Raw genomic sequence first — 135,437 nt, 5'->3', positions numbered from 1 at the left:
GGGGTGAAGTGGAGAACACGGAGTCCAGCGGTGCGGGTTTTAAGATGAAGTCGGATGGAGTGAGTCGGGTGCAGTCAGAGGGTCAGGGCCCTGGCACCAGCACACGATCCATTTGTTCACGGCGCACAGGCGTTAATGGTTGACAGGCTCCCGGCCAAGAAAACATGAGGGAGCGCTTTAATCAAAACCTGTATGCATTACCGCCGCGGATCCCGCGCAAAAAAAAAAAAAAGAAGCTTTGCAGACGGCGTGCAGGAGGGGAGCAAAAGTCTCTCCTGAGCGGAGGGATGATGGGAGCGTGACTCCAAAAACAACTCGGGGCTCCCTGTGCGTGGAGCACATGTCGGGGGGAAATGAGGAACGTGTGCGGTATCAGAATGGGGGGGCAGGCGATGGAGGGTTTGAACACGGAGGTGGGATTAGCGCTGTCAATAGACCACAGTGTGCCTGATCCTCTCGGAGCTGCGCCGGAGGTTAAAGACCAGGAAATCAGTCTCACAGCGCACACACACACACACACACACACACACACACACAGCGACTTAATGCTGTGTGGGTGAGGCTCGTGCAGACCTTCCTCTGCTGGCTGATGAGGTGTCTTAGCTGATTAATGCCACACACAACTTTGGAGGTCATTTCCCGGACTTTAATTAGGCCAGGCACTAACTAAATCACACTTACACAATTGAGTTCTCAGTTGAGTATCTTCAATTAGGCTCAGCTGAGGGCCGGGAAACCCGATTATAGTGTTTACTGGAGGAGTAGACCCAAATTTAAAGGTCATGGGGAAATAATGGAATACCGGTTACCTACTATAGATACAGGAGAGCCAGACAAAATGAAAAGTTATGAAGGCTCTTTATGGCGGTTGTGAGAAGTGCAAGGGTTGTTTGGGAGACTCCTGCTAAGGCCAGACACACACAAATTAGATTAACGAGGAAAATTCAAGTAATTTGAGCAATATGGAGAGGTTGGTCCTGCTACAGGGACGACCCCTCGTCCCTTAAACCTACAGGAAGTGGCTTTTTATGACCTCTGATTAATTGACCATCAAACCTGCGCACCGGCACATCTGTGACAAGTTAGATCTTATTTGCTGATTCGCAGCTCATCCTGTTTGCTGAGCTTTGTTCAAACAAACAGTGTTTTGTGTCTCATTACAACGCCGAGCGGCGCTGAGGGGTCTGTCGCCTCGAGTCAAGTGGAGTTAAGTGTTTGTTTTACATTTTAAATAAAAGCTGCACCAACCAATACAAATTAACAGATTTACTGCTGGACCCACAGAGAATTAGAAACGACCATTTCAGAAGCTTTCAGCTCATTGTTTTGTATTTACGGTCAACGGCTTAATTGGTTTAGGTCAGTCTTTCTTCTTCATTAACATTTTAGGGCTCTCTAATCCCACTCTACTGGCACAGCGATAATAATAATAAATGCAAATGTCTGCTGGATGTGTGAACAAGCAACTGTTTGCCAACCCATTCAGCATTTTCTATTGCTATGCAATGCTATATACAAAAATGTATCCTGTCAAACCTCATTTCATCAAACAAAGCTAGCAAGATAGCCACAAAATGTTTTCAGGTTCCCCCAAAACGTGGACGTGGGTGTCTCCAATGTGTGTGTTTTAACCTCAGTCGAGGGGCCGACATGGACGAGGTAGGTGTGGGTGAGCGAGACGTGGCCCTCTGGGTGAAGAGCCTCTGCGGCTGCACGCCGCTGTGGTTCTGCACACACCGAACACTCTCCATCCCCATCGATGGATGCCATTACAAATCCCAGGTTGGAAGCCGTTTGCCTGTTTGCATCAAGAGAGGTGGTGGAGCTCTGAAAAAACGTTCGAAAGCCGTGACGGGGCACAGCGGTCGACAGAAAGCTGGAAAGAGTGGAAACAAACCTTTTAGGATTACCGCAGAGTGATCGTTTCCCCCGCACCGGTGACGGGTGGTGTTCGTCGGCATCGCCAAGAGCCGACTGTCGCCCAACAACACATTGGATTGAGCCATATGGGTGATGGATTCAGTGCTTGTGGGGCCTCCCTCCTCTCTCTCTCTCTCTCTCCTTTCTTCCCTGTTTTCTGTCTCCGTCCCACGCCCACACACAAGAGCTCATCAAGTGCCATCAAAGCCTCGGGCGGTCAGGGGGAACATGTTTTCTTTCCCGCTTTCACCGTTTTTACGAGCGACCGCAACGTATTTCCCGAGCCTCTCGCCTCCCCTGTTTTCCCTCCACGACCCGTCCTCCTCTGGTCCTGCACGGCGTGACGCTCCAAGTCTCATTTCAACGTTTTGAAATGTTCAGTCAAATACCCGAACGCTGGTTGATCAGTCATGATGGTTGGCAACTGATGAAAAACGTCTTAATTAGTGGTTATTACACGGCACTTTATTGCAAGATGAATACATTGTTTTGCCTGTCGGGATCTTGCAGGTATTGCAGGCAAGCTGTGGTGGATTTAATCTCATTTTGTTGTTCGTCGCGATGACAAGTCAACCGGCTTTAAGATATCGGGAAGCTTTCTCACTCATCTGGCTGGAAAGGGACGGCAGCTCCGCTCAACTGTGGTGGTATTTGAATCGGACACGCAGCAAGGTCGCGGCGTATAGTGACTGAAGCGTCTTGTAACGTTCTGCCCGTGAGGCCGTTTTTTCTGCTCTGCGAGGTCGAGGGTTAAAAGTCAATAAAAGTCGTCGCATTTCTGTGCGGGGACACGGCGAGGGGGGAGAGGACCCGCTGAGATCTCTTTCGCTAACAGATGGGAACTTGTGGGTCCATTAGGCCGAGAAGCACGCTCCAGCAGGTTGAGTCAGGAGCGCGCTGCGGAATCTATCGATTCTCCCGTGAAAAGAAAATTACAATCCAGACATCTAGTTTACAATTCTTGGGAGATCTGCTGAAAAAAAAAAAAAAGCCGTCCTGTTTAAGTGATGGCGCCTCGCTCTCGATTGAGAGTGGAAAGATGATGGATGTGTAGCACAGTCGCCACCTGTGCCTCCACAAATGAGACGGAGTTGATCTGTTTCATATTAAAACCCCATTAAACAAAAGAAAAAACAGACTCAATTTAGCTCTGTGGCTTTTTTCCACGTGCGGATTTGCCGTTGTTGATCCAGTCTGATCCGCACACCCCGTAGAGGACCCCAGCAGGCCTGAATCAACCTCGGGTCCCCCTGACTCCCCTTTTGTTTTGGCTGGCTGTGGGCAATTAATGGGGGGGTGGGGGGGGGTAATGGGGCAGAACCTGAGAGTCTGTCAGGTAGAAGTAACAGTTACTGCTGCAGAATGGAGCAATGACAACACGGCAATGCAGCTGTGGCCCATCACAGCTACCTGTGTCAAAGTCAGGATTATTGCAAGGTCGGGGTCATGTGACCCCCGGCGACAGCTGTTAGGCTACCTGACGAATCGCTCTTCAAGACAATGAATTACATGAATAAAGCAGGAGACACACAATAAAACAATAAAATAAAACTTGGTTGGTGAGTGACATCACATTCAAATTGATAAGCATTTGATTCAAAGGACGGCTGAATAAATGCAGACAACCTTTTCGTCAAAAGATTGAGGCGCAGCTGAAACACACACACACACACACACACACACACACACACCAACAACTCAAACATTGGAGCAGACAAGCCACTGCAGCAGGAAAGCATGCCATCTGTGAGCGAACAATAAGAGGGTGACGCGCGGAGAGGAGGAAGGGTTCTTTGCCGTTCTCTGCCGCGGGCACAAGTTGCCATAATCAGAGTGATCCCTTGAAGCCATTCTGCCCCGGGGGGCCGACAGCACAGCACAAGCTGCTGCAGGGACTGAAACGGTCGAAACGTTTTGTCACGTACGTACACATGTCACATATTAAAACATTTACTGAAGACGACGCCCTGCTAATGAGAAACGGAGTCCACAGGTCTCCCGCTAATACGGATGGCGGAGGCAACCTGTGGTTGTTGTTGAGTTTGATCAGATCTCCCTGGTATGACCTCATCTATGAGAAAAGAATTGACTAAAAATCCACTTTAGCGTTGCTTTCCCCTTCTGGATAAAAAAAACAAATACTTTGTTTGCCGTAAACAGGAAATACTTAATGTTGTGCCACATGCTCCCAGGGCAGCCTTGAAAAAATCATTTTGGATGTGTCATCGTCCCCCCGAGGGGAAAAACGCTCGCACTGCGGTGGGGGGGGGGGGGGGGGGGGGACACACAGCGAGGAGACGGCTGGGCAGCAATCTGAGCGAGGACAGCATCTCTCTGCTGCTGTGAGAGAGAGATAATCGGTTTTGTCCCTCCTCCGGGCTTCCCGTCCGCTTCTGGTACGGCACACTGGGCCGTTTAGGAGACAGGAGGACAGTGTGTGTGTGTGTGTGTGTGGGTGGGTGGGTGGGTGGAGGGGCGAGGGTGATGAGGTGGAGGGATGGATGAGGAGATTGGAAAAGGGACGTGCTGAGAATGTGTCCCGGAGCTCTGAGCAATGTCATCCTGCCGTGACTGACCCCGTGTTCCATGCCTTATTTTGCAGGTTGTTGTGCAGGTTGCTAAGACGTGGCAATTGCGAGGCAACATGTGTGCCGTGTCCCGGCTCGCCTCTCGGCCCCGTGGGTCCCGCGTCCTTGAGGTTCCTCCTCAACAGTTGGGATGATGAATGCGGCCGGCTGGAGTTGAAATGCGACTTGAGGGAACGATGCTGGAGTAATTAATGAGGCGCTTGATGAGGACAAGCTGTGATGAACAGAAATGAAAAGAAGAAAAGAAAAGAACTGATGCAAGAAAAGTTCCGAGCAGATTTCTGAACTTCTTTTTCACTTTGGAGTTTCGCTTTGTGGTTTAAGTTTTCTCTTGAGTACTTTCACCCAGAACACAAATGTAATTTGGTGTTTTCTGCACAGCCAATAAAGGCGTCCACTAATTGTGTCACGCAGAAAGGAATAATTCCATTTTCCATTCTATAACTCATTATTGATGCTCCTTTCTGCTGCGATAGAGGAAGAGCGTATCAGACCCAGTTTGCCTTTCTGACCTTTCACAATAAAAGCTCTAGAAAAAGACAGTATGTAAGTGTTTACCAGAAGGAAATAAATTCCCTTGAATAAAACTTTTGACAATTGACCTTAAACAGATGTATGAATTTTTTTGAACATTTTATTAAGAGAAAGCAACTCTGCGTTGCTTCAATGGTTCTGCAGTATTTTCACGCTTTTTGTGTAATTTATTTGTCACAACCCTGGTGTGTGAATACTTTTTGGCACAAGACAGCTGGTTTATCACCGCCAGAGGCCCCAGTCGTCACTATTGGATTTAATAGCATGCAATCAATTTGTCGTTCAAGACTTAAATACATCTCAACGTGTCTTGAGGAGCGTAATAAGTTTCAGTCATGTTCTTCTGCACTGACACAAGACATCGCGTGTGTGTGTGTGTGTGTGTGTGTGTGTGTAGCAGCGCGGAGTGGCCAGCACGGCATACCTGTGGTGTTTATTCTCACGGAAAAGTACAGGGTGGTGCTGCTGCTACAAAACTGAGAGGTTGGAGCGGGCCGGATTCCAAAAAGTGAGACTAACTGTCGCTCTGGCACCGAGTTCTGCGTTTCCAGTAGAGCATGTGGAAGTGCTTTCTGGCCTCGGAGGAGACGGCGCAGAGCGGAGCGGCGGCACAAGCAGCCGCTGCACCAGGATAAAGGAGCTGCGGACAAAGCACATTACTCTTCATTTTTTGGCGTATTCGACTTCGCCGGCAACCGTACGGTGGAAAAAACAACAAGGCGCGGAATTATGATGAATGCAGTCGAAGAAAAAGAGAAAAGATGGAACGCGTTCGCCAGCTCGTAACAAGCTCCTTGCATACGATCCCCCGGTTGAGTTTAATTCGTGGGAGCAGGGCGTTTTGTTTTAGATTAAATCACCGCTGTTAACCAGACCTCCTGTGAGACTTCCTCGGCCTGCTCGTCTCAGTTTTTTGCTTGTCACGCTTGATTTTTACACTTTTTACACAAAAAGCCACTGTAAGGAGCACTGACCTGACGTGACCTCCTCGCCGTGACACAGGGCGGAGCTTCCGGCAGTGCAGAGGGCCGTCGTCCCGTCCGTCCACTGGTCCGAGGGCCAATATCAGTGTCTCAAGGGTACGCAGATAACCATCGTTTCGCCCCCCCCTTCTAAACCCTCATGTTGGTCCCCGGAGTGGCGTCTCAGCTGTCTCCTAAAGCCTGTTTTCACTTCACCCCTTTTGCCGCTGTCACAACATTTTCATTACATAGCAGCTTAAGCCCTTAATGACCTCCTCCTAAGACTAAACATGGGGTCAAACAGGGTGTAGCCCGGGCCAAAAAGCAGGGGAGGCGACGGGGGATCTGGTTCACAGTCCCCCTCTTTACGCCTTTAATCAAATTAGCTCGATAGCAAATTTTTCCGAGCTGCAGAGAAATGATATTTGTGACTTGTTTTTGCTTTTTTAAAAGGAATGTATTGTTATATCTAGATTTTCTGTTTTGCTGTTCTTATGTATGTAAGGCTCCCTCCCCCTCTCGGTTCAACAATAAACTACTTCTCTGTATCTTCTCCGAGAGCTTTCACCTTTCAGCAAAGAATGGATGAAACCAGCACCAAAGAGAGTAAAAGCCCATTTTTGTTCATGAAGCCAGTGAACGTATGCGTCGGTATTAGCATGTGATAAAATAGTGTCTCCATCTCATTAACCAGGTGGAGAATTGTGCTCAAATGTAGTTTTTGAGCCTTTCCACATGTTGGACCAGCTGTGAAAATCTGACATGTGGAGCTGTGTAGGTTTCATTTCATTTTATTGTTGATTAGCATATCTTTTAATAGTTATCCACGTTTATATTCAAATTTGTGATTAAGCAATATGTTCTCATTTCTTGTTCCCTACAGTGTGTCTTTAATTTTCAAAAAGTGCTTAAACAATATGTTTAAAGAAAGATATCCAATCAAAATGTTTACTGAGTAGAAGGTGAAAAACCTGTCGGCCAAATTCTCTAATTAGATTGTTTTTCTTGATAATTGACTGACTTCAGTGTCTCTGAGTCGGATAGTTGTCGCGTGGGAAGCTGTGGTGGAGAGCACACATTCTTACAGTTTACTCCATAACAATCCCTGCGCTTTGAATAACTATTCTTAATTATAGCGACGACATTCTGGACAAATGTTTACTGGTGAATTCCCTCACGGAGAGGAGCTCGCTCAGCTCGGAGCGCGGACTCAACCATTTTAGTCCAAATGAAATGATGGGTGGCCCTGAAGGCCGAGCGGAGAACCAGGGCTCCGAGTCCCAGTTAACCCGTCCCGGCCTGGCCGACGTAGGAGACATGGCTTCCAGCTTGGACGAAAAGATCAACACAAAGTGTCTTGTTTTTTTACCGTGGATTTGGAGAAACTAATTATTGGAATGATAAGCAGTGTTGTTCTTCTTACAGAGGGCTCCCTTTGTCGGAGAGCGCAAATAAAGAGGGGAATTTAAACTTTTTCTGAGGTGTAAACATTGAGCCCCGGTAATGACAGCCAGCCTCGGCTGTGGGGCGTTAATGTGCCGAGACGGAAGCTCTCGCCACGTCGTCTTGTGGTCGGCGGTTTCGCAGATGAGATAAACCAAACCCGACGTCGCGCACCGCAAAATGAGCTCCGCCGCTGCCAGTCGCACACTTCAGTCAGCGTGATGCCGCCCGTCCTCTCGAGGATTAATGGCCCTCGGCGAGCAACCAAACACGGCGTTTTCTCACCATTTGCAAAACCCAAGCAAGGTCATCTAAACGGGGCAATCGGACGGGCTGGTGGACATTTCTCTCACAGCGGGGAACATGAACAAAAAAGCATCCCTCACAGTCACAGCGCATCTGGGCATTAGTCATTTTAACTTCCAAAATCCGCCTCAGGATACTTATAATGTTATTTATAGCGATCTTCACGGTGAACTCGCATCTCGAGGGGTTTTTATTTTAAAAACAGCAGACCTGCAGTTTTTCCTTTACTGCAAATGCGACTCCCTGGATGTTCAACGTCGTGCCCTTGAGCGTTTCCTTAATGCAGATAAGGATTCTGCGCTGGCATATGGCAGATAAGAAATACCTCAGGGCACCTGCTCCCAGGGAGAAGAAAAAGAACTTCCCCTGTGTGTTTGGTTCCTGAATAGCCTTTGGTACCTGTTACCCCCCCGTCCCTCCCTCTCTCGTCCTCCTCTGAAATTAGCTCACCTTTCAGTACAAAAGTTCCTTCTCGGCCCGCTATGGCCGCGGCAGCAGATGTTACGCTGGCCCGCTCACGCGGACGTGCTTGATCCAAGATGATTGGCCGTAATTATGGGCTGTAAGCCGATAGTGGGGGGGGATAGGCGGCCCATTGAGACGTCAGTCCTCCCGGTGTTTATGAATGCATTCAGCCACTGTCACGGCTGCGGCCTCGGCAGCCCTGAGGGGTTGATGGAGTGAGGGGAGGTGACTGTGATTTCAATGGGAGCACCTGGACAAGTGGACCGGGTTAAACAGTGAAAGGGTCATGTGTGTGTTACAGCTGGTGTCCGTTGGGCAACATGTCTTGTTCATTTCTGTATTTTAAATAACTCAGAATGGTGTTAACGCCGTCAAATCACTCGGAATAGTGAGACGTTTTTGGGGAAGAAACCTATATGCTTTTTCGCTGAGTGAGCAGATCCGTACCACTATGTTTATACCATAAACTGCACATGTCAGTCGAGCCCAAACCCAATCAAGGATTTTGAATTTACTCCAACAAACTCACCCCGGAGATTAAACACAAACTGCGCAGCGCTGGAAACAGGAAGTAAGCCTTTCACGACAAATATAATTCGCTTTTACAATAAATCTGCCCTGTCGTACGGAAAAATGTTATAGGACGTTCTATAATCCACAAACCCTAGTAAAACCTTGCTTCACTTGACTTTTTCTTGGGTGGGGGGGGGCTATAGCATGCTAGTTAGTTAGCTTTTAAAAAGTGCTGGTATTGAACTACCAGGCTGCTTACCCCTGCTGAAAGCCTTCACCCTGAGATAACAGTCTCCTCTCTGTGGCTTCATATTTAACGGCAGCAAGAATGAAAATGAAAAAAACTAATTTCCCCAGTTCAGTATCCGTCTAAGTGTGTGTGTGAACCAACAGGAGCAGAAATGTAATTTATTTCAGAGAGCTTTTGGTCCCAGCAGTAAAGAAAGTTGGAAATCTGCTGTAATGGGAGGTGTGTGGAGGGGGGGGGGGGGGGCATCATCTCTTTTTCACCAGCTCAGCAGGTGAATCTCAGAAATTTCCCTTTAGACTGAAACCAAACAAATTTAGGCAAATGGCTTCAGCAACTTTGTCAGAGTGGAAGAAAAAGAGCGAAACTATGGGAGTAAGAGGAGAGGGCTGCTGTATGTCGGGAGGCACCTAATTGTCTACTGCAGCATGTAATGACAAGGTTACTTTGCATCAATCTTTCATTATTAAGAGCTATTTCCGTCCCGACGCAGGAGGCAAACAGATGCATCTTCTGGTCGACGCTGAATTAGGAGGCAGACACCAGTCTGTCCGCTAACGAAGGAGGGAACATCAATGGATTCATGTTAAAGTGTCGTTGGTAAAAGGGACGTGAGAATTGGCTGAGGAAGTTTGCTAGTCGCTGCATTTGACAGTGGAAATTCTATGAAGTTCATGCAGGAAGTTTAAACGTGTCTCATAAAAACGCTTTCTTATCACCAGACATCAGTTTGAAATAATGCAAATCATAGAGCTAATTGACAAGTTGTTGCAGATTAAATATCATTTTGATGAGGCGATTTCACATCATTTTTATCAATTTTATTCACAGAGAAAAGGTAATCTTATTTCCGTCTTTTAACAGTTTTCACATGTGGTAATCCAGCTGTTTCTGATGGCGCGTTACCCTGGAGAATACTGCCCCCTATCTCTGGAAACCATTCGACGACGTCTCAGCTCCTCTGCTGCGGCTCTGCAGGTACAGAACACATGTGAAATGAGACTGAAGAGAGCGAAGACTTGAAGGAAACTTTTGGGCGGTGGGGGGGGGGGGGGGATAAAGGGGGCGGGAGACGTCTCCATCCTCCCAATAACCCCACTGGATGAAATATGCTTTGAGTGGAGATGATTACCTCTCTATCACAGTATACTCTATATTTACCCCCCCTCACACACACACACACACACACACACACCCTTCCTCCCGTCCTCTCTGCGGCGTGTAGCTCCTCTCTCGCTCTTCATCCTCTTCGTACTCAGAGAAATAAGCCTCTGTCTCACTGTTCACTTCTCAGAAGTCCCGAGGAGATTAGAGCTTTAAAACTTCATTTAGACTTCCTTAACTTTTTAAGGGTGAAGCACATCGAGCAAGTGACACCAACGGCTTACTCCCGCTGCTGTTTAAGCAACAAGGGAGAGCGGTGTCTCAAAAATAGAAACGCTAGTTGATGATTATGAAGCAGGCATTGAAAAAGAAACCAGCCCTGAAGCGTGATGACCCCGCTTCGTCTAGACAGCGATGGTACATTTTTAATGGGCCAAAATAGAACAAACCCACCTCAGCAGGATGGCTGCCACGGGACAGCAGCTAAAGACAAGGATAGGGAAGTACCTGCACACCAGAGCTCCGTTAATGCTTCTGTTACCAGTGTTTGCAGGGTGACCTTTCAGTCCTGTAATATGACTTATTTAACATTTTGCTTTTGGCAACGCATCGAGCGGGATGACTCCCCAGGTGCCGGGGACCAGTCCCTCTTTTATTGAAAACGTTCAGCCTTTTTAAGTCGAGCACCTTTTCCGCCACTGTGTGCTATAAGACCACATTCACCCCCCCCCACTTCCCCCAATCCCCCCACACAATACCGCCCTTTGCACAAGACTGGGCCCAAAATGCTCCGCTAGGCCAGCCGTTGCCACGGCGGCCCGAGACCCCCGCCGCATGTGCGGGATGGTCGAGCGGAGGGAGACTGCTTTCCCAGCTGTCTCAGGAACGCCAGGCGTGAGAGGAGGGACGGAGAAGTGACGGATCCGTATCCCCGAGGATTAGCTCGCGGGGAAGACATCCTGGTGTTGAGCGGGGAGCGGATTTAAAAGCACTTTGCTGATAATAACGCAACTCTGAAGTCGGCGGAGCTGGGAGGAGGACTCAAGGCCCTTTGGGAAGAAAGAGCAGATGGGGGTAGAGAAAGAAAAAAAAAAGTACTCTGCTGGAGGAAAGAAAACACAACCTCATCCCTGCACTCTTTGAACTCCAGGAACCACCTGCTCGCCGCTAAAACAACTTGTCTGGCTTTTTTATTATTTCTCCGCTGGCCGCTGCAGCACACGCTCACATGGAGAAGTGATTCGCTCACAGGAATTCCGTGTGGATGTTTTGTTCATGTGGTCGCGCTCCCCGCGGCGTAGCCCTGCGTTGGAGGGGTTTCGTTGTGTTGACGTTGTGACATGCGAAATGTGCGCCGCTCGCCGCAGTCGAGTTTGATCCGGGTGGCGGAGTGGGAAGCAAGCGGGGGGGAATACGGGGAAGTGGCATCGCTAAGGGAGAATTGTTGACAATTAAAAAAAACAGGCCTCAAATACATACATTCATCAGCATTGATCAGAATGAATTGTCTTAAACCTTCATCTTCAAGGCTGACACCAACATTCATTTGTATTACGGCCCACAACTTTCTCTATGTTTACCCCCCAAAGGGGAGAACACAGACGTTTGTTTCCGTAGCTCTCTGTTGTGGGTGTCTAGACGTCTCAATCGGCGATGACTGTCGGGTAACGGATATGTCCATCCATCGCATTCATCACGGCAGGGATCAAAAGCACCCCTCGACTAGCCGCCTCCGTCACACCACAGGTGGAGGACACACTGTGAAATGGCACCATTGTCGTCCCTCCTAACCATCTGCCTCACTTTCTCCAGCCCCCCTCCCGTCCCCTTCCCCTTTCCGCTGCCACTTGTTGTCGTCACAGAGCAGCCACAATGGGCCGTCACCTCGTAATGAACCCTGAGGGTGCAAGGCACTGATTTAAAGTCCCATTACCGTCACAATGCTGTGGGACTGAAGGAATGATGGCTGAGGTGCGGCCCGGGTCTTTTTTTTTTTGCAGGCTCCGAGCACAGATGGTGCTTTTTCACACAGTAAATGTTGAGCGCGAGCGCAAAAACTGACCGCTTTCCAGATTCTGGGTCTGCAAACGTCTCGAAGAATCTGTTTATTTATTTTATTTCTTTAATTGACCTGTCATAAAGCTGCAATATTCTGCACCACTGAAGTGGAAAATGAAAACAGACGTTTGGAGAGAATGCATTACAGAGCAACTGCAAAAAAACAACAACATGGCCGTACCCCCCTTTGATGCGAGGTAGGGGTCTGTGGGAGGAACACAAATTCTGTCCTGGTCAATTGTGGTGAACTGCTGTTGCCCAAGCTGCCCCGTGTCTTTGCTCTCCCCATGCGAGCTGTGTTTGAAAAGGCAGCGAGCAGCATGAGGCCGGAGCGACACGCCGCTTTTTTCATCTCTCCATGCGGGCAAGGGGTGGAGGGCGCCACAGTGGCAAAGCATGCTGGGATACATGGTCTGTGAGTCGCTCTCCCGCCAGCAGAAAAAAAAAAAAGGGTCGGCGGTACTCGTTGCTAGGGGACGCTGGCAGCTGCCTCAGCGCTGCGTGGTAACCGACCTACGGGGCATTAGTTCCGGTCGGACCCCCGTAGGGTGTTATTCAGCACCTGCATTTTAATTCGTCATCTGTATTCAAATGGAAGGCTATCGTAGGCAAAAATGTGCAGTTACTCATTCCCTTTCGGGTTTTTGAGGTTTTCGAGTCAAGCTGGAAGTCCGTAATGGCCAAGAAACGGTTACTGGTTTGTTTGGGTCGTGTATTTGTTCTGCCAAAGGACATCTGCGTTGCATGGACGGTTTTTTGCACCCTCTCCTTTTTAGTACTAACTGAAGTCTGCTCAGGTTGCTCATTGTTGCTCACAAAACGACATCGCTTCTGTTACTGAAAGACCACTCCCCCCATCTGTGATGTCACGCTGTGACTCATCGTGCTCCGGGTTTATTTTCCACCACCGCGTTTGGACTCATGAAGGAAAGCTTCTTCAGCACCAAACGTGTTGGAGCCAATGACTCATGGTGGAGATAGCATGCACTACAGGTAACGTCTGCTGCTACGTGTGCAATAATGATTCCCAGCTGGTATTTTTTTCACCTTGTGATTTCTGTGTGTGTGTCTTTGTGGGTCTGTGTGTGTCTGTGTGTGTCGTCGTGGAGACGCCTGCTGCAGCAGAAGCTGTTAAGAGTACTTTGCCAGGTGTTCTGTCCGTCTGCCTGAGGACGGATTTTGTCACCGCAATAGCAACCCAAGAGCCACGTGCAAAACTTCACAGGTGTGTACGGTCACGGTCACCACGAAGGCCAAGCTCAAAGATTGATATGGTCTAAGAAAGATCGCCAGAAGCAGAGAGGGGAGGGAGTTCACCGGCTGGTGTGATCCCATTGCAAGATGCTCTCTGGTTCCATATTACTGAAACCACCTGGGTCCAGAAGGAATGTAGCTGAGGGTATATGAGTTACGACTGTAATCAGGGCTAGCATTCGCTAGCTAGGCTAACTGGCTTGGACTTTGCGGGTGGAATGCATGACTAATATTGAGTGAGGTGAAACACTGTCTTGTGGTGATAATAGCGTTACACTTTCAGCTCGTAGTCAAGTCTTCCGCACGCCATGTAAACAAACTAAAATATGCCCAAACATGTCCACCTTTTGGAGAACTAAACATTCACCGCTAAGGTCGTTAAGGTTTTACATGTCCTCACACAAAAAGCGGGAAGAATTTGACTGAAACTCTCCGAGATGGACCTGCAGCGTGTGGATTTCTAAGACAAAAGCAGCCATGGGATTAAGGATGCTGCGCTTGTCTCATCACTCACTCTCTAGGATAAAGGAACGATCTCATGTCTCCGCCTCCCCTCAGGACTCGGAGAAGGGACTTGTGGGTTTATTGGGGTACACGCAGGGTGTCGACACACATTTGTTCACGAGGTTGACGGTTTTAGGTTATACAGGTGGATTGGTTCATCCATTTGTCACCGCTGCCACTTTCGGTGTTTCCCGCCTTGTTCTTTTTTAGTTTTTGCCGCCTCACTTGGTGGAATTAGCCAAATCTTCATGTGCCAACATGCCGACATTACTCGCTCCACAATGATCCCTCTTTGTTCAAAACCGCGTCCACGCTTTAGACATATCACAAAACACTAGCTTTAAATCACTCGGACACGTCTCAGGCCCTTTTCCCTGAAGGAGGGAAATAAAACAGATGCAGAAAATAAAACGTTTAAAGAAATGAATCTTTTGGTGCTCCAAGGTTTTATGGAGACAAATAGATAATCTCCGGACGTTCTGAGTTCACACAGCAAACAGGGGCTTGTGAAAAGGAACGGTGCATCCCGCCCGACACTAGCCAGCTCATCAGGCATGCGGTCCCAGCTGGCACGGAGGCAATATGAAACACATAAACCCTTCTGATATTAATGGCTCTGTCGAGCTGAGAGCCTCTGATGCTATTCGGAGATAGGCGCTAAATGTCCCCGAGTACTGAGAGCACAACGTTATAAGCATTCATATAAATATCCTCTCGTCTCCGCACTGGGCCGCCTGTCCTTGAGTTCCCATGAAAATAATAAAGAGGTGGGCCCCTTGTAACTTGATGCCCAGATATTGCCTGCAGTGGTGGCGCCGAGAGATGAAATGAAATCAGAACAAGGTGATGACAATGATGCCACTTGTGGTGGAGTTGGAGACTTAAGGATCCATTCCACTCATATTTCAACCCCCCTCCCCCACCATCAATTTTTTCCGCCCCTCTTTAGCCCCCCCGTGGTTCTCTTTCACATTAATGGTAATAATAATAATCAAAAAACCAAGTCCTTCAAACAAGGCATTTGTGACACTCATTACAACGAATGGTAAATGGAGCAGAAAAAGAGCAGATGAGATCTGCTAGAAAACACACATCAAATATGAACAGATCCTGGTAATACAGGTGATTCAGATGGTAATTTCAATTAAGTACAAAGTTTGTTCACTTTTTATGATGCTTTTACTGATCGCATCACCGTTTATCTTTTGCCGATCAAAGCTAATAGCGCAGAAACCACATATGCAACCGTGTTATCTCCAATACGCGATTATCCCGGCAAGTAATTCAGGTGACGTGATGAGTGAGTCTGTACCCATCTGCATAGAAAATGATTTAAGAGAATAGACTAGGTCAGTGTTTTATAGATTTATTGTTATAGATTTAAGATTAGATGAACAAAAGGTTTTTGCCTGGGGGGGGGGGGGGAGGTCTCAAACTACACACAGATGCACAGGCTGACCAAGGCCTCAGTGTGGTCGGGCATCCTCAACAGCCTAATCACTTTTTGAGACAAGCCAAGAGGCTGTCATCTCTGGGGGGCGTCGGGGGGTTGGGGGGGGGGTCCCAAACCTCCTTTTACGCCCAGATCTGTCACAACACCTGCCACTGTCTTTAACGGGGGGGCCGAGAGGCTGGAAATGTGCCGACGGGACCCGCTATCGGCCCTCCACTACCAACGTCCGTGTCGGGTTCCCCTCAGGCAGGACACACTACACACGGATAGGGGGACGGCGGGGGGGGGCAATCAAAGGGCCCTCTTCAACTCGTGGGGAAAGATTGGCCCGAATTTAACCCCTCGCCTGCTCCTCTCTCAAGAGCCCGGGACGGCTACGAACTCGCAGCCAGCCAGTGTCCAATTTCCCTGCTGGTTTGCCCTCTGAACCGTGAGGACGGATGGAAGGACAGCTTAGCCCCGAGACCTCCAGGGACGGGTAGCACTTTGAGCCGGAAGGGCCCTAGAGATCCTTGATTTCATTTCATGCCTGTTAGGAGTCGGCCTTTGTTGTCTCGTCGTCCCTGTTGTTTCCTGTGTGGGAATTCCCTTCAAACAGTGAAGACAGTCTAGCTTATTATTACTAGTTTGAGACATTCGGCGCATGAGTGTGAAAGCAGGTCTGACAAAGTTCGTTTTTTTCTTTTTTTTTAGATAAAAAGGGGAGAAGTCGTAAAGGAGCCAATTCATCCACATTACAAACAAACAAAATTGAGTTAAAAACAAACTAAATTCACTCACTCACTTGCTGGTACTCATGTAACAATGCAGAAAGTTTACTTGAACTTGAGGAATCTGTCCTTCGGGCTTTAATGCCGCCGTCCCGATCCAATCGAGGTGAGTGGAATTTCATTGCTGTCAGCGCACAACACGCATGACAAGATAAAGTTTCTAATCACGTGTGGAAAGCCGTCGCACATCAAGCCAATTCGCACAGAAGTTTATAAACACTTTGTAGGAACAATGCCGTCAAGCAGATTTCAATGAATTCTTGGCCAAAACACAAGGGCGACAATCTCAACCACCTATCTCAGTGCAACACATGCTTTCAGAACAACCAGCAGGGACACAATTAAGATGTGTGCTGATATCCACCTCCTGAGGTTATATGTCGGTCAAATATTTTTTGAGTGTGTGTTGAAGACATCAACACGGCGTCCATGTCCCGCGGAGCATTTTATGCATCGCACTGGTGAAAAACGCAATTTTATTTGGATAAACTTTTCACCGCATCCGCTGGTGAGTGCACGGAGAGGAGAGGTTGCTGCTCGGAGCACATTGGCCCTGATTAGTCACCGTCAGTGCAGGATCTGCTCAAATGAGACCAAATTGGGGAGAATGTCAAGGAAATCATTATCGCCTCCCGTTGCCCAGAGTGCGGTGCCATGGTCGATCACCAGCGCCGGGCTCTGCCAACACGTCGTGTTGCCCACCAAGCACAACATTCCCCTATTAGCTTTTTTTTTTTTTTCTTTCCGAATATCACTCATGTACTTGTTTTCTCAGCAAAATGGGGCATGAGAGGACGAATTACAGCGAAATTTATTTGGGATGTTGTACTCACTCGAAAATCGCCGTGCCTGACGTTTCGGAGCACGCGCCAATGCTAAATTGTGGGTGACAGTCGGAGAAAATGGTAATCCCGGGCGGTTCGCCGTATTTGAATTGGACTGCGTTGCCGTTTGTGGAACCGGGACCAATTCGCCCGCGCAACGAATGAAAAAGTAGGTGTTGAGCCCCGAATATTACGTGAAGCGGTGACGGCCAAGCTAAGCAACCAAACCACACTCGACATTTCCCACTACTGAAAATGTCGAAGCCGCCCGTCCCCTGCAGCTGCAAATTACTGTTATTATTATTTTAATATTGTTTTATTACAAAAATCAGATGACTTCTCGATCACTGCATCAACCTCATTTATTGTAAATTGCCTTCAGTCACATCATCTAAACCGGCACGAGCAGTTAACTGACCTCTCAAGGTTGTGTTCAAGGACTTCTCCGCAATCAGATCATTCTCTCGTACTCCCTCGGCCCTTAATCCACTTGGATTTGTTCCTCTGACCGAACCGCCTTGAAAGCGAAAACGCCTTTATGATTACTAAAATATTTACTGTCTTCAATTCCCGCTTATTTGGCTTCTTAGTTGAGTGTGTGAGTGAGTGTGTGTGTGTGTCATTGACGCACCACGTTACACTGCCGTGTTACTGAGGGCCAAAAGAAAAAGAAGAACTCGCTGTAGTTTTAATTGGCAGAGATAATTAAACAGTTTCTTTTCAAAGTTTGCCTTCGCCGTCATTCATTAAGTGCTCGGCAAAGCAGAGGTGTAATTCAGAGCGCATTTACGACCCGTCTCCTAAGATCAGGATGACTCAGAATTTATGAGGAGCCATTATTCATATTAGGCCTGTAAAAGAAGGCATTAGCCCGCGCCGGGCATTAGTAACATTCACTTTACCTAACAAGGGGCAGGCCGAGGTGAGAGAACTGTTCCCCTCAATCAGAGCTCTGCAAGGTGATGGCAGGATGCCACGAATGGGACTCGTTTCATGAGGCAGCGGCAGGAGAGGAGAGGACCAGAGGCTGACGTCTGATGGGGAGAAGCACCCAGACACAAATTTGATCGCTTATGAACAGCTGATAGCGTGCAGGGGGGGGGGGAAGGACGAATGAAACTCCAGGTCTCTGCCGTCCGTGAGATGTGGACGCAAGAATGAACAAAATAAACAAAGTAAAGGGGCTCCGATGTCCCCATGCGGATCCCGATTCTGCACGGCGGCTTTAGTGTCAAATCCCGCCCGGGGGAGCCCCGAGGAGAGAACAGCACGGGCCCCGGTTCCTGTTTGGATCTTGCGACGCGGTTCTCGCATGACCTGATAACCGTGCAGCCAGTAAGAGGGGGATAGGTGAGAGGAGACCCCCCCCCCCCCCCCCCCCCCATTGAGAGAGATCTGGAACCGATAGCTAGAAGACTAATCACAAGGAAAAATTGAATTAATGTCCATCCTTGTTTCTCGAAGTCGAAGTTTGATAGTCCAAAACACAAATATGTTCTGTTTATAATAATATCAATTGGGAAAAAAACAGGACATCTTCTTAATTAAGAGACTGTAAACAGAAGAGAAATGAATAACTCTCAGATGCTCAGATCAATAGTGACGCCGGTTGATATTCACAGCTCCAGTCTGCGGCTCCCTGTAACAACACCACGCTGGCAGTACCACAACTTCCCTGTGATGCTAAATGCTAAGCTTAGTGAGACCTTGGGACCAGAAGCCTTCAGGGCAACCGCTGTATCGGGACGGGTACTAATTCATAATCAGTGGGCCTATGTTGTGCGCTTATAGGTACTGTTATGTAAGGAAATATTCTTTATTGGGCTCCCAAGAGTGTCAACACCATTAGGGAACATGGATTCCATCCCACTCGCACCTTCATCGGATCCACCAGGAATCAAATTAACATCTGTTGTTGTTTTACTTCAATCTGCCACATTCATAAAAGTGTCATAAAATTCCGAAGGGTCCGTTTTAGGCACAAAACGATGTAAACATTTCACCGAAGAAAATTTCGAATGAAGGCAGTGATGTGTGATGTGTTTCCCCCGGTGACGGTGTGTAATGGTTTCACATGGAGACGTTCGTCCATCATCTCCGACAGGCACCAAACTGTGGATCTCCTCCTTGATCCCGCACAAAACAAATGGCAACCTCCGTCGGCGGGGACACAATGCTTCATCCTGCCCCATCCATTAACCCCTATCGGAAAGCTCCCGCACAGAAGATGGAGAGTGTTGATGTCCCACCGATAGACTGAATGCCAGACGTGGTGGGGAAAGAAATGATGCTGTGGAAGGAAAGAGGGGGGGTGGGGGGTGTATGCAGGGAGAAGAGGAAGGATACAAAATTAAGCTGCCATTGGTGATGAATAAAATAATCCTCAGACCGCATCGCTCCCAGCAAAGACCAACCGTTTGAGTGTAAAATCCCGCTTCCAGCACTCTGGATTCTGCAGCAAAAACATAAAAACATTTTATATATATATATAAAATAAGTGCCTCTTTACAGCCACTTGTTAGTCAGATATCTTCACCTCAGTGCAGATGACACTGTAGAAAGAGCATCCTCGTGCTCAAGAGATTGTACGGTTGGATTACAGCTTCATTGAAGGGCGAGCTGTGGTCTAAAGTTTACCTCTAGTAGGGAAAGCTGTCAATCTGAGGTAAAGTCAAGATGGAAATTGAAAGAAATAATCAGAGTGCTAGAGGCGGAACGCACATTTAATGAGATATTTGGACATCGCAGTGGCAGAGAGGTAAAGGAAGGTCTGTTTCAGGGCCGCATTCCAATTAGTTTCACGTATATAAACAAGTCCATTTAAGCTGTGAGTAATCTTATGGTAAACTTTTGCTCACTAATCAAAAAAATGACCAGCATGTTCAGACCACCACCTCGTGAATAATAAAGAGGGAAGAAAAACGCTGCCATGGCTGAACTGAGGTAATCATCGGGCTTTAAATTGGGCGGTGCGTCGCTGGCCTGCTGGAAGGACGGTAGCAGTCCCGCCCGCAGGTTTGGAGAGAAGTTGGCGTGTCTTCATTAAAGCCAAACCGCAGAGAGGAGGAGGAGGAGGAGGAGGAGGAAGGAGGGAGGCCCTCTCCTCTCTGGGCTGCGTTGGCTTTGTCAGCCCTTCTTTGTAATTAGAACAGACCTCTTCCCGCTGTAATTAACAGCAATTGGACGCGTGCTGTAATTCAGCCTTTTGCTGCGTCGTGCTGATATGTGGGTGGGCCGCAGCTCACGCTGCCGCATTGTGAAAATATGGACCTTTCTCTTCACGCCATCAGCCATTTGTTTTATCGTTTTGGGAAATTGACCATAGCAATGAGTGTGTAGCCACATGTGCTGTGTATTGATTATGTGGTTATACAGATTATAGCCTGCCACTTACAGTGTAATTATTTAAAATAAACATTTTTTAAATATTCAGGCGCAGGGGAACAAGAAAAAAGTCAAGAAATAAGCAACGTTGCTCATAACATGGACTCCGATTTCCTAAACTACACTTCATCTTATTTTTATAATAATAATACGAGAGAATGCTTTATATTGAGATGACGGGCAACATATGAGCGTTTCATGCCCGTGAGAAGATACTAAGGGGAGTTTGATTGGCGCGAAGACGAGTTGTGACATACTTGAGTGGCCAAGACATCAGCGTAGAACTTCTTACCGCTCTCACGGATCACTTCCACACGGCCAGAAAAGGGTTTGCGTCTATTTACTCTCCACTGATGAGTTGGACCAAATGTTCCCTCGGCGCCTCGGTGCTGACAAGTCGAGGCCAAAATGGCTGCCGTCACATGTCCTCTGGATGCCTCCTCTTGTTTTTGATGTGGTCGACGGAGAGGGGAGGGAGGGGGGGGGGGGGTCTTCGTCAATACAAGTCGGCTGCGTTTTATGTATCGTGGCAGATCGTTACTCTCCAACCGTCCTTCAGCGCCCTTCCAAATGACAAAAACCACCTCTGAAGAATTCATCCCCGTCTCCCGCTCAATCTTGTCTCTCTCCAAACAAGACTATGATTGGATGATATTTTTAACCTGGCTTGTCCAAAAGGTCCTTGGCATATTGAGGGACGGGAAAGAAACGAGAGAGAGAGAGAGAGAGACGCACACACATGATTGGGAAGAAAGATGAGCCGTCATGGAAACACATTTGTGTCGGCGCGGTGTCCGACGTGTTGCAGTAATCTATGGGAGCACTTACGTCCGTGACGTGAAGGGGCATTCATCACGTTCCTCCTCCGTCTGCGGCGGGAGGACGCCGGCAGATGAATTTCAATGCGACGCTCGGGGGGGGGGGGCAATACATCACGGGCGGAGGGTTTGAGGAGGGCCCCGAGAGTCGGGACATGGGGATGCGCCGCCGAGTGAGTCAACAGGTCGCGTTCCGCAAAGGAGGAGGTCCGAGCTTTTTAAAATCACCTCTGGAAACTTTACAACGAAGGTGTCCGATACGCTCGAGCGAGAAGGAGCCGCCGCAGGTCAAAGGCCGCACACGTGTGTGTTGAAACGCCTTCGTCTAGACAACACGGGATAGTCGAGCAGAGGCAGGTGAACGTTAACTGGAGCTCCAACACACAAGCCGGGTTTTGTTCCAGACTGGAAAAGCACTTATCTCTGTAAATGACACAATATCATTTTCCGCCTTCCTGGGAGTTTTTTTATTACAGCTCAGGGACTCTGGGTGCTAATTAAAATGGAATACTTTCAACCCCCTTTTTTATTCTGTAAAGTCTCTCCTTTCTTTTTCTTCATGTGTAATGACTGTGTTTTCTCCGTTAGTCAACATAACTGCCAATAGCTTTTAGATCTCCGGAAGCTACCTGTAATATTCTGTTTTAACATGCTTTGAGAGTGGAAGCAGGTTGGGTGATTAAAGGATACGTTTTTTCTAAAGTGGTGTTTTAATTCTTTATTCATCAATGTTTTCTTTCTGTTTTCAAAGCCCTTAAACTATACAAGAAGTGGACGTAGTTCTGGCCCCCGAAATTCAATTATTCACAACTTCGACAGATGGCCCCTCCTCCACTTTTTTGTTCCTATAGGCTAGAACTATGGATCATACATTTAAATGTCAGATGAAGTATAAGAAATACTTTGGTTTATTGTGAAACTGTTTTCGTCGAAGTGATCAAATTCATCCCTGAAAATCATGCCGATGGATTTGCTAACTGAGATCCAGGATCCCTCAGGGAAGACTGTCGGACCGTCTTGTAGTAACATGAGCTGTTTCCTAAAGAGACTCTGGCTCCAATCATCAATTAAAAAAGACATCGGCTGTGTTGGGGAATAAATGTTCCTTTCACCAAGGTCAAATCCTGCAGGCCTAACAACGACAATCACAATGACAAACGCTCTCCTAAAGCCATATGTTAATATGGTGTTTTATTAAATAGTTGTTGTTTCTGGATTGTAAATCTTACCTTTCAAATTTATCAAGACAAAATGCCCTCAGAAAGCGACAGGGAGACTGAGAGAGTGTTTACGTGAAACACTGGTGAGCCACTGATTCAAAGGCTGCCGTGTTTATGCAGCTAAGAGCCTCGGGGCTGAATAGAGATAGAAGGGATGTGCTATTAATCCGTCCTGTGTCTTAATGTCGAGGCCATGAAAAACACAGGAGCAGTGAGCGAGCAATTACCCAACCGCTTTGTTTGGACGAGACCGGAATGTTGCTGACAGTAAATGTACGAAACTGTCAACAGTTTGAAAATCGAATTACCCGCAGGGACAAAAAGAGAAAAAGTATCCCCCAGTCAGGATTTAGAAAGATGATCATGTGTAAGCTGAGCATGGACGGCAGCAAGGCAGCCATTATGTTTATTATTAACATTAATGATTATGTGTCTTTCACTGAGCCAGGTCTCGCGGTCTGAGTTAAATTGCAATCGGCATCACCTGCGTTTGTTTACAGACGCCGCTGGCGGGAATTCCCAAAATGCAATTCCTCCCTGTAGGCAGGCACGCCGCCCGCCTATTTCTGTTTTATATCCCGTCGTTGGATTTGCTCGCCGCTGCGGAAACACTGATGAGAGATCAGCGCGCGGATTACGCTCCTTTTCGCACCTCGAGCGACGACGGCGGCGAGGTGTTGTGGTTCGTTAATGAAGGCGGCCTCCAGATGTACCCGGCAGGATTCCAGGGGGTTACTTAAATATTGGTGAAACCTGTGGCCTACATCTCCCACAATGCACCAAACACCTGACCGCTGACAGTTCTTTCAGCGATCTGGTTGTGTCATGCTACGGTTAGCTTAGCTAAGCATAGAGGCTGCAGCTTTCTGAATTTACAAGCCCAGATTTTTTTTTTGTGCAGCTCCTTCTGTTTTAAGCAGCTAATCACATGCACATGGCCTTAATCGCCGTATAGCCTCAACGAGATACGAGTTACTTTTTGTAAGTCATGCAAGTTGGCATCATTTTAGAAGGACTTTAAAAACAAAAACATGTGCCACTGAATGTCCAGGATGTACTTTTGTGTATTTCAACTAATGCAAAGCCTAGTGATTTTCTCGCCTCATCGCCGGAGGGATTCAGGGGACTCAGTTCCACTGACGGCAAAAACAATGAGGACGGCTTGTTTTGCTCCGAAGAGAAGAAGCAGAAGAGCCACACTGTTGGCACACGTCTCCCCCCGGATGCACAGCGTGGGCTCAGTAGAAGAAAAAAAAAAGTTTTTCTTTCATGCGCGTGACGCTGACGTCCGTCCGTCTGCCGCTCGGCTCGGCTTAGCTTGATGCATCTGCTTGTGTTCCGGAGGAGGAACACCTGCATATCTCTCCCAGCTGAAGGGCTCAGAAGCGCTGCCAAGTGGAACCGGACAGATGTGGCGACTGGATCCGCGGTAGACGACTCCATCGCTCTCCACGCTCATCCCTGCGCATAAATCTCTGTCTATCTCAGTCGTCCCACGAATCCCATCGGTTTGTGTCTGCCGCAAAGAGGGGGCGTTCGGGGGGAAGGGCGTTTGGCGTGCTCTTGGCCCGCGCGGCGGCGCGTGGGGGGGGGCTAGTGCTGTGTCTGCTACACACAAAATAAGTCAGCGAGGACAATTTCTCGTCATCGGACGTGTCCGTCCCTCGCCAGCAGGAAGGAGATGACACGGATGTGTTTACGGATTTAAGCGAGTTAGAGATGAAACGTTTTCCTGGAAATGTTCTCATCTCCTCGTCTCCTCTGCTGTCTTTTGCAGTACGTCTCCTTCTCACGCGTCGCAGCCTCAGAATCTCAAACTCGCTGTTCAAGCTCTCAATCAGATCTGACTTTTCTCCTCCATCCTTCGGCCTCGTTGTTGGCCGCGATATTGATGTAGAGAAGTCAGACAATCTTTGTTACAGCGGTGCATTTGATGTCTCGTGAAGCCGGTGTGAAAGACGGTAGCGTGACGGCGTTCACGGGCTTCGGCAGCGCTTCACCTTTTCGCTTTACTCTCTTTATTAGTGAGCCGGTCGCTTCGTCTTCCTCCCTTGTAAAAATGCACTTTGGCGCTAACAAACGGGGGGAGGGGGGGGTCCCTTTGGGGTAATAGTTGAAGCGGAGTTACTTGCTACGGTCTTGTGAATTTGACAATGAATTACCTCACAGAATTGCCCTCCATTAAAGCCGCTTCCAGTGTGTCGGGCCGGAGAGGCACGTCCGATCCTACGACCTGTGCGTTGCTTCTCTGAGGCCAATAACCGCCGTGTTACATTCTCGGTCACTTCCTTGGCTTGTCACTCGGTACGTATTAAATATCGGACGTGGAGGGTGTGTGTGCGGTGGGAGGGGGGGTGTGGGATTACAAAAGGCGTTATTCACAGAAAGAGAGGGAAATTAAATCCAGATTTCACCGGACGGAACCAGAAAGCGCCAGAGAGGGCGGAGCCGGAGACGAAAGCCCGCCTTGATTGGTTCAAGTGGTCGCGGACACAACGTTTTTAGGGGGCGGGGGGGTTTGGAACGTTTTTTTGACACGCGAGGCAATGGACGTCACAGCTACGGCGTACGGTTGGAGTCACGGCCGTTTTCACCGCCTCCACCCATCGCTCCCCGCGTCGCCCGCCGAAGCCTGGAAAGCAACACGTCCGCTTGGGGAAGAATGTGGGGCCGATCGGTGCCAGGAAAGATGGCGGTTCGGCGCTCGCTGCCTGGACTTCATTGTGTGGATGGTGTGCGAGTCCTTACCGTCGCCTGATTGGCTGTGAGACGAGGTTTCGTTTTCCATGTTTAACTGTCAATTTCCAGTAGATGTTGGACTGAGCGTGATTCAAGTTTAAACAAGCAAGTTAAAAAAGAAAATTGTTGCTGCGCTGCATCAAGTTCATGTCATATGAGAGTTAATTACCAGTTTATGATGTTTAAATAGTGTTCATGTCAACACCAGAGTTATAACGAACTGGGGATCAGGTTTTTTTCCCTCATCAATCTTCCAACTTGATGCATAAAAATACAAATGTTCCCTAAAAAACTAACCCAAAATTTCATTTTGCGTTACATTTTCAATGTATAGAATAGGAGTGCTCTAAGTCAAAGTTTATAAACATGAAATATGGCAAAAGAAATGTCGTACTCTGTTTTAGTAATCAACCCACTCAAGCAATGGTTTTGTGTCACAGCTCGCAGATTTTATATTTACATTTTGACCTGATGTTATTACAGCATCCAGATTTTTTGTTACTTTCGCACCATTTCAACATTCTGCCCGTTGGAATAATTCCTGAGTAGCAATAGAAAATAAATAGGATGCCAAGCAATGAGACGTTGTTGAAACAAAGGCTTACTCACTTAGACATAATGCAAGGAGCATTTACAGCCCAGCGTGACCCGGGAGCATGTGCAAATCTCATTAGCTGTATATCCAACTGTCCTAGCCTTCCAATTACTAAATTATAAATGTGAAATGAATCAGAAAAACGGCCCGGTGTTTGTGCGCAAGGGGGATTAATCTTGTCCTTATTATGCCAAAGGCAAGAGGCATTATTCATGAAAACCTTCATTCCTTACTCCCGCTCTCCCCTCCTGCAATGAGAAATATAACTCGGGGCCAAGAGCAAGCTTTTGCTCTCAAACGCCGCGGACCCTGACAAAACAGAGTCGTAATTATGTGAAATTATTGATATAAACAAACTGATAAACGGCCGTTGGGCACTCAGAGTTTGCTGTGTGTTTCTGGCAGGTGAATGCGCATTAACGTGCAGCGTTTGCACGTACTTTTATGGCATTGTGAGTGTTTTGTCCGTTTTTTGGTTGGGTGAGAGATATTTTGATTATTGTGGTATAGAGTCATTTTAGGAAATGCAGAGGAGGGTTGGTGAGAGGGGTTGGATTTCTATTACTCACCGAATTTTTAAAAAATGAAGTCACAGATGAGGAATAGAAGAAATGCTTGTTGGGTTGGAGGCACTCAGAACTGGTCGCAGCGCTCAATTGAAACCGCACTGCTTTCAAGAGCATCCGGGCCGAACCCAAACCTGCTCGGCAGTAAAAACCGTTAGAGAATCTTTAACGGGCTGCGATCCATTACCGAGGGTCATAAAATGTCCCCAGTATACACATCGTTACAGAGCGGGATGAGACTCATTGACGCGCCATGAGCTCGTAAGGACTGTGCAAGTTTGTGAAAGGGCCGCTACTGGTTTTGTGCTGTTTTTCCATGACGGTTATTGTTGAATTCTTCAATTTCCCTTGAAAATAACAATAAATAAAAGCTTCCCCTTCCTTCCATCGGCATGTACATAATGAGCTCACTGGGGTCCACGCGCGGCTCAAGCTCTGCGCTTTTGACTCCACTTACATTCACGTCAGTCCCGGTGATGTATTCAAACCTGCGGCAAATTACTCACCCCTCCCTGCTCCCCCCGACGCCCCCGACGCCCCGTGGACGTCGGGGGCGTCTCGTCTCTGATTGGTGGGCTTCGCGCTCGTTTGTCTTTGGCCCCCCCGGCGCTGGCCGGCCAGTGGCGTCATCCATCTTCCGTGTCACAGGCGGACCGGGGTGGTCAGGCTGTGCAGGGGGAGGCGCCTGGTCGCCCTCACCGGTGTCGCCGGGCTGGTTCTTTGTGCCTCGCCGCCCGCCGACCCACCGGGCCCGCCGGCTGAATCTGCCCTAAAGCGTCATTCTGCAGATGTGTTCAGGTTCCAGCGTGTTTCGGTGTGCGTTAATAGGAAGTCCTATAATGTTCTGATTGTTGTCAGGCGCTTTGGACCCGTCACTCCATCGCCTCTCTCTGTCACCCAGCGCAGACAGTTTGCCCTCCAGCGCTTTCCACCGTAAATAAGTCAAAACAAACGAACCCGAGGCTGACAGCGATGCTGACCTGCCGTCAGATCGTGCTCACGCACAAAAATAATTCTCCTTGGAAAAGAAAAAAAGGGCAAGACACCAAGCCGTTCCTCCAGTGCTCATTATGCTTTAATAATCAATTATTTTATTATGACCTGAAATTAAACTGCTTGAGCAAACATCCATTTATAGGAGTCCCTGAGTTCACATGTACGAGCCAAACATGAGACTAAAATGAATTCAAATTCTCCCTTTGTTAATCTCGTGTCTGCTCGGCACCAATCACAAAGCATTCTTTCCTTTTCTGTTGGAAATGGGGACTTTTACAGGCACCCCTGGAAATGACCCCAAATTGAAATATTACGAGTGGTGCAAATCGGCTTGGCAGCTATCAAGCTGCTGAAGACTAAACAAGTTGACCTCAATCCAAAAACCAAACGTCCCCGTTCCCCCGGGTTTCAAACTTTCTGGCCTTCGTCATTCTCACTTTGCCTCCCTGAGAGGTGGCCAAGACGAGCTCCCGTCCCCGTCTCCCTTGGAAACCCCCCCTTCCGTTTGTCACTAGAGCCTCTGCGTGCTATAAAAAGACAATGTCTTTTTCTTCTGCATATCTGCTAAGAAACGCATATATATAAATGTATCCACACCAACAACAAGGTAAGATCCCCATTGTATGAAGATATGAGGAGAATCGCATTGTTGTATTGGTACGGCAAACGTATCCAACATGGCTTCCAGTCCTAATTGGACGGCCATTAATCTCCACGGCCCCATTCGTCAGCGGTTGTTGTCATCGCTGTGTGTGCGCGGCATTGGGCGCAGGGCTCCGGTGTCGTTCCACTGTGAAGCCGCTGAGGGCTAAGGAATGATAAGTGGAGAGATCGACCTTTTGTGTGTGTGTGGGGGGGGGGGGGGGCGTACATGGCGGCGGCGAGCGGACCCTCGACCACTGCTGAGCATCCAGTTTCAAGACTTACGGAGGCACACAAGAGTCCCTTTGAAGAGCTCCTCTCTCTCTACCGAGGATTTCAATGCGGGGGATTGTTCATTTGTTCGTGGCGTGCGCAGGTGGCTGAAGGCCGGGACGTCCCGCGCAAACAGAGAGAAGTCGCCGAAACGAGAGATAAGTCGCGTTCTCATGATTGTACGGTGAACAACAGCTGGTTAGCTTAGCTTAGCATAGAGACTGAAGACGGGGGGGGGGGAACCGTTAGCCTTTTATTTTTTTGTTATGTAATAGACTACGTCGTCACAATATATACAAAAGACAAAACGTCTAAGTTGGTAAACATTTGTTTTTTCAAGCATATTTCATAAATGTTCAACTCTTCAAAAAGCAAACAAATCAGTATCCCATCAGAAAAAAAATGCGTAGAACCTGATCTAACTCATACTGTATATATTATTGTTTATTGAAACACAATCGGTTGAGCACATTTTTCAACAATATATCGGGAGGGTTAATGAGCCTTTCCAACATCGAATGGGAGTAGTTGTTGAAGCTTTAGCCCATCGTTTGTTTGCGGTTAGATCATCAGTTTTATTTTATGAGAGTGACATTGGAATAGATAAAGTAAAAACAATTGTTTAATGGGTTGAATCCTAGATTATGAATTACTCTAATTAGATGATTAAACCTCCTTGGAAGGATTACCGGTGCTAGGACCCAAAAAGCACAACTCAAAAACTGAAATCCAATCAAAGTTCTCTACTCGTTCAGTCAGGGTCAAAACCGGAATATCAGTCCAACAGGCAAACAAATCCAGAGGGGCAGGCAGGGAATCCGTAAACGAGAATAGGCGGGGGTCAAATCGTGGTCAAGGCGAGGTCAGAACTGATGTACAGACACGCCGGAAAACTTGGCATACACACAAGACAATCTGGCAGATGGCAAGTGGACGTATGGGGAGCTAAATAGTGAGGGACTAATGAGGGAATGGGCTGCAGGTGGGAAGGGCATGAGGACCAGGTGAAGAGAATAGGAGATGATCTCGTGTTGATGACAGGATCTGGAATGACAGTAGACTTAACGGCAGGCAGGCAGGAGAAAAAAACTAATAAGACGGAGAATTCGTGACACTACTCTCCGACGATTAAGAAACATCCACTACAAACCAGATTTATAAAAGCATAAAGGGAGTCAAAAGTGTTAAAAAGTGAAGGTTTTCCAAACAATACAGATTTCAAAACTGTGACTCTCTGTTCTTAACTCACTTTCTTCACAAAAAAAGGGATTATTTCATATTTATTTGTCAGCTGACGGTTGCTGATAAGCAACAGTATCACAGTATTTTACGGTTTTCCTCCAGAACTGTTTTGTACTTCCAAGGCTCAAATTGCGAAGGTGCGCGTCATCGGTTCGGGCCGACACTGGGCTAGAGTTGTTTAATTGGCGGTCGCTCTCCACCTCTCCGCATCCGCCCTCCCGCCGTGCGTCTGTGCTGCTCAACGGGGGGCCGCCATGGCACCCATCGTTTGGCCGCTCCGTCACGCGGCCGTCGGCCACTTTGTGGGGCTGCAGATATGATTTCCTTTCATGCAGTTGATTTTATGGTTGGCTTTGGTCTTTTGCTTCGACCCTGGAGGGGATGTTTTTTTCCTCCCAGGCGGTGATTGATTCTGTTTGTGAGCTGTCCGTCACTGAAGGAACTCAGCACGCTGGAAAGCCGGTTGATGTTATTTTCCGCAAGTGTCATATTTGACCTGCAGATCCGGCTGATCTTTGAGAGAAAAGTTAGACCCACTTGTTCGTTCAACCTTCTAGATGAATCAGGCTTTACCGCGTCCAGATCGGAGCATCTCCAGATAGATACATGTCTTTGCTCTCTGCTTTTTAGTTTGGCTCATGTGGTCCTGACCGAGGTTAGAACTTCGACGTCATCGCCCTTTTAGTTCTGCTCCGGTTCACTGACTTCTCCACAAATAAATACAAAGTCAAACGGACTGACGGCTCCAATGCGCCGAGACCAATCATCACGGTGCCTTTATGTGCTCTTTTGAGGTCTATTCTTGATTTTAGAGTGCATGAGCGAGTCCACAACCTGCCCTCTGAAAAGATGAAGTGAAATGGAAAAAAAAAAAAAAACGTCAATGGCTTCATGTGCTCTTCGCGTCCCTGTTAGCACCTTGTTCATCATCCAAAGCATGTTTAAAAGTGCTGTAACAGCACAAGTGCCGTAGCCGCTGACCTACAGCGGATTGTTTACGCATCACAATGGGCACGATGAGTGATTCCTATCCTTCACCCTGCTGTTGTATACCGCTCGCCGTGGTTTGATATGTGTTATTCTTGGGCTGCGTGTTTGAACAACGCGGATGATGAAATGCCAGCGGGCCGGTGGTAAAATAAATTCCAAATGATGAGAGCCTTAGAAGAAATAATTTAAACATTTGGGGGTTTCCCTTCTTTTGGCTGCCAGCGAGGTCACATCGTTCGCACAGGGCCGGATGGACGTGTGCGGCACGCTGGACTGATGAACAGACTTCTTCAAAAGTGACGTCTCGTCGCTGTTAAGGATTGATATCAAGCCAACACCATGTCTGGTACTGCGCTTCCATATTTCTCTTTTTACATATCAGTGTATATTCATTTCTTATGTGCCAGTACGCACACCCGTCCAATCGGCGCTCATGTGAACCGATTATTTACACAGATTTACTTTAATTATTTAGTGGTGGGATTTTTTTTTTTTACCAGAAAATATTCAGTAAAACTATGAAAGCAGGAGGAGACGGGAGTCGGTCCTTTGACAGAAAGGAGCATCACCGCCCAGATCTTACCAGAACGAAGAAAGAGACGTTTTTCCAACGGTACACGAGTCGGGTGGAATATTTAACACGTGCGTTTTTTTACGCGGATATATCTCGAACATCTCTGCAGTGTTTCATAACGTTTTGCGACGCAGTGATCCCAGATGTGGCCTTTTGTGCCGTCGTCCAGCTCGCCGCTCTCACTCTAACCGGCTGGGACACGCGCCACTATTTTGCTCCTGAGAAATCTCGGGTTCTCTTCTAAAGGCAAAGGGCTGTTTATACGCGCCGTGCCAAACTGCGTCCGTGATTGCAGGCCACCGGTTTGTTTTAATTAGCCATGGAGAGCAGTTCCGATGGATTTGAGTGTGACTCACCTCCTTTTTGCAAAACATCGGCCTCTTCCAAGTCCCACTGTTGCCCTTTTGAGGTTGGGTTTCATTTCAGATTAGTGAAAAGGAGGGTCCTTCCCTCATGTGTCCAGTAAAGCATGTGTGTGTGTGTGTGTGTGTGTGTGTGTGTGTGTGTGTGTGTGTGTGTGTGTGTGTGTGTGTGTGTGTGTGTGTGTGTGTGTGTGTGTGTGTGTATTTATGTTTGTGTGTGAGACCAAAGGAAAGTGTGGCTCTTGATAGGCTAATGAGGCTCCTAACCCTAACCCAAACTGCGAGGGACTACGAGCACGCGGTGCAGGAAAGACAACTCCAGCTTTTATTGTTGAGGGAAAGACCCCCAACGCTTCGGGCCGAGCACTCGTAACGGTTCAAAGCTGCAGCTGCATGAGGATCAGTTACATTCTTTATCTCACCTTGTAGAGCCTTTTTTTCCGAATGAGAACTGTAAATTTCCCAGAGCCGTACCGCTCGAAAGAGGCCGTTTGCGTATCTGCGGCGCTTTTTATCTGGGCCCTTTTCACATCAGCTCCAAATTGATTTCCTCGCAGCTGCTAACAGAGGTTGGAAGAAATAATATGCTCTAATTATTGAGTCCACAGGGGGGAGGTTACATAAAACACCGGGTGAAGAAAGCAGGCAAACTCACCGACATTGTTCTCCAGAGTCTAGAGAGAGTTACTGGCAGACACATTTGTGAGAAATGGCGTTTCCAGGTTAAATCAGCAATTCTCATTTAATAATTAAGTAACATTAACACCTTTTTAAAAGGTGTGAGAAAATATCTCATTTGCAGTGGTTTCACCCAGAGAAAGAGTTCAGTGAAAACAATTTAATAGAATTCTTTGACAAAACCGCTAGAATATATTACATATTTTGGAGCAACTCGCACCACAACCTCCGACTGCAAGCAAAAGAAAACCACATTAGAAACGAGTTGTGTATCTTGGAGGAGCTATTCATTCATATCAGCTTGTAAAATCCCCATAATTTACGAAACGCACACAAGGCCCGTCGGCCCGAGCCAAACAGACGCATCGCGGTGTGTCTTTATTGCAATTGGAAAAACGTGCAGAAATATAACCGAAATGTTAAACTCAAACGGTAACAATCTTTTATTGTTTTAAATTACCAAACGAAATGGTAATCACCTGATAACAAGGCAGCCACTCAGTGTGGGGACATAAAACAATGGCAGAACGCAGTGAAGAATGTCAGTAGTCAGAAAACCGTTCCCCGATTCCTGACTCATCCAGCTTGGCACATTAAAATAACAGCCCACACACTGAAGCAATTATGAGAATAATGTGCAGTGTTTTAACAGCTGTAGAGTGGGGGAGGACGGGGGAGGACGAGGGAGGACGAGGGCGGGGGGGGGGGTCTACGGGATTTGATGAGTCGCTGAATGCCTGTAGAGGAGGAAGCTATCACAATACCAGAAGTTAAGGTGCATTTTGAGGCAGAGTGAGAAAGAGCTTTCATGCCACAGGAGGGTTAACTAACCCACAAACATTGTTGTGTGTATCTGAGGCGTAATAAACCTGTTGAGGGTCAGCGTTGTTCCAAACATTGAGCTGTGCATGAAGGACTTGTTAGGTCTGTGCATTTCTTGAGGGAGAGACCGCTGATTTCTCGCCAACAGGGCGGCGATGACACTCTCAAATCAATGCGGCAAACACAAAGCTGACTAGCTTAGCTTAGCACGACTGGAAGCAGGGGAAACGTCCCCGTCCAATGGGACAAAAAAAAAAGACGTGATTGTCAGCAGTAGACTAAACGCAGAGGAGCTAGTTGTCAGTGGACTTTCTGGCTTGTTCTTGCAGGAAAGAACAACAAAAAGACAAATAAACCGGAACATTGGTTCAAATTAGTGCCGGTGACGGTGATTGTTTCGGCTCGAGGTCTGCAATGTGTTGCAGCAACAAATGTCTGCATGTATGGAGACAGCTGCTGATAGAGGAACCACGCCCCCCCCCACCCCCCCCCACCCCCCATCCAGATTATCGGCTGGTCCAGGAGTTTAAACTGGCTCCTTTCCAGTAACAAACCACTACCTTCAGGTTGCAAAAAAAACGCTCATCTTCCTCCTACAGCAACTCCTCTGGTTTCCATGACTGATGCTCCTCTCACCACACGAGCCCCTGGGAACGGCACAGACGATCCGCTCCATGACCCAAAACATCTGCTGCTAATACGGCTCAGTTTTATCCCCCGATCCAATAAGAAATGTAAAAATCCTCCATGTGACGTCTCAATGAAAAAACAACAACTTGCATAAATCAAGCTGGCTGCGTGTTGTTTCCCAGCACTTGTATCAACATGAGCGGGAACCTGCTGAGCTGTGAAAAATCGAAGCCAGGACACCCGTCGGATCTCCTCGGACCCCAAAAAAGGGTCTTTCTGAGCCAGGGGGGTCAAGCGAGGAGAGAGCACGGATCCCATCGAGTACGAGCAGCGGTCGAGTTACCGTGTCTGGAAAGTGGCACTTGTGAGTGTTACAGCGGACAGACAGTCGGTCCAGCTGAGGGGTAAATAGCAACCAACGCTTTCAGAAGTCCACTAAGTGAGGTAGAAAGTTATAATAATAAATGGAATGATGAAATGGGCCACATCCATCAGGATTATCACGCAAGGGCAGCGGTTCACCCCACAAAGCAGCTTCTCCATTAATGCAAACCGAATCACTGACTTTTCAAACAAACGCCCTCCTCCTCCCTCCCCGAAATGCATCATGGCCCCTCAAATCACAGTGCAGTTGTTTGGCCCCGCAAGCAAACGCAGGCCCCCTTCTTATCAGGCGACCCCTCCGAACAGCGAGGGCTCGGATCCAGAGGAGGGAAAACATCTGCACTCGACACGTCGGACCGCGGCGAAGCGCTCAAACTGTGAGGAAAAGCCCCCGACGGAGATGTCCGCCAACTCTCTCCAACGCGCTGGTCTTCAGGGCGCAACCCTCGCGTTCATCGGAGGACGCGGAGTCGCTGCAGGTACCGATTTACTGTCGGCGGAAAAGACGATTGTTATAATAGAAAAAACAGGTTCAAAGTACAATCCAGCAGGAGGCCCCTGAACGCCCCGCTCTGTACAACTCCAGCGTTTTTTGTTCTTCTTCTGTGGTGCATGAAAAACGTTGTCGACCAGGGTTATAATTCATTTTGTGCTCGTTTCTTTTTTTTTTTTTTGTAAGGGGGCAGGAAGTTGGAGTCAAATGCCGTGCTTCGCCCGTAAATCGCCCCCTTGTTCCAAGGTGCCCCCGCCACCTCCTCCCCTCCTCCCCCGATACGCGCCGACTGACCTCGGGAAGTTTTATGCGGCTGACCTTTGACTCTTGACGTCTCCGTATTTATGTCTGAGAAAACAGTGAAATTATGACACTTAACGCTGTCGCCTGCATGTGTCTGGCGCTGCTCTGTGATGACTGGGGCCCATTGAGACGACGGGTCGATCCCGTCTCTCTGGTTTAATGGTGACGCAACTGAAACACATTCACGCCGACGTGCCGCCAAAGCCTCATGAATACCACAATCGAGTGGATCGTACAGCCTGTCGTTAACGGTAGTTTCAGACTTCATCGGAAAATGTGCTTTCACTGGTTTTATGAGCGTTTAATTACGGGGACATAAAGTGAAATTTTACACGCAATTTCAACCAATTACAAAAAATAATTGTGAGGTTGCGCAGGTAGTGCTCAAAATCTGCTACATAAAATCAGCAAAAACAAACTGCTGGAGCGCCGATTTGCTGAAACACTGGGGACCACTGAAAGGGGTCCATGAACAGGTCTAGTGGGCCCCCCAGAGGACGGGGACGAGTACTGGAAGATCAGACAGCCCATCCAACTTCAACTGCAACAAATGCCACAGACTCTGGTGCCGAAGCAGCGGTGCGTTTGATTTTTCGTCGTTTTTGTAACGGTCTTCTGTGTAGAAAAAAAAAAGTAACCTCTTTGCAATCATCAAAACAGCTCCCAGATGTCCCGCCGTCAGAACAGATGTTCTCGCGCTCGCAATCAGTCGACTCATGAAATTGAAGAAAAAAAGCCAAGTCGAGTTAATTTAATAAACGCAAAAACCAAACCCGGGGGGACGAAGGAGAAAACAAAGGTCGTTTTAGTAAAAAAAAAAAAAAAGCAGAGGCTCCTCGTGTGCGGCCGCAGCAGTTAGCATGGGCCTCGGCTAATTCAGGTGTCCCCTCTGCGGCACATGCCGGGGCTTTTCTGACATGTAAGCGTGGAGCCATCCGTGTGTAACAACTTTGCACACTCATCTGTGGCGAAGGGAGGGGGGGGGGGCGTTGGTTGCAAGGCATGTGCACGAGCAGCCAGCAGCAGCCTCTTTGATCATCTTCTTGATGTGCGGTCACAGCGGTCTCGCGGCTCTCTGCTCTCTTTGGATCAATCAGTGGGGGTGGGGGGAGGGGTCCCCTCGAACGCCGGCGTGGTCCAACTCCCGCCAAACCAGAACCCGCTCCGCTGCGCGGATCCAATCAAAGAGCAATCACAACCCCTCTTATCTGTTTGGCGCGGCCCGCCGAGGAACCCCAATCAGCCCCGTATCTCGGTAATGGTGTTTCCGTTAATTGCCTCCCCCCCCCTTGGCTGTGGCCGTATCCCCTTTCGCTCGTGATCTCTATCTGCAAATGAGGTCAGGAAAAAAAGGCACATGGATCTGGTTACTGCCCGCTAACGGGGGCGGGGTGTCGGGGGATGAGATCAAGGCGCTCGCCGCGGCTCCCCTCGTGCTGATGTCACCGCTCCGTCGGAGGCCCGTCGGAGGCCCGTCGGCGTTAGCCTTCAGCTCTCCGGCCCGCCGCGAGGACACGCTGGGGGGCCTCCCGCAAGAAGAAAATTACCAAAGTAGCGTAGAGTATTAAAAATAAACCGATGACCCGGTTCATGAATTAATAATTAATGAAATGCATATATTGACGAGTTACATTGAACTCACCAGGAGACCACTCCCAGGGGCGTGGTCACTAACTTTCACACCTTTACTGATCTGTATGTATAAATACCTGTAGGCACCCATTGTTCTAGACTTCGCTGGAGGTTAAATACTTTTGATTTTAACTTTCAATCCGAGATGCCATTTGTCCGTCCAGAGTTTCTTCATTTTTCAAACACAACAGTAGGGTTGTTTTTCTTCAGATCAGGTCAACGTGAGTCAGTTCCAGGGCGAGAACGATTTGCATCTTCTCCCTCGAGCTCTCGCATCTGAGTCCCGGTAACGGCGTGATGTCTGCACAGCTCCAGGGCGAGTCGGCCACCCGTCTGAGTGACATGCAAATCCGCCCAAAAGAGAGAATATGATGCAGATCGGGATTTGGTTAAGCACTTTCTCTGCCATGACCGACCTGGTCTGGAAAGAGTGTTTTAAATCCAGCCAGGAGTCTAAACCGACTGACACAGCATGACTAAAAATTTTAAATAGCTTGTCAAATGAACTAAGATGCAAATACGCGCCCTTGGAGATGGAGATCGATGTGAAGCAAGAGGTCAGCCGGGGTCGCCTTTCAACACCTCCAACCCTTCAAACCCTCTGAAACCTCTTTCACAACGAGAGAGGGTGTGTGTGTGTGGGGGGGGGGGGGGGTAAGCGCTGTTCCTTTCAAGCCGCTCCCCGTGCATAAATAAACCTGTACCCTCCTCTCCACCGGCCAACCCTCGGGCCTGCTCCAGGTCTGAGAGCATTCTTCCATGAAGACTTTCTCTTTTCTTAACTTTGCTTTGATTTCACGCTCATTACGCCCCCCCCTCCCCCGTCCCCCGCAGCTCTGCCGGTCCTGGACAAGAGACCCCATACCTGATGAAACACTAGGGGGGGGAGGCTGTGCTGCATGATGGAGCTAAGCCGAGCTCGGGGTGGCAGGAGGGGATTGCAATGTCTGCCTGCGTCACTTTAACGCAGGATGAGAACAATAAAAAGTGGTGGGAGGGGGAGGGGGGGGGGGGGCACCGTTGTCCACAGTTTGCTGTTTTTCTGCAGATCAAATTAATTAGCGGCACAACGCTCCTGAAAGAAGAGATTCTCAGAAGTGTGACGTCTTAGCCGGCCTTTTGTTACTCCCGCTGCCCAGCTGCTGTCAGAGCAGAGGACCTTCTCCCTGATCTCCAACCTCCTCGCCCCTAATGATGCCCCTAAGGCAGCGGGGAGGGGGGGGGGGGGGTTACGGGGCAGGTGGTGGGGGGGGGGAGGGGTCTCTCTGGCTTGGACAAATGCCACTCACTCTGATGATATCACTCATTGTGTTTGAAGTGCTGCAGACGCACAATCCACAGAGGCCCGATGCGGCTTGATTTGATCTTTCATTTGATGCATTAACTGGGGGCAAACTGGTAAATGAGAATAAAACGGAAACACTCTGGTGAAAGCAGCAGATGTTAAGTGGCCGGCGTTGATTATTAGAACCGTTGGAATCTTGAGGAGCGTTTTTGTTCATCTCGAAAGAGAGCAGTTGCTGTGGGGGAAAAGTTTTCTCGTTCAAAGAAAGTGTGTCTAATCTTTTGAATTGTTTAAATGACCAAAAATATCTTAGTAACACAAATATTGAAACTGCTAAACAATCAAAATACCAATGGACACATTTTTAAGCACACTGCAAACTGCTGTAGATCATAATCCTGTTCTGGCCTCTATCTGATGATACAACATGGCCCCCTAGTGGAGGTTTTATGAAACACACACGCTTCCTATGAGAAAAAACACCACCAACTCAACAGTGGAGATGGAGTTCTGCTGACTCATCACATCATTGGATATGATGAGATACAATGTGAATCTTTCCATCCACACAGACAGTAGCAAAACGGAGGAAAACAAGTGGGCGAGGTTTCAGTTCGTTGGAGGAAAATCCACATTTAGGGTTATTAGAAGAGGTATTAGATACAGTGAGGGTATTTATGTTAGTTACTTATAGCTAACACTGTCAGGCACAGGACACGAGGGGAAGAAAGGAGTACAAAAACATACTGAAGACGCTGTATGCTTCTACACTTAAAATGCATTTTTAAGATATCATCAACAACTTTATTTCAAGAAAAGAATGTCTGTTCACAAGCAAATGAACACATTTACAAATAGAAAATCCTACATTTTGTGAATTTGGAAGACAATTGAGAGAAAGGATGGACGTTTTGTGAAAATTGTGGGGTTTTTTGCAAGGTGGGAATCTTTGATTTGATCAGCGTATCTGCCCCCAGAGGGTCCCGCTTCTTTGGGGGGGGGGGGTTGAATGTCATAAGGCACTCATCGGCGTCAGAGTTTGGTTCACAAAAAGTCAGCAGCCTCGATTCCCTTCCGGAGAGGAGGGCAAAGAAATGACCCAATCGCACATGGCATGCTGTTTGCTAAAAAAGGTTACATGTGAAAATATTGTTCTCCACGTCCTCTTGTCACACTAAGCCACTGTTTTCTCCATGTCCCAAAGTTTGACGAGGCCTCGGTCACAGCTGCTGTACAATGTTGACCCATCCACGGAGACTGAACATTAATGGGGGGCTTGAAATGGAAATCCTGCCTTGCCCACAGTGGTAGTGTGAAGGATTAAGTTCAGCTCCCTTATACGCACGCGCATACAAAAGTTTGCGTTACAGTTTTAAAGCATTGAAACATGTAGATAATTCTACTAATTATAAAAAGTGGATAAATGTAACAGACCTCTTGGATAAAAAGCAACATCAATGCGAATCTGTACTGTTAATAAAAAATACATTAATACGTTCAAATAAACCTTATCTATATAATCACAAAATATGGCTCACTGAAAGATAGCATACAATTACCCAAAATAAATTAAAACAGAATAATATGGAAAAGTGTGATTGAACAAACAGTTTAATTTAATTACTTCATAGATGAGCATTTCACCTCTGAATTGTTAGTGAAAGCTTCCCGATAGACTTTGCAATAATATGTTACACACCAAAAATATTTCAAATGTAGAATAAGAAAAAGTTTATTGAAACTATACAAGATCAATAAAAGACTAATTTGAAAAAGTTGTAGGAATAATAGCAGCAAGCCTGTATATCTTAAATATATGTAATATATGTATATATTATAACAAAGTCTAGGGTATAGTATCACAATACAATAATTAGATTGAAATTAAATACGGTAAAGTAGAATATGTTCTAATAATAAAGTGAATACGTATGTAAGTCGTCATAAATAATACCGCAATGTATATTTTGGTAACATACCCAGCAAAAGTGTGTAGAAGATACGTGCATTTTTGGAAGCAAAAGTGGTGCGCCGCCCGGGAATCGAACCCGGGTCGCAAGAATGGGAATCTTGCATGATACCACTACACCAGCGGCGCCCATGGAATGTGTGGAGACCGCAGTCTCTAAATAGTCTAATGCCAGCATTCGCACTGTCAGCTAATTGCAACGGGGATGACAATTCTTACATTTTGCAGTTTGGAGAAACACTTAAATCGCATGCTACAGAAGATACAAGTCAACGGAGTAATTTCACTAAGCTATGCTACTTTATTTGGAAAAAGAACGGAAGTACACATTTACTCTGAAAGTATAATTAATTTGCTTCCGGGTTAACTGCGTCGTTCTAGGATAGTTTAGTATTTGGTGTCTAACGTTAGTTGGATACCATCGGTTAGTTAACAGCTAAAACCGTTTTCAATGGCAGTTAGTTAGCAAATCAGTCGCAGGTATATAGACGATGGCATTCGAGCTAGTAGAAAAATAGAGTTTAAAGTAGTTATACATTTGGAAGGATGCTAGTCTGATAGCCACATAGCAGCTACTGTCACTTGGCTAGCCATGCTACTATTCCTGTATTCGTTATAATTTGACACCACTCATCCCAGATAACCCTAACTGGACGCGTGTCCTCCCAATATGTGTGAATTATAAAGCTAGCCAGCTCAATCAGCCGCCGCCGCCTGCTAGTAATGCTAGCCTCCTACGCTAGGCTAGCATGCTAACGTGAGCCTGCTAAGCTACTTGTGGCTGCTAGCGTTTAGTATGAATCCGTGTGAGCCTCTGTCTTCCAGAGTCACAGTTCCCATCAACTCGCCGCAGAATCTGCACTCATGTCGGACAGGAGCATCGACGTGGAGTGGGTGGAGGTGGTTATAACCGAGGAGTGCCTGACCCCGGAACACAACACCCCTCCAGGTTGGTTGACAACTAAACTCGTGACGTGACTTGGTTTTTATTATATGTGTGCTTAATTATTGCCTGTTGTTCGTCTTCTATTTCCGTAGTGGTGCCGGTTTTGGAGCCGGCAGAAACTCCAATCCAGAAGTTACTGGACACTGTGGGACACGGAGATAACCCAGAGTCTGATGGTGGCTTTTGTAAGAAAGAGACACTCCTCCTCTGCTTAAATCTGCACCCCCCCCCCCCCTTTTAAGTTTCCTTAAATCCAAATGGCCGTGTCCTTTTGCCCTTCCAGATTGCGAGGAGTGTCTCACTCTCTTCCAGGACCAGAGTGATTCCGCTAACGTCAACGGCCCGTCGTTCATTCTGGACTTTCCAACAAGCCCGGGTCTCCCACAGAGGGCCCTCCTCACGCTCCCCTACGGCCTGATGGTAGGCAGATCGAGTATTCCCAACGCCGGCGTCGGGGTCATTAATCACGGGCAGACAGTGTCCCCAGGAATGCATTTCGGACCGTACGAGGGGGAGGAGAGCACGAGAGAAAACGCCGCCGCAAGCGAATTCTCCTGGGAGGTGAGGTTGAGTTTCTTTGGCCTCTCTTAATGGATCTCAATGTGGTTACTCATCATTAAATCTGCTTATTTCGTCTTGAATACAGATTTACAAAGACAAAGATGAATACGAGTACATCGATGCAGCCAGAGAGTCTCACTCAAACTGGATGAGGTAACGTTTTGACTTCTCTTATCACTGTTTTCTCTTTCCATCTCACAATTCACTTTCAAGAAAAACTGTTCACCATTGCCCTCTTCTGCGTACTACTAAAAACTAAACCACCAAAAGAATTCAAATAGATCCGTCCGTGTTTGTAATATTTACCTCTGTTCTTTCTGCAGATACATCAATTATGCGCGTAACAAAGACGAGACGAATTTGCTGGCGGTCCAGTACAAAGGCAGCATCCTCTTCCATTGCTGTCGTGCCATCCACCCCGGAGACGAGCTCACGGTGTGGCCCAGCGCCGCTTTTCAGGACCGCTTTAGTGAAGCTTGGAGCCAGATCTGGCTCATGAAGTTGAATGCAACAGGTGCCGTTATTACCCAAGTTTCCCTAGTTACAAAAATCCCTTTCTGCTGTTGAAAGTACTTGCATTGCAATAATAAATGATCTATTTTTTACATTCTCTCCTAAATCTCAGAGAGCGACATAACCGCGACTTCTCAGATCTTCCCGTGCTCAGACTGCCAGCTGTCCTTCACCGCAGAGTCCTTCCTCCGTCGGCATACGGAGAACTTCCACATGCCGCCCGAAGGCGGCGACGAGGCAGCGGCTGCTGAGGCAGCGGCTGCTGAGGCAGCGGCTGCTGAGGCAGCTGAAGCTGAAGATCCCTCCTCCGCTGCCGACTCGGCCGTCCCCGCGGCCTCCGTGGGGGTGTTTTCAGTCGACGACGTCGAGTCCATGACGTGTGGTGAATGCGGGAAGACGTTCAAGCAGTTGCCTCACCTCAGGAGGCACAAGCTCTGCGTCCACTCGAACAAACGTCCCTACTGCTGCCTGCAGTGCCGGCGGAGTTTTAGCCAGGCGTCCGGCCTGATCAGACACCAGCTGGTCCACAGAAAGCACGCCGCGACTAAAGACACCGGCATTGTTTCTGATCCAGACAAAGAGCGCTCGACGCTGAGGTCCGAACCTTTCAACTCTGCAGATCCAGCCAAAGCTGAGGAAACAAACACGCTTGATCAAAGCGAGAGTGTGCAAGAAGCTGTGGATGTGACTGACACGGAGAACGCACCTGCTGTAGAGGAGGGGACGTCTCCACACGTTTGTTCGGGCTGCGGCGGGAGCTTCGCGACTGAGGCGACCCTGAGAAAGCACAAGGCGACGGTCCACGAGCGGCTGCGTCCGTACGTCTGCACCGTGTGCCAGAAGTGCTTCGGCCAGTACAACGACCTCACCAGGCACCTGCTGCATCACCAAAAGCAGAGCAAGAGGGGCGAGGAGGTAGACGAAGCTCCGGAGGAATCCACCGCCATGCCCTTCAGCTGCGCCGAGTGCTCGCTGACCTTCTCTTCGGTGGACGCCCTCCAGCAGCACATAACGCAGCATCACCCCGAGGAGGCCGCGGTGGCGAGCCAAGAGGACGATCGGAGCCGCGATCCGGACTTCAGCCCGCAGACGTCAAAACGGGTGGAGGTTTTCCAAAAACGCCAGAGGCCTCAGCGACTCGGGGCCGGATCCAAGATCTCCGCCATAACCAAGCTCATTGCCCCGAAGCGAACGGCCGCCGCCCGCAGGAAGGCACCCGCCGGCTCCGCCGAAGCGGAGTCGCCTGCTTCCACCAACGAGAAGTTGGCTAAATACAAACGGTTCAGCTGCAACCGCTGCAAACGGGCGTACGGGAACCCGGGCGGCCTGAGGGCGCACAAGTGCGCTCTGAAACCGCTGAAGTGCGGCCTGTGCGGGGCCACCTTCAGCAAGTCCGGTTTCCTGAACAGACACCGGCAGACGGCGCACAAGGACGCCGCGCCTTACAGCTGCGACCGCTGCGGCAAAGTCTTCTCCACGTCCGGCAACCTGAAGCAGCACCAGAAGAGCAACACGTGCATGAAGTACCACTGCACGTCGGAGCTCTTCCCCTGCTCTTTCTGTCAGTTCTCCTTCACCATGAAGACCTACCTCCTCAAGCACGTCAAGAGGCACCACCCGGTGGAGTACCTGTCCCACCCGGACAACACCGTGGAGCAAAAGGAGGAGGGGTTGGACGAGGAAGAGGCGGGGGGGAAAACGTACGCGTGCCCCCACTGCGGACAGAGCTGCGCAAGCGCCAAAGAGTTCAAGTCCCACTCGTGCTTCCAGCAGGTGAAGTTGCTGTACCTGTGCACCGACTGCGGCAAGGGCTTCACCAACCACTACGGCCTCAAGCAGCACCAGCGCATCCACACGGGCGAGAAGCCGTACGCGTGCCCGCACTGCAGCAAGAGCTTCTCCTACACGGGGCAGCTCAACGTGCACCTCCGGACCCACACGGGGGAGAAGCCGTACCTGTGCACGCACTGCGGCGACAGCTTCCGGCAGTCGGGCGACCTGAAGCGGCACGAGAGGAAGCACACGGGCGTGAGGCCGCACAGCTGCACCGAGTGCTGCAAGAGCTTCAGCCGCCCGCAGAGCCTCAAGGCGCACCAGATGCTTCACCTGGGCCAGAGGATGTTCAAGTGCACCCAGTGCGGCAAGAGCTTCTCCCGGAACTATCACCTGCGCAGGCACCACCAGAAGATGCACCCGTAGACTTTGAAGGCGACGCCTTTGCACTAAATGCTCGAGTTGTGGAGGACTTTTTTTCTTTCTTGTCCCTGTATGTGAAATTATTTTAATGTTTGTTCAAAGCGCTTCATCAGCAAAAAACTAATTGTTAAATCATTGCAATTAACTAAGTAAAACTGAGCTCGCCACAGTCCATGAAAGACAGATTATTGTCTCAGTGTTAACTTTGAAATAAAAACACCAACTGCACCGTCACTGTTGACCATTTATTCCACAAAACATACAATGCAAAGCATGTGCACTGTACAAGCCTTAATATTATGAAAATACTCATAACCATGCCTGCTTTTTTTCCCCCTCAATTCATTATTCTTGATTCATCAACGGTCTTCTCAACATTGCTTTTGTCAGTTTTTGTTCTCGTTAGCTCATATTTCCACCGTGACTATGTTTATAAATACTAAGTAAAGTTAAAATATTTCAGCCTTACCTGAACTCTACAAACATACTGGCATGACAGTTGACACAAGTAGACTCAATTCCAAACTGTGCGTGAATTGAAACCGGTACGAACCTGGCAGTGTTTCCCGTGTGCTGAACGCAGACGTGTCCAGTGCAGCTGCTGGTTCCAGACACGCGCATTTTTTAAATCAACATCTTTGCTCGCTGGTAACGGCTTCTTTTTGACAATCGCTGTCATGTTTATATCAGTAGTCCTAACTAATACCAGGTACACAAGTCCTTGACAACATCCATTTGGAGAGGGGGGGAGAAGAGATCCATTGTTCATTTGTGGCTTGCTTCTGTGGTCCTACTTTTATTTTTTTTGTTGTTGTTTAAAGATGCGGGAGGGGGGGGGGTTGAATCGAGAGGGGTTGGAGGCTCGCTGATGAGTCTTACGGTGTGTAAAAATCACACAAACACTTCTGAAAGGTAGGCAGCAGGTGGTTCTCAAGGTTAAGTGACAGGACCCCTACAGAGGTTGGGTTACAGCTTCTACCATCCCGAAACACGGCTCCCGTTCCAGTGAAGCACCTTGTCGATGTCTTCTTCAGTGCAATCTCCATCCAATTTACATCACTCAAAATATACACCGACCCTCAATCTCATTAGTTTATATTATGTTATATGTTACACACAGTTTAAAAATTTTTACAAACCAAAAATGATTCTTAAACCACACGGTATCACATCTGTACAAAGAAAGAGGTCACAAAACAAGGCAAAAAAAAGAAAGATTTTTTTTTTTTTGGCAAAGCAAAAGCCTGGTCCGTCTTAACCACAAATGAAGGGATTAAATACTGAAAAGGAACAGTACATCTAGAGCTCAACAGAGTCTGTATTTGTGATGCTAAAACTGTTCTTCACAATCCCGTAAATGGTAACAAAAACATGGTTAAAAGGGGCGTGGCCGAGGACGCGGTTAAAAGGGGCGTGGCAGAGGACACGTTTACAATATGCGACTGGAAACCGAGGAAATACCCTGCAGGTCGAGTACAATAACACCGTCTTCTCCCGTAGCCGACGAGCCCCAAACGCTCTCTGGGACGCGCGGCCGACAGAAGGCTTTTCTTTTTTATAAAGGTTCAGATTTCAGCTCCTCCACCCTGCACTCCAGGTCGGCCACCTGGAGACGAGAGAGAGAGAGATGTTTGAGTAATACACTCATCTGTAAGCAATAGCTCGCCTGGCATCACAAGCACCCAAACTGTGCACACTTTGTTCACGCATCACCGCCCACGTGCTGCGGAGTGAGTTCACGGCAGGACACAACAAAGACCAAATAGGGTCCTTCCGAGTTGTCCTCGCTAATGCCGGATCTTTGACTGCAGTAAAATAAATATTTATGTTTTGTTTGAAGTGCTCCGTGAGCTGTGCCTTATAGTGATGTGTCGTGATTTTGAACGAATCGTTACAAGGACTCGAGAGTAACGAGTCCTCTCAAAAAAAGATTTGTTCATTTGAACGAGATTCAAAGAACCGAGTCGGTAAAATGGTCTGCGATATCTTACTGCCCTTTATTTGTCTTCTTCTGTGGTGCGGTAGTTGGTGAGAGAGTGTGCACTGGGGGAGGGAGGGGCTTAGATGCAGACCGTGGAATGGGAGGGGCCAAGCGGAGCGAGCCAGAGCAGGACCACCTCTCAAAAACTCCGTTATGGTTTTGGTATTTTTGGCCGGGCGGTTACATTTTTGGTAGAGATAAACCAAAATGTTTGTGTGTAATAAGAATAGAACTTCCTTTTGTTACATGCAAATGCTGTTTTAGTGAATGAAACACAGACGTTGAGTCTCTCGTGTTATTCTCCCTTTAGCTCGTACGAAGGTCACAGGACTCCTGAGTGCTGTTGGAACGCAAACTGGCGTGAACGTGCATTCCCATCACCCTACCTGCTCCTGAAGCTGCCCGGACTCCTCTTTGAGGAGCGAGGCCTCGGCGCCAACTTGTGCACAGCGCTGCGTCTCCTTCTTCAGGTACTCGATCTCCCTGTTTCAACGGAGGCAGAGTGTCAGACTGAGTGACTGGGACATGACCCCCCCCTGCCCTCCCCCCCAAAAATTGGCCCTTGTCGTCGTGCCGTCTCACTTCTGCTGGTACTCCTTGATCAGGCGCTTGGCTTTGCTGTACTTGCGCTCCAGGGCCTGGTACTGGGACTGCGTCTCCTTCAGGTGCTCGTCCACCGCCTGGCACAGGCTCTGGGCCTCCATCCAGTAGCCCTCCAGCTTCTCCATGCGCTCCTTGTTCTCCTGCAGCGTCTGCTCCAGCTGGGCCTTGTCCATACGCCAGCGCTGCTTGTCCTGCTCCGCGTGGTGCAGCTGGAGGAGGCGGGGTTTCAATGAATCCTTAAATAAGCCGACGCTTCTGTCTCAGGGTAGGATGCGTGATCACGACACATGCCGATTCAACCTACCTTTCTTTTCAGCTGTTGTATCTCAGCCTGGGTCACAGCATGCTTTATTTGGAGCTTCATAGCAAAGGAGGATGACAAGTTTAATCACCACGTGAGAGGAAACAGGCTGTGATTACACGGAAAGAAACGCTCCCATTACCTCTTTGTATTTATGTGCCAGTTTCTCGGGGTCCGTCTCCAGGGGCGACATGTCCTCGTTCTCCGCCAAGTCGAACACCTCGATGGCGCTGGGATACGGCGGGCTGACCTCCTCGTCCTCGTCCTCTTCCTCGTCCGTTCCGTACTCGCCGCCCTGCAGGGACGAAGTCCAGGTTAGGAACCTGTTCGACCATTTCTCTGCGTTTTTAAAAGGCCGGTTCCCCTCCGACCACAGCTGCTGAGGGTGAACCGACCCGTTCAAGTCAGGTTTAATGTATTTCCAGTTGAGTCCAGATGCAGCCGGGTGTGTGAATGGATCAGACCACAATAATTTCCAGCGATACCCTTTGGATAAAATGTCCCAGGTGTTTATTACAAAGTGTTTATTACAAATATGTAGTGATTTAATAATGTCTTGACACCAAACGGCCACTAGATGGCGCAGACGTCCCGGGAGCAGACTGTACCCTCCATAGCACAACCTACTGCTTTTCAAGAAGCAGCGTCACGCCGCAGAGATGGGGCAACTTCCTCTCCGTCGGTATAATGACACTACAGCCGCCGTGTGTGTGTGTGTGTGTGTTTTGAAAACGGTTGTTGACAAAAAAAAAAAAAGAGAATATCTGAGATTATCAAAGCAGAGGACATCCGAGGGCAACACGTTTGAGTCGTTTTGATCCGTCCCGCCTGTCGGAGCTGAGCTTATCGTCACACTGATGCTGCGTAATGGGCACAATTGTGTGGCTTCCAACGAGACGTCCCAACCAGAGAGGGTGACTTCGGTTTCACGTGGAATACATTTCATAACCCTAAAAGGGGAACCGGGGACACGCAGAGCCAACCATCAACTTCTAAGGAAATATGTTGTGCCCCTACGGCGAAAATCATCTATTTATTGACTACTTGATGACTTTAAATGTTAATCAATGCATTCAGATTAAATCAAAGACGTTTATAGTATTTAAAAGATAGATATTCACACGCCCTGGAATGGATCCTCTCTAAATACTGACTTTTCTTGAAAATTAGCATCCTGGATCTTCTATTTCATGCATTTGTAGACGAACCAACCACCGCACGGGCTCCTTGTTTTTGGAGCCTCCTGAAAGCCTCACCTCCTGCTCGTCCATGTACTGGTTGTAGCGCTGCTCCATCATCTCCCTCTGCCAGCGCTCCTGCTCCAGGGTCTGCTGGATGAGCTGGGCCACCTCGCTCTGCTCACCCGGCTTCTCTCGCCCGATCACGAACCTGTGTATGTTCAGTTCAGTCCAGTCATGATACTGCATGTGCAACCCAAATAACGCATGGATCTCCTGGGACCCTCTGGAGTTGGTTGGTTGGTTTAACGTAGTCAGGAATGTGCTGGCTCTCTAATGACAGAACGCGTCTTCCTGTTTGGAGCCACGCGAAAGCGGCCTCTGTGCAGCCGGCGTCTTGTGCGATTAGAATCAAACCCTTCCTCTCCTTCAGCCCATTGTCCATGTCTGTTACAGGCACTACATGCTTCCTGATTGAGGCTCACAAATCTTCCTCCAATTAAAGCCACCGTGTAAACAATTAAAAAAAACAACACAGTAAATCCCGGTGGAGCCACAGACGGTTATTAAGCATCCGCTGCAGCCTTTCAATTTCTAACGGGTAATTAAATGCTCACAAACGCGCTTCCTGCCCATCATCTATTTGTCCGCTGGAAGATTTCTTTTTTTTCCCCTCTGTTAATGAATAGGTCTGATCTCCGGTGCCCTTCACCATCGCTGCAGCGGATCCATAATGTATGAGCTGTGGCAGTCTCTGATCGCCACAAGTCACACCACACTAACAATCCCCTTTACAGCGCTGACCACCAAGCCCTGAATTATAAATGAGCTTAGATTGAGCTTGCTTAGCTGCACCAAAGCTACAAATATTCCGCCGGCGATTGACAATGATACTTATTAAGTTGTATTTGTTCCTGATAGCTGTGTTTTTTGCAGTTTCAGGGGGGGGGACATCTCATTCAGGACGTCTCAGAGAACACTGAAGTGTATAATCATGAGCCCAGGAGACTTGAGATGTGAATCTGCAGCCCGGGGAGCTGAATGGGCCGGATGTGGTGGCATTCGGTCCAGACTGGCCAGGGTTATTTATCAAGAGGAAACCACGTCTTTGAGCAAGGATGCAGACCTGACAGCGGGGGGGGGGGCAACTGGGGGTTGCACGAGGAACGTCCCCACTTTGGAGAAACAGTCTGTTCAGATGTCGTGTAACTGCGGTGACTTTGGTGTTTGAAGGACTTGGTCCAAAGTAACACAACACAAACCGACCAATCGTGGTAAAATGAAAGACTTTGTCGGGCATTCTGGATATAAAACCTTAGTTACCATTCCTGTGAAAACACAGTAAATATAAAGAGTACCTGAACTGATTTATTTTTAAGGTGGCTAAAGTAGTTTTTGGCGATGGATCAACTTGAAAACCGGCCTAAACTAAACTAAGAAACTGTCCGCTGGCTTTTTTTTTTCCTCGGCATAAGAGCAACTGCAATAAAATCTACTCAGAGAAACTCTTACTTGACGGATCCCGCGGTGTTCCTGAGTACGGAGGCGGCAAAGTTCTGGGTGACTCCCACCAGACTGGTCCCGTCCACCTCCACGATCAGATCGTTCACCAGGATCCTGGAGGAGGCCGTCAAGAGAAACGATCAGCACTCACAGTGGACCTTTTTTCTTTTCACGCCGTAGCCCACGCAAGCCAAACTCTTGTTTCTTGGCGGCGGGACCCGCCCGCGGTTGCCAAGATGTCAGGAAGACAAACTGTGACAATGAGGCAACCTCTAATGGAAACAAAAACTACTGCGCTCGCCTCGGGTTGACGCGGCAAGCAATAGGCCTTCCGCGTTCTCTCGCGTTGCCTTTTACCAGATCGACGTACCTGCCGTCCCTCTGTGCCGCTCCTCCGTCCGTGACCGTCTTGACGAAGATGCCCAGCTTCTCCAGGCCCATGTCGGCCCCGGCGCCCATCCCGATGATGCTGATGCCCAGGCCCTCGCCATCTGGAGGAGCGTGGGAAATACAACGGCAGCTGTTACCGTAAGGCACGTTTGACGCGTCTCTGCGTGGACTGAGGCGGTGTTACCGACGTTAAACGCACTGGTGAGTACGCATTTGATCTTTCCCATTATTAAAGACATTTACACTATTAAGACTGCATTTTACTATAAGTAGTTGTGTATCTGGTTGTCCCACAGGATTATAAATGCTTAACCTGTTAATACAAAAAACAATTGCAAAGAAAGAGCGGAGAGTTTTAAACGCTACAAAAAAAGAGTATGTTGAAACAGGATTACTCATTTCTAATTATGCATCAGAGTACAGTTTTAGTTGTGAGTATTGTTGCAGCAGAATGCAGCTGCAGCGCAGGTCTCTGCCAGGCTTTATTTTTATGTCAGCGAGCAGCAGAGTGCATGAGAGGCGGTTCTACCAGGAAGTGATGCAGCGTTTCTTTGCAGCACATCATCCACAGACTCTGGAGCAATTCCATGAAAAGAAGTCCGAGGTATTTGCAGGATTTTAGATAACTAGCGATGTGAGAGGTTTTCTTTGCACTTAAAATAATAACCCAAGAGCAGCAATGTGTTTGTTGTTGCAGTCCATTTATATTTGTTATAAAAGCCTGTGAAAGCTTCTTTGCATCCTTGGGGACAATAACAACATTATTTCAGTTAACCTCTTTGTATGTAAAGGCAAACTTAGTTATAACACTCTGAGGTGTATTATTTTTCTTTATATCCCTCTTTGATTAATCTCCTTCGGGATTAATATTGTCATTTTAAACATGGTCACATATTAAACCCGGTGTAACCTGCCCTCTTTGCCATTCTAAATATAGTCGTCTATGATTATATTAATGCACTATAATGTTGAAGGGATGTTGGGGGAACCGTGGCTCCCAGGGGGGAACAGGGATGTGGGCAGAAGGCAGTCGGTGTGCACTAAAGGACTTTTTACATAAGTAATAAAGAATGTATTTTTTTTTTCATTTGGCTTCAAAGAGAGACAGAAGGATTAAACTGTCCAACTGGGGTTAATCCCCCCCCCCCCAAAAAAAACAAAATTGATTCTGGATAGTTGCAATAGGTTTTATCGCAACCACCCACCAGGTTCCTCTAGCAGCTTTAAAACAAATGATTTGAACCCTTCAACGTCTGTGCACATCTTCATAACGTTCTGTACCTTTCTCCAGCTCCACGGGGAACAGGTCGAGCCTCTCCACCCTCTTTTCTAGCTCGTACTCTGCAGACGCCGCCATGGGATCCACATCTTCGTTGCGCCGATCGTAGTCCTCGTTGGGGTAGGTGGCAAACACCTGCAGGAGGAAGCAGAGACATTCGATCAAACCTTTGTTCAAGCTTGAAGACGGCAGTGGGAGTTGTGGCTTTTTTTATGAGACGAGAAGAATAATACCATGCTTTTATATGTCAAGTATGAAGCTGAATATTTGTTTTTATCACAACATTTATATTTATCAGAAGAGGCTTAGCTTAGCTTAGCACAAAGACTGGCAGTGGAGGGAAACAGCTAGCCTCACACTTGGTAACAAGGGTAGCAAGTGTGTTGTTTAACACGTTGCATCTTTTCAAAAAACATATTGTGAAAGCAGCCTTTTTTAGTTTAGACAAAGCCACGCTAGCTGTTTCCCTTCCTTTGCGCTAAGCTAGCTGTATCCTGTCTGCAGCCATTTATTCAGCATATAGACAGTCGAACTATTCCTTTAAATAAGGCCCTTCTTTAGTCCCCCTGCGCTGTCCAAAGGTCAGTCAGTGTTACAGAGGTAACATTTGTTCGTAACTGCAACAGGAAAACTTTGGGTTACAGTCATTTCTGCTTATCATAGTTTCGTGCCACTACATAGTTCTTCTAGCATGTTCTCTAAATATAGTATCTGCTACTGAAAACGGAAAGCAAACCACTTCCCGTGTACCTTGGGGAGTGTGGTTAATGTTGAATCACTTGTGTGTCTGTGCTGCAACAGGTGTAAAGAGAGCGGATTCAGACTTCATTCTATGTGATCGAAACCAAATCTACCGAAAACTAAACTGCCGCTTTTATTCCAGAATATCTATATCTGTACTTTGAATCCAGTTTTTTTGTAATATTGATCCTCTTAGGCTAATACAAATGGAAAGATTGACATGATAAACACAATTCCACTTTCTCTCATTACGTTACAGTTAAAGGTCTCTTCACAGAATTATATCACAGGAGTGTTATTCATGTCAAAATAAATGCTACGTTATTCTAGATATCTCCACCAGACGCTCGGAGATTGTTGAGATGTGCGCTGTGACAGACGAGCAGGATACGCGGCTTTCTATCGACCACTTGATCTGAGACAGAAGCAGCACGTCCTCGCAGCCCCCCGAGCTGCATCATTTCACAGCGCCAATGTGTATCAAACACAATCAATAACTACCGCGAGTGTTGCCCTCATGAAGACAGAGGCCTCTGTTTCCCCACATTCACTCTGGTCCACCAGCATGACAGTTTACCTAACCACATCCAGAATGCTAATGGAGGGCTTTCTGCAGCTGCTGCTCACACACACACACACACACACACACACACACACACACACACACATACACACACACACACACACACACACACACACACACACACACACACACACATACATACAGAAAGAGTTTTCCAAGATGATTATGCATGCACCACGCCGCATGCTCCACTAACCACAGTAATTCAGTGCCAGACTTTCTCTTTTCACACATTCTTTCAATGTGCATTTAGCTAAATCCTCAAATCTTCTCACAATCGTTCGCTCCCTCTGCGGCAACATTTTAACACTTTTTACCCCCTTCTTCTTTGTCTCTGTTTACTTTCTCGCACTTCTCCCTCTCTCTCTCTCTCTGCTGTTTGTCCATCTGTGCTACAAAGTAGCAGCCCGTAGCTTCGAAGCTAACACTTGTTGTATGAGCCCTGTCTCCATGGCAACCCTACGGTAAAAAGCCTGTCAGCTTCAACAGCGCCTTTTGAAATGTAAGCAGCAATCTCCTCTCTGGGATGTGTGCAGTATCATTGCATTTTCACGCCTCATTGAGTATTGTGCGAGCTTCTCCCTCTAAAGCCTCGCCTACCCAAAGGGGAGCGGGTTTAAAATGTCATCACTGAATGCTCACACAGGCGATGAATATGACATGCTGCTTAAGAGCTTGTTCATGGAAGGCAGCGATGTAATGAAATGAAATAAATAAAAATAAAATCCTAACCAATTGATTTTTTTACACAGAAAGAATAAATGAAATATACCATTTTGGTTCCACCTCCAGCAAACACTCTTTGCTCTGTGAGCAATGACACCGTTGTTAGCACCGTTAGCTGCTAGCCGCTAGCTCAGCCACCTCCCTATGAGCCGTGTGCATGCAATCCTGGCCCAGACTCTGAATCGTGGATATGCATTGAATGTTGTACATTGATGTATTTTGATGCAAAAGGATTTACTATTTATTTTTTTATTCATTCATCAACTGTTGATCTGATAAAACAAGCCGTTTCTGAGCATTTAATCCACAAGCCCCCCCCCCCCCCCCCATTTTACAGAGAAATAAAAATAAAGATTTATCTATAGCCTAATGCTAAATATATTTAGGTACCGCAGTACTGATTTCATGTGTATTAAGTGAGTCAAATGGAAGCTAACCAAACTGCAAATGATAGATAGCGTGCGCTGAAGTCCAACGGCTTTTGATTTAGGTTACCTTCGTATTTAGAGGGATTAGCAAAATGTGGATTACAGACACACAAAATACGCTGTTTGCATCCTAAGTAACAGGACATAAAACAACAACAACAACAACAACAGCAGCAGTTCACTCCAAGCCTGCGGGCCCATTGTTTCACTGGCTCACGTGGCTCACGTGGCTCAGCTGTGCTCCTTGAGTTTACAGACCAAGAGGCCACAGCTGGTGGCTCCTGGTGGCCTCGTTTCACGTCCACGATGCTCGGGAAGATCAAACACGGAGGATCAGCCACGTTCAACGTGGCACCGCAGGGGGAAAAAAACACACACACACACACAGCCATCATCGGATGTGTGTCGTGACCTGATGCCCAGGGCAAGTTCATGACAGGCGAGGCTACGATCTGCGATACTGAACGAACTCTCTCACCCCTCATCCCTCCGCCATGAGCCCACACAGGGCAAAGAGACTATGGGGGACCACCGCACCGCCCCACCACCACTCATCCCTGACCTCACCCAAGTAGTAGTAGACGAGGTAGCTATCTTTGGAAGGAAAACACTGGGATTAAAAGGCCCGGGCGATGGGGGTGGGAGAGGGTGCTGGAGGAGGACGCCGTTCCAGTTGTGGCAGATAGTAGGTCAGAGAAGCTAACAGATGGCCAGGAAACTCCCTTCCACCCTCCCTCCCTCCATTTTGCCTGGGATGTCCTACAAAAGCTCCCGTGGGCAGTTAGCTAGAGCCACTCCAGCAGCACGTGCCTGTGTCTGCGCAGAGCAACCACTTGGGGCCGGGGAGGGTTGTAAAAATATTCCCTTTATAACGTCGTGAGGGAGAGTAAAGGATAGAGCTGCTCTGGAGGTTCTCCTGCCGCGTGGTTACTCCTCCACGGCCCTTCTGGCTGCGCGATTGGGTAACACTGTGGTGGTTTCACTGTGGGAGTCAGTGCCCCCCCCCCCCCAAAAAAACCTCCCCCCTCCGCTGCCCACAGCGGCATGTCGACTTCTCTCCCTCTTCAAAAACAGATCTAATTTTGGATGCAGCCAATGGGATGTGTGGAGGCGGTGCCATTGGTTTTTCGGAGCAGAAATAGCGCGTGTTCACCCCGTCTCCTCGCGTTCTGTGGCAGCCGACTCTCCACCGTTGTTGTATTACTCACAGTACTCTGGGTGTTGGTTCAACTGGTTTTGCTGCCACTGTCCTTTCTCTATCCTAACACACTGGACTGCCGTGCATAAAGTGAGATATGCCGCCTCCCTGATCCAATTTTTTTATTTTACTTTTGTCTCGCGGTCAGAATGCTCGGAAGGCAAGCTGTCAAAGTTGAGCATGTGCAGACCAAAAAAAAGCACTTTTCCACTCAGCTATTTAATTACAGCATTATGAATTTCTCTCCCAACTGCCGAAGGTTAAACAAGTCCAGAAGTGGCAGGTAATTGCTTTCTAAAGCCTCCTTAAATTAGGGGTTAATCCAGATGCCAGATGTGCGACACACAGACAGAAAATAAAGACGAGGTCCCGGCTGCCGTCGCCCTGGACAACTCTCCTCCAGCCAATGAAATGGATATATGGTTTTGTCACTGAAACGGTTGCATGGCACCAGGGCCTGTATGTTTTTGGCAGGCCGGCCGTTGGTCAGCTGTCATGTTTGAGCTTAGCGCTCGCTGACCCCGTGGAGAAACACGGCGGCATGAGAATAAGGTCAGCGGCAGGGGACTGAACCGCACTATTAGTATAGCAACTGTACAAATACATCATTAAGATTAGTTTTATTAGTATTATGATTCAAGAATATTATTTATACACACATGCAATTGGTTATATTTAGTTTGACTGCTCTGAACTATTATCCAAGTCTATATTATAATGGCATATGGAATTGTAATAAATATTAAATAAATACTATAATTCTTTGACACGTTACGTCACCACCATCATTGTCTAATTTAAAAACACTTGAGTGAGATACACCAGGTGACATGTTCCTTCATTGTGCTGAAAACAAAAACACACTGTAGTTTCTTTTGAGTGCAAAACAAATATTTACAGCAGCTTAAGTGTAATGTTTGCTGCAAACTACAGTCTCCAGGTGTTACGGGAAATAATTTAGTATTTTTCTTATTATTATAAAACTACATATTTGCAACTTCATTGGAAAAGATCAACATCTTCTCAGCTTAAGTGAACACGAGGTGGTGCACTGGGCTTTTCACTTCTTGGACAATAATAATAACATATTATTACATCAGCCTTATCTTATGTTAACCAGAAAACTGGAAAGACTTACGGAGAATGTATACAGACTGCTTGTTTTCTTTTTAAGCTTGACAGATTGCAAAAGAAAAAACAGCACTCAAACAACATGATAATCGGGAGGAAGTGGCGCATCCTGTGAACGCTTGCAGCCCACCGCCGCTGCAGGACCCCAAAGTGGCGCAGAGCGACCTTGCTGATAATCTGCCTGGTCTCCCGCCCCTCCTGGCTGTGAGTAATGCACCTTATGAAATACTGCAGTCTAAATAATAGAGGGACTGTGCATAACCGGACATATGTTGATGTGTTACTCATTGGGCCATCCCTCCCGGTCTGACCTGAGCGGTGAACACAAACCACGCCAGGTTGCATTGTGGGCGCTCTCTGTTCTGCAATTAGCTATTCTATGTTTGTCAAATCCAACCCCCATTGGCTTTTTATAATACATAACAGTTTCTTCTGTGTTGTACAGCGCAAAACAAAATCATAGGTGCTCCTGTTGTAGGCCTTGCATAGGCAGCAGAAATCCACAGGAAAGAGTGTGTATGTGTGTGTGTGTGTGTGTGTGTGTTGGGAGCTTTTCTTTTAGGCGTAGGCTAGGTGACAAGGAGGGCACGGTGATTCTGGTGCACTCAAAATAAATCAGATTATTCTGGTTTGGAGGCGACACTGCACAAATCGCAGTGGAGATTATATTATTTTATGCTTTTTTTTCTCCAACAATGGGATAAATAATTGAAAGATCACAGGAGGCTCCATCATGAAGTGCTGGTGTCGAAAACCGCTTTGAAGCTAAAACATACAAGCACAACCGAATAAATAAGACATGAGAGGCAGCTTCCTGTGTTCGACAAGGACGCCGCGCGCAGGCCCCCAAAGCGAGGCACGTCCGCGGCAATAACAAAGCTGCTATTTTTAATAACAGCAGGAGACTGGTGACAAAGAGCGAAGGGGAGAAAAGAAGCGGCGGGAGAAAGGAAAGCAAAACAAAGCCGCTAGCGTGAACTCCACCCGGAGCAGATCGGCTATTTTTCGCCAGTGCTGGAGGACAGACAGACAGACAAGTAAGTCAGCCAAGAGCGTGCGGTGGAAAACGGGGACAGAGGAGGAGACATGCGCCCAGACGTCCCGCCGCCATCACTACGACGACAACAAGACTCAATTGTGGCTTGAAAGCTGAATTGCTGCACAGAGGAGGAGGAGGGTGCGGGGGGGGGGGGGGGGGGGGGCGGGAGGTGGGGGGGCATACCCACAAAACATGGGCACTTCCTGTTTAGATGTGAAACCAACTGACACTTTGACTTCGGAGCTGGCAGTTATACAGTCGCATGACATTTGAGCAGCATAATAACGCTCCTCCTCAACCCACCCCCCCCTCCCCGCCCCCCCCCAGCTCCACCCCTGCATTCATCTGCATAACAAAGGCAACACTGATACAGTGTGAAGGGACTCAGTAGGAGGTTTTTCTCCGATGGCGACTGCAGGGTCACAAGCCAAATGCATCACGGTTTTCTTGTTTTCTTTATCAAAGAGTTATGACTTCTTTACAACCCCATATATATAAATACATACATATATATAGCATATATGTATATGATATACATCTTTGATCTTGTGCGGATAAAATAATGTGATAGAATTCTGCTTTTGTCTTTTTCACTCTACACTGCACACTTAGTGTACAGGACAAAGCAGATTTCAGATTTAAAAGCATTTTAACCTGTAGAGATTATATTTGTTTGTACACATGTTTACAACATGTGGGAATCTATTTCCCTCCGTTCAGCCTTTCTACATTCCTTGCGGTACGACTACACCAGCACTATATGTTTAGGGAGTTAGATATTAGAAGTTATACGTTTGGTGGCGGATCTTCTTACTTCTGCACGAGGCCGGCTAGCTGTTTCCCCTGGTTTCCAGTCATTGTGCTAAGCTAAGCTATCCCATGTTAAGCTTCATATTTACAATGCAGTTGTTTCAATCTTCTCATCCAAGTCGTATCAAGAAAGCCAATATGGAAACGTACCAAACTACTCATTCAAAGTGTGCGGCTTTAAATCATCTTGAACTATAAAACATTACGAGGGATTGTTGCCATGTTTGTGCTGAAGGTTTGTGTAAAAGAAAAATGACTTTTATAACAACACTGACATTTTTCCACACTGCCTGCCGTTGTGCAGACACGAGAAGAACAGCGAGAACAACTTTTCCGACTTGACCGATCGCGATGTGGCACAGGAGCCCTTCGTCACCGAAATGGCTTTCTGCGCGACGGCGGCGGCTCGCGGAGCCTCTGTGTGCCTCGAGGCCTCGAGGCAGAGCAGCGAGAGGATATCTGATGCTCCTCTCCAGATCATTACACAACCCCCAGACACAGAGAGACACTTTAAATCAACTCCACCTCCGCCTCCTCTTTCATCTCGCTGATCCAAGAGTGTCTCTTTTCTCACGTCCTCCCTCCCTCCCTCCCTCCCTCTCTCTCTCACACTCACACACAAAAACACTCCATTCCTCACCAAGCTCCCCCATAGACAGTCAGTCAACCTTTCATTGGCCACGGCAGCAGCGGAGTGTCCACTTCTCTAAAAGAGAGGACTAATTATCCGGGCCTCTTTGTTCCTCCTCTGCGAGCAATTATTTACAGAAGCAGCTCCCACTGCGTTGCAGATAAGTATCTACATCACAGACCTTTTGGGGCTCGCGTCATCTGCACAGTAGGAATTCGGGACCGCCCATTAGCAACTGCTGCTGTGAAAGGGTAGGTTGGGGGGGGGGGGGGCTTGTTAGAAGCGTGTGCAAAGCCCCGTGTTGAAACAGGGGAAAATCAAAATGTCAGCATCATTCTGACACCAGCGGAAGGTGAGTGAGTTCATTAAAACAGCTGACGGGGGCGCCGACTTGAGTCTGCACCGGCGGTAGATAAGCTTTAAGGTCAAAATGAACACGCCTCCTCTCAACACATCCCACATTGCCACACATAATCACGAATCGGCACCTCTGCCTAGTTGCACGAAAGCTTCTGGGTGCACCGCCGTTTGGTGTCGGCTGCAGGCTGGCTCACCTTGATGGGCTCTGTGCTGAAGCGGATCTTCCTGGAGGGGGGCGGGTCCTCCTCCGCCGGCAGCCCCGTGATCTCCGCACAGCTGGACTCGGGATCGTAGCGGTCGTCGACCTCCTCTTCTTCCTCGTCCACCTGGCTTCCTCCAAAGTCCTCCCCCACCGCGCTGTAGGCGCTGATATCCACCGAGTCGCGCCCTGACCGGTCTTCTGCGGGAGGGCCATCCTCTTCGCCCCCGGCCTGGCGGCTGGCCTTCTCGCCCCCCTTCGGAGAGCTCTGCTTCTGGGCAGCGTTGTCGCCGTTCTCCGCAGAGATGCGGATGTCACCTTGGAGCATTGTGCTGTTGGGCCCCTTGGCCCCATAGTAGTCCTCGGGTTTCACCTCGACACCTGCATCTGAAACTGTCTTTTCTCGGTGCTCATTCGGCTCTCCTGAAGCGCCGTACACTTCGGCATCTGGGGGGCTTTGGCCCCCATTGAAGCTTTCAGAAGGAGTAGCCATCCTCCCCCTGGGGCCCCTCGGAGGCCCCTCGTGGCCCATCTGATTGCTCATATCTTCCTCCTGGTGGCCCGCTGCAAAGGCACAAACCCTCTTTGTGATTATTTTGGAGTTCAACACGCCCACCTTGGCGCTGACCCCCCTGGAGGGCAGCGGCGGCGTAGAGGAGAGGCGGTGGAGGTTGTTCCGGAGCTCGGCCGCCCGCTCAAACACGGCACTGAGCTGGCTGACCGTGGGGGACACGGCCTCGCTGGTGTCCAGGCTGTCCAGGGACTCCGTGCTGCCGTTGAAGCGGGCCATGACGTCCAACCTGCCGTCCTGGAAGCCCGAGGCCTTGTCGGTCTTCAGCAGGACCCTGGTGGTGGCCAGCTTCTCCTGCAGCTGCTGCCTCTCCTGCAGCTGCTGCCTCTCCTGCTGCTGCTGCTTCTCCTGCTGCTGCTGCTGTCTCTCCTGCTGCTGCTCGAAGATGCGGCGGGTCTCCTGCAGCTTGGAGTAGCTGGGCGACGAGGCCCGCGGGTGCCCGTTCTCCGGTTTGGTGACGTCGAATTTGCTCACGCGCTCGGACACGGTGGATCCCAGTTTCAGCAACGCGCTGTGGTCCACGTTCTCGTTCAGGCTGCCGGCTCTGGGGAGGGAGAGGCGCACCGATTTGTCGGCGTCCCTGGCGCATTCCTCTCCCTCCGCGTCAGCCGGGAACGTGGTCTGCATCTGCTGGAACATGTTTTTGATACGGTGCACGTTGGAGCCGTACCTGCGGCCTCGGGGGCCGTCCTGCAGGTCCCCGTTGGCGGCATTGTCTTTGACGGGCTTCAGGGCCTGCATCCCCGCTTCGTACGCGTTCCTGTGCGGGGATGGGCTCCTGAGCGTGGAGCCAGAGCCAGAGCCAGAGCCGGCGCTCTTGGATGTGGAGTCGGTCTTCATCATGGTGAGTCAAGCGTCGCGACGGATGCTCAGCGACGGCATGCCTCCTTTCTCAAACGCCTCCCTCCCTCCCCCCCGGTGCCAAATCGGTATTATCCACCAGCAAGCCGATCCAAGCGAGGTGGTGCCCAGACTAGATCGGCAGATGGGGAGAAACAAAAACAACAGATCGCATTAAAGGCCTGCTTGCATCTGCTGCAATTCCCGTCCAAATGCAACGGAGAAAGTGAGCACGATGCATCTGTCATTAGCTGGCTTTGCAGTTGCTACAATGCAAACCTAACCCTCGCGGATATTTGCCATTAGTCATTACAAGAAATAAGGATTTTCACAGAAAAACAGAACCGTAATGAGCCTCGGATTTACCGTCGCTGACGACAGATTGCTTGCGTTTAATCCCTTTTTACAGGCAGCATCATTTTGATCTCTTCACTCTGCGAGCTGCAGATTTCTGGTCCTCGTCTCTCAGCGGCAGAGTGCTGCCGCATGGAGGAGGGAGCCGCTGGGTCCTAGCGCCCGTCACCGGCTCCATGTTTACCGAACGGTCGAAATGACATTAACTAGCTAACAGTTGGGAAAATAGGCCCGTTCCTACCGAGTGGAGAGTTTAAAATGTTAGTTAACAGTGGATAAATGGTTGAAAGAGACAAATAAGGAAGGATAAACGGTTGTACATTTTAGAAAATGGGTAAATGGTTAAAACAGCCTCATGATAAAGGACATACAGTATAACGTGTTACTTAATAAGGGATGAACAGTTGTAAATGTTGAATAAAAACAATAAATAACGAAACAGTTCAAAGTCAATGTATTGCTTAACGTTAACCATGTCAAATGGTTAGAATGACAAACATTAGCAAGTGTTTGAAATGTTTATACATATTAAGATAATAGTAAAATTATTTTTGTTATTTTACACGCACAAAAACAAAACTTTATAAGAGGTTTATAACCAGTTCATAAACAGTCTCCTGACACGTAATTATTAAACTACTGAGGTGTGGCCCACCTCGTCTAGCTTTAGGACCCAGTCAGACTCACGTCAAACCTCCTTGGCCAATGAAACCTCCCTTATTGACAGGACACATTGTTGCTTCCTGCATTCTGCATCTGCGATGAAAGATATACTAAACATTATCACTGAAGGTAGACAAAGCATTGCCCTCTTCTGGTTCTGAGTCTCCCCACGTCCCCTCGGTTTCTGATTGTTGTGTGTGGGGGCTGATTCATGTACACGAGTGGCAACACATAAATGCAGCTGTTTCAGACATTTGTAACAACATGTCAGATTTAAGATTTAATTCAATCTCTAACGTTAACTACTTTATCTCACATCCGTTGAAGCTCCAGTCTGAAGGACACAGCTGCAGGAGTATTTCCTGAAAAGACAGAAGTGCTGTCGAACAGGATGTGCATCACTTTTCAGAGGCGGTAGTGACACATAGCTAGCTTTCACAAAAAGAGTGTGCTGTTGTTGAGTATTGGCACTGATCTTGAGTCAGGGAAAAGTAAATGTATTTAGAAAATGTTTTCCACTGGTACATTTGAATATATTCAAACTGAACAAAGAGGAACCACATTCCCTCAACATCTATATAGGACATTATGCAATCTGTTCAAATTGTTTAGTGCAACTTCCTGATTTTGTCAGTTAGATGTGATATTTAGTGACTGATTGTACTTACACGTAGGTATTATCTTCCATGACGTATAAGTATTTTATAAAGGAAACACATCAAACAGATGAAGAGTAATATGTAAAGAGGCATGTAAACAGGTTTTTTTTTAAAGAGTAACATCACACAAAAAAAATCCTCTCCTATTTTGTCAAAAAAAAGTTTAAAACAACCAGAAATGTCGTTACCTCGTGAATGTATATATAGATATTGTGTGTAGCTGATTAAATAACATACCAACAATAAAAAATACCATTTAAGTGTTGGTTATATTAGACTTCTTTATCACATTGATTATTTGTCTAAAACGTTAAATCCACAAACTGAAACCATCTAATGCATCAGTGCAATATCTTCCTTTAAAATGTACGTGCAAATCAGCCAAAAATGAGAAATACTCAAGTTAAGCGCCACAAAATTGTGCTTACGGACTTAGTTTCTTAAATCATGGAAAAACCATGGCTGCACAGCCACTCCGCGTATGATTTTATATCTCCATATCTGTATTCCCACCACGCCTGCACACTCACAGACGGCCCGCCGGATGTTATGAGGTGAGCGAGGTAAAAATAGCTCTGACTTGTCGTTAGCAGTGACCAAGCCCCTCTCCGCTTGGCTCTGTCAATCAAAGGCCGAAACAAGATGGCAGGCAGCCGGAGCTGGGTCTTCTTTCTCACAGGCGAGTTTTATTCTTAAAAACAACTTAACTTTGTGTATAATGACATCCCTGGATAGCTTCTTTTTTCAGTATCTGTTGTTGGCAACATTCGGGCCATGAATCAGAGGATTGTGTGACATCATTCTTCAGTATCCAGCATCAGAAGTTTGTGTGTTGTCAAATTTCAATGTCACGTTTAAAATCCTTTTGGCGTGTTCTTGACACAGTTTGCGCGGTCACCTTGTGTGAGGCCAATGCAGAGAGCAAAGTCACCATCCCCGTGGGGAGGTTCTTCACATATGAGCTGCTCAGAGAGACTTTCCAGAACGACTTTGAGCCTTTGTCTAAGCTCTACAGTAAGACTTGTTTCTTGTCTCATTACAAGACGTGTTCACGACAAATATGCTTTATTTATTTTGTTGGTGTATCTCTCCACTACTCAATTAAGGTGGGTACTTGTACGATGACCCCATGATTTTTAAGTGCAACCGGCAGAATTACCCAGACCTCCCAGAGTGGCTGCGCTTCACCCAGAGGCATCCCTACGATAATGGCTTTCTATACGGCACGCCGACATCTCCTGGAAAAAGTGTAATTGAGGTATGTAGTCATCGTAAAACAGACAAGACATTTCGGGTCGTCTTTTGGCTCTTTTCTTACAAAAAAAGATTAACGGAAGAAACGTGTATTTGAAGAAGACCCGAGAAGCACTTTTATCCCGATCAAACTTGTTACTTTAAGGATGCAACCTCAGAATACGGCTCCACTTGTCAGTCAGTCAGTACAGTACAGGTCGAGGTTGTAAAAATATGTAGTTTTGCTTTTTGTACATGCAGATACAGCAGGAACATTTGGTAAATCCAACTATAATACAGTCCATTTAGTCCATGTAAATAACTGTAATTACATAACTGTAGTTATGTTTTTAAAAATGAATTTAAAAAGTCACTTTCAACAGACAGAAATCATCAGTTTATTCATCAGAAGAAGGTGAGGCATTAAGGGAAATGTAGAAAAGCTAGTTCAGAAGCAGAAAAGAAGAAAATCTAGTAGAAGCAGACATCCTCTCGACTGCCCCAAACATCACAAAAAGAAAAATAATATGAAAACCACGTCGGATAAACTCTCATCCTTCTTCTGACAGATCTACGCCATCAACAAACGGAGCTATGAAGCAACCAGACTCATACTCGTTATCAAAGCCACAGCGGGTGAGATTCATTTAAATGACATCACAAACGCAGCCGTGTGCAGTTAAATTACTGAGTGCGAAGGTAACGTCCCTGCTGTTACTCACAGAGAAGATGCTGCCCTTCCAAGCAGAGTTCTTCCTCAAGCTGAGGGAGATTGAGAAGGTGCTGCCCTCTTCTGTCCAGGACGAGATAAAGCAGGACGTACAGAACATGTGGGACGCCGAGGCCTTGGAAATCGTCAATGTCACCAGCGCCCTCGACCGCGGCGGCAGAGTTCCCCTCCCCCTGCCGGGACACTTTGAAGGGTGAGCCGAGAGATCCCAGATGCTGTCATTCTCAAACCCTGGAGCGACCGCGCGTTCACGGACATCTAATTCTGTGTCAGTGTGTACGTGAAGGTGGGGTCGGAGCAGTACTTCTCACATTGTCTGCTGAGTGTGAAGACAACAGAGCATCAAAAGCAGTGCAGAGAAGGGGACACGGTCAAGGCCCCAAAAGGCTGCGAATTCTGCAGCATTCCCGCCAACTGCATCACCTGGTGCCAGACGCAGCTGGTGAGGCAACAAAAAGTATCTGATGACTCTGAATGAGCAAAGCGGTGTTTGTGTCGTGGGTTTTCGTGGAAGACGTGAATGACATTGTCTTTAAAGAGTATTTGAATTACAAAAGAATAGTCCATCTATCTTCAACCTATTTTTACATTTAGTTACTGTAAAATAAGCTTAGAACATCCTTGAGAAGTCCCACAGTTGGGAAATTTGCAATAACCCGTCTGATTAAGCGAAATGAAATTTCCGTTTTACAAGACAAAGAATTCAAAGTTGTGTCAACTTGTGATCACAGTAAAATGTTAAAAATCCACAAATGTTCAGATGCATATTTGGCGCTTCTGAGGGCCTGACAATGTAAATCTCTCACATTTCAAATGCATTTCACACAAATAATGTTACAATGTATTTTTGTTTTTATTATTTTGTTAATTCAAATACAACCGAGAATAGCAGCAAATTCTCCCATTTGACGACCTTTAAATGCTCTAAACCCAAAGATGAAAGGGGTCCCGATTTAAACAACATGTCTTTGACCTCCGCCTTGTTCCTCCCTGCAGTTTGATCTGACGAAGAGGAAGCCGGTTCCTCCTCCTCCCACCGTGGGTTCGGGGATCCTGGAGGACGGCGGCGACTTCAGCCCCCCCGAGTCTCCTCCGAGCAGAGACTTCTTCCTGGACTACATCGTGACGGTGATCGTGCCCCTGGTGCTCGCCATCGTCCTCTGTCTGCTGCTGGCCTACATCATGTTTGGCAGACGAGAGGGAGTGTACGCATGTTTCTGAAATCTACCGAATGAAGGAATTAACGAGTCGGTTCTACCACGTTAAAAAAAACATTTTCCCGATGAAATGCATTTCCGGGAGGTTTGGGAGGATGTTATGTGGGCGAATGGACCGTTTAAGCAAATACTCAAAGCTTTGGGTTGATCCTGATAAACTGCAACAAGGAATTTACATTTTGTTCTTTCTTTTTTTCCCAGTGCAAAAAGGAATGCAAGAACAAACCAGTGAGTACATTGCTTTCCGTTCTGGGATTGATGCTTTTACCGACATGTCTGCATTGATAAGTGGTGGAATGTAACAAGTGCATCTACTTAGGTACTGTAAATTGGAGGTCCTTGTACTTCAGATGAGTATTCCCTAATATGTGCAACTTTATTTTTACAATGTCTCTTCCGCTTCCTGTCCAGTATGATGATCTTATATAATATGATGTATTGATTTCGATAAAACAAACCAACCGCACATAAAGAAGTTATAATGCAGCGTAGGCTAGTAATAGGAATATAAATGAAGAGATGTATGGATAAAAGTAAATCACTGACAGTGAACAATCAATACTTTCACTTTGCTGATACATCATTTCACTTAAGTAAGGCAATAAAAGAAGAACTTGCACTATCGTCTCAGCGTGGTATTGAATGCTGAAACCCACCGGTCATTGGGTTTCGCCATTGACGTGTGATGTTGTGTCGTGCTGCAGAATTCAGCTGTACCACCACCACACTATTCACGGGAACGCCGACGAGCTGAGGAACATGGCCGGAGACCGCGGCGCTCCTCCACCTCTGTCCACGCGGTCCATGTTCAACAGCCGGACCGGAGACAGAGCTTCACCGCTGCAGTCGGACAGCCCCAGCATCCCCCTCATCATGGCCCAGCAGTAAGGACCCCGCCCTGAGATCGTTATTACTGTTGTGTAACTTTTAAATAGTAATGTATATTTTGTTATTCTCCTGTTTTCTTAGTGATCCGTACTGTGACACGCTGCCCAGGTAAACCTGATCACAGGACGTCCTGTTACAGTCCTTCATACTTTCTGCTTTGTATTTATGTTATTTCTTTGGTTACTGAGGATGATTCCAAGAACACAGTCTAAATCAATTTGTTCGATTTTCAGGAAATGAAATGAAATGAAGAGTCATTCATCCAGCTTTTGGTTCTATATTTGCAGTGAGATGTATCTTATTTGATCTTTCGTGCCATTAGAATAGAATAAAAGTTGTTTGTTTCTTTGTTATTTGCCATTCATAATATGATATATTCCATCGTTTGCTACCAATAAAAAAATACTAAAAGCCACATTCTCCATTGTTATTCAGCAAGGCCTAGAAGGTCAGAGGGCAATTAAATTGAGACACATTTTAAAAAACAGGAAAGCTTTGCTTTTGCTGATGACAGAATTTAAACCAAAAACAAATTTGTGCCAAAAGTATTTTTTTTCTATTTGATTCAGCTGTTATGGAAACTTCCAGAAGGGGTCATCAGTGTATCCACTTCAGGTTTCAGGTCGGACACTCAATTTGTTCTGTGGACAAACATCATTCTTATGCAGATCCAGTTGCCCATTTTAAAGTGATTGTGAAAAACAAAACAAAAAGAGACCTAAAAACGACATGCTTGATCGATGCTGGATTGTTTGCAGTCTGCTGACTTTTATATCTCAGATTTCAAAAGGAACTTTTATGTGCATATTTAGTCAAAAAGTAACAATTGTGTGTGTATTGATGAAGGAAAGCCAGGTTGGATGATTGGAAATTGGCCTTGTTTTCACTGCTGCTTTATAGAAATGTTCTCAGTGCAATTGTTGTGGAACATTTGATTCCTAAAGCTTTCAATGCATCACAAACAGCCTTTTGCTCCTCTCTCTCTCTCTCTCTCTCTCTCTCTCTCTCTCTCTCTCTCTCTCTCTCTCTATTAGAACATGTGCAATGCACCGTTGGTGTAACTCTCCAAAAACCTGATTCAGTTTCACAACAGTTGCAAAAGAGGACAGTGAAAACTCAGCCACTGAGTAGACCACTTCACATGCTTTATTTCAGCACCCAAAATAATTAAAAACATCTCAATGTATTATACATGTACAAAATAAGTACAGAATCTCTGTTTTAAACCATGAAAGTGGGTCTGCTTCAAATTCTTTTTTAAGAAACCCTTTGCGAAAGACATCGACAAAAACATTAACAACAGGGTGGGAGATGTGTGCTGTTTCTTTTTTTTGGTTTTAGTGAAGAGGAGTTTTTCCACAAGGAGGCAAACAGACAGATGGATCAACACTGAACAAATGTGCAGGGAAATGATATTGAACCAGAATCACTTGCTTTTATCTACAAAAACATGATTGCATGCATTACATCTGCAGTGATCACCTTTTCAGAACACTTCAGAAGAAAACAATTGCCGTGCATAAACAACAAGACAATAAGTCAATTTAGTAGCACCAAAAGATCTGCAGGCATTAGTGGCAATAATTACAGTATGGAGTTCCACCATCAAACACCAATATCTGGACCTCATTGAAATGGTAATAGCACCTTTGAATGTTTCTGATTTCCCCACAATAGACTTGTGTAAAAAATTCCCTTTTCATTTTAGAAAAAAAAAAACAGCGGTGCCTTCTTGTAATGAGGTAATCTACGTACTGCAGCGAAAAGGTGAGCTTCTTTGTTTTGGCTCCTTTTGCTGGTCTTTATCTGACGCAACGTTCAGGTGTTTTCTCTTTTTTTTCTCAAGAATTTACAACAAGAAGACACTGCACACTTTTTACAATTTATTTAACACCAGAAAAATGGTACACATCACTTGTTGTTTTCAATGTCCTTCCGCAGTGGTAGAAAAATGGCAAAAGTGACCTGTGTTTCATTGGGTGTGTGGATCTTTTTTTTCTTAATCTCCAGGGGGAAATTTTACACAAGTATATATATATTATTTTCTTGTTGCCAGCGGAAACAAAAGATTCTTTTTAAAGTGTCCTTGTGGTTGGTTTTGGTTGAAGAAGCAGTCCCAAAAACTTGATTGTAAAAACACAAACATCGTCTTCCGTAGAGTGGTTTTAAGCATGTGGACCAATGGCAGCCGAATGAGTTTTGAATGCATAGAAAAAAGGTTTAGAGATGACTGCTAGAAAAAAAACAACAATGTCATGTCCATTTTTCTTTCTTTTTACAAGAAGCAAACGGGGCCAACTTCGACGCCAAATTCCTGATCAGGTGCACCAACATCCATAGGAGCAATGTCAATGATGGGCAGGCGGGATGTTTTTGATGTCTTGTAGTCGATGACTGTCTTGCCCCATGTGCCAGTGTGTGACTGTGGAGAGGAACAAAAAAGAATATTCAGATACCGAAAGTCAAACCGTCTTCTTTGTCTGTGGTTCCTCTTTTGGAACTTTCAAAATAAATAAAACTCACCGTGCAGCCATCCTCGCTGACGCTGTATGTGAAGCGGCTGTTGCCCTCGGCTCTGATCTCGACCTCGTTGGGTCCCTGGAGAAGCACGGCCTTCTTCAGGTTGCCGCTGGCGGAGTCCATGTAGGCGATGCTGTTCTTGCAGTGGTATGTAATGTTCTGAGAGGCCTGGTTGGACATCAGGCGCATGAAGGCCATCTGGATGTTGACATCCTCGGAATCAGCTCCATTGCTGCCATACTGGAACTGCGGGGTGAAGGGAGGTGAAGGTGTGAATGGGCTTTACTGTCACTGCAAATGTGCTTTGTTCCAACAGCTCCAAGGAAGATGTTAATTCAGAGCGGGAAAGCTTTAGACTTCTTACCTGGAATCCACCAGTCATGGACTCGCTGAACCAGATTGGCTTCTTCTCTCTGATGTTCTTGCTGAGGTACCAGTTCTTCATGGGAATGCTGGACTCGCTGGGGTAGATGCAAGTCTCGCCAGTCTCCATGTTGCAGTGGACCTTGATGGCATCCAGGATGGATCCCTGGTTGGGGTCAACCCAGTACTGGTCTGCAATAGAGGAACATACAATATTTAAATCTCATCCTAATTTTCATCTAAAAGCATCCATCGGGGCTTTGATCTGCACTCACCGCTCTTCATCTCAGGGTGGGCCATCTTCAGATCGCGGCACATGCGGACTGGCGTCTTCTGGGTACCATCGGGGCTGCGGATCTTCTCAACCCTCTTGGTCAGGGTCTTCAGGGTAGAGTCGATCTCCATGTCGCGATCGCGCATCACGTTAGCGTCATCAGCGCGGTAGTCATCGTGTCCCTTGACAATACTAGGAGGGATCACCCATCCACCGCCACTGCCGGGACTTCCAGGGGCTCCAGGAAGTCCAGCAGGTCCAGGAGGACCCTGTTTGATCACACCGTAGGTTTACAAACTGCAGACACAGGAAGTGCCTGTATGCACAAGTAGTTCGCTTGAAAGGTCATAGTGCTTACATGAGGTCCCATATCTCCATTGCGACCACGAGGTCCAGGGGGTCCGATGGGTCCAGGCAGACCGTTCATGCCATCCTTACCAGGGGAACCATTAGATCCAGAAGGTCCCTATGGAGCAAAAACAGTTAAATGAGTGAAATTAAATAACTCACACTCACTTACTTTCAATGATTTTCCATTTTGTTTTGAAAAGAATATGTCCTGCGGATCATTTGCATGTTTTTTGTTCTGTGGTGGAAGACTAAAAACTGGCACTCCACAACTACCTGATTGGAAGTGAATTCATTTTTTGTGAAACTGGTTACTTACTCTGGGTCCAGCAGGTCCAGAGCTGCCAGCTGGTCCCCTCTCTCCAGAGCTTCCCTATATGTGGAATAAGATGAATATTAAATATTACGCATTGAAAGTGAGAATGTTTACATTGTTTACATTGTGCTAAGTTGACAGAGTTTTTCGCTACTCTACTACTTGAAGCAATTACTTACAGCGGTGCCGGGCAGACCCTGCATGCCACTGAATCCTCTGTGTCCCTTGTGTCCTCTTTCTCCAGCCTCACCAGCCTCTCCTCTGTCTCCCTTTGCACCAGCTGGGCCCTGAACGGCAACAACGGGAGGTCAACGCGCCATCTCAGGTTCATAGGGTCATGATTCATCACAAGACTGCAGCAATATCTCAAATATTATGCTTATTGATGATGTTAGGTAATGATGAAACATACAGCGGGACCACGGACACCAGCAGGGCCAGCAGGGCCGGCAGAGCCAGCGGCACCCTAAACAAAGGGGAGAGTAAAAAGAAATTCAGATCAAAAGAAAAGTTATCTGCAATTTAGTGACATATTTCCAGATGAGTTGGAAGAGGGCTTACAGACTCTCCACGGTCACCAGTCGCGCCAGAGGGGCCGGCCATTCCGGGGGCTCCAGGAGCACCAGGGGATCCAGGAGCTCCACTATTACCAGTCTCACCACGGTCTCCCTATAGGGGGCAAATCTCCAGTGAGACAATGCTAGGCAGCTTGAAGCTAGTTTCTATTGAGAAGATATGCTGTACTGAAGATACTAGAGCTGAGACCAAAAACACAGCAGAAAGTTGAGAACTTTGTATCTATAGGAGGAGGGGTACCTTGGGGCCACCAGCTCCATCGCGACCGGGGGCACCATCGTGACCAGAAGATCCCTGTGGAAGAGCAGCGAGGTCAATCGTCATTGGCAGCTTTAATACACGCCCTGTTGCCCACTGAATGCATTCAATCGTGTGAGTACTCTACAGGCCTCGTACCTCACGACCAGCCTCTCCAGAAGCACCAGGCAGTCCAACAGGTCCAGAGGGCCCAGGGGGTCCACGTGCTCCCTGAAGTCCAGAGGGTCCCTGCTTTCCAGGCTCGCCCTGAGGAGCAACAAGACAAGAGAGGTCAGTTCTGAGGAGGTCTTTAGAAATAATATGCAGAAGAGGATTGGTAAGCAGGTCTCCCCATGGGGGCTCCATACATTTTTCGGGAAATGCGGTTGTGGGAAAGGGAAGTCAAGTTTTTTAAGAAAATTTCAGTGAATTCATTTGTTGGTGATTTGGTTGAGAGAAATTATTTAGAGATACTGCAGTTTTGGGGAATATTACTTTTTTTTCAAAGCTCCCTAACCATAGACTGTAAATAAGTAATGGACCTAGTCATCATGATACAGTTTACAATGTTTACTGAGAAAATCAAGTTCAAAGTAGGGTCATTTTCTCAAAGACTTCTATGTAGTCAGACTTATATTTACACGCACAAGAGTCACCTCCTGATGGTGAGTGGAAAGAATTGAAATCAACATCATGTCAACATCATGCAATTTATTTTCAGTTCTGATTCTGGGGGATACTCACAGCTGGTCCAGAAATTCCTATGGTACCTCGCTCTCCACGCTGTCCAGTTATACCTACAGGACCAGGCCTTCCAGTAATACCTCCGGGTCCAGGTAGACCACTGGGACCCTGCACAGAACGATACAGTGCTCAGTCGGCAGGCGTACAATACAAAACAAATCACCATAGGGACCTTTTAGGCTTTGGACCTCCTTCACAGAATATCTATTGCAGAATTACAACTCACACGTTCTCCGTCGGGGCCAGGAGATCCCTTCTCTCCTGAGAGTCCTGCGGGTCCAACACTGCCAACCTCACCAGGGCGACCGGCGGGACCAGTCTCACCACGGTTTCCTCTTGCTCCCTCTTTGCCAACGGCTCCAACAGGTCCGGGGGCTCCGCCAGGTCCCTGCAGACACGCAGATGACTCCGGTCAGGCAATGGTGGCGTGCAAACAGACTGTGTTGGCTTTTACTTCTGGTTACACGGACAAGGTGAAACTTACAGGTGGGCCAGGGGCTCCGACTCTGCCGGCGGGTCCGGGGAAACCAGTAGCACCCTGCACACAGGAAGAGATACAGTGATGGGAGCGTAAAACAGCAAGACCGGTTCCACAATCATCATGATCATCACTGTGGCATCTCATTCTACCAAATCCCACATGTTGATGGGATACTCACAGGGGATCCAGCACCACCACGAGCACCTTTAGGTCCAGATGGGCCAGCGGGTCCCTATTGACAAAAATATGATGAATAAATGAACAACACAGGAACAAACATTTATAATTAAACAGAAATATGGAACTCAAGTTAAAAGGTTGGCAGTGGCGTTCATGATTTCATTTATGGATATGCATTTGTGTGGCATGTGGGCTTACCTGAGGACCAGAACCTCCAACAGGTCCGGCAGGTCCAGGAGCACCAGCTTCTCCCTTGGGTCCACTCTCACCAGACTCTCCCTTGGCCCCAGGCTGACCATCAGCACCCTGAGGTTGGAGGGCAAGAGAGGAAACAGTTCAAGACAACTTGCTCTATTGTGTCCAGCTTTGAAGATATCCATTAAAAAAAAAAACACGCCAGATTCTTACAGGAGGTCCAGCAAATCCAGCAGTTCCAGGACGTCCAGTTTCTCCACGCTCTCCCTGTTATAGTAATTAACATTTTTTAATCATTTTTCATGATCACCTGTCATCATGCTCTGCATATCTATTGGTGAAGATACAGTAAAAAGTGATCATGTTTTCCATCAAGTCCTTGATCAGGTGCACTTACATTGGAACCACGAGGACCAGTGGGTCCAGCAACTCCAGCTGCACCACCCTCACCCTAAAACCAGAGGGGGAGAAGAAGGCCAGGTCAGGTTTCATCCTAAACACTTCTAACCCAAGTCCTACCAGAGAAAGCTGTGCCAAAAACCAAATCTAAATAGAAAATATCCACAAATAATGTCATCAATGACTCATGCCTCCCTTCCCCACTATCGTACCATTTGAGATAAGTATGTTCAGTGATATACTATGTATGAACAGATGCAAAGAGAGAGGCTGCAAAACAAATTAGCAAAGATCATTGACCTGGATAACTGATGTGTTAACTTGGTCTCACCTTCTCACCCTGAGTACCAGGGGGTCCAGGAAGTCCAATAGCACCAGTTAGGCCACGCACGCCATCTTTGCCGAGTGCGCCATCACCTCCCTTGGCTCCAACATCACCCTGAAGAGAGAATGTTTATTAATAACTTTTTTTTCACAGGTACCCATCCTTAATTATAAAAAAGAGCCCATATGTTGCTCATTCTTAATTGACTAATTATCAGAGAGATTTAACCGTATGTTATTTCTTTATATGTGTCTCGTTACTTTGGTCTCACTTCCTGTCTCACACACATTGGATATCTAATCTACAATTGTTTTTTGATTATAACCTAAATAAAATCAACTAAATATCTGAAAACAAGGAACTAAAATCAAAAACTTTTCTGGTTATTTTACCCTATGGGTCATCTTCTGTGCAGGTTTGATACTTACTCTCTCTCCCTTGATGCCGGGGAGACCACTTGCTCCACGCTCACCGGGCATTCCCTGCATACCGGGGCCTCCTTGACCACCGGGGGCACCACCAGCACCAGCCTCTCCCTGCACAAATATATAGACACATTATCAATTACTGAGCTTTTTCAATCAGCTGCAGGTGACAATCCACTGGAATTTGTTCACAACAATGTCAAGTGAAAGTGCAGAAAGTTTCATGTTTTTTCAAGGCTTTCGAAGCTAAAAGGATAATTTGGCTTTTCTTTTTTAAAACACAGACTGTATTTAGAACCAATGGTTTTAGTGTTAAGAAAGTTAGGATTCTGCAGCAGCTTCTTGTGTGTCTTAATGTGTGTGAGTGCTGGAAACTATCCATTTAATCATTTTGCTCTTTCTCTTATCTACACCAGTGGTGGATACTAAAGGATGAAGAGCATTGTTTGTCCTTTCGGTTTTCTTAGTAAGGGTTTTGTCATGATTTTTCTGAGGCTCCACCTTCCAGGCTGTGTTGCAGCCCAGTGAGAATTTACTACTCAAAAGTAAAGCTGCTATTCCTGGTTGCAAATAATGGAATGCAACCTGTTGGTAAGGTCTGGAATGAAAACTGAAGACTGCCTTTTAAATGGAAATATACAGGACAGGACAGGACAAGAGAGTGCAGGTTGGGTGTGATTAGCATAAAAAAAACGTGGCCATGCTAGACACTTTTTCTTCTGATCATCTCAGCTCTAAATGTGAATGAATATGAGAAGGCTTCAATATCCTCAAGCTGGCAATAGCTGGACCACATGTTAGTAAATCATTGCTCATATGACACTTTCCAGAAAATTCCCCAATAATTGATATTATCATCATAAAATAAGGAGTAGGCATTAGCATTATAAATGTTTTAAAAAGTATAGATTTGCTCACTTTTGCTCCCTAGAGTTTGAGGGGGTGGCATATTGCTTGTGATTAATATTTTATACAATGTAACGATTCTGGATAACTGTCTTACATAGTGATAACATAATTTATTGTGTATTATTTCTGAAATATTGGGTGTAATTAAAAAAGAAAAGAAAAGCGTGGCTTTTAAAAAAAAAAAGACTTCCCTGTTACATGTTGCTATTTTATATGTGTCGCTAGTTGACCTTGTTACTGGTTATTCTTTTATTTCAAAAGCTGTTTTTGTGCTTTATTTCCTTTTCTTTTTACTTACCTTGGCTCCATCGCTACCAGCAGGGCCAGGAGAACCACGGCTTCCCATTGGGCCGACGGGTCCGTTGCCACCGCGCTCACCGGGGAAACCTCTCTCTCCCTAACGCAGAGAAGGAACACACGGGTCATGACCAATATAGCGAAAGACCAGAGGAACAGTGATTAATATGGAGGGGAGGCAAATGCTTTGTTTCCAAAACGTAGACTGAACTCACTCTTGGTCCGGATGGGCCAGAGGGTCCGGGCTCACCGGGACCGCCCTGAAGAAGAGAGGAGTTAATTAATTAAGGGACCTCCCATGAGAAACCAGAAAACATTATATCTGTCTACGTCAAGTATTTCTGGACTTTTTACTGATTGAAGTACAGCACATGGCATTGTGACTCTCACCTGCTCGCCAGGCTTGCCAGTCTCACCAGTAGCACCTTGGGGTCCAGGAAGACCCTGCGAAAAGAAGGAGAAACTTTGGAGTCAGCAAGTGGCGCTGCTCAGAGGTACGTCAACTAAACGACAAAAAAAGAGCACTTTCAAAACCGACCTGGAATCCAGGAGGTCCAGCGGGTCCTTGCTCTCCCTTCTCTCCGGCAGGTCCCTGAAGAAAGAGAGGCCAAGCCAATGATGAGAAACTTTGTGACACTCTCATGTTTTTTTAGTTTATGTTAAGTTAAGTGAAATACATACAGCAATGCCGGAAGGTCCAGGAGCACCAACATCACCATCTTTGCCAGGGGCACCCTGCGGAACAAAAGCATTACCAAACTCAATTATCAACTGTTTTTGTGCTTTCATTTTAATGGCAAACATTGATCACACTGATGAGAGTTTGATTTGCACAGGTAGTACTTACGACAGGTCCGGTAGAACCATCTGGTCCTTTCTCACCGCCCTTACCAGACTCGCCCTGTTAAAAAGAACAAAATTCACACTTAAGTCTGCCGTATCATTTACAATGCACCTTCTGAGAAAGCTCTATTTTTGGTGTTTCCAAACAAAATGACTCAGGCTGGTAACTCACGCTGGTTCCTTTGGGTCCGGGGAATCCCATAACTCCAGGCTGTCCTCTGGATCCAGCAGGGCCACCGGGTCCGGGACGTCCATCTTGTCCAGACACACCCTAAAGATCAGCACAATAAGGAGAATACTGAAGAGACTCATATGCTGATTAAACAGACTGTTTAGAAGCCACAGTTTTTCTCTGTTACATTGAGTACGTGGTCATCTATATGAAACTATTTTGAAGTCGGTACTTACAGCAGGTCCACTTTTTCCATCAGGGCCGGGGCTTCCGGGGCTACCAGTCATACCCTGTGAGAGAAAGGCCATTCGGTGAGTTTGCTATAGTGTGCTGTGGGAGCTCAACAGAAAGAAAGATTTTGCAGATCTCACCTTGGATCCAGGTGCGCCAGGAGCACCGGAGATACCGGTCTCACCGGTTGCTCCCTGAGCTCCTGCTGGGCCATTTGCACCACGCTCACCGGGGGCTCCCTGTCACAAAAGCGGGGGCCAAAGTCAGGGTAACTCTTCACGAGTGGTTTAGGTTTATGACCCAAATTACTTTCAGTTAACTTGAAGGGTTCATTTCCTTAACATGTGTCCAAATGAATCTCTTCTCATGCCGGTTATAGTTCCCTCGTGTGAGGTGTGGATACGTTAAGCCAGTTTTACAAACATACTCGTGACCTGGTCGGGAACTTGTGGGTAAAATGCTCACCTTGCCTCCGGCTGCTCCATCAGCTCCAGGTGCACCACGAGGACCAGGGCCGCCCTGAGGGAACACAGACAGTCAAGAATGTCAGCAACTGTGGTGGAAGCACTCGGACTTTGAGTGGTAAATCCCCTTGGGAATTTAGCGTACCCGTAAATGTTCAGAAGGCTTTTCAAAGAACACTGAATAACATTAGTAATTTTTCAAAAACAGAGGTAGATGGATATCCAACTCCACGGCTGCTCCCAGTGGCATCAAGAAATAATTGCATTGTTTTTCTCGATGCACCTACAATATCCAACAGAGGTTCGGTAAAACGAAGGAGCAACATACGCGCTCTCCAGGGGGTCCACGGGGTCCACCACCACCGGGCTCTCCGCGTCCTCCTCTCTTGCCCTCCTCACCAGAGGGGCCGGGAAGTCCCTGAATTCCAGCGGGTCCCTGGGAAAAAAAAGAGAAGAGGAAGGTTACAAGAGTACATACATCCCAAAAAAACAAAAATAAAATAGATTGATGAATTGTGAAACTTACAGGCTCTCCCTTGGCACCAGGCTCTCCCTTAGGACCAGGAAGCCCATGATCGCCCTGTTGGCAGAACACACACATTTAATGTTGACTCTCAGGTTACAGTGAAGAAGAGTGAATCTAAATAAAACAAACGAATGGCGATCCGTGTTTTCCAGATTTCATATATGTGGCCCTGTGATCTTTATAAGTGGATGGTGTTCCCATAGTTAGATTTTAAAAACCACAATATAGTCTACATCGCTGTTATAGAAGTCCCTAAAATAATCTCTAGAAGCGGGTAAGAGAGAAAAGAATACAGAAAATTGAATTCACAAAACGCATTGTGCAGCCGGACAAAATTCATGCCCTAATAATTACGTTATATTCGTAACCGTTGTGTCGTGATACGTATCCCCAGATTCTCTCAGATGCTCAGCCCTACTCACATTGTTACCCTTGGGACCAGGAGCACCAACGGCTCCCTGAGCTCCAGCAGGACCACGAGTGCCGGGGAAACCAGGAGCACCAGCAATACCGGAAGCACCCTGCGGGGTTGGAGAGTCGGGGTGTCAGGAACGCCTCATGTGCAGGATTCAACTTGATCAGTGAGCGGGATACTTACAGGGGAACCCTTAGCACCAGGGGAGCCATCGGATCCGGGTGCACCCTGTTGAGAGGGGATGCGTTTAGCACTGAATTGCATTTAGCATTTGTATTAGTCCTTGCCATGTGGAAATTCCTGTTTCTAAACTCACAGCAGCTCCAGCAGGTCCAGAAGGTCCTGGGTTACCAGCCTCACCACGGGCTCCCTGGGGTCCATCCTTTCCACGGCCTCCTGAGGGGCCGGTCTCTCCCTGCCGAAGCAAGCAACGCAGTCTCAGAAAACATGAATAGTATAAGCTTCTCAATCAATCAATAACCCATCTTGGGACATTATTTTAAAGATACGTTTATACTAGAATACAGCTTGAACTTGGATTTTACAGTACAAATAAAGAGGGTAAATAGTCAACCCACTAATCTTAAATTGGCCCATAGGGGTATATGCATACCCCTGTTACTGCAAATAACCCGTGTGTGTGTAGTGTAGATATGATGGGGAGGGGGAGGCAGCGACAGCTATGGGGGCTATTAGTGGTCTACTGATGCCATCTGGTGGCTGAAGTCTTGATATTGGCTACCAACAACTCCCAACAAACAAGTGGAGGGACGGGGGCTTAATCTTTATAGACCCACTTAACGCACTGCATGTTAAAACAGTGTCCATGTCCGCCGGGGGAAACCCGTGTGTGAAGGACCAAGCTGTAGCTGTAAGTTATAAAGGGTTCAGCAACAAAAATAAAATACGGTTGTTGATTTAATTGGACGGGAATGAGTGAAGCACAGCGGCGCAGCAACTTCTCTAAGGTGGAGAGACCTTTTCAAGCCTGTCGGTCAGTGCATGTTTTTGGTCAAATAATAATAACATTGCTCATAAAGCTCCTAGTTTACTAAGTGCTTTGACGGAAGAAAGGCAATAAAAACAAACAGATAGAGAAGATAGATCATCTAAAGTTCAATTTAAACATGGATGAAACAATAAAGGACACAATAAAACTAAATATATACAATAAGAACAAACTAGTGTGGATTGGATCTTAAAAATGTGTTGTGACCTACTTTAGCACCAGCACCACCGGGGAATCCAGGGGCACCAGAAGGACCAGTAGCGCCCTGAAAAGTAATAACAAACAATCACGGTGATGTTAGCAGACAACCACACAGACATCTGTACATTTCATGGAATGTTAATTAGATGCACTTCAGCAATAAACACAAAAATAACACTTACAGGGGGTCCAGCAGCACCAGTGTTGCCATCATTACCACGAGCACCCTGCAGAGCAGTCGGAGATTAGATTAAAGTCATTTACAGGAATCGTACCTACGTCAAATAATGGACACAAAAATATATAACAACGTGTAGAATGAGAGGAACCACAACACTTACAGAAGCACCAGGAGGTCCAGGGCGGCCTCTCTCACCGGGGAGACCACGAGCGCCCTGGAGAAGACCACGATAAAATGGACAATATTAGCTTGGCGTTTGATTCTGTTTTTTGGAGGCATTGATCAGTGTTGTACGTGTCAATAAACAGATGGAGATCTGACGGCAACGTACCAATGCGCCGGGGATACCGTTCTCACCAGATGCGCCACTCTCTCCCTGTGGACAATGGCAGGAGGGATTTGGTTCAGAGTGAAGTTTAGGTGCAATTTCTGTGTCAATTTCCTTGTCAGGAGCACGCCCTGCTATCCTACCTTGGGACCTGCGGGTCCAGCGTCTCCCTTGGATCCATCCAGACCGCTGAAGCCCTGTGCACAAAGTCAAACGGGAGTCGGTCACCTCGGGGCAACGTCACGGCAGTTAAAAACAGTAGCCGATGCTCCTCCCAACTCACTCTGTGTCCCTTGATGCCGGGGAGTCCGGGGGTTCCGGGGAATCCACGAGCTCCCTGCGGGAGGAAACCAAGAGACAAGTTAGTAACTATGTCTCACGCGTGACGATGTCCTGCAATGGACATACGGAGCTCTCTGCCCCTGCAGAGTTTGAACACTACTAAAATCCTTTTAAAACCTTTGCCCTCAATGGGCGTCACTCACCTGAGGGCCAGCGGCTCCACGCTCTCCGGGGCGACCGGGTTTGCCGGCCTCACCCTGTTTTAAGACACAGAGAGGAGGTTAGCGGCCTGCGTTAGTATCTTTGAGGCAATTAATGAATAACGAAGGAGGAGTTGTGACGTATCCAGAACAATATGCAAAACAGTGTTGTGTTACAAGAACCAATTAAATGTCTTTCCTTCTCTGTTTCATGAATGGAAATGACAACCAGCAGGGGTGAAAATGATCAATAGGTCACTTACGTCATCTCCGTTCTTTCCAACGGGACCACTGGGACCACGAGGGCCCATAGCACCCTAAAAACAACAACAAGAAAAGAATGAATAGGAATCTAATTAAAGTAAATGTAAAAGTATTCATAAGTTGCAAAAACTCGGTGTCAGCGATTGAAACAGGAAGTAGAACGTAGGAGGCAACATATTATCAATAAAAATACATTAAAAGGATCATTTTAAAAATAGGGACACATTACTTTTTGGGGTTAGACATTTATTTTGCAGAACATTTTGCGTACTTACAGAGGCTCCGGGCTCACCGGGCTCACCAGGGTGGCCGTTGGGACCCTGAGGACCCTGATGGACAACAAGAATAACAGATATTTATGCAATGTCGTCTATAATGTTTATGCATGCATCATGGATGCAGTGTTACTGGCCAAATGTTTTGTTGAATTACTTACAGGGGCGCCGATTGATCCAGGAAGACCACGTGGACCCCTGGGACCCTGTCGATGAGACACAGATCCATTAGATTCAGTCCAAAGAGTAACTTTAACAACAGAGGTAAAGTGAGAAAGAGCAAAAGCTTCATACCATGGGACCAGGTTGAGGTGGGCTAGTGTATTTGGAGTGGTCAACGTAGCTCATCTGAGGAGAGAAATTCTGAAAAGGGAAAAGATACAGGGTGAGTTTAGGAGAAACAACCCTCGAGTCAATGTATTTCAAAGTGACACCTGAAAAGTCACTGAATCTTTCTCACAGATATTGAGGCAAATGTTGTAAACGCTTTGGGCCACTAATAGAGTAAGAGGATCAGAGAGCTGTCTGCACTCCCACTAAATAGCTTCATCTTAATCTTAATCACAAATCATCTGTGCAAAATGCAGAATGATCGTTGATCATATCACGAATGAGCCTACCATGTTTCTTTTTTTTAAAGGGGTCTCTCATTTGTTAACAGAGTTGAGCGATCTGTAAAATGTAAATCCTGGATGTGGATACTTACTCCGCCAAGGCCAGGGGAGCCAGGGGGACCGGGAAGGCCGGGCATACCAGGCTCTCCATCCAACCCATCATCGCCAGGAGGACCAGCGGGACCCTGTCGCAAGGTAAGGCCGACCCGGTTAGCAACACTTCACAGATTACTAAATGTTTCTATTTTAATTCATTCTTGCCATGCTGACTTTATTATAACCAAACCAAAGTCGACTAGTCTTTTCTATGAAATGGTTGTTTATATTAACAAATGACACTGTTAAGACTGCACATATCTGTAATTTCCACCCGATGTAGCGGCGCTGATTTTGAATTATGTACATTTGCAAAAAGGTTAAGAATCTGTTTGTTACAAGTTGTCTTCTCCGAAATGATCAGTTAAATACTAATCCATCATTGATGAATCAATTCCTACTGTTTGACCTTTAAACTTTTGATGACCTGTTGACCTTGTCGCCCAATTATTAAAGGCCATCAAAACAAATGATGTCGTAGTAGCTTGAACAGCATTTAGATTGGTTTATATACTCAACAAGCTCATAAAAGATGTAACACCGCTGTGTGTATTTTCACATTTGAAATTGTGGTTAATGAAATAATAGCAAACACGACAGAGAAACATGTCAGTCTGCGTTTCACTTCACACTAAAAGACCACCAATATATTGTCCTTGTGGTAAATATTTACGACAATTATAATAAAAACATGGGTGCACGGTAGTGAGGGTAAACCCACCTGGTCTCCCTTGGTGCCAACTTCTCCCGTTGTTTGCTATGGGTAGACAAAAAAATAGTGATGAGCCACACGACAATGTTTCATACAGACTATAAAAAGTGCACCATCTTGAACACAAGCAGCTGTGGTGACTAACTTCACTAGGCCATGCCAGCATCTCCAAAGAGACACATGTACTTTTATCACACTTTTAAATCAATTGAAACCATATTAAAGGGCTCAGTACCTCATAGTCATCTGGGACCGGGACTCCTACGGTAGCAACGGAGAAGAAGAAAATGTCATCACTTGGATATTTATGAGACGCATTCATACGCATGTTTATCGGCCTCTTAATGTTTTCTGTAGTGGTAAAGAGGTATAATAAATGATAAATGATGAATGTATTTTTGGGAGAAGTGACATCTGTTGCACCCTTCAGTGCCACCTCATAGGTATGCGTGTTGTGAAATTACTCATGCACGGCCAGATTTCCCCAAAGAGCAGGTTAAATCCACCGTTCAGAGGATGCATATTGAAAATGACAAACAAAAGGTAAATCCAAATTGATTCTTTTCTCAAAATCCTCAGGAGAGCCGGCAGGAATTAGGGCCTCCAGTCCGTCCGTGGCCAGTGAGACGGGGTTGGTCAGAGGTGAGGTGGGAGGCACTAGGTGGCGCCACAATGCTAATTAAACCACCGAATTGGTGAAGGGAGGGTGAAGGTGAAGTACCATCGGAGTCGGGGCAGATTGGGCAGCACTCTCCGTCTGGGATGATGGGATCGGCACAGTCGGACGTGTCCTCACAGATCACCTCGTCGCACATGATGTTTCCGCTGTCGCAGACGCAGATCTGGCACGACTCTGGTTTCCATACATCCTTGTCGTTGTACAACTGTCCATCTAATGTGCAGCTGCCGAACGTCCCTGAGGGGTCAAAAATAAACCACAGTGAGTTTGGGCATCAAACTGAGAAGAAATAGAAGAGGAAAGAGAGCAAGCGTGATGTTGTCTATTCTCTATTATGTACAGTGTGCGGTAAGATTTAGTTAGCCCTTGCTACACCTGCACAGGTGTGCATCATATGGTAACTAGAACAGGTACAGATCAGACATTAGACATGCAGAGCAATATAGCATTCAGATTAATTTTCACAAATGTTCTTTCGCTTTTGAGTAAAGTAATCAGCTCTGGCCTCTTGCATATAGACATATTTGGAGTTTTTTTGGAGTTCTTAATGTGATTTTGTAAAATGTTGAAAATATAAATGTATATAGCATATATACCTTCTTCAACGTGCTATTTCAGCTAAATTATAGCTTCATCATGTTTTGGCTTCATCAAGATATGGAAAAAGTCATGGAAACATGATTAAATGATTCTTTTAAAGTCTTGGTTTTAGTTCTGGTGTTTGGAGAATGATTATCCCCAGATGTGCTGTTTTTGATTAAGTATAGTAACACCAGCTTCCATAAACAGGAGGTACAAGTTATTGCGCTTGGTAAACCTTAGAAAACAGGCCCTCATCACGCAACAGAACGAATGAAACAAAAGTCAATATACAACATTTCTGATCAGACGCAGTTCAAGAGTGGAAAGCTGCAGTGGGCCTAATCACGTGTCCAGCTGGGGGTAGTGTTGCTGGGCCGGTGGAAGGGGGTACGGGAGGGGGGGCGAGGTTCAGAGGATGGATGCACGGTTCCACTGTGCGCCACTGAGCGGCGCTGACAACCTCCAAAACCAGATCCTCCCCGCCCTTCTGTAGCTGGTGATTAATGGATGTCTAGACTTTTTTTTGTGTGTCGACGTCAGACTTCGGCGATTTTTCCATTGTCCTTTTTTTTCAACTAACAAAACTAAGTTTTACATAAACTGGAAAATGCTTTTGCGGGACGAAGCGTTTGTGCGCGAGTTTCCAACTGTAAAACAGCTGTAAGGTCTCCGCTTTATCAGGTTTGGTCCTCCCCTCAAAACTTTCCCCACTTTTTGATGCGTTGGTGTTAAAACTACAGAGAAAACTCCTCGTTCCAGGGTCCACAGTCAATGGCACATATTTGTGAATTTTTAAAAACCTGTGCAAAAACTACTCTGAAGGCAATTAACAATTAACTTCCTTAAACGTATTTTGCATTTTGAATTTGATTTAAACTTTTGCTTCAACTCTTCAAATGTCCTGTCACTGCGCCTCAGAGAAAATGCAGCTGCTCCCCTCAAAGTTTTGCGCTCCGGTGCGCAAGACGCACGGTCAGTGTGGACGCGCACGTCCGTGAGAGCAGCAAACGATCATATTAACTCTATTCCTTTGCAGTTTCCCCGCCGCCCCCCACCCTCCAACGAAAAAAAAAAAAAAAAAAAAAGCACAAACCGCATCACTGCAATAACGTTCACGAATCTAAAGCGCACTGGAGGACGTTCAGCTCCAGCAGACCGCTCAGCATCCTCTGCACGCTCTCCAACATGCCACAGTCCGAAAAGAACTCAAAGCAACGTTTGAAAGGGTTACTTACTGTCATCCTCGCCTTGACCTCTCACCAAAAGCACTGCTGCACTGAGCAACAGCGCTAACCGAATATCCACAAAGCTGAACATGTCTAAATATTAGACATGTAGATTCTTTGCGACAGAGGGGGAATCCTTTGTTTTTTCTTCTCCTCAGACACCACTCATACAGGGTAGGGTCCGGTGTGTGTAACTCCAAATCCAGACCCTAGCAGAAACTCCCTACTGCCTAAACAAAGTTAGCTTGGCTTTTATACGCCACGGGCTTTTTGGGGGAGGTCTCGTGCACACCAAACAACTTGTGGATGTGCAAGTCGCAGTCCCTCCTTCCTCGGAGAGGGGGGCCGTCTTCAAACATGTCAGACAAGTTCACGTTTCAGCTCAAACGTGGATGGTGAGGACGGGCATCATTTACGCAACGGCTCGCCGCCGTTCAGACGTGTTTTCTCATCTTCTGCTCCTCCGTGGACTTTCTTAATTGATGCTTTTTGTTGAAGGGTGCTTGTGTATTTTCTGCTTCCAACCCGAGACATTGTGGTTTGAGCTGATTTTCAATCGTCTGGACGCCGGATGGTTTTATTTGTGGAACCATCTCCAGTTCAGCCTTAATCAATAGGCACCAAATTGATCATGGATATGCTGTTCAACCGAGGAGTGGATGGATTCCGGTTGGACAGGAAGTTATTTCCTTCATTTAATATTAACTTTAGGCTCAGGGGCTTCTTTAAAGAGGAAGGAATGGTTTGCTTTCGTGCGTATAACGCACGGGGAGCAAACCAAGATGTAAAACACTTTCTTATGTACAAGGAAATAAGAACATTTTTCGTATAGGGATATTTTGAGAGCGATCAAACGTATGCTATTATCAGTTTTACGTCCTTTAAAATATAGTTTTTTGTTTTTATTCTGGCCTTATCCCCTTCTGAGTATCAAGCACCTTGAAGCAAGTGATCATAGACCTCTCCAGTTACAAGTTGTATGTGCCTTAAAGGTGCAGTTAACTTACATGAAATGTTAACATTTCCCCCTCACAATTAGGAATTTGAACACATTCTAGCAGTAAACCCTCCAAATAAATAAAATGTAAGCTGCCATTAACGGTGCTTTCATCCTTGTTGCCGTTAAGTAAGCAATCCGGAATCCAAAATGATCACGGTTTTAAAGCAGGTGCAACAAACTGAGTTAAAAATCGACACACTCCAAAAGGGGCATGGACGTCCTATGATGTTACAGCCAGGGAGGGAGAGAGAGAGAGAGAGAGAGAGAGAGAGAGAGAGAGAGAGAGAGAGAGAGAGAGAGAGAGAGAGAGAGAAAAGAAGAAAATCTGGCAGATCCACCAAGCAGTCTACATACACTGTGGACACGTTGCAGATTCTACAACTGCAGTATGGCCCGGATTGACCTCTCTGTTACTTTCTGGCGTTGTCTTGTTTTTCTGACATTAAACTCATGGAATCAACACTCAGTGGTGTGTTGTAGTTCTGAAATAGACCTAGTAACCAATTTGAGAAAAGAAAATGTCTCTCATTTTTAAATAATATATTGAAATAGCTCACTGACTCACAAACACTATCTTGAAATGAAAGTGTTGATCGTAAGGGTTATCCTGTGGTTTTTCATCTGGTTATTTGACACATGCTATGACCATAGCAGGAAATGGACATGCTCAGAACTAACAAAGAAGACAAAACTGTAACTATCTTTAAGACAATATCACAAACAATAAAAGGAAGACAGAAATGTAAAGCATTAACAGCAATAGGGCATCCTAGCTTCCCACTACTTACTACACATCGGTCTCACCATTTAACACTGAGCAGATTTAACACTTCGTTGAGTGTTGATTTCACACTGACAATGTACAATGAGTAGAATTTCAACCTCCCAAAATAATTTTACAAAACAATTGACAAGTTAAACAAAACAAATCTGAACCGAGCTCAGTCTGGTGTTCATGGAAGGCCTTTGTTCAATTATGCTATAGCTCAGCTGTGTGATGCTCGCTGGACCAGTCAAGGAATATATGTTACGTTTATTACCTCAGCAATGAGTAAAAATGGAAAATAAAATAAATAAATCATACATAAAATGACAATGACGACAGTAGATACAGGGTCATTCATTAGCCAGCATTACATCTTGATAGGGCCTACTAACAATAAAGTATTCCCAGTTTTCACTAAATGATTGGAAAAACTGCACGTAACATTTTATTGTTGCATCTCTTAATACCTGTGACACGCGTAATGCCACAATAGAGGGATCTACACTGCCACAAGGGCACTTTCAAAATAAGACACACCCATTTAAATGGCTTTTTTTTGGACCAGAAGAAAAGCATGAGTGGGAGGAAATGTTAAGGTTATACAGTTATCAAAGGTTTCAGGGTGTTCTGAATTAAATGAAAAAGGGAAGTTCTGTTCAGGTTCATGCTGTTTATCTGAGAGGAAACCTGTTGGATAAGATGTGTCTGTGTTCCTGTGTGCTGCATCTGTTGTTTTAACTTTAAAACACAGTAATTCATTTGTTTTTATATCTTCTGAAAGTGCAAAGAGACAAAATAAATCTGCTTCAGGTATCACCAGATGAGTCTTTTAGTAAGTACTTTCCGTGGGTGAAAGAAGCAGAAGCTCACAGGGCAGTGTTTAAATAGAACTGGTAATTTTCCGCTGTTTGGAGTTGCTGCGATGTATAATATATTTTTTTGCGGCCAGTCTCTCAGAGTTCAGTCTGGTGGTTTGGGTGGAAGTGCTCAGAATGACTTTATGGCACTTCAGCTGCATTCAAATGTCCTACGATGCCGCAGTATCCTCACTGAGCTACATGCTTTGTAACGCTATCAGGTTTTTCAGCTGAGAGAAAATCTCCACACTTTTTAGCATTGGCATTGTAGGCAATCGATAGAGATCCACTCTCGTCACATCGTTTCTGAGAAGAAACCGTGCAAAAGTTATTGAAATGGAGCCGCAAGCTCTCCAGAAATTCTCACTTGTCATTGGTCGCTTGTGGAAGGACATTAGCCTGAAATGTAAGAGGTGATGGGAAAAAGTGTCATAGTCACGGCTCCAGAAATATCATGACTGTCAATAAGAATAAACTGACTCATCCAGCTCTTGATGAAGCAGTTTAGAGACTCAAATTGAATCACTTTTTACTGGAGGCGATTATTTTGGAGCAGGCGTCTTTGCACAAGTAGGTCTACATGCCGCATTAACACGAGGCAGAGCTGCAGCTCAGTGCCTAAAAAAGGCCCAAACTGTGCATTCCCCTGCGAGCCTGATCTGTAGCCAGCAACACATAGCATCTGCCTGGCCCTGTCCACGTGTTTCTACTTGTAATCTCGCTCCTGCTCCAAACTCCGACGAAGCCAAACCCTCTCTGTCTCCCTCTCACTCCTCTCACTGCCTGGAGGCTCCTTTTCCTTTACCTTATTTAAGATGCCCTGGGGAATTTATTAGTATATATATGCATCACAAACACACACAAGGTCACAATTATTTGCTCTTAAACCTTTTTAAACCAGGCTATTATCTTTTAAAAAAAATATTTTCAATTACTAGGAAATGACTGTTTCAGGCTTCAGAAAGAAGCCCATTGTGAACCTACCTGCTTCAGACAGATTACAGGGTATGATGAAAATTGTACAGTATCGCAAATAAAATCTGTCACTGTAGAGTACATCCTTTAAGTTCTTAATGGCTGTTATCAAGACTACTACAAAACTGTAATAATGTTCATCAGTTTTCCAAAATGGTATGTGCACTCTAAACAGTGAAAAGGGATTCCTTTTATAAGCAGAATAACCTCCGATGTATACAATCCTCAAAAGTGTTCGGGTCATCATTTTGAGAAGTACAACGAACAAAAAGAGATTCTGGAAGCTTCTCAGACGCCTAATACAACTTTAAAACAGACATTTAAAAATATAATCTTAATATTGGTATTTAATCTAAACCTCATTTTCTGGAATTACTACATAAGGGATTCTTCCTTCCTTTAAACCGACATTCCCTTCTCTTTGCGAAACATGATGCTCATTTGCTCGGTTAACGTGCCGGCTGAGTGTGGGGTCATCGATCACCTGCTGCATGTTTTTCCCGCTGCTCATTGCCGTTAAAGCAGACGTCTCTACACAAATCGCTGTACCTGGAGGTGTCCTGGTTGCCAAGTGGTTAGACGCGTGTGATGCTTCCAGTTTACTTTCAACCAGGGAACTTTATTTGCCGTCTCTGCCTCTGCTGTGAAACGGCACGATACAGTACGACATACAGGGTCCTTTATCTTGGACTGAAATGCCGGATTAAACGTCAGGTCCCCAGCAGAGGTGAGCACATATTCGCGGCCCTGGAGTCTGCCGTGTACGTGTACAGACGGGCAAATAACTAGTGTGACCACACCAGTCGCCTCTGTGAAAATAAACCTTCCGGCAGCCGGCAGAGACCCTGCAAGTTCGTTCAAAGCACGGAGCATGAGTTGAAAAGAAGAAAAAAAAGGAAAAAAGAAGAGACTTCCACGCGGCGTTATGGGTAAATGCTCAATTACAGGGTGAAATGCTTCAGCCCACTTCTTACTGTTGCTTCAAGTAGAGCCTGGATGTGAACTGCAATCATCTGCTGAAGGCTCGGCTTTTGTCTTTTGAGTGTGCAGCCCGGGTTTGGTGCGTGCTGGCTATCACTCTCACCACTACAACAGCAGTCATTTACATTGAGGGGAGTCGTATTCCGCACTAGCAGGTTAGAATTCACGCTACTGTATAGACGTAAGTATTCAATGTATCGCAAGAAGTTTGGCCTCCTTTCTGTGACGTTCAATCATCTAGTATAGTTTGACATTTTGGGAAATACTTTCTTCTTGAGTTAGTTGATATTATTTGGAAATCTGAGATTCTCTCTGTTATCTCATTATTGGGGGATGTGAAAAATGCTCCAATAGTAAAAGTTACCACTTCCAATCTGCAGCATTGAAGGTGTTTTTCAGATTAGAGCTCAACTGCCCAACCGATGCAGCGTCTCGTGAGCTCCACCCATCACGACACGTCAGGAGAAAATGGTGGACTTCAGATCCCAAAACCCAAAGCCACCATCGTGGAGGATCCAATCAGAGTTTACTGTTAGACCTTTTGATGACAAAGTTTGATTACAGATTTCTCCTTTGCACCCACACGGTATGAAGTCTTTTCAGGATGTGATGTGCTTCATAGCGATCCGTTGGCTTTCTCTCTCTCTCTCTCAAACTTCAGCTAAGGCCTTTTTTTTTCTCTATTTCTCGGTCTGGTTTTCCTCTCGTCTCTGCATCTGGATTTCTCCGCCGTCCCAGCCCCCATCCAAACCCCCAGCTCTCCATCCCTCCCTCTTTTTTCTCCCACCAGCTTAGACTCCCAGTCAGACACAGCGAGGGGATGGAAAATATGACTGGATCCTTCCCTGACTTCAGATAATGTGCAAAGACCTCCGGCAAGCGTGGCACGAAAAAAAACACAGAGAGAGAGAGAGCGAGAGAGACACACACACAAGGAAGTTTGAATCTGAAAAGCCGCTTTTAAGCAAACCTTTTGGAGCACAGTTTTCATTTCTGCAGTTTATTGTTCTGCAGGAAAATCTTCATCCTTTTGAGAGCGCTGCAAAGTATGTGCCAAGCTCCAGACGAAAAGACTTGCACAGGTTCTGTGATCATAGAGAAACGAAGGAAAGCGTTTCCTGCTCCGATGACATTTATGTGGATTATCTATTTGTTAGCAAACCGTTAGAGGCCACGACACAAAAAAACTAAGAGCTCAAAGCTGTGGGTGTCATGTTTCACTGCCACAATAGCTTGAACTGTGTGTGTTACAATGCAGGGTGGTGGTGGGTGGGGGGCAAATGACGTTGGGCTGAAATATTTTATCCTGGATGAGACCTATGCAAAAAAAAGAATGAATAGAGACAAATGTCAAAGGGTTGACGCCAATTTTTCGCAGCATCTGGAGGAATGAGTCCGCACTTTAACTACGCTGCCTCGTCTTTTCATCCCGACTTCACTCTTTAGCTTCTTTGCATCACCCGAAAAGTGCAACAGTACCCACTACTTACGGTTTAGTGGCGTAAGGATCGGCCACTTTTTTATAGAATACTCATCTCCTTTTGTAGATGTATAAAACTATGTTTTTTCATAAGTCATATTCTCGTTACCACCACCAGCTTTACACTTTTAACTTACGCATAATGTCAAAGAACCACCATGCGAGGCGAAACTCTGCCTCTGTCACCAAATGTGTTTGCAAGGGAAGATTTGGCGGCGGGGGCGGGGGGGGTGAGCTCAGAGATCCCGTCTGGAAATGTCGTTACTGCCTGCTGCCCATCTACAAGTATTCATACTACAGAGCAGTGCGGCCTACTCGGATGCTCACATGTGTGGAGGACGGGGGGGAAAGTAGGAGTCACAGCTGAGCGCCAGAGAGGAAACAGAAAAAGACGTCTATTACCAAGTACGAGAAGACATTTAGTGCTCAAAAGGACTACAAGTAAAAGGAGGCGAGGGGGGTGGGGGGGTTGTAGTAACCCTATTTAGGCTCCATTATTTCCATAACCAACCAATAGAGAGGCGGAATAGGCGGCAGGTGACCTCAAACTAGGGGAGACTTGAGGTGGAAATAAGGAAGCCTGTAACTATGTAGGGAAAAAATTCCCATCTGCCGGATGACTCACGCTCCCCCCTCGGCCCTGTAGAAACAGAAAGTCACAACGTGCTGTTTTTGCACTGCTGAGACAATGGCCACACTTTTAAGCACAGGAATGTCTTGTTAACTACAAATAATCCATTCTTGACTAAGCCATGTATTGTTTGTAGTCTATTACCCCAAAGTGCGTTTATCTATATGTGTGAAGTAAGTGGATGAATATTAATGCAAACCTGTTAATATTTTTGATTTTATGATGAATAAACTATTATCCCACATCTGTGTCGTTTTTACTGTGAGACAGTAAAGCACAATGTTGTCCGTCTTGGATTTCCTCTTTTCCAGGTAAACACTAGCAGAAGTTAAAGGCATTAGTGTCCAATCTCTCAATATTTGTCATTTTGGTAAAGAGTAAAGAAGAAGAAAGAAATTACCATTAAGAATCTGAATATTATCAGGAAGTTTGTCTGCAGTTCTTAGTTTTCGTCTCCTAAACTCACGAGGACACCAAAAAATGATGTATTGGTCACACAGGCAGTATTTGAGCTCACGGAAGATGGAGACATGACACACAAGGCTGCAATTCAGCAACGTGAGGTCAAAATAATGGCATTTTTATTTTATAACTAAATGTGTATTTATCTATTTATTGATGTGTATTTCACATTCTTGAGTATTCAGGGCCGCTCTGTCACCTGTGCACCACGTGACTTTTCTGAAGTCAATTTCATTCGGATGGAAGAGGAAAAAATGCTGTGAGCTTCAACCAGTTTCATGAGCGCTCCATCGCACATTACACGATAGTGATTGACAACACCGACCAAATATTCCCTTATTACCTGCATGTCTTGAATGCTGTGACACTTGTCTCACACCATTGGACGATAGTAAATCAGTGAAACCTTGTGGCAACTAGCTCCCACCCCTCACATCCTACCAATGTTGTTTTCTCAAGGCCTCCAAGTCCCGGAGCTCAACATTACATCAGTGCAGGGTGAAGAGATGCCCCCCTGCCTGGGCCTAGTGGAGGACCACGCAGGAAACCACAGGAACGATGTCCTGAGGTAAACAACCCTCTCTGTGTTTGTTCCTTTTAAATGTGTGAGAAAAACTTTTTTCTTTTTAGGGTTGAGGAGACGACATTACTCAATGAGGAGGGTAATCACATTACGAAAAATGCTTTTTTTGCATGATTTCTCATTAACTGCTTTAAAAATGAATCTTTTCAACAGTGTGCACCGGTGAAACGTGAAAGCATATAGTGATTTGCTCAAATGGCCTTAAACAAGATATTTTAAGTGTTCTAAAGACTAGAATGTCTCAGATATAAAGGGTAGGTTAGATTTGTAAAGCACTTTTTAACTGTGCTTCACACAACACTTTAAATGCATTAAGACAAGATATAAAAAATCACAAGACAAAGTGAAATGAAGACAAAACTGTTACATTGTTACTTTTGCCATATGTTATATATGTAAAACATTAAGATTAGATTACTATATATAATAATATATATATAATAGTGAAGGTTGCAATATAACACATAAACTATATCATGGTGGTATATTCAGTTGAACCCTCAGATATCTACAATCAAGCTATGTCATTTATCATACCGACTGCATGAGAAGCTACATAAGAAGGGTATCAAAATGTTTTAAGGTTCTAAGTAGGAGGGCGGGGGACTTTAAAATGACTCAACAATAAACAGCCTTTGCACAGTGTGAAAAGATGATGGGTGGTTGGAGACACTGATTTAGTTTACTAGCTTATCTGGTAGTAGTTTCATCCTCTTAAAGTCCTTATTCCACTGCGATTCATTTGGAATAACACTTGACGTTGGGGTAAAGAGGAAACACCAGTAGGTAGTGTCACTTCTGAGCATGTGCAGCAGATCCCTCAGTGTTTCGATCGAGCTCGCAGTCCAGCCCCAAGTTTGCTGAGTGCTTTCGAACAGTTGAGAAGAAGAAAAAATGACCTCAACACAAAAGAATGCGGTGTGGTCTGTTCTCCCTCCCCTTGAATCCAGCATGGGCAAAATTACTTCTCTTAACCCACTGTTTAGCAGAGGGAGTGTGTTCGCTTTCAGCCATTTAAATGGCCACAGCCGCCGTCTTCGTCTCACTGTTCCTCCTCTCTTATTTTCATGGGGAGGATTTGAGCAACGTTGCCACGTTAAATCCTTTCGGCCATTTCTTTGGAGTTTCTTCTCGTTTTGCACAGAGATCTTTGAGAAACAGAAACAGTTGCAGCTTTCTGTTGTTGTCCTGAGCTACTTACATACTTATACTCACATTTTGTTCACACATAGTTGAAGCTATGATTGCTTGCAGTAGTACGAGTTGTCATATCTTGTTGAAGTGAAGACAAAGGGATTGGAAACACTAAACATTAAATTAACTACTCTTTAAAACATGATATCATCAAAATGACTCTTGGCAAATATATGAGATGCAAATGAGATAACATTTAGATTCATTTACATCATCTCAGTGTTTCAAATCCACACGCCAAGTTTACGTTTTTTCCCTTTCTCCCCGTTCAAATAACATTTTTGGTCTCCATCTTTTCTCAACTGTTATTGTCGCATTAGATTCTTTCTGCCACCGCGTGCATTGTTTACCGAGTTGATATTCTATCATGTCGGCCATAAGAGAAGAAATGTCATGCATGACGAGGTGTCCTGGTGTCAGCCACATGTTCAGAAACGGCTGCAACTGGAGGAGGAGGAGTTGAGATTTGTGCTCGCCTCTTGTGTCACCCTGAAAATGCAGGGCTAACAGCTATCAGATGTGAGAGGAAGTGTGGTAGATGGCAGCGATGGGGTTGGACGGGGTGTGTGTTTGGTTTGTGCTGTGTAAATGACACAAAATATCTCACAAGTTGTAGTCGTTTACAGTATTTGGAGCTTTGAAAGTAAGAGGATCATAGCATAAGCAAAGCTCTGCCAGCATGCACTTTAATGGGTTCTAATGTCAGCATGCTGACGTCCTCACAATTCAATGCCTTTATTTTCTATCTGATAGTTGTTGTGTTTGCAGTGTTTGCAGGTTCGACCATGTTGGCGGCTGGACGACCAACATTGACATCCTCATGTTGTTCCCCCATTACTCATCTTCAGTGACACTAAGTTATTGGGCTCATCCCCACTGGAGGCCCTGTGCTGTCATTAAAACCAAGGACAGTAATTTTGGAACTGGAATTTTAACACAGGCTGCGTTGACCCTTGAAATTCTGCATTTAATTGCAGCAGTAAAAAAAGGCCAAATAACTAGTGAGAGACTAGGGGACTAGGGACAACTAGTTGCTCATTCTGCACTTCGGTTTTCTGACATTGTCTCAAGTAAAGACTTGAGACAATGTCTTTTTATTTTATATTTTCTGTGTCACTGTCATGACTATAATTCATTTCTTGTCATTCGACTGTCGAGGTTCTCTGGTACAACTTCACTTCAGCGCTGCATGAAAAATGTTGCTGATCAAATCTGACAACTAATGTTGCAGGAGTTTCTACCTCTCTAGTTATTGAATTCTCCTTGAATCATTGAGTCTTACTACGCTGCGCCATAAATGTTTCTATATTATCTCATGCTACTCTTGGATCCATCTTCCACGCCGTGATAACTCAAAATAAAGTGCATTTAAAACCCATTATGTTGTGATGTGAGAGATGGACTCTCTCAGAGTCACAGGCTTTTGGCATTGAACTACAGACTTTAGTTCAGTTAACCTTCGTCCTAAAATAAATGCAAAATTAGAGGGTTACAGAACGGAGGGGGAGAAAAAGACAGAGGGCTTGGTTCTTGGCCCCATGCACTCTGCTGCTGTGGAGTTTTCTTTCCTGTCTCCTCTTACTCCTGGTCTTCTGTCTGGATGAGTCAAGAGAGGGAGAACGAGAAAGGGGGGGGGGGGAGGTTAGACACCGACAGACAGACCGGGAGGCAAGAGAAAGACAACTAGGAGAGGTGGAGGAAAAAGGGAGACGTGTGATCTGCCCTTTGTTTAAACATTTCAATGACAGTATAAATGCGGAAAAAACTTGGGAGGAGTTTTAGTGCAGCCATTTTGTGAGAGCTGTATTTTCAGTGCACAGTACCATTCACATTTTTTTTTTTTTTGCGAAAGCTCAGCCACCTAGAGACAGAAATCTGTAAACCCTGCAGGCCTACATCATTCTAGTTGTGCACATTGAGTGATAAAACCCTGATACATGGAACAGTAAAAAGCTGATGTTGACTTTTGGTCCAATCACATCAGAATTTGTAACACAGACATTTTGCAGCCTAGTCAATTCGTCCCAATAGAATCCCTGCATTTTGCAGATTTGATGTTGCCAGAAAAAAACAGAGCTACTATAACTTGGAGCTGTGAGTCCCCGAACCTTGTTCCACACACAGGTAGAAATTCACCAAAACTTGTCCAAACCCTTCACGTTGCAAAGACAATATTATGACAATAATAAACTATCTTTGTCTTTGTGCCTTTTGGACATGTCGCTCCATCATGCATTTGGGACAAACCAGGGTTTGTGAGAGAGAAAAAGCTTTTTTCAAATGGTGACTCATAGGTGAGGGACCTCACAGTAGCCAGTGCAGATCAAGGTCTCTTCATTGGAAACGTTTTGGTGACCCTTGTGCTTCAGTTATTTCATTTGGAGCCAGAAGCAGAAGCCGGAGTAATATCAGAAATAAAACATTTGGGTCCAAACGAGGTATAAAACTGGACTGGAGACTTTGGGTCAGAGAAATTAGAGGGTCACCTTGCAGCCTGGAAAACTGGATTTGCTGGTTTACAGAACAAAACAATGCCTGGAGAGTTCAAAGTGAAAAGCAGCTCTTCAGATCACGGTCTTCACAACTGCATCAGACTAGATTTCAGCGTACGCCTCCTGTCGTTCGTCAGGAGTAACGCAGTTTATGTGGCGCTGGCATCTGCTCGCGCTTGGGGGGGGGGGGAGGGGCGCCCTGATTCAGCTGGACAACACCTTCAAGCCTAAAATTCAACCGGATTCGGTCCCTCTCCCGCCGATCCCACATGAAAGTGCTCAAACTAGCTGAAGAGTCCACGTCACAGCTCAGACGGTACACAAGTTCTCCTTAGAAAGGTTTCTAAATGTCACTGGTTAGAGGATACTGGGGTTGCTGTCATTGTTGTATTGTCAGAGGTGATTCCAAGGAGTTTATGCGAAAAATAAGAAGAAGGGTGGGAGAAGTTAAGGAGACACAGCAGGTTTTAAGTCTCCACGTCACATGTCTAACTACAATAAGCTCTGGTTGAGGGTTTAGGGTGAGCTGGGAGTGTGTGTGTGTGAGAGAGAGGGAGGGGGGGGGTCATGGATGCTCGGCCTCTGATTGGCTCCAGCCGGTTCCCCATATTTAGATCAGTGTCTTGTCCCTCCCTGGTTTGCGTCGTGCTATGCTTTGGAATGAGAGGCAAGACGTCTGGTTGCTCTCTGCCTCCACATCACATCATGGAAACTCGCTCGCTGGCTCTGAAACGCACCTTCGCTCTGTCATTTATTATCTCCCTCTCCCCCCGCACACGTTTACACGTTGGAAGGTTTGAATGCTATAAGAGCTTTGGTGCTTTTTTCTGGCTCCCTTCTGGTGCTACGGATGGACATCCAATAGTTTGTTGATAACGTTTAGAGTATGAGCTTTTCTTCGTCTACAGTGGGATGAAGATGAGGTTACAGGCACAGAACGCACCGTTCATCCACAACCCGTCATTTGCTAAACCCGACATTCTGTGTCATCGTGTTAGCTTCCCAAAAGTATCTTCATCTTTTTTTTTTCTACTTTCTGTCCACGTTTGCAAGCAAAGGAGTGAAAAAAAAAACAGAAAGAAAGAAGAGGAGGAGTTGCTCTCCTTTGCCTGACACGAAGTATCAACTGTTCATTTCCCAGGCCTGCCACATCCACAAAGGGAGTCAACTTGGCGGTGATGCAAAGAGGAGGAACAAAAAAAAAAAAAGAGTGTTGAGACAAAAAAAAGGAAGAATTCACCACAGAGGGGAAAAGGGGGGAGGGAGGAGAAGCCAAATGAGTTTGCATGATGACGAAGATGCACTTCGAGTCGCCTCTGAAGCCTCTTAACCTGCAGTGTCTGTGGACACAAAGAGACAGTTTTCATTGTAGTGGAGCTTTTTTTTTTTTTTAAATCTTACTAAGAAATTCCAAAATCCAGAGCTGCGCTTGCCTCTAACATTGAATATGCTCTTCGCTGAATGGCGATTGCAGCTTTTATTTGGATGAAGGAAAGTGAATCATCTCTGCCGAGCACCGAATATCTGAGTTCATTCAAAACAGATGTTAGTCTCAGTTGAAGCGCATTGTCCCATTCAGGAAAGAATTGATCTGCAGAATACAATTGAACGGGCAGCTTCATGCAGTCGACGCCTGGCTTGGACGTTGGAGTGAAGGTCGGGGTTTCACGTGGGCGCCTCACCCTTCCAGAGATCACTTCACACGACTTTTCATTACATTCAATGGTTATACTTAACCTGATAATGATAGTGGTCACATTTAGGAGGGGACCCACAGCTTCCTCTCCCTCCTCACCCTCCTCACACTAATGACGGCACTCAAGCTGCCGAGCTACCTCGGTGGTTTTTCTCATTTTCTGATGATATTTTCTTTAAAACCTGAAATGTTGGGTGTCAAAATCTAAATTGCATCTTGAGGTAAAGGAATGACGGAGGTTTATAAAGACACCGATGGCTCCTTCTGGCTAAGAGCCTGCGATCTTGCATCTTGCTCGCAGGGGTCATACATATTCACCCCCGAAATGATGTGGGGGACGTAAACCTGCAGCACTGGACTCCTTTTAGCCCACTGCCTCCCCCCTCAACATGTCAAGACGCTCAACAGTCTGCATTCCTCCTACGAACGCCTTTCCAGGAGCTCAGACCATCGACAAGACACCGCCGCCGAATGCGCTCTGATTTCCCTGTCTGCTGCAACAGAAACAGTGATTATTTGCGTGAGTTCATTACAATCTGTCGTCACCGTGCAGGTTTTATCTCTTCTCTTCATGCCGCTGTAGAAACATAACGTTTCCCCCAAAAAGCAGATATGAAGCGGCTCAAAGTTTCAGTGTTAATGCTTCGAACGTTTCTCTTTCTTTTAGCCACATCTCTACCTCTGTCAACACAGTTTTGTGTCTCTTACTCCTCCCCTCTCTCTCTCTCTCTCTCTCCCCCGTTTGTGTCCTGTCTCTACCTGTCCTGCGCATTGCTGAAGTTCTTTATTTCACTACCCGTCGCCCCCCTCGCTTCCCCTTGAACATCTCCGATCAGTGGGAGAGAGACCACCCCGGGGGGGGCTTCGTTCATGAGGTGGGAGTGTCGGCCTTGTGTCAGAATCCGCCCTCTTCCACCCACTGAACCCAAGCCGGTCCCACCCGGCCTCTCCCTGCACTTTCTCTTCACACTGAGGCAAATACGGCATCGAGTTATGTGCCAAACCGATGGTTGTTTGTGTTGATGCAAATAGATTAAGCATTGGCTCCATTGATGTTAGATGTTGGTGTAGATTCACAGCGGAACAATTAAAAAAAAAAGGATCATGGCTGGGACTCCTCCCAGTTATCACCAGCATTGCCTTTCTTCCAAATTCTCCAAATATTTTCCACTCCATATTCATGCGATCTGATATCACATCTTGAAGATGAAGATTTCCCTGTTTCAAAAATTGTCCAAAACACTTCAAAATAAGTTTAAGTTGTGCTTGAAAAGCAGGGAAGACAACAAATGTGGAGAACAGAGATACACGGGAAGGGAAAAGGGAAACGTCTTTTTGTTCTGCCCCCGCACATGAGTTCAATTTCTAAAATCATCTGGAATCACTCAGCGCTGCAGTGATGCTCGGCTCTGCTCTGTGACTTCAGCTTCGGAAACAAAACCCCAAAGAGGAAGAATGAAAACCGTCCTGAAGCAGTCAGTGAAGAGGACGGAAGGTTTCGCCGTCAGAAAACAGTTTGTATGCCGCCATAAAAGAGCTGTTTGCTTACGGAAATCTGCCACGTTCATTACGTCTTCACGCGGTACGATGGCGAAATAATCCCACGGATGAACAAATGACTCAATCCTTAAGAAAAAAACACATTACTGTGACGGAAAAATCCAGACACACATTTAAAGTTTACAAATGTCTCGTGAAAATGGTAAAAAAATAAACATTAGCAAATATTCATTCAGTGTGTTTGTTTTCCCATGAGAATGAAGAACATCCAGAAAATAGTGGATTTAATTTGACTTTTGCCAGATACAGTTGTGGTCAAAAGTTGACATACACTTTTAAAGAACATGGCATGGCTCTCGACTTTCTCGTTATTTCTACTAGTCAGATTTTTCTCTGATCGAGTGATTGGAACAGATATTTCGTCACAAAAAAGAACATTCATGAAGTTTGGTTCTTTTGCTCAAATCTGCTGGGTCAAAAACATACATACAGCAGTGCTAACATTTGGTTACATGTCCCTTGGCCATTTTCACTTTAATTAGGCGCTTTTGGTAGCCATCCGCAAGCTTCTCGTTGAGTCTTGACAGAACTTGTGCAGTTCAGTTAAATTTGATGGCTTTCTGACATGGACTTGTTTCTTCAGCATTGTCCACATGTCCTCAATGGGATTTAAGTCAGGACTTTGGGAAAGTTCTAAAACCCTAATTCTAGCCTGATTTAGTCGTTCTATTACCACTTTTGATGCGTGTTTTGGGTCATTGTCCTGTTGGAACACCTAACTGCACCCAAGACACAACCTTCAGGCTCATGATTTTAGGTTATCCTGAGGAACTTGAAGGTAATCCTCCTTCTTCATTATCTCATTTACTCTCGGTAAAGCACCAGTTCCATTGGCAGCAAAACAGCCCCACAGCATAATACTACCACCACCGTGCTTGACGAAGCTTCTAATTCTTGGCAGATCTGCTTTTTGGTGGTTCTCGGTTCTCTTCGCCCTCCTGACCAATTTTCTCTGAAAATTTCCTGACTTGTTCAAGTCAATGATTTGCTTTTTCGGATCCATGCGGCGCTCCTTTGACTTTCCCCATAGTAGCGTTTGTATCCAATGAGCCCTATTTAAATGGCCTCAGAGACGTGACCAGCTGTAGTCACTCATAATCACTCACAAGTAGTTAAGAGGCCATGAAGCTCATTTCATTGACACAACTTTCTAAGTCACCAAAATTACTAATTCATGTTGCTGCATGTATGTTTTTGACCCGGCAGATTTTGTCACTTTTTCTGTTAACCCATGATAAAGTCATAAAAGAACCAAACTTCATGAATGTTTTTTGGGACAAAGAAATATCTGTGTTGTAAACTCAAGAGAGCCACGGCATCATGTTATTTACAAGTGTATGTAAACTTTTGACCACAACTGTAGCTCAACTTCTTCATCAGCGGATGGAGACAAGTTGATGAATGAAATCTTTCTCTCCTCCGAACACCACACATTCTTATTTTAGATCATTAATTCTTGTCACACCTATTGTAGTAAATTGTGCAAAGATTTAAGCTTCATTCTGTAGTGTGTAGGTGTGTGTGTGTGAGAGAGAGAGACAGAGAGACAGAGAGAGAGAGAGAGTGATTCCTAGTCTCATTTTGTTTTGCTCCAGTACCTTCAAGGCAGTGCAAGCCACAACAGGTCAGCTATACCTCATTTAAATGATCTGTAGCTACATATATTCCTTCTCCACTACCACTAGCTATACAGTCTCTCTGACATGAGCGCGTAGCATTTCTCAAATAACTGGCACTTATTATTGTGAAGAAAGCTGAATTTCACACAAGTTGATCGACAATTCTTGGAATATAAAAAGATATCATGCAACTATTTTATGAGGATTGGTTGAATAGCTTTAAAACCTCAATTCTACAAAGAACTTTTTCCTTCCTGCATCTGAAAGTCGGTTAAAACGACTCGGGGACGGAGGTCTGAGGGCAGCCAGCAGGAAAACAGTGAAAAAACAACTGGTGAAAGATGGAGGGAGTCTGCCAATCTGGTCTCAGTGATGTCTTCTTCTGTGGTGCGACTTTTTCACCGGGCAACTTTAGCCACACACACCACACGCAGCCCCAATGTTTGATTCCAGAGAGGATGAATCATGAGGCAGAGTAACCTCTAATCGTTTACCATTCTTTATTATAAAAGGCCACATTAGCTGTAAAGACACAACAGTTCCTGATTTCTCCCGACATGGCCTCGGTGCAGAGCTAAAAAGGTACAAACCCTCTGGGATTGTCATGCTGTGAGGCCTTGTCCTCAGAGCCGGGGGGGGGCAGTGAGTGGAGGCCAGAGAAAACAGCCTCTCCCGGTGGAAGAGCAAAGCTTTCACTTCCACAGGAGATCGGTACGGAGGAATTAGTGGCAGTCAGCAGGAAACCAGAGCTGAGACGCAGCGGATGACACCCTGAAACCGTTTGTTTATGTCTCCCGTCAACAGCTGTCCTGAAGTGGTTCGCCCTATCAGTAATATGAGCAGTGTGAACACAATAACATATTTAGTGCTATATTAAAGTAGCGGTAGAATCCATGAGGCATGCCGGGTTCTGGCCCAATGTTTCTCGTGTCTGTGTTAACTGGAAAAGTCAAGAGTTGGTGTGTTCAAGATCAAGACCTGAGCATGTCTCAGCAAACTGTGAAACACTTTGCACAAGCGTGTGGTTACAGCGGGGTCTGCAGCACATCTAGGACAGTTAACAGCAAATGAATCCCTTTTGTTGGTTATGAATGTTAAAACCTGGATTTTAAGCTTTCTCAAAAAGTGCTTTTTTGCTGAGGCATGAAATGCCATCAAGTCAAGTTTATTCGCATTATCATTATTATTATTTTACCCCTCCTAGCCTTGGAGCCTTGAATCGAATAAGAAGAAACGCCACATGAACCCTACCGCGTACTGTCTGTATCCAAACCATGTGTTGAGGAGTCATCTCCTTATGCGCTGTGGGATCACACCCACAGAAGAGCCCCCTCTAGCGCGTACATCTCCCAGCGTTTAGACTCCCCCGACTTCACGAGCAGGCCCTTCACAGAGCATGTAGAGCAGGGAGGACGAATGCGGACGCACAGATTCTTCTATGTTCAAAACGTCTGGGGTAAATACAGGAGACTGCATTCCTCAGTGCAGCTCGCAAACACAGTAAACTATGACCACGTAAAAGAGCGTTTAGTGAGTAAGTGATGATCACTTTTCTTTTCTCAATGACAAGGAACAGCTGGAGTGGGACCTCGGTGACATTTAGAGGCCACCTGGATGTGAAAGGTCAACTGGTGCAGAGGTGAAGTAATCTTTCTGTATGTGTTCCTCTCTCATAATTCGCAGATGACCCGGAGCTTCAGCGAAGAAGTCGGCCGAGCTAATACTAACTATGACTCACGTGAGATGTTACTCCGTGGTTCTCCTTTCTCCGGGCCTCCCTATTCCTCCCTCCTCTCTCTCTCTCTCTCTCTCTGTCCCTCTCTCTTTCATCCAAACGCCAACGTGCATCATAATTTATAATCAAAAGTGCAGAGCAGCTTCACAGGAAACATTACAAACATCTGAAAGGGAAAGTATAGGCCTTAGAGAGACACATTCCTCCGTTCTTATTCAGCCACGAGGCTGAGATGAAGACGCAGCGGCAAAGTGAGCGAGTTAATTGAGATGAATGCAAATCATCCTCGATGTGTTCAAACCAGATTGAACTATGTGGTGGAAGAAAAGTGCTGTTTGTGTTCACTGGCGGCCGTCAGTCATCAGACGAGCACTTAAACATAGCAGCTTTGTCTGCTTTGACGGACGGAAGTGGGGCAAACAGCGACGGCAGTTAGCATGTTGATGATTAGCATTGAATTAACGGCTGCTACCAACCACTATTTTCTAAAAATGAAACAGAGAATTTAAAGTTAACTAGGAATCTGCTAATGTCGAGCTTAAGTGTACAGACACGTTGGACCAGTAGTGTTTCACATTCTGGAAAGAGTTTTTTTATGGGCAAAAGGGAGATTTGGGGAAGACGCCATTTTCCTTGGATTTTCCATTTAGCTCTACAGAAAGTTGGCTTCTAGCAGCAGCTTCTCGTCGACGCAGGCGAAGAGGAAAATAGCTTCAGTCTGATTTGGTTTCATCCACAGAAACAGAAATTCTCTGTCGCTGAAAACCTGAGTCTCCTCTATTAAGGAATCACGCTGCACTAAATACAGATAGGAGTTAATATAAGTTAAGTTAATATAAATAGTTAAAGTAGGAGTGACCCTTTTTAAAAACGAGCGGTGTTGCTTTTTTCCACCTGCTCATGCCTGCTTGAGGCAGAGTCTGATCCGGCTGCTATCTTCAGAAAGGGTCTTCTTCTCATCTGGGTCTTCTGAAAGTTTCATGTGAGAGTCCTCAGATTGGAAGCAGCTGTTGGTTGTTGGCCTGGTTGGAGCTGTGGGAGTGTGCGGCGGGCCAGCGGGGAGGAGCTCAACATCTGGAAAAGGAGAAAAAAAAAGCTGGCTGAAAACACAGAGACGAGAGCCTGGAAACGCGGACACTTGGCGTGCCAATCCCGTTGCTCAGTGCACGTTGGGTTTACAGTTTGCTTTGTGTAAATGAATGTTTTTCAGGTGGGAGAGTTGTTGGACTGGAACTACAGCCTCTGACATTTTAGCTTCATTTAAAAGTGTATGTCTGCTGCTCCAGTGAGGGTCGGACCGAGCGGCTGAGCCAGCGGAAAGAGTGGACTGCTGTTTTTGAGATCCGACCCTTTGGGCCTCTCTTGATGTAATAGCGTGTCTGAACATGTGGGAGCTGCTTGCGAGAGGAAAAAAAGGAGGGAAGTGGGTGGAGGTGGTGCTTGTGCTGGTCAAGAAAAAAAAAATGAAATTGCTCCTCCTTAGATCATTCTAGCTTTTCTATCATAGAAAAACTCGTTTTGTAGTGAAACGACAGGTCAAATTTCAATCCTGTTGATTTTTTTTATTCATATGTATTAACGTTAGTCACATTGAATCACACCAGAAAAGGAGTGTGTCACAAGGTCATTATAATCCATCCGACATGTGGTGGGACGGTTCACTAATATGTCCACCTCACAGCGGCGCCAGAGGACACGTCGGGGGTCAGCAAAGCCATCACAGTTCATCCTCTGGGGACCTTGAATGACAATCCTTTGAGATATTTCACACTGGACCAGAGCGGTGGACGGACCACCAAGTCTAAATCAGCGTCTCCAGAGCCGCAGCACCATGGCGGGGTTCACCTTATTTCAGAGCTCAAAGGGGCAGGCGGGTATGTTCACAGCTCTGTGAGTCAGTCGCAGCACAGCTTAGGAAAGTAAGAGTCTGTGAAGGATACTGCGCTTTATCGTGCCACTGTAATTATACCTTATGGCCTATACTGAACTCCCAGCCAGTCAAAGTCCACACAATTAACTCCTCTCCCTACCATTTTGCTCCTCGTTCCTTGAACTTGCCTTTTCTTTTGTTCATGAGGTCTAAGGGGGGGAGGTGGGGGGGGAGGAAGCAGCAGCAACTTGCACACCAGAGTGGTCCGGGCAGCAGGGGGAGCTTCCCCTGGCTTTGCGCAGCAGAACGGTGGAGGTTAACAGAGCGAGAGAGGCTGGACAGAAGCGGCATTCATCTCCTCGGATCCCCCCGGTCGTCTCCTGCAGACCACAGTTTGTCAGCCAGTGTGCCCTCCGCTTACTGAGGAAATGTTCACTTAGTGCAGGAAGTCTGAGGTTTCCCCCCCGTATGTTTGATTTCAGCAGTTAGTCAAACAACACTGGGGTTGTGAGGGAGGTCAGAACAACATAGGTGGGAACTGAGGGAACCCGGGGGGATTTACAGTATAGCATAGAAATTATAAGAGAGGATAATCCCCCCTAGTATCGGATTAATCTCATTCATGATTTAATCACATGATCAAATCTACACAAGGCTTCTAGATGATGTTGTTTTTAAAACGATTTTTTGTTGTTTTAATTATTGAAAAATCGGTTTATCAAGTACAAAAAGAAAACACAAATGTGCATTTTGCATAATGCATAAGGTCAAAACAAAGTAAAATGATACAGAGGAGAAAAAACTGCATGTACACATAAAACATAGAAAAAACAAACAATTATACAATCACAGCAGTCGGTGTAATGCAATTAGGTTAATGATTAAAGATGTGTTGATATTACTTATATGTCTTACATTCAAACAAGATAACATGAGGTGAGGGAAAGTAAGCAATAGAATTTTACAGATTATTGAATAAAGGTATATATGAGGGTAATATCATACCCTCACATGCTCCATGCTCCACACGTAGCGGCCTTCAGTCTGCTAGGTGTGGAGCATGTGATCCTCATGTGCACACAATAATGATAACACTTTAAACTTTTGAATACTGTAGTAAATTTACCATAGAATGATGCAGTTAGAGCCTTGTTAGAGGTATTACATAGCCAATATGGTCATCTAGGTACAGTTTATTAAAAGCAGAGTTGAAGATCTATGGAATTAAGCATGAATCCAACTGACAGTCAGTTTCAGTAGCTTGCAGCTGTGAAGTTAGCAGCTCGTGGAAGGCATTTCACACCCTAACCATAAACTGTACATATTTTATCCAGCGCTTGATTATTGAAACCGTCTTACTCGCACAGTCCAAAGTAGATGCTAACTCTCCAACATTTTGCATTTCAATGTCAACTTATTTCACAACTTAAAAAGGCAACATCCCTCAAACATAGTAAAGAGATAACCACTCAGCTCAGCTCAGAAGTAAATAGTTATTACCCAGCTCAAATGAATGCAAAAATACTTTTTACCAGCAGTCTGTGTGCACTTTACATTGCTAGTTTAATAGAGCATGTTACCAGACTGAATGATCAACCACTTTGCACTTTAACATTCTGTATTGGGGTTAGTATATGCAGACTTTATACACACTATATAACTGGGACTCGGTGCTGGTGTTTTCCTTTGAGCTGCCCACAACATTCAAGGGTCCTTTCGATGCTGGTTTGTGCAGTTTCATTACCGTCCTGCAGGGGAAGTAGAGAGCTCTCTCACTGCAGCTTCTCCTTAGCCAGCTGGGCCAACTCACTGGCTTTCCTCCTCTTCAGCTTCTTCTTGAGGAGGAGCAAGTCGATGTAGACGATGTGATCCAACACCGTGGAGGCGCAGAGGAGTCCGCCATGCAGAGCGCCCGCTATCCCACAGCTGAACACGTCTTGACCTGGAACAGACACACAAATGCAGCCTGCTGGTCGAGACGAGAGGGTCCAGTAGATTCAAAGCAGTGTTTGTGTTTGCCCTCTTCATAATCTTTCTTTATCAAGCTTAAATTCATTCTGCTTACAATCATCTAAATGTTTAAAAGATACAGCAAAAGCATTGTAGTAATAGTTACACATTTCTGTACCAATGAAAAACTTTGATCACAAAACACAAATAATTCACTCTCTGCCCAGTAAGTTCTCATACCTGAGATGTAGAGGTTTTTGACGGGGGTGTTGCACCGGTTCCTCGCCACATTCTCGGCATGGAAGCGCTCAAGGTTGTGCTCAGCAGAGTACATGGCTCCACGCTGGGATCCCAGGTAGTGCATGTTGGTCAGCGGGGTCGCCACGTCCTGGAAAACCAACTAGGAAAAAAAAGGATTCACGAGTGTTACAGTGCAGTCAACACGTAAATATACATTTTAAATCAATAACATTTTCTGCATCAGTTGAATATCAATGCTCAGATTGGATAAACACATATGCATATTTGCAGAGAATGACCCTTCCCTACCTTGTCTTTGATTTTAGGGAACAAAGTGCAGGCCCAGTCAAAGAGGTTCTTAGCAAATCTCATTTTGTAGTCGTGGTATTCATCGCCCCTTTTGCGTACTGTGGTGTCCTTCCATTCCTCGAACCATTCGTACTTCACCATCGTGAGAATTGTCATGCAAGATTTACCTGGGGAAGCGAGTTTAAGCACACTACTTTTTTGCCTTTGTACATCACTTCTTGTCATTTTTCATTTCAACAGTAGAAAAAGTAGTAATACCAGGGTGTCTTATTTTGGCCTCTGGGTCTTTGGCAGATGGCATTGTGATGAACATCATGGGAATATTATCCGGTGCTTCCTCTTTGCTCAAAGCAAAGAAGTCCTCCATCCTAAAAAACAACAACATGTTCATCTTTCAGGTGGCCATGCATGGAGAAGCTAAACACCTCTTTTGGAAGATACTAAATCTGACCCCTTAGAAGACAATCAATGATATTTGTGTGACGTTCCTGGAGCAAATCTAAACGGTGGTTTTTGTGTTACTTCTTCTTATACAACAGTGGCCCCTAGTGTAGATTAAATGTTAGTGTTCGTTGCGATCGGTGCTCTGCAGACTTACGACTGGTCCATGTCGTTGTTTTTGAACAGCCAGAAGTTGGTGGACTCGAGACCCAACTCCTCTTCAGTCCCATCAAATCCAGAGAAGACCAAGAACGATCCTCTGCCGTGCTTCATTGTGTTCAGTCGTTTCTGAATATCTACCAAATGGCAAAAGAAATATGATTTTTTCCCAACAAAATCTAACCAACGTATTAGTACGGTAACCAGGGATCTGTTGCTCACCTGTTTTAAGATGAATCTCAGGGGGGAGAAGCTTCTGGAATGTGGTGAAGATGCCGCAGTTTGAAACCACCACAGGCGCGTGAATCTCCACTTCCTCCTGACCTCTCCTCACTTTCACACCTGTCACATGACCCACAAACTAGGCCTTCAGTCCGCCACGTGTGGAGCATGTACCCCTTTAACAGGTAAAAAAAAAAAAAAACATTTCTCACCGTAGGCGGCTCCGTTTTTATTAACCAGGATCTGGGAGACGGGGGCTCTGACCAGGCAGTTCCCTCCATGTTTCTGAATGGTGCGGATGATGTGGAAGGCGATCTCGCTGCTACCACCTTTGGGGTAGTAGGCGCCCCGTTTGTAGTGATGGATGAGGAGGGCGTTGATCAGAGCGCTGGAGTCCTTCGGGGGCACGCCTTGACGTACAGAGAGCAAAGCGTTAGGCCTACTCATCAGTCCCCTATTTAGTCCCCTAGCTAGTCCCCTCATTCAGTCATTTTACACTCGTCTTTTTGGGGACCCACCATAGAAGAGATAGGAAAAGATGACGTGGAGGTCCTTGTTGCTGGTCAGCGTGTTCACCAAGTCTGCGGCACAAGTTCCAGTCAGGCGGAAGACCGGGGTGACGAGGTTCCCGATGCCTGACTTCAGCAGGAAGAGGGACACCCACTGCGGGATCAGCTTCAGGGTGGCCAGGTAGTGAGTCTTCTTGGCTGAGACCTGGTGGGACACGGGGGGCTGTTGCAGGTTTTCGGAGGGACAGCTCAGTAAAAATATGCGTCCAGCCGCTGACGGCGCAACTGCACCTTCATGATTTTGAAGAACGTCTCGATGGCCTCCGTGTCGTCGGGGAACTGCTTCATCAGATGGGCCTTCATCTCGCTTTTGCCAGAGAAGACGGTGTACTCTCGTTTCTCGTCGCCCAGGCCGATCTGGATGGTGTCGAAGTGCTGCTTCAGCTCCTGGAACTCCAGCTGGCCCTCGGAGATCTGGTCGAAGGCGATGCGCAGCAGACTGTTCTCGTGCACCTGGCCGATGTAGTGAAGGCCTGGCGAAGGAAACAAGGATTTAATTCAGTCGCAGCGGCGGGGGGGCTGTCGTAGCAACACCCAATAAAAACACACAACTGTAAAGGTGTTCTATAGGATAGGATTGTTTGAAGACAAAACTCGAAATGACATAAGCGGCCGGCGGTCTTACCGACATCAAACTCGAAGCCTTTCTCTATGAAGGTGTGGCAGCAGCCTCCCGCCTGGTCGTGTTGCTCCAGCACCAGGACTTTCTTCCCCGCTTTGGCCAGCGTGGCTCCGGCCGTGAGCCCCCCGATACCGCTCCCGATGACGATGACGTCCAGGTCCCGGGGCACTTTGTCGACGTGGAAACCTGGACGGAAACACACGGAGCGGATGTTCAACATGGTCCCGTTTTTATCTAATTAATAAGGATGTGTTGTAAAAAGCACAAGTGTTACATGCATGGGATGCATGGCCGGGTTGCATAACACAGTCTGAAGGTTGCACTGCACACCTCCTTTCACAAACACCGCTGGTCTAATTCCTGTATATCTGCGTTCTACTCTTGGTAATAAACGGCAGATTAGGCGGCAAGCACAACTTACTGGTTCATAATATAATTAAGATAAAGCCCGCGGGTGATAAACAATTACTGCACTAAACTCTGAGTTATGACACAAGTCATTTAGATAGCTGTATCAGCACACCTCAGCAGTGCCGTAATTGTAGATGCATTGTCACTTTTTAAAAATACATTTATTTTGTGGCCTTCTTTCTATTATTAGTTTACTTGGTTTGTATATTTCAAAAATTCCTAAATTCGCAATTCTCTCACAGAAGCACATCATATTTAAATACACTGATTTTAATTGTACAATTCATTTTTTTCTTATGGATAAAATTATTTATTTTCTGTTTTTGCCTTTTTGGAAGATGCTGAACGATATCTCCCAGAGCCAAAAACTAGAGACGTTTATTTATTTATTCATTTATTTGTCAGGGACAATGGACACTAATCAATTCATTATCAATACATTCATTATTTTGTTATTGTCATGTTTTTTTGTGAGACCTCTTTCCCAAGTCATTGTCTATATGGAACATGTTCACAGGTTGTTATTAAACGCATCACATGTGTATTTTAGCCCTCTAGTTTGGGGAATTTGTCTGAGAGTTTATCGCGTTCAATGAGATTTTGGTCTTAGACAGTTGGAATAACATTCGTGAACTTAATGTTGTATGTCGATAAACTTAATGTTGCATCCGAGCATTTTCAACTGCAGTCACTTTACCTTGCTTGATGACTTTGTCCCGCTTCTTCTGGTCAAACTCTCGAGGTCCGGGCGGCCTCACTGACTCCAGAGAAAAAGGGCTCGGTTTCCCAAACAGGTACCAGTACGTGCCGCCGACCCAAATCACCAACCACGCCAAGAAAACCAAGAGCCACATGGTGGAGACACACAAACAACTGCTTCTGCTCGCGTGTTGACGGCCGCAGTGGGTGGTTTTTTTTAACTCTTCTTCCCTTGTGAGGCTCCTTTTATTTACATCGAGTGCCAAAGGTCAGGAGATACAAGCAATGAAGATAAAGCGGTGAAAGAAACGTTTTTCTTGGAATGACGAATCGCAGCGTGCCAGCCGATTGCAGCCGATTGCTGGACACTCACTCTACGAAAAACAAACAATGGGCACTTTCCTTGGTCTGCAGGGATTTCCCTTGTCAATGACTTTGAACAAAACAAAGTGTGTGTTCTATCACGCAGTTAAAGCACTTCTGAGCATTTTGACACTTGTTTTCTTCCTGTATGTTGTGATGTTTATTCAGTCATTTCCAAGAGTTAACAGGAAACTTGACATGATGATTTGACACATTCACCAATGCTCTTATCTGATAAGGCAATTAAGATTACGACTGTACTGTGGACAAGGCGCCTTAGACTTTAAACACGCAGCGTCAGCTGAGGGAAAACACAGACTTAATTATTTTAGGTTCAGTAAAGACACTGTTGGTGTCCTTGGGGAAGCATTAGGGCATCGATTCTTTCGTTTTGTTTCAAATAAACAGAGACATTAATCTATTTACACTCTAACAAAGTGTTAATGTTCCGATATCCACAATATGTTTTTGCTGAAGAAGAGTAAGAATAGCAAATCCGTACTCTATGTGATAACAATGTCTTCTTAACGCATTGTCATTTAATGTATGGACTTTTTTACTCGTGTTCTCCACTAATTCATCCCATATGAAGCCGGCGATGACGCAAACCGAAGCAACTACCTGTGACGTTGGCCCCACTATTTAAAATTCAGAGGAAGAAGGACAAACCCGACTGCATTTTTATCCAACGCCATCTTGGTTATGGGTCGTCAGGCATCTTGTTTTTTGTAAGTAGAATGTGAAATTTTAGGCTATCGATGCTGTATTATTAAGATTGATGAAGTGAAAACAGGGCGACGATTTTATTGATCTACAAAATGCCAATACGACGTTTATTTGTCACACGCAGTTGTCTTTAGACTTGTAAACGGTGGAGTTTCCCTTTAACAAGTGCACTGATTTGATTGTCTCCATATTCTCACAAGCATGAAATGAGAACATTTTCAAATCATTTACAAATTCACTACATATTATATAACGCATTTCAAATCAGAATTACTAAACTGAAGACACGTAACCAGCAGCTCAGTTGCTACAACATCCTTTGCCCTTTAACTGAAGCGGGCGGAGAGTTTAAAGTTTAGAGATTGTTTTGACAAGTAAAATGCTGATATACCACCGATATCCTCTATATGATAACCCACCATAAAAAGGTTACTACAATCTTGGAAACAGTTGTGCAAAGTTGCTGATATGCGCTGCCCAAGGTCATTGGACGAAAACAGCTTTAATGCAGCGTGTTTGTTTATTGAAATTATAGAAATTAAACCTGCACATTTCAAAAAGCTACTGTCATACCACTAGTTGTTTGGCAAGTTTTGAAGAAATACTCTATATTTTTGGTTGCTGCCGAGATTGAAAATGACATTAATTGGATGGAGCCGTGATGAAGTGGCTGGGAAAAGCCTGCAGAGTTGAAACAGGAAGCAGCTCTTGTGTCGACAGTCGACTGTGCGGAGAAATCCTATTAAGAATTAGACTAAGCGGCAGCTGCACGAGCGCTGTGACTTTGCCCTGCCTTCCAACGCAACGCAGGCGAGGGTCATGTTGACATACGACCTTCTGCACACCGACCAATATCCAGTCGAGCCTATTTACCATTAACTGATAGGATTTCATCAGGGGAAAGCACAATAAAATACATCTTAATGGAGGCATCATTAGGAAATGAGCAGCCAGGTCAGGTCGAGGCTCTGAACAGCTATTTGCATTTAATTACAAAGTGGCAAAGACACGTTTTCATATCAACAGGTACATACAGTAATCCAGTGACGGAAAAGGGTCTCTCTCCCGGGAAGCAACAACCTTTACAGATCTCAGTTGTCTCACTACCGAAACATTTTACCCACAAGAGTTCTACAGGGATTAAAAACAGTGATGTAACCGGATATCGCATATAAAACTGTTTAACTATTCCCTGCGTCTCCGTGTGCTATGTTACTATGCAGCCTCCCTTGTCTCCCTTGTACGGGTTCTTGTCATCCGCAACGCCCTTTATCAGCGGATCGTTTGGCACCATTTGCTCGACAAAAGTGACCGTCAGCGCACAGTTTGCAGCCACCTGTTGTTGGGGGGAAAGATGGAGACACGTGTAAGCTTAACAAAGCAGCGTTGGACCATTTAAACTTGCATGCTACACATTCATGAAGCCTTTATTTCTTCCCAGGTTGTTTTAAAACAATACAATTAGATCATATTGGACCGAATCCTAAAACTTGATGGAAAGACAAGGTGTACTTACTGGTGTCCGGGGTGTGTTAACTTCCTTCTTCAATTGGTCCAGCTCCATTTTCAGGATTTCCTTATCTGACATATCCCGAGCCATCCTGACTAAAAGGAAAGCAATGTTGGAATGTTAAAATAGAGAAATATGCAGGTCCTTTGGGTTATTCTCTTTGGTTCCTCTGATAAAATACATGTAAATCCAAGCATATACAAACATCTCAAGCATCGATCGTTACCTGTTTAATGGTGGGATCCTCAAAAATGTGAAAAGGTGTTGGCTCCTAAGAGTCCCTGCAGTCCGGTCGCTTCCTCACAGTGACTGATCCCCTCGCTCCCACTGCTCTTCATCCCAGCTGATCCATGCTGCCGGCTTTTGGGAGAGAGGTCGGCGAAGGATTGGACCTGATTTCACCAATCCGCCCTGATGGGATTAAACAATCAGGAGCCGTAACCTCTGAACAGGAAGCAGGAAGGTGAGGGATCCTTCTAGATCTGCAGGTGAGGAGGAGAAAGTGGGACATTGGAAGGGAAAGACTTTTACATCTCCTGAAGCCCTTTCTTGTATTCAAAGTCTCTGGGTCGTAATGCCTCCTCTGGAGACCATTAATTATTTAATAGTTATTAGTTAATAATATGCTGTATTAGATTTATAGAAAGTTCTGGTGATCATGATTATAGCTGCTAAAAGAAATATGAGTTTTTTTTAATTCACACTGTGGAAGAGAATAGACATAACAACAGTAGGGTGTTCTTCTCCTACCAAGCCCCCTTTTGCATTTGGGTTCAACCTCACCTAGTCTGCCGTGAATACTACTCCCCCCCTTGTTGTCCTGCGAGGAAGGGGGCCAAGTAAACGCCACTAATTTGCCTTTAATCTGGCAGTGCAGCCAATCAGTCTGCACGTCATCCTAATGGACAAATTGTGCACGTAAAGAAGGCTTCACTCACGGCATCAAATGAGCTCCAACAGAAAGCTGAGAGGTGAGGCCATTCAAACTAACGTTTCTGTTAGTAGAGGTTTTATAGAAAACACGTTCTTGCTGTGGGAAAGTAGTCCCGCTCATCGCGACATGACAAACTACTGATCCTGAACTAAACCTTCAGCAGGACTCACACTAAGCCATTTTCAGGATCTGAGTTAGTCTCATCTGCTAAAGATTAACGCGAGACACGTCATTGTGGATCAACGGCACTATGATCACCTGGTGAATTACTCTATGTTCATTACATACTTTGGGTCAGTTTCATTGGGGCTTCAAGTGTGATCAATCAAGTAGTCGTTCAACAAAAAATATTCTCGGGTTCAGTAGAAATACACTGAATGATTGCTTTTAAAAACATTTTGAGATTTAAATTAAAAGTGTGGGATTTTCAGAAATATACTCATTGGTTTATTAGTGGCGGCCGGTGGAAACTCTTCTAGGGAGGGGTATCCAATCAATTTCCAGAAACATCCCAGAATAATGTAATGCAAAGCCGATAAAGGTATAAAAAAATCACTAACTTGTCGTTCAATATTCAACATTTATTGCAAGACAAAGAATAGTTGCAGATAAAAGTTTAACAATCTTATTTGTGTCACCCTCACAGGGAATTCAGTATAGTCCATCTATGTATCCATGGATCTGTCTGTCTATCTGTTCTATCTATGCAGAAAGAGCGCCACCAGCCCAATGGCACGCCGTTGTGGCTGGAAACGGTACTGCACCTGATCGTACCTGTGATTTAGTCATCAATCAGCACATAAACTGATATAAATATGTCTTGATATTTCATAATATATCTGTATTTATACAGGAGTTTTGGTAATTACCCATGATTCCATGGAGCAGCTTTAGCTTTTTTCAGACCCAATAACTTAATATAGCAATTTTAAGTTGGAAAACAGTGTCTGCGACGTTAAATAACATGGGCTCCACAACTAAAACAAGTAGTCAAGTAGAGGGCTTTAAATACTTCTGGAATTCCCACCTGAACAATATCAATATATGGTCTTCAGACTGTAAAAACGAGTTTCAAAGGGTAGTAATTTCAACCTGCTTCACCTTTTGCCCCCGCGATCCGACCCCTGATCAGCGGTTGAAGATGGAGGTAGGCTTTACTTTAAACATGTGGTGACAACATGGAAGGTGGAAGGGGTGAAACGTTCTTTCGCCCGAGGTCGTTTCTCTGGAGTCACAGTGAGGCGTTCGGGAAGATGCAAATGACCATTTAGAGTGAATGTGTGATTTGTCGTGGAAAGCAGGCTTATTGCAGCCTATACTGATAAAACGTGATATTTTGTCAGTATTGAGAGATACCCGTATATTTGCGCACTCATTTTGTTTTGTTTTGCACATGTTGCACATTCAGTGCAATTCAGGTTAATTACAGCCTTAATAAACTATTTTCTGCCAAATATTTGGTTTTTTTTGCACAGATAAAACCTTATTTGCATTGTTCTAACAATATGGTTGTACATTTTATTTGTTTGATCATTTTTAAGTGTTTTTTTGTTCCATTATTTGAAAAAGCATAGATGGAGTCACAAAATGTTATTTCAATAACAATTCAACATGTGCAATTTTGTTGGGGCGGTGGGACAGGAACATCCAGTGCAAATATCCAAAGTACTCATATTATTGGTCCAAATCCGAGGCAAAAATTATCCAAAAGTGATAGCAGCTATTTATTAAATTGTGTTTACGTGTTAGTCATAATTGTATTTAATACTAATAGTCTATATGTTTTTTGAAGAAACAATAAAATTAATTTCAGTGAACGTCCCAGGTGGATTAAATGCAAAATAGTTAAGGTATGAAAAACACATACTACTACAGCAGGGATGGGATATACAGAAACAAGCAAACAAACAATTTACACAGGGTGCAATATTGGACACTGCTCAACCAGCCTTGAAAAACGTCCATTGTGTTGAGTGTTCAACTACCAAATGTGTATTCTCTTAAAACCCTTTATTTTCTCAAAAAGCATATCAATGTAGGCTTGATGGTGGTCTCTGAAATATGCCACCGGCAAATGTTGATACACATGGAAAAAGGTCTTCTGTTCATTGTCAAATGTATTTTACGCCATGTTGCACAACATTTGTGGTCCCTTATTTCTGCTAAAAGACACTTTTGGACAGAAAATTACACCTGTGCATGCGCACACACACACACACACACATGCACGCATGGACACACAGAAGGAATCAGTTAAATATCAATTTTCTTGTTTCCATGTTTTTATTTAATTGGAGATGTTTGACAAGGTTAGAATATTTTTTGTCTGTGAATGTGTGTGAAGGAAATGAGGATTACTTAATATAAAGAGAGGAGGTCAAGCTTTCATTGATAATTCGCTGATATAACACTACTGGCTAAACTGTTTTTTTTAAAATACTATCACACTGTCTCTGGAAAGGAGCAACAATGCACAGTCTGATGATATATGACATTACATTTATCTAAAGCGACTTACAATAAGTGCATTTCAACTATAAGGATACACACTCAAAAAAACAAGAAACAATAAAGTGCAATTACATTAAATTAGTCGATTTACAACTTGCTTTTGATAAAAAAGCAGGTGGTAAGCCATTATAGGTACCATTTAAGTGCTACAATGTATCTGTCTTCAAAGTAGAGTCTGAAGAGGTGTGTTTGAGGTGAAAGATGTGAAGGCTCTGCGGTCCTGATGATAGTAATTTTAACTAGAACACCTACAGTTTGTTCTATATTAAAAGTCCACTGATCAGTAACGCTCTTCCAAATTGACCTTCTTTATCCCACTTTTTAAACCCCATAATAGGTCAATATGAATACATGATACCAGGTGAGAACAAATAGAAACGGTCTGTTCTGAAAAGTTGCATCCCTTAAGAACAATTGATTTCAAGCCAGGATTAGAAGTTATTTATGATTTTCTAGAGCATCAACAGTAGTGTTTACAACAACAAAAAAGTCACCATATAAAGTGATAAAGTCAGGTTAGTGTATTCCTTAATTATGAGCACAAATGGCAATACAGTCTCTCTGTTTGTACCACGGACTGTATATAACAAATTTGAGCCGTTCTCTACTAATATTTACGCATGCAAATCATCCGCAAAATACTATTCAAAAAGTCTATTCAAATCAGGTTTATAAAGTTCCACTAACGCGACTTTCCTTTTTTACGGCCCCGGCACAAATGAACGAATCGGTCTCGTCCACAAGGTTCCATCAGCGAATAGGAGGACGTTTTTGCACCGAAACAGAATAACTTTTCAGAACAAGAGCGTGAGCATTTGAATTAAATGCACGTTCTATGCGTTATTAAGACGTATGCTTTTATTTTGACACGTGCGTGTATATGGTCCGGAAATCCTTTGGCGGAACTGTCGTTGGCGGACAGACTGCAGCAGCAATGGCAGCTCCCAGCCGGAAGCAGACTTTAAGGTTTCTAAGCCAGCTGGGTGCGTTTATTTTGACCCGTTTTGGATTTTGGAACTGCTTCAGCATGTTGATGCTGTTTGCTGAACGGGCGGACTCCAAACGGTGAGACAAAAGGAGCGACTTGAGCCTCGGGAACTAGAAAATGTTAGCTAACGAGCTAGCTAACGGCAAGCTAACTCCTCGTCAACTTGTTGAAAAAAAACACCCTTCTTCATCAAGACAATTATCAAAGCACCCGCTATGTGGTTTGGCAGATTTAACGTCGATTACTTACCGGATATTATCTGACCTCAGCATATCTTTTCTGTTTGAAAGTAATTTAGAGCTGCCAGTTAACGTTGGTTAACTTCGCAAAGGATGTATTATAGCAATTCGGTAAACCTCGCGGCAGAATCGTTGACTTCATATGGAGTTAAAATCACATGCTGTATTTTGCCTGGTCTGTAATTTTCTTCTGTTGGTTAAATGTAACTGTGGCTTTAATCTATTCTGCGCACTGGGCGTGTAGTCTTTACATTCAGACAACCACAGCCCTCTGAGTGATCCTGTAATTACCGCGACTATAAAGAAAACGTGCACACCCTTCGCCCGACCTGACCGCCTTCTTCTTTTGGGTTGATGTCCATCATTAATTGTGTGTTTCAGCTTGAATATGTGCTGCTTACAGCTCCGTGAATGTCAATAGATTATTTTGTTCGCCAAAAAAAAAATCAATAATCTCACACAACAGCACATAGAAACATATTTGTGTTCTCGTAGACTCGAGATAGAGAATGAAAACATTGAATAGTTGTTGAGTGGTTTAATTTCCAGTAAATTTGTGTGACTTGACGGATACAATCAGCACTACACAAAGCACAGTATTAGAAGTTGCAGCTGACGTGTAAAACAAGTTTGTGTTTCGCTACCTCTTTGCAATAGACAATAATCTCTACACACATAAATGCACCAAACTATTACGCAAACTCCATACATACTGAATAAAGCAGTAGCCGTATGAATAACAGATTTAACCTCTTTTCTTTAATTGTCCTCCCTAGAAAGCCCGACATCCACGTCCCGTACCTCTACGTGGACATGGGGGCCGCTGTGCTCTGCGCCAGCTTCATGTCCTTTGGGGTGAAGAGGAGGTGGTTTGCGATGGCCGCCGCCGTACAGCTGGCCGTCAGCACCTACGCATCGTATGTTGGCGAACAGGTGTACTACGGGGACTGGCTTAAGGTGAGCCACCTCCCCTTCTGTGGTGTACAGTAACGGAGCACAGATGTTCGGCAGGTTGCCTCTGTGCTGCCGTCTGACATCAACGCTCGGGTGTTATTATGCTCCAGGTCAGCTTTGAATAACAGGATTCGTGGAGTTTGTTTCCATTTGTGTCCTTCCAGATCTCCCAAATCTTAATTCTTAAATTATTCAGTATTCTTTTTTTTTTTTCTCGATTTTTTTGATTTGATTAAATCTCTGCAAATGGCCCGTATCTGATTGAAGTCTGAAGAAGTCCTATATGTCAAAGTCTTAAACCATATAAAATATGGTAGTGTTCATTGCCAAACTTCAGCCATGGCCCCATTTCCACTTCTCCAAATACTTCCTCAGTTTTCCATTTGGGGATTTTATGGTGACTGTTTAGAGGTAGGGACGAGGTGATGAACTGCTGTTGAGTAATTATGTTGGTGCAGACTATGGAGCTTGTGTGTCATTATTTAAATACCTTCATTAAGTAAACGTGAAATGTAAACCCTCGGCTTCACAAGCTAAAAACCAAAGCTGTCGGGCTTAATATGAAAAATAAAATTCGGAAAATAAATGTGCTAGTTAGCTGTGTGTAAACCTCCTAGATGTGGTCGGCGAAACACTGGTTTTGTTTATAGATCAACGTTGCAGCGGAAACCTGTGTTCGATCATTACAGCCTGAACATTGTTGCCTTGCAGGTGCGGATGTATTCCAGAGCGCTGGCCATAATTGGAGGTTTTCTGGTTCTGGCCAGCGGGGCGGGTGAGGTGTACAGACAGAAACCTCGCAGCAGATCCCTACAGTCTACAGGACAAGTGTTCCTGGGAGTTTACCTCATCTGCATGGTAAAACCCCCCAGCAGCTTTATTTACATAGTGGCTATTTGAATGTGCACATGCTGCCTCAGACATTTGGACACTTCACAAAGAACATAGTCACATATAGAAAAAAAAAAATATATATATATATATATTCTATAATAATATAGAGACCTTGTGTCATGATTGGGTGATTTTACGTTCAATACAATTTCAAACTGAATTTATTTTGGTCTGACAAAACTGAACATTTAAAGGTACCAAATTGCATTTCTCATCTTTTTATATTCTATAAATTAAATTCGTAATCAAGAACAGAATTGGTAAATTAATTGATTTGCGTATTAGTTGTCTTAAGAAATCTAACAGCTATTTAGTTTGGATTAACTGTCTGAGCAAGATTACTTTATCTTCTTGCAATCAGTACATATAAAAAGACCTACGTAAGATCAATATGTGCAAGCCAGATAATCATCATCTATATCATCAAGAATGTGACGTCAGGCACCATATTTCTGCATTGGTTTTAATTAATTGACCTTCAATACTGTGGGTTTTTTTTTAACGGCGTACCACTTCCTGCCGCCCTCCTCCACTAGGTGTACTCCCTCCAGCACAGCAAGGAGGACCAGCAGGCCTATCTGAACCACATCGTGGGAGGAGAGATCACTCTGATGCTGCTGGAGGTGCTGTTCGGGGTGCTGGCCCTGGCCTTCCTCTCCGGCTACTACGTCCGCCTGGCGGCGCAGATCCTGGCCACCGCCCTGCCTCTGGTAATCCTGCTCATCGACGGCAACCTGGGCTACTGGCACCACAGCCGCAAGGTGGAGTTCTGGAACCAGATGAAGCTGATCGGACACAACGTGGGCATCTTTGGCGCCGTGCTGATCCTGGCCACGGATGGTTGAACGCTGCGGGGCTCCCGACGACCAACTTCACAGGCCGAGAAGTCCGCGCGGCGACGGGACTGGCGGCGTTGCGCCCGCAGCCCGACTTTGTACTCGAAGCTGCTGCTCGGCGACCTCTCAGGGGTCAAACACTCCGGGCAGAGACTGTTGGATGAAAGCGGTGTCGATTGTCTTTTTAAAGCAGCTGGTGTGTTTTGCTTTTGCAAGAAGAAAAACACTGTTTTTGGCAGTTTGTCTGTTACGCTTTGTTACATGACACTAATATTGAGTCTTAGTACTGTCTACAGAGAATAAACCGTCTTAAAGGGTATAAGATTTTGCAAATAAAGGGGAAACTTAAACTTTTGTGCTGCAGTGCGCTGTGTCATGGGCTTTATGCATTTCTGAGTTTCTTTACAGCTTGTAAACAATGATGTACAGAAGTGGGGACATCCAGTTTGGCAATTGAGCACACTTCTAAAATAACATTTAATGCTAATTGCTAATTTTTCTGGATGCCTGGAGCAGAAATAACTTATATTTTTAACACTTATATACAATGAACATTTACCATTACAAACCAAGTGATCATTTAATGGCATACTACGCCGTGTCAGTGGTATTCTTGTAATGCATTTTTAAAACAGTCTACGGAACTTTTATTCCAACAAGAAAAAAACATTAAGAAAATCGGACAAAAATGTTCTAGTTGGCAAAGTATTAAGTATATTTAATCTCTGCAAGTTGCAACAGCCATAAATCCTGAAAGATTATGTAACTTGTTTCTAAAACTACTTTTACTGTTGGAATAAAGTGCATTTTGCGTCATTCTTTAGTAGTTAATTATGACTTCATGCAGAACCGCTGGTACAGAATAAGGTTACGTTCCTACTCTTTACCTGCGGCACAAAAGGATCCGTGTGCACCTCAGGGGAACCCGGACTGGACCAGGAGTCCATCAGGTCGCAGACGCTCGAGGATCAGTCACAACACTGTCATGTTGGACCAGAACAATCCAACGTCTCACTAATTCCTTGCTGCTTCTCGCAGTTTGACTTCATAATTCAAATTACATGAAGGAATCAAGCGAGACACTAAGTACTTTCAACAAATTAGTCTAGAAAACAATCCTAAAATTTAATGACAGGACTCAAGTGTCTCGCATTGAGTCAGTCACTCATGTCGGTCTTTAGTCACGCACATCCAATTTAGCAAGCTAAAAGAATTAATCTAAGCCGGTTGGTGAGTTGGTTCCTCTTCAACCTCCCCGTCGGCCCGTAGCTTACCGTACACCCCCCCCCCCTTTACTTTAGGATTTGAATATTTAAACTTTTTCTCCAATCTATAAGATTCACTATAATGGAGTTACCATTGAACCACCATCTAACCCAACCAGCAAAATTAACCTGCAACTCCAAGAAACATCCTCTTTAAAGGTTTTCGTCCATACAAGGGTTTTTTAAAGGCTTCAATAATTTACCTTATGATCTCCATGTTTAAAAGATTTCCCGTCACCAACTGGAGCAGTAAAGATCTTTAAAAACATCTGAGCTTTAAGACACTTGTCCAGCTTCGGCTTCAGTCCCCTGTAACGACACGGCTGCATCCCACTGGCTTCTAAAGGAACCCGAGCACCGAATACAAAAACGCCATCGCTCAAAAAGATGTTGACATGTGGCATCGAGATCCGCGAGGCGAGAACAACCGGGGCGTCCACCTCCAGTTTGAGAGCAAACCAACATGTTGAAAACGTGTAGGTTAAAATGAATTATAGAGAGTCCATCAAAAAGTTGTGGAAAATTACTGTATTACAGTCAGAATTTTTGTTACTTTTATTTTAGAAAATGTCCTTAAAGTGTGGCGTTTCAAGTCACATTTTGTTTAAAATACAGAAAATACAGACAGTAGAACATGGATACAGCAAAAAAAGGAAACAATGACAGAAAATAAAGCTAACAAGCCTTTCTGACTGCTCTAGTTTTCTCTTTTTGAAATGGAAATGAAGGCAAAGGAAGGAGGGCGGAAAAAGAAAAGGCTTCAGGGACAGGAGGGGGAGGAGGAAGAGGGGCAGAATGAGACAAGTTAGTTAAGGAAAACTATGGTTGCTTTATGGTTCATGTTTAAATTATTCTTTATAAAGTCTAATTTAAGATTTAATCTTTCCTCTTTCTTTTTTGTCTTTTTCATTTAAATGGTATTTTGATCTTCTGGATCCAGGGCCCTCAGCGCTCCTCCTTGTGGTCTCGGACTGAGGACAAGGAATGCAGACTTAGTCTGGCAGTGGGAACAAAACCACCCGCGTCGCCTTCCCCGGTCGACCCACGCTGCCAACTCAAGAAGATAAAGTGGAGTCCTTCTGTGTTTGCTGTGCTTGTGAACGTTGCATGGACTTCTGACTTTCCACGTCTCTAAAATGTTTCTCAACCTGCGAGAAGGAAATCACAACGTTTTCAAAGAGCGGACACCGATAACATATAGATGTATGTACTTCTGTCCCGTCGGATATGCAGAGCAGAAATGAGACCAGCCGTTCAGGTGTGTAGATGTAAAGCCCAAAAAAAGTTTATGAAAAGGATCCATTTCGTGGTTTGTTCCAAAAAGAAAGCTACATGACTACCAAGATCTTTTCCTACAGCGAAAGTGTATTACAAGATTAAAACACTGTTACAGGTATAACTCCTGCGTAATTTTACCTAAATTAACGTAAATCAATAAAATGTACTTTGTATAAAAGTGGAACTGGTCCCATAGGTCATTCTTCAGTTTCTCATTATTATTATTGATGCTGTGTGGCTTCAGTCGTGTTCCCCGTGTGTGAAATGTATAATTGTATTTAAAGCCATTAAGCGTACTTACTATTTTGCGTACATGACTTAAAGCGCTTCCCTCTTTGCCTTTGCAGTTCTCGACCTGGTAGGGCGGCGAGATAACGACGTCGTCCATCACAATAATGTTCTTCTCCTGCCATTTACAGTCTTTGATGCTGCAAAGAAAAACACACAAACATCAACCGATGCAACACGGTCGGAAATGTTCTTTGGTCGCTCAGTTTTCCGTACGCACTGACAGATGCCTCTGATGAATAGTCTTCAACTCCTAAAGTTAAGAGACCAGGAGATTTGTTGTCGTAGTCAGACGATTTGGTCTCATGACCCTTAAATATCAAGCTGATCAACATGACGTTTGAGTTGTACAGCTAGAAAGCTACACAGCAGGTAAGTTAAAGGCCTCTTTTCTACAGACACACGCCAGTGATTACTCATTACGTCAAGCTCACTAAACACCCTAAAAGACAAACGGACTATTCCATGAAGTGGGGGAATATTTACCTAGAAGTGCGGGAGAGGTTAATTGAATGAGTCAAATATCAGCTGCTGCAAATGGGCGTATAGATGATTACCATTTGTCAAGGTCAAATATAAAAGGGCAGCAGACAAGACTTCTTAAAGAAAGGGCCTTTTCATTCCATTCTAAAAAAAGTATTACTTTGGGTTTGTAGTTTAAATCATTTTGTTGTTCTGACATAGTTGTAGTGTGACCTCACGCTGAACTTCTAGTTCTAGTGTTGAGCCCTGTGCTCCCTTCCAGGAAGCATCTACGCCCTCTATCAGATACCAGATCTACGCGCAACGGCTTCAGGTAGGTTTCCGGCTCCTGAATACCTTTAAGGGGAAGTAAGCCAATTACAGACGCCGTAAAATACTTCAATCAGCACCATTTTGTATCAACAACTCACTCAGTTCTCTATAACTGGGTTGATGCTTTTGATCTTCACTGTAGAACATTGAGCAGCTGATCGGCGGATGAACAACAGTACAAGTTCTTACGTTTTGTGAATAGTCTGGAATAGCTGTTGGCCCTCCACAGAAACCCCAGCACTGATTGCATAGGCTTGGGACAGCTTGTCCTCCTTTTCTGACCGTGCTCGATTGGCAAGCTGCAAGAGAGAACAAACGGGATTCTTAAGATTATTAAACAGGTTTGAAGTAGGATCAGCTTTAGATTTATAACAGCAGAAAGAACAGGACGGTTCCAAAATGGGACTCCTTGTTTTGGTTAATGACTATAAATCTTAATCACAATCTTTTGCTCCACAGGTGAGGAACTCCGATATCGTTTCATAATTGGTACAACCAGGTTCAACAACACGAGTTTACGTTTCGCTTCCACAGATTTGCCCCCAAAATGACTGTCATGCAGTGACAAAGGGAAGCGAGCAGAGCAAAGCTTCACTCATGTAGAAAACGCCCTGAATACACAAGGACTCGTTCATACAAAAAAAAGCTGAATCTAACAATGAGCTTCCGAAATTGAGTCACGGAGCAGACGCAATGCTGAGCTTTCACCAAAGCTCATCCTCGCATTCACTCAGCCTCCCAACTAGTGTTCCCCTCCGCCCGTGACACGAAAAGGACTCACCTTGCTAACATTCAGTGATGCTAGTGGGGGTGGAGTCTCAGTGCGGTCATTAATTATGTCCACATCAGAAACGTAGGCTAAGTTGATCAGGATGACGTCGTTGAGGTTGGGCTTGCCGCTGGAGGAAGCACATTCTGGGAAAGGACCAAAGTCAAGGCGCACAACTTCATGAGGAAACATTACAAAACTGAATATATTAACAGACCTGACGCCTCATGAGCCTGAACAGGCCTCACTTAATACTGCACAGAGCGGCTTATGATACAGAGGACACTGGCCGGCTGACAGTGAGAGGTGGTGCCAGTTACAGGCCCGGGAAGTGCTGCCACCAGTTAAAATAGACGAATGAATGGAGAATTGTGTAGTTAGTGATTTTTAGTGGTTTTATTTGCTAAAAAGCACACGCGGTTGTCTTCCAAGTCAATTAAACAACTGCTTAACTCAGTTGCCTTGATCTTTAAGTTCCTTGGCCAGCTGTCAAATGAAGTCCTTCATTTCACAGAGGACACATTTTGAGCGAAAAATTAACTTCTATACAAAGATACACACACAAAGTGAGTAATCACAACGCAACAGAAGACAGTAGTAGATCTATCGGAGCACAGATCTGTGGTTTTGGGATATCCTGACAGACCAGGGCCTCCAGGGGCCGACACCACTTGCCAAGTCAGTATTACAGCAAGTGCTTGTTGGACTCGGCGTGGTTTCCTATGCAGATGTTTCTATTCCATTAAATCGGATTGGCAAGACGAGCATTCGTTTTTTAAAGTGTTTTTTGTTTTTGTTTTATGCTCATCAGCACAATGACCTCTGCTGTAAACGCAAATCGCCACAGAGCCCGGCTTCACCGAAAAAACAAATTTGACTGAGAATATTAATTTGGCTTATGTTGGACGGCACCGAAGTGTAGAATAAAGCCAAAGGCCCGTGATGGGTCACACCTCCGTTACTAAGCATCGCCCCCATCGGCCCGCCGGTCCTGTTGTCGTTACCAAAACCCACTACACACACAAATGAACCAAAGACACACTGATCCAGCATGGTGCCTAAATGATGTGAACACCTATTGATGAGGGGTGGGGGTGTAGTCATGTCCATCAACCAGCCAAACGGCGGCGGAATTTAACTCATGATAACGCTGACACCCGGATTTTATTGAAATTAATCCGATCCGTGGAATAGTTAACATGGTTACAACGTCGCTAGAGTCGGATGAGACGAGGGGGGGGAGAGGCCAGCTGATAAGCTCGGGAATGCTAATACCATTAATTGAGCTAGCTAGCAGCGGCGGTGTGGGGTTGACCGACGGTTAGCACGTTAGCAGAGTTCATAGCAACTTCATTTCGGCGTGGATGGAAAATTGTTGTGCATGAATCACTACCGTTGGAAAATATACTGTTAGTATCAACGAAAAAGAACGAAACCGCACACCACGTGAGGGGAGAGTGGGGGGGACGGGTGCACCCACGCCGGAGCGAGGGGCGCCGAATGTCAGTTAGCTTGCTAGCTAGCTAACAGCGGCTTGTGCCTGTTGAGAGCAAACAGCCATGATGCCTTACTAGGGTTCGTTGCCAGATAGTGATCCATGTTGGGGTCCGGCGATACAATGAGTGGATTCACAACACATGCTCTTCCTAGCGGAAAACGAGAAGCGGCGAGGGCGACCCGCTCGCGCCTACATCGCCTTCGACAGATGCGAGGGAGGGTCGTCGACCCACCGCTTTAAAAGAAAATACATAAAACGGACAAAGATGTGTAACTCGGCCACCACCAATTACGCCTGCGCGGATCACTATTTGACACATTTTCGGTTACCCTACAGGCCCCTCGCAGCCAGGCAGACCCAGCAAACCGCCCGGTAGCTCGACACAAACAAAGGATACTCAGAGTTAGCATCTTCGACTGGTAGTCGAAAGCGACCACTTCTCCTTGCAGACGTTGGCCCAAGCAGGTGAGGCAAGAGACATGGCTCCCGACGCTGAAATACTCCCCCGGTCCAGGAGCCGCCATCTTCTCCGCCAGGAAACCGGAGCGCCTGCCTTACGTAAAACGACGCGATGTCGTATGGAGACGAAATCTGGGCGTGTCGTCGACGCACGTCGCGTTGTGGCCGTTTGTTTTAATGCGACGAACTGTACTCACAATCTAATCAATGCAGCGTACGCCTTGTGTCGTAACACTTTACGCCCAACGGTGTAATTGTCGATAACGCGTAAATATGATATAATTAACCGAAATATAAAGCTGTGGCTTTGTCTTCCATTCAACACGATTCAACCGCGCTTCGTTCAAATGGCTCCCCCTACTGGACACACGGCGGTACCGCTAGCGCTGCACTTCCTGAAGTGCAACATAATCGGGATTGCGTTTTGAATTTTTGAATCCACATCGAAGTATATGTTTTGGGAGAGGACGCAGTCATGGAGACCGTTTACACCCAGGGCATTTGGATGGCCGAACGTCTGCAACAGAGGACGATGAGTCAAGAAAACATGTGGCAGTTAGTCACTCATATTGGAGATCCTAAAGCAGCCTTTCTGCTCGTCTTCCCTTTCACGTATTTCATCAGCAAACGAGCTGGAGTAGCGGTGCTTTGGGTAGCAGCTATTTCGGAGTGGTTGAACTTGGTGTTTAAATGGTAAGGCTGGAAAAAATAACGTAGCGAATTGATTTTAAACGTTAAGTGTAACGTTAACTTCAATCTCCAGACTCTTTCGGTTATCGATGACATGTTAGCATAACGCTAAATGTGTTGTTGATATTCTTATCTGTCAGTATAAGTTGGATGCACAAGCAAATGTAGTGTCTTTATTCTTTATATTTTTATTCGCAACAATTTAATCGAAGAGATTTTTATATTATATTCTGTTGACGTTGCAACTCCTGGAAGGTAAACGCAGTCCATCAACGTGTACGGTCCGACGTGAAACGGAAACAAGCGGAACCATTTATATAAAGTTATGTGTCGTGGTTTTTTTATTGCGATATTCATTCATAGATAAAATACATTGAAACCACTGGTAACTTATCAAAACATAAAGGGATACAGGACCAACATAATGAATGTGGTAGACGTTGTTAAAATTATAATATCCAATAGATACAGCAGAGACACACACTATAACACTTCATTATCATTCTAGTCTGAAATAGATAACGGGGATCAATTAGAATACTACTAAAATGTTGCTGAAGTATCAAATCAGATTCTGTTTAACCTTCAGACCCTGGGAAGAGATGCACATTCTTGTTGAATAGCAGCAGATTTTACATACATAGCCAAAACAACATAATGATATATTATTAGTTGTGACGATGATGTTTTTGATATTGGTATACACCACAAATTCATTTAATCTCATAGAGGAAAGTGTATAAAATAATGTACCTTTTCTAAATGCAGGTGAGGATGTGCTTTATTGACTTACAACAGAGTGCATGATAAATGTGAGGTCAAAGGAACCTGCTGAGATTGTTCTGACAGTTTTTACAAAGTTATGGTTAAGTATTTATATGAATGCTGGACAAACAGGTAGCCTTAATGTCCAGTACAAAGACTGCCGTAGGTCCTGTTATACGCTCTAATAGAGCAGGTGGAAATGCATGAATGGTTATTGTTCATTTACCGTTTCCAGGATGCTGTTTGGAGAACGGCCGTACTGGTGGATAGCTGAGTCACGTCTCTTCATCAACAACCAACCCAACATTCACCAGTTTTCCTCCACTTGTGAAACCGGCCCAGGTGAGAAACCCTTGAAGCAAAGAAAGAAACACATTTCAGACGTAGACGTAGAGTCGGGGCTCTAAAGCCTGCGCGTCCCTTTCTCAGGGAGTCCGTCGGGACATGCGATGGTGACGGCAGCAGTCTGGTGGGTCGTGGTGTCCTCGCTGGGGTCATACCTCTACTCACGCACTCACAGGTAGGCCTATTTGAAATACACAACTTTTACAAAAAAACAAACAAATGTAAAAAGCCCATTTAAAGAAATTGTAGAATATCAGTGCTTCTGTTAAACGGGTCTCTTTTTGTGTGTCTCCAGTGTGATGCTATCAGCGGCTCCCTACCTGCTCTATGTGGTGATGCTGGTGGCCGTTGGAATCTCCAGGATCTTCATCCTCGCACACTTCCCTCACCAGGTCATCGCTGGCTCCATTACAGGTGTGAATACAGTTTCATGCACCAGCTGAAACATGCAGTGATTGTAGGGATGGAATGGATTAATTGCATTATTATCCCCGTTTATATAATTGTACATTCAACTAGGTAGAATAACTGGACAGTATTGGCTGTTTTCAATTATCCATTGAAATGCAGTACTTCTGTACACGAATGTCAAAATCACCATAAAACCTAATTTATTTAAAGCAAACCACAAAACACTGGGGTGCTGACCATGGTGTACATTTACAGAAAAAAGTGCCTGTCAGGTGAAAACTATGTTTTTCTCCCACAGAATGTATGATTATGTAGTTTTAAGAGAGCACATGCGGTGTTGATGTTTTATCAATTTGAATGGATTTTTGCCAGGTTTCATTCTGGGGATTTTTCTGAGCCGCAGAGTCCCAGAAGGGCGCCCCCTGCTGTTCTTCTTCAGCCTAAGCGTCGGGCTGCTGCTCGGCACCGTGATGCTGCACGCCGGACTGCGGCAGCTGGGAATCGATCTCTCCTGGTTCGCATTTTGAATCCGTTCCGTGCACGATGAGCCCCGTGTGTGTGCGCTGAAGTCAGTTTAACTCACTGCAGTTTTTCCTCCACAGGTCTATTGCTTTGGCCAAGAAATGGTGCAGCCGCGCAGAGTGGGTTCGCCTGGACTCTGCCCCGTTCTCCTCTCTGACCCGAGACTGCGGGGCCCTCCTGGGACTGGGGCTGGCCCAGTACTGGAAGCCCGGCGGGTGGCCCCTGCGTTTGGCTCCCAGGGCTTTGTCTCTGGCCATTTCGTCCATGGGACTGTACCACGTCAATCGATTGCCGCTGCCGGTCCGACCACCAGGACTCTTCTACGGGCTTTTCTTTGTCAAATTTGTCATGGTGCCTCAGGTTGTGATGGTGCTTGTGCCCGGGCTGGTTCACCTGGTCACTCACAGGAGGAGGAACGACTAAGAGCGATCGTCCGCCTTCCACCCCTCCACGAACAATCGCGTCCTCCTCAGCACCTTAAATGTCCATTCCAAGCGCTTCATGGTCGTGTTGAGGATGTCGTTAGTTTCACCACATTCGCTTTAGTTTCTTACTATGTGGCTGGAAAGTGTAAACGCAAAATGCTGTAGGTGGAAATTACATGTGTCTTAGATGTGGGGATTGTATTTCTTTTACATTTACAGTAAATGTAAATACTGCAGTAATAAGCGTTAATACTTTGTTTTGGTGGGAAAAGTGCAATTTTGAGCCATTGCAGAAAAATAGAACTTAATATTATTTTAATTGTTAACGTTAACCAGGGAAGGTCAAACCAGGGCCGGATTCCATTGGTCAAAAAACGGACCCCCTAATGTCTATTTTTCCTACGGTTCCTTGACCTTTGCAGAAAATGTCATTTTTTCACTTCAATCACAGGAATTCATCAGATTTCTTGTAGTTTTGTTGGATACTTACTTAAACTGACTAACGTCGCCATTAATAGCTTTACAAAATGCTATAAACATATATATAAATGTTGTTTTGTTGACCACAAATAATCCAAAAGAAGAAAACTACATGTGCATGTTATAAAAAAAGTATTCTTTAAAAGAAATGATTGACATGCAGGGAATGTTTCAGTTTGTAACCATTTATAAATATGTTTCTTTTTTTTGTCTCCAATACATAGGTTTGACTGTACAGATTACAATCAGTTATGAGATAAAAACACATTCTTTTATTATTGTTTTTTTATCACAGCGACCTGAAAGCTCACATTTACAGACAAGAGAACTCTGCTCAGCAAGCAAATACATTAAAATAAAATAAAAGAACCTTTTGCGTTTCGTATGGTGAGGTTGAAGGAAAATGATAAGGATAGTTCAGGGACAGCAGTCTCTCTTTATCTTGATCCGAGCGCCAACACACCAGGGTCAGAACACGGCTTTACTGCTTGAGCTCATGGAAAGAATAGAACATGCATCAGATTATTTACAGCAAACCAATATACATAGACAGCTTGAAACCATACACCCTTGATTATCCTCAATTTAGAAGTCTTCTTAAATAAATTACAATACAGTTTCTATCTTTATTTGTGTAAAGATAAGTAGGGCATCTTTCCGGTGGCAGGTGAAACTGAGAACCGCCCCACTTCTTCTTCACTTCATTCTTTGTCAGAGAAACTAAAATAAAAAGTTACAAATGGTCCCAAACTTTCCCCACATATACAAATAGCTTGGATATTCTCAGTATTCCACTTTCTGTACCACCCAAACTCCAAATATGGAGTTTCAGGGCACTGAAACCTCAGTCATACTTTTGTTGCAATAGATTCGACTTAATTTCAAGATGTGTGCAAGACCAGTGGATTAGACTGGCTCTTTGAGAGATAGAGGACTTTAATGTGTATATTTTGCTTTAAAGATGTGGAATACTTAAATATGATCGGCCCCCTGAAACAGACTTGCTTCACTATCAAACCCGAGCTGAAGTGAACAAATATCTGAGTCAGTATTTACAACTTGTGCTAGAAAGTCTATACATCTTCACCAGTTTAAAAACGTTGTCTGCTCTTCGTATTGTCATTCATCACTGCTTTGTAAATCATACAACAATAATAATAATAGTGTCTATGATAGTCTAATAGTCATCAGTGGTCAGAGGTCTGCCTGATCACACACACACTTTCTCTAATTTCAACAATCATAACAACAAACTAAGTAAATTACATAAAGTGCACCCTTAGTTAAGAACTTAACAGGCATTTTTAGTGCAGAAGTGGCAGAATAAAAATGCATTGTGGGTAAAAAGAAACACAGAATAATGCAGTAGAGGGAGAAACGTCTAACAGTGGTCGTGTATGCATTTGCTTGCTTGTACCCGCGCAGCACTTTCCACGTTAACCCACCAGCAGCTAATGTTCCCTCTCGGGAACACACAGCACGACATCCTGCGGAAGAGGGACAAAGGCGAACTTTGATTCTCGTGTGCCACGCGATAAAATACCCCTATTCAGCATTTGACCCGCAGAATTCATTGATTTAAAATTCCTGCAGCCCAGAATTCCGACTGAATTTATTGCACTCAAAAGGCAAATACATCAATGTGACCTCAAAACAAGTCTAAAGGAATCCGCAAAAAAGCTATCATACGAGTTTGTACGAATCAACAGCGGCTGAGGCTTTGTTTGTTTATGTGAGCAGATGATTGAGCAAGTATTCAAAGTAGGTAGCACAGGGAGCTGGTCCACTATGTCAGCCTAGACGCTGAGGTCTATGATCCAGGGATTGTCCTAAAAAAATTCAAATATACAACCTAAGAAATGAGGCGAAGTTACTGGTTGAAAATGATTCAATCAACCAAAACATATGCAGAAATTGTTTGATTTTTTTTCCATTCAGACAAAATGTTTTTTTCTCTGCGTTATGAGGCTGTCACTGAGATTGTTGGTCGGATTAAAAATCCATGCTGGATTATATTAGACCTATTTTACTACTCTGACGGTTTGCAGAACAAATAATAACCTGTAGATTTATCGCTAAAGAAACTACTTGCTGCGGTCTCCGGATCATCGAGGACGTATTGCAGCGGAGAAAGCATATTCTCGCATTGAACCACAACAAAATCTCTTTTTATTTTGCCACAATAGAGGTAAAAGTATCACTCAAAGTCGGTCATTGTCCCTCATTCCTCACCTTGCTCGGTTTTCCACATCCATACGACTAGCGGTGGGACTCGAAGGCAAGGTTAACAGAATACAATTCAAACGCAAACGATGTTTCCTTTCTATGTACAATATATAACTTACTTATAAATATTGTCATTTTTCTCTAAGTACTGAGTTGTTGAGCCATTTGTGTTTTCTGAGCAATGTACAGTATTGAACATATAATATTGTATTACATATAATAGAGCCTACTAGCAACCTTGGTTAAGAGCACACTTTGAAAGAACAGAAGATGGATACAGAGTCCACAAGTAGAGTCCGATGATTAGTACTTTCACTCTTTCACTCAGTCCCACACCTTGTGGCGTTCACTTGAGCTTTGTGCCACACGACATTTTGGAAGTGCGCTGTTCTTTGATTCGGTATGAGATCAGAACGCGGGACCCTCCCGTTGTCCCACCTGTGTGCAGAATGTGATAATGAAAGAAATCTCCTCGTTGGTTGTGTTTTGTTTTTTTCCTCCCCTTAGCGTGTGTGGTTTTCTCTCTGCCTCCTGTTGAGTTCTGTTAGATGAGTTAGTCCATGTACACATGGGTCAGCAGCATCGGCCGTCGAGCTAAACATTGTCCTCCTCTCACATCCCACGAACGAGCCCAGTCCAACCAGTCCAACCAACCACAGACAGACCATCACACATTCGACTCCACAAACGGTCTCTTTGGTTTGATGGGGGAGCTGGGGCCTTGGGTCCGGGAGTCACGCGACAGCTGGCGGTACATGTTGTCCTGGTACGCCTGTGCCACGGGCAGAGTCCTCGCCACCTTCACGTCCGGGTAGGTGGGCACCTGGCTGACCCGCTCCAGGATGTCCCCGCTGCCGCGGGAGCCGTTGGCTAGCTTGCCCAGCGGGGGCGTCTGGGTGTAGTAGTCCTCCTCCAGCAGGTGTCCGTTTTGGGCGTTGTTGGTCTTGTTGTAGTAGGCGATGTTGCCCAGCGAGGCGGGGGGGCTGTAGGTGGAGCCCTGCTGGACCAGCTGGCCAGGCGAGGTGGGGCTGATGGCGGAGTCCATGGACGTCATGGCCCTGGACCGCGAGGGCTGATGCAGGTACTGCTGAGTCCGCGCCGTCTTGTCTATGATGCCCATGAAGGGTGTGCTCCGAGAGCGGGTGCTCTCGCCCGGGTACAGCCCCCCGCCGCCCTGGGAGGGGGAGATGGGGGAGATGTCGTCGCAGGCGCGCTCGTAAGTGGCTTGCAGGGGGATCTCCATCTGCTGGATGGACGAGGACGGCCTGAAACCCGGGGCCAAATTTGAGGTGGACCCGGCGGAGATGTTGTTGCTGGAGGGGGAGAACCGGAGGCCTACGCTCTGAGAGTGGATGAGAGGCCTGGGGGTGGGCACGTGCGGCTTCATCTCAGTGGTGTTGGCGCTGACGGGGCGCCTCACCATGTGCGGGACCTCGGGAGAGCCCAGCTGGTGGGAGGGCATGGCGTTGGCTCGCTCCAGCACGTGCTCAGAGACCGGGTAGTAGGCGGCCGACTGGCTGCGGCTTATCTGGGGTGTCTGGCTGTAGCGGATGCCCCCCGGGCCCCCGCTGCTGGCGCGGTAGGCAGAGGAGGGGCGCTGGGGGAGCTCGTCCTTCAACAGGCTCGACTCCATAACCCCTCCTCGGCCGCCGTGCTGACAGAGGGCCCCGGAGCTGAGGCTGGGCTGGACCTGGGGCATCGAGCGTCCATCCAGGGAGGGCTGGTACACCAGCCGGCTCTCCACGTCCACCGAAACCCCCTGGTAGCGACCACCCATGGAGTGCCCCATCTGGTAGAGGCTGTTGCCCATCACGTTGCTGGGCTGGTTGGTGCGGACTATTTGGGCTATTGAAGGCTGAAGGCGGAGGCCCTGGGCTTGGTGGTGCTGGGAGGAGAGGGAGGGCTGGGAGCTCAGCTGGAACGAGCGCTGGCTGCTCATCTTGGAGAGAGGAGATTTGGGTCGGCCGGGGAGCTGCTCCGTCTGGTAGCGCACGGGCGACCCGGACTGGGACCTGTAGAGGCAAACGCTCTCTACCGGCGGGCTGGCTCGGTACTGGGCGCTCCGGCGTAATGGGGAAGGCGGCGGGCTCTGGCGATCCATCGCCTGACCCCCGGGACACATCGAAGACGAGCCGAAGCCGTAGGACGACTGGTGCACCGGCGAGGTTTGAGGCGGGCTGTGTCGGTAGTGGTTCTGATGGGTCGGGGAGAGGGAGGGCGACGTGGGCTGGTACGAGCCGCGCGTGGGCGAGGACATGGAGGAGGACGTGGGGTGGTATTCGTACGGCTGGCCCATGGGCGAACCCCCGGTTAAGTAGATGTGGTCGTGGTGTGTTGGGGAGAGCGGCGGGCTCTGAATGACGGGGAGGCTGGACGGATTGCTGTGAGACTCGGGCGGGGGCAGACAGGCCGACATGGCCTCCAGCTCCTGCTCCAGGTAGTCCTCGTCCTCAAACAGGTCCTGGACGGGCTCCATGTCCTCCAGGCGGGGCTCTGGGGGAGGGGGGAGCGGCATGGACAGGGACAGGGACAGGGACTCCTCGTCTTCTGGGGGAGGCGTAGGGGGAGGGGAGGGCGGAGGCTCCAGCTCCAGTAGCTCCTCCTGGTTGAGCTGGTGATATTCCTCCTCCACCCTCTCGAGCAGCCGCTGGATCTCTCGGTTGTTGGGGCACTGCTTCATGGCTTCGTTCAGGTCCTCTAAGGCTTCAGGAAATTGTCTGAAAAACAGGATAAGGACGGTTTGTTCTGGGGGGAGAAAAAGTCACAGTGGACAGAGAGATCTGGAGGAACCCAATTGGGAGCCTCGATGCATGTGCACAAACGTGAGCGGAGGATGTAGCTGCAGATACAATTCTGAATGTATATGAAAGAGTGTTCCACACAGATGGATTAAAGGCGTGTACCTGCTGCTACGCTTGGCACGCGCTCTGGCATAGTACGCTTCATAGGATTTCGGTTTCAGTTCAATTGCCTTTGTAGCGAATTCCTCAGCCATCCCAAAGTCCTGGGGAGAATAAACAAAACCAAACACATACAAAAAACGTGTGAAAATATAGCCAACAGCATTGTGGGCCAGGTGGGTGGAAAAAAAGTTGAAATGAGTCCACTTTTAGTTCATCTCTGAGACCGTGACCTTTGCTGTGACCTTTGCTGGTCCTCTGCAGACTTACGTTCATTTTCCTCCGACATCGGGACAGGTTGAGGAAGATCGATACTTTGAGTTCCCTGAATGTCTTGAGGTCATCGCTGAAGCCTTCGCGTGGAAACTTTTTGAGGGCATACTGATAACGCTGCGCCGCCTCCTTCACCTTCCCCTTCTGTTGGGACACGCAGAACGGAGTCGGGTCAGCCTCACTTCAGAGGGAAATAACGAACGCGGATCCGAACAAGTTCACAAGCAGAGACAAACATTAACATGCAGTTGTCAAAAGAAATGTTAATAATTGGTTCTCAGCTTAAGCAAATTCGAGTCTGTAATATACATATATCGGGATGTACAAAGAATGCCGTCCTGCATGCAACTCCCGAAGAGTAATATGAAACTAGCAGAAGGCATTTATTGAATAGCTATTTTATGTCAATATTTCATCGTCCCATTTCTCTCCATTCCATCCATTTCATGAAGTCTTTTGTGTGTGGAAGTAGAATAAACGAAGGAATCGGAGCTGCAGGTTGCAGCGCCCCCGTCCTCTGACCTTGTAGAAGCTGTCCCCCTCCTCGATGAGTTTGCTGAGTAAGATGATCATGATGTCGGGTTTGGAGGTGGCCATGGCCCATGTGGCGGGACCTGGGTAACACAGGAAAGGAGCAGATGAAAAGAGAAACACAGTGAGAGGGACACACCGCAAAAAGCAGAAGAG

At 45.8% G+C, this 135,437-nt stretch overlaps 10 protein-coding genes and 1 non-coding gene across 24 annotated transcripts in view; 4 read left to right on the top strand and 7 right to left on the bottom strand.

The window, feature by feature from the left end:
* Positions 1–39,600: 39,600 nt before the first annotated feature.
* Positions 39,601–39,671, bottom strand: trnag-ccc (transfer RNA glycine (anticodon CCC)). Its single transcript has one exon. It is a non-coding gene; the product is annotated as a tRNA-Gly (tRNA).
* A 13-nt stretch (positions 39,672–39,684) lies between these two features.
* prdm9 (PR domain containing 9) lies at positions 39,685–43,992 on the top strand. 2 transcript variants are annotated; one of them, XM_078103189.1, is made up of 7 exons: positions 39,732–40,491; positions 40,581–40,673; positions 40,772–41,049; positions 41,135–41,202; positions 41,373–41,563; positions 41,675–41,814; positions 41,845–43,992. In XM_078103189.1, exons 1-7 carry the CDS (start codon positions 40,407–40,409, stop codon positions 43,759–43,761), a joined length of 2,772 nt encoding a protein of 923 aa, XP_077959315.1. In that variant the 5' UTR covers positions 39,732–40,406; the 3' UTR covers positions 43,762–43,992. The 2 variants fall into 2 exon arrangements, with proteins under 2 accessions (XP_040033425.2, XP_077959315.1); XM_040177491.2 differs by having other exon boundaries at positions 39,685–40,491; positions 41,675–43,992.
* LOC120819788 (neurabin-2) lies at positions 43,990–61,641 on the bottom strand. The gene is made up of 11 exons (XM_040177487.2): positions 60,617–61,641; positions 58,835–60,383; positions 50,996–51,128; positions 49,695–49,815; positions 49,334–49,438; positions 47,900–48,032; positions 46,786–46,938; positions 46,647–46,700; positions 46,322–46,551; positions 46,126–46,222; positions 43,990–45,364 (listed from the first exon to the last, which is right to left on the bottom strand). Exons 2-11 carry the CDS (start codon positions 60,251–60,253, stop codon positions 45,314–45,316), a joined length of 2,496 nt encoding a protein of 831 aa, XP_040033421.1. The 5' UTR covers positions 60,254–60,383; positions 60,617–61,641; the 3' UTR covers positions 43,990–45,313.
* Positions 61,642–62,500: 859 nt separating this feature from the next.
* Positions 62,501–66,409, top strand: sgca (sarcoglycan, alpha). Its single transcript, XM_040177489.2, has 11 exons — positions 62,501–62,605; positions 62,812–62,940; positions 63,033–63,184; positions 63,729–63,795; positions 63,884–64,082; positions 64,163–64,331; positions 64,886–65,094; positions 65,308–65,334; positions 65,811–65,990; positions 66,076–66,102; positions 66,228–66,409. Exons 1-11 carry the CDS (start codon positions 62,569–62,571, stop codon positions 66,232–66,234), a joined length of 1,203 nt encoding a protein of 400 aa, XP_040033423.2. The 5' UTR covers positions 62,501–62,568; the 3' UTR covers positions 66,235–66,409.
* Positions 66,410–67,118: 709 nt separating this feature from the next.
* col1a1b (collagen, type I, alpha 1b) lies at positions 67,119–84,195 on the bottom strand. Its single transcript, XM_040177486.2, has 51 exons — positions 83,893–84,195; positions 82,118–82,312; positions 81,632–81,657; positions 81,406–81,441; positions 80,681–80,773; positions 80,269–80,337; positions 80,136–80,180; positions 79,975–80,028; positions 79,699–79,752; positions 79,439–79,492; positions 79,237–79,290; positions 79,097–79,150; positions 78,957–79,001; positions 78,786–78,839; positions 78,627–78,671; positions 78,455–78,508; positions 77,551–77,649; positions 77,418–77,462; positions 77,242–77,340; positions 76,820–76,873; positions 76,622–76,729; positions 76,295–76,348; positions 75,970–76,068; positions 75,835–75,888; positions 75,599–75,697; positions 75,431–75,484; positions 75,265–75,318; positions 75,122–75,175; positions 74,974–75,027; positions 74,799–74,843; positions 74,585–74,683; positions 73,381–73,488; positions 72,959–73,066; positions 72,626–72,679; positions 72,442–72,495; positions 72,232–72,339; positions 72,032–72,085; positions 71,857–71,910; positions 71,599–71,760; positions 71,373–71,480; positions 70,788–70,895; positions 70,632–70,685; positions 70,377–70,484; positions 70,228–70,281; positions 69,995–70,102; positions 69,819–69,872; positions 69,510–69,617; positions 69,153–69,420; positions 68,879–69,069; positions 68,518–68,760; positions 67,119–68,416 (listed from the first exon to the last, which is right to left on the bottom strand). Exons 1-51 carry the CDS (start codon positions 83,972–83,974, stop codon positions 68,270–68,272), a joined length of 4,338 nt encoding a protein of 1,445 aa, XP_040033420.2. The 5' UTR covers positions 83,975–84,195; the 3' UTR covers positions 67,119–68,269.
* Positions 84,196–104,452: 20,257 nt separating this feature from the next.
* Positions 104,453–109,635, bottom strand: LOC120819855 (inactive all-trans-retinol 13,14-reductase). Its single transcript, XM_040177602.2, has 11 exons — positions 109,405–109,635; positions 108,300–108,482; positions 107,906–108,147; positions 107,624–107,819; positions 107,318–107,515; positions 107,106–107,225; positions 106,882–107,020; positions 106,542–106,651; positions 106,284–106,450; positions 105,975–106,134; positions 104,453–105,726 (listed from the first exon to the last, which is right to left on the bottom strand). The coding sequence occupies exons 1-11, from the start codon at positions 109,559–109,561 to the stop codon at positions 105,557–105,559; spliced, it is 1,842 nt and encodes a 613-aa protein (XP_040033536.2). The 5' UTR covers positions 109,562–109,635; the 3' UTR covers positions 104,453–105,556.
* Positions 109,636–111,455: 1,820 nt separating this feature from the next.
* gngt2b (guanine nucleotide binding protein (G protein), gamma transducing activity polypeptide 2b) lies at positions 111,456–112,392 on the bottom strand. The gene is made up of 3 exons (XM_040177645.2): positions 112,232–112,392; positions 112,012–112,100; positions 111,456–111,831 (listed from the first exon to the last, which is right to left on the bottom strand). Exons 2-3 carry the CDS (start codon positions 112,093–112,095, stop codon positions 111,703–111,705), a joined length of 213 nt encoding a protein of 70 aa, XP_040033579.1. The 5' UTR covers positions 112,096–112,100; positions 112,232–112,392; the 3' UTR covers positions 111,456–111,702.
* Positions 112,393–116,336: 3,944 nt separating this feature from the next.
* On the top strand, positions 116,337–119,715 carry tmem101 (transmembrane protein 101). The gene is made up of 4 exons (XM_040177377.2): positions 116,337–116,515; positions 117,454–117,634; positions 118,343–118,489; positions 119,062–119,715. The coding sequence occupies exons 1-4, from the start codon at positions 116,385–116,387 to the stop codon at positions 119,368–119,370; spliced, it is 768 nt and encodes a 255-aa protein (XP_040033311.1). The 5' UTR covers positions 116,337–116,384; the 3' UTR covers positions 119,371–119,715.
* A 1,424-nt stretch (positions 119,716–121,139) lies between these two features.
* Positions 121,140–126,335, bottom strand: lsm12b (LSM12 homolog b). Its single transcript, XM_040177378.2, has 5 exons — positions 125,652–126,335; positions 123,769–123,902; positions 123,177–123,286; positions 122,206–122,332; positions 121,140–121,774 (listed from the first exon to the last, which is right to left on the bottom strand). Exons 1-5 carry the CDS (start codon positions 125,776–125,778, stop codon positions 121,682–121,684), a joined length of 591 nt encoding a protein of 196 aa, XP_040033312.1. The 5' UTR covers positions 125,779–126,335; the 3' UTR covers positions 121,140–121,681.
* On the top strand, positions 125,905–129,724 carry g6pc3 (glucose-6-phosphatase catalytic subunit 3). Its single transcript, XM_040177375.2, has 6 exons — positions 125,905–126,406; positions 127,404–127,510; positions 127,598–127,688; positions 127,809–127,927; positions 128,297–128,438; positions 128,527–129,724. Exons 1-6 carry the CDS (start codon positions 126,189–126,191, stop codon positions 128,867–128,869), a joined length of 1,020 nt encoding a protein of 339 aa, XP_040033309.2. The 5' UTR covers positions 125,905–126,188; the 3' UTR covers positions 128,870–129,724.
* Positions 129,521–135,437, bottom strand: part of tanc2b (tetratricopeptide repeat, ankyrin repeat and coiled-coil containing 2b) — a 106,103-nt gene continuing 100,186 nt past the window's right edge. For all 13 annotated transcript variants that reach the window (XM_078103168.1, XM_078103171.1, XM_078103172.1 and 10 more), the window contains 4 exons: positions 135,273–135,364; positions 134,748–134,894; positions 134,481–134,581; positions 129,521–134,294 (listed from right to left, as the gene is read on the bottom strand). In XM_078103168.1, the coding sequence (XP_077959294.1) occupies positions 132,245–134,294; positions 134,481–134,581; positions 134,748–134,894; positions 135,273–135,364 (2,390 nt within the window). In that variant the 3' untranslated portion in view covers positions 129,521–132,244. The remainder of the gene's footprint in view (positions 134,295–134,480; positions 134,582–134,747; positions 134,895–135,272; positions 135,365–135,437) is intronic.

This window comes from Gasterosteus aculeatus, chromosome 5 (assembly GCF_964276395.1).
Source record: "Gasterosteus aculeatus chromosome 5, fGasAcu3.hap1.1, whole genome shotgun sequence".
Taxonomy (NCBI): Eukaryota; Metazoa; Chordata; class Actinopteri; order Perciformes; family Gasterosteidae; genus Gasterosteus; species Gasterosteus aculeatus.
This window is presented reverse-complemented; position numbering and strand designations above follow the sequence as displayed.

Coding starts and splice junctions, on each gene's coding strand:
- col1a1b (XM_040177486.2), bottom strand. CDS start 83,974: ATGTTCAGCTTTGTGGATATTCGGTTAGCGCTGTTGCTCAGTGCAGCA. Junction 79,753..79,974: donor CCGGTGAGCCCGGAGCCTCT/GTAAGTACGCAA, acceptor TGTTGTTTTTAG/GGTGCTATGGGCCCTCGTGG. Junction 76,069..76,294: donor ATGGAGCAGCCGGAGGCAAG/GTGAGCATTTTA, acceptor CTTTTGTGACAG/GGAGCCCCCGGTGAGCGTGG.
- gngt2b (XM_040177645.2), bottom strand. CDS start 112,095: ATGGCTCGGGATATGTCAGATAAGGAAATCCTGAAAATGGAGCTGGAC. Junction 111,832..112,011: donor TTAACACACCCCGGACACCA/GTAAGTACACCT, acceptor CCCCAACAACAG/GTGGCTGCAAACTGTGCGCT.
- LOC120819855 (XM_040177602.2), bottom strand. CDS start 109,561: ATGTGGCTCTTGGTTTTCTTGGCGTGGTTGGTGATTTGGGTCGGCGGC. Junction 106,451..106,541: donor GGCCAAAATAAGACACCCTG/GTATTACTACTT, acceptor TCGCTTCCCCAG/GTAAATCTTGCATGACAATT. Junction 106,135..106,283: donor TCCCTAAAATCAAAGACAAG/GTAGGGAAGGGT, acceptor TTTTTTTCCTAG/TTGGTTTTCCAGGACGTGGC.
- lsm12b (XM_040177378.2), bottom strand. CDS start 125,778: ATGGCGGCTCCTGGACCGGGGGAGTATTTCAGCGTCGGGAGCCATGTC. Junction 123,903..125,651: donor GTCGAAGATGCTAACTCTGA/GTATCCTTTGTT, acceptor GTCCTTTCCCAG/AATGTGCTTCCTCCAGCGGC. Junction 123,287..123,768: donor CATCACTGAATGTTAGCAAG/GTGAGTCCTTTT, acceptor TCTCTCTTGCAG/CTTGCCAATCGAGCACGGTC.
- prdm9 (XM_040177491.2), top strand. CDS start 40,407: ATGTCGGACAGGAGCATCGACGTGGAGTGGGTGGAGGTGGTTATAACC. Junction 40,492..40,580: donor GGAACACAACACCCCTCCAG/GTTGGTTGACAA, acceptor CTATTTCCGTAG/TGGTGCCGGTTTTGGAGCCG. Junction 41,203..41,372: donor TCTCACTCAAACTGGATGAG/GTAACGTTTTGA, acceptor TTCTTTCTGCAG/ATACATCAATTATGCGCGTA.
- g6pc3 (XM_040177375.2), top strand. CDS start 126,189: ATGGAGACCGTTTACACCCAGGGCATTTGGATGGCCGAACGTCTGCAA. Junction 126,407..127,403: donor TTGAACTTGGTGTTTAAATG/GTAAGGCTGGAA, acceptor TACCGTTTCCAG/GATGCTGTTTGGAGAACGGC. Junction 127,928..128,296: donor CATCGCTGGCTCCATTACAG/GTGTGAATACAG, acceptor GATTTTTGCCAG/GTTTCATTCTGGGGATTTTT.
- sgca (XM_040177489.2), top strand. CDS start 62,569: ATGGCAGGCAGCCGGAGCTGGGTCTTCTTTCTCACAG. Junction 62,941..63,032: donor GCCTTTGTCTAAGCTCTACA/GTAAGACTTGTT, acceptor TACTCAATTAAG/GTGGGTACTTGTACGATGAC. Junction 63,185..63,728: donor CTGGAAAAAGTGTAATTGAG/GTATGTAGTCAT, acceptor TTCTTCTGACAG/ATCTACGCCATCAACAAACG.
- LOC120819788 (XM_040177487.2), bottom strand. CDS start 60,253: ATGATGAAGACCGACTCCACATCCAAGAGCGCCGGCTCTGGCTCTGGC. Junction 48,033..49,333: donor AACACCGCGGGATCCGTCAA/GTAAGAGTTTCT, acceptor GAACATACACAG/GTTCGTGATCGGGCGAGAGA. Junction 46,552..46,646: donor TACAACAGCTGAAAAGAAAG/GTAGGTTGAATC, acceptor CGCCTCCTCCAG/CTGCACCACGCGGAGCAGGA.
- tmem101 (XM_040177377.2), top strand. CDS start 116,385: ATGGCAGCTCCCAGCCGGAAGCAGACTTTAAGGTTTCTAAGCCAGCTG. Junction 116,516..117,453: donor GAACGGGCGGACTCCAAACG/GTGAGACAAAAG, acceptor TGTCCTCCCTAG/AAAGCCCGACATCCACGTCC. Junction 118,490..119,061: donor GAGTTTACCTCATCTGCATG/GTAAAACCCCCC, acceptor CTCCTCCACTAG/GTGTACTCCCTCCAGCACAG.